The sequence below is a fragment of the Lonchura striata genome, chromosome 4 (assembly GCF_046129695.1).
Source record: "Lonchura striata isolate bLonStr1 chromosome 4, bLonStr1.mat, whole genome shotgun sequence".
Lineage (NCBI taxonomy): Eukaryota > Metazoa > Chordata > Aves > Passeriformes > Estrildidae > Lonchura > Lonchura striata.
Genome location: NC_134606.1, coordinates 42,943,468 through 43,067,155, shown reverse-complemented (window position 1 = coordinate 43,067,155; position 123,688 = coordinate 42,943,468). Strand labels below are relative to the sequence as shown.

At 39.9% G+C, this 123,688-nt stretch overlaps 4 protein-coding genes across 7 annotated transcripts in view; 2 read left to right on the top strand and 2 right to left on the bottom strand.

The window, feature by feature from the left end:
* The window catches only part of TMEM154 (transmembrane protein 154), a 21,973-nt gene extending 990 nt beyond the window's left edge, over window positions 1-20,983 (bottom strand). The window contains exons 1-7 of the mRNA XM_077782597.1: window positions 20,964-20,983; window positions 16,922-17,000; window positions 15,945-16,134; window positions 7,588-7,893; window positions 5,763-5,790; window positions 4,518-4,603; window positions 3,005-3,065 (exon numbers count right to left, since the gene is read on the bottom strand). Of these exons, the coding sequence (XP_077638723.1) occupies window positions 3,005-3,065; window positions 4,518-4,603; window positions 5,763-5,790; window positions 7,588-7,893; window positions 15,945-16,134; window positions 16,922-17,000; window positions 20,964-20,983 (770 nt within the window). The remainder of the gene's footprint in view (window positions 1-3,004; window positions 3,066-4,517; window positions 4,604-5,762; window positions 5,791-7,587; window positions 7,894-15,944; window positions 16,135-16,921; window positions 17,001-20,963) is intronic.
* Window positions 20,984-31,913: 10,930 nt separating this feature from the next.
* Window positions 31,914-34,879, bottom strand: TIGD4 (tigger transposable element derived 4). The gene is given in 2 exon segments (XM_077782929.1): window positions 31,914-34,821; window positions 34,823-34,879. Coding segments are annotated over 2 exon segments (1,737 nt in total). The 3' UTR covers window positions 31,914-33,141.
* Window positions 34,880-34,899: 20 nt separating this feature from the next.
* ARFIP1 (ARF interacting protein 1) lies at window positions 34,900-75,746 on the top strand. 4 transcript variants are annotated; one of them, XM_021530192.2, is made up of 10 exons: window positions 34,900-35,058; window positions 39,343-39,422; window positions 43,231-43,332; window positions 51,060-51,174; window positions 53,675-53,770; window positions 55,165-55,274; window positions 60,692-60,913; window positions 64,316-64,473; window positions 66,563-66,737; window positions 74,148-75,746. In XM_021530192.2, the coding sequence occupies exons 2-10, from the start codon at window positions 39,345-39,347 to the stop codon at window positions 74,301-74,303; spliced, it is 1,212 nt and encodes a 403-aa protein (XP_021385867.1). In that variant the 5' UTR covers window positions 34,900-35,058; window positions 39,343-39,344; the 3' UTR covers window positions 74,304-75,746. The 4 variants fall into 4 exon arrangements, with proteins under 4 accessions (XP_021385867.1, XP_021385869.1, XP_077639054.1 ...); XM_021530194.2 differs by lacking the exon at window positions 39,343-39,422; XM_077782928.1 differs by lacking the exon at window positions 53,675-53,770.
* Window positions 75,747-81,277: 5,531 nt separating this feature from the next.
* FHDC1 (FH2 domain containing 1) lies at window positions 81,278-117,762 on the top strand. Its single transcript, XM_021530191.2, has 12 exons — window positions 81,278-81,369; window positions 85,595-86,225; window positions 92,968-93,029; window positions 93,541-93,643; window positions 101,671-101,756; window positions 101,839-101,939; window positions 104,593-104,663; window positions 104,781-104,888; window positions 105,779-105,849; window positions 108,199-108,316; window positions 110,412-110,576; window positions 113,712-117,762. The coding sequence occupies exons 2-12, from the start codon at window positions 85,743-85,745 to the stop codon at window positions 115,755-115,757; spliced, it is 3,414 nt and encodes a 1,137-aa protein (XP_021385866.1). The 5' UTR covers window positions 81,278-81,369; window positions 85,595-85,742; the 3' UTR covers window positions 115,758-117,762.
* The last annotated feature ends 5,926 nt before the right edge of the window (window positions 117,763-123,688 follow it).

The following is a 123,688-nucleotide window of genomic DNA, read 5'->3' as shown; positions in this document are numbered from 1 at the left end:
TTGTGCCTCACAGGTCATCAGCCCTTGCCTACTGCCCCTGCACACACTGCCTGCTCCCTCCTGCATGCACAGGATGGGAGCCCTGGCCCCAGGCACCTGTGGGGTGCAATTCTGTGCTCAGGCACAATCAGGATTCTAGCAGTAGGTTTCAAATGCAAGAGGTTTTGATTATAATATATGTATTTTGAAAAGTGTATATAAATTTTGAAAAATGTGTATATACATATGTTTGTAACTTAGCCTACAAGGCCATGGTAAGTGACCTCCCCCTATCAGGGAGCCCAGGCTGTTATATCTTGCCTCCTATGCACAAATGTGCAGGTTTGATGCTCATGAATACAATTTTTGCCATAATTATAGCTTTGTTTCATTTTATTTATTAGTCTTCCACTTTCCCTGCTCAAAAGAGCTGCTGAAAACATCTATTTATCTGTATGTAATTCTCTTTCTGACATTATTTATTCATCTAAGAATTTGGTTGGGAAAAGCAGCAGATCTTAGACTGTTAAGGTTCAATTGCAAATAAACAGGAAGCAATTTTTTGTTTGTTTACCCAGAAATCCCACCACTTCAAATATTTTTTTTCAATTTGAAATGAAACAATTTCAAAATTTCATGTGACATGAAATTTGAAGAAGTAGCCTTGGGGTAAGGGAAACATTCAACATAAAAATATTCTACTGCCACACAGTTCTGCTCATCAAACATTAAAAAAAATTATATTAAAAATTCACTTACTCTGAAGACTAGTTTTGGAACAACCATCATTCTGAAAATGTTAAAGTGTCATTATTGAAATGTTTTGTCTCATATGTTTTCAAAATTGTGTCAGAATCATTCATAGTTCAAGACATTTGGGTCTTGATGAACTCCCCATCAGCATCTTTGTGAAGCAAAAAAAAGCCATCTGTGTTCAGTGTGGCCTGAGATATTTCCCGTACCGAAATATCAATAAAATCTAAAATATAAATTACCCTAATTTTAGAAGAATTTTGCCCAAAGTAGTCTTTCAGAATCTTAAATTGAATTTAATGTTCTTGCACTTTGTATTCAACTAATGTCCCTTGTCTGAGTAGCTCTGAATGTTTTAGAGATAAATCTACTATTTTTATTTGCATTTTTTTCCCTTTCTATAATTTAAAGCATAAATTTCTCTAATCTAGTCTGATTCTAAGATCCATTCACAAGAAAAATTGCTTAAATATTTGCTTAATACCCTTTGCTCTGACTGAAGCATATTTATCTGAACAGGGTTGTTTTTTTGTATCAAGGCTTAAGCCTCCCTGTAGTGTTCTAAAACAGCTCTGTTTTACACGTGGGGAGCTTGAGGTAGGGTGTAGCCCAAAGATGCCTTTTGATAGCCAGGAGCAAAAATCCCCTTGTTCTGATGAGGTTAATGCAAATCCAGTACAAAACCACTCCTTTAGCAAGGATGGTGAAATGTCAGCTCAAGCAGATGATTAGGTTGGCCATGATGATTTTTTTCCCTTAACATGAATTGTTAAAGGTTTGGAAAGTAAACTTGATGCTAAGGGTGGTGTTGTGCCTAAAAAGCCTTTACAAAGGACTTCTGCCAGTGTTAGCCGATGGCTGAAGCATCTTTTGTGCTGTACTCCCTGCTATAGTCAGCGGTATGCTCAGAAAATCTGCTTTTAGAGAACTGCTGTGCAGCTGCCTCTCCTTAACAATTTTCCCCGCTCTGAGTTATCATTCAGCAGCAGGAAGGGAAGACTCAGATGGCTAACAAATCCAGGATATTTTCCAGTTTCTAAGGGTAAAATTAATGTGCTTGCTTGCATCTGGAATCTAGGATCTAAGCCTTTTTTATTTTTTCCAGCAAAACTGAACTAAAACAACAACATTGATTTCACTTGCAATAGGTGTAAAAAGAAACCTTTTCTGTACAAGTGGCTGTAGTGGACAAGCTCCATCCAAAGGTTCCTCTGAAACTGCAGCTTTGGAGCACCTGAGCTGCAAACTCTGCAACAGTGGGGTTTTAACATCCCTATTTCACTCCTAGGCAAGGAAATTCAGAAATGAGGATTGTAATATTATGACAGTCTACAGCGGGAGGTGCAATTCTGCCAGAGAGGCATGGTCAGTGAAATTATCTGATGCCATGGGAAGCAAAGACCTAGGTCCTCCCTCTGCTCCTGGCATTGCCTGATTGCATCACTGCTTCCACTGCACCAGGGATTTCTTGGCACATAGGATGGCTTGTTTGTTATCATAGCCTGGCACAGAGAAGCTGCTTTGCCCACTCCTCAAAATGCAGCTGCAACACAAGGGTGCAAGCAAGGGCAATGTGCAGCCTCTTGTTTCCAGCTGGAAACAAGCACCAGAATTTTTAATTAGGGAAAATTGAGATGGGTTTTGGAGTCCTGGGCAAAATCCTGAGGAAACCAACCAGAAAGATTTTAAGTTTGCAAGCTGTCAGGATTGTGGTTTTGCATCCCACTGGGATCTCTGCTTGAACTATCAACTAGTGCCAGCTCTGGGGGAGTGCTGCAAGGGGGCACCGGGAAGATCCTTCATGTTTCTCATTCTCATTTTTTGCTTGGAGTCAGACAAGTTCCTGTTTGTCAGGTCACAGCTCCAGCCAAAACATCTGGCAGTGATTCCCAAAAACCTATAGGCACCAGGTGGCAGAGGGGAACTGGGTGCTTTTGGTGAGGGGTGCCAAGGAAGCTACGCTGAATGCTTGTATTAACACCTTAGGAAACTGTGATTAAAGTCTGATCAGTGAATGAAACTCCATCTGTGCCATCTGCTTGTCTGTCTTGCACCATTTTACAACCGTAAGATTATTTATCAGCGCAGTTTACAGGAAGAGAACTGTTTAGAAATAAGAGTGTCAAGCCTCTAGTTTAAGTTGAAGTCAAATTTCTATATATAAAAAATTAAAAACTTAAATGGACCAAAGAATTATTATATAATTACATACAAAAAAAATTTAGAATAACACTGACCGTATTTCTTCAAATAATAGAATGAATTAAAGTACCTTGGGTTGGCAATTGATTCTTTTTCTTCTTCTCTTACAGTAGGTAAACATTCACAGTCACCTGGAAAAGGATAAGAAACAAGAATACAGTTACTTTACGCTGGCAGTTGTTCTACATTTATTTCAAAAATGCATAAACTTTTATCATGCAGTCACTCTAGAATACAGATCTGCAGATGCACTTCTGCACCCTTTTATCTGCATGGTTCCCCTAGCATGAATCTTGTACCTCCTTCCCTTTGATAGGTGTTGCCACAATTTATTTATTTTATATGTTCCAGCTCTTTATGTAGACCTACACGAATGAGCTACTCCTTAGCACTGTCTCCTGCACACTGCCACAGGGAGAGTTGTTTGTTAATCTTCCACTGCTGGCAGTTGCATCTGTGCTTTATAGTCCAGCTGGAAGTTTGGAGCTGGAGTTTAGGGAACACTAACACACACACGCACACACACATGAATGTATATAAAATATTTGGTCCTTTCTCTCCACAAAATTTTTAACTATATTTTACACCATTTTCCCATGCAGTACAGTTAATGCCTCTCTTTCACTACTGCCACTTAGCACATGTTTTCTGCAAGAGCTTTCAGACCGCGAAGGTCAAAACCCCATCTTGTGGAGCACTGTGCTAACGCAAAGAAATGCTCCAAGAGCTTTATGTCCTGAAAAACAAAGCATGCCTATTAGGTCAGGCAAATGAGCCACATGGATGGAAGGCAAGGGACCAGGAATGAAAAAAAAATATCAGTGTTTCAGCATTTCTAAGCCAGTGAAAAGCTGTTCATGGCTCAAAATCAGGCCTTGATTAACTCATGGCTTACTGAAGACCTGCATTTTTTGAGGAGACCCTGGAAGGACAATGCAGACCCCTTAGAGATTTTTACTGGGGAATTCACCTGGGAGAAAAATGTGGGGAAAATGCAAGGTACTTATAAGTAACTGAGAAGGCAGCTGAAGATTCTGCTGCTGGTAGTTACCACATGTTCTAATTGCTCCATGTGGTGATGGCCTTGCAAGGGAGAGGAAGGGCGCATTCATAGGTTCCTGGCAGCAATTTTAAATAAAATGTGATCTGAACTATGAGCAAATGCATATTTCTTCTACAATACCTCAGTGTGGAGCACAAAAGTGTAGAAATTCTGGAGACTGAAAGGATTAGATGCTTCAGAGAAACTAGTATTTAGCATTAAAATGTGTATTTAAAAATATAAATAACATTCACAGCTTATAAGTGTGTTTAATAGAAATGTCTACTGGAAACTGAAAACATTTATGGGATTCTATCACCTATTAAAAATAAACTCCTACACAAACGAAAATACTCCTCTGAAAAAATCTACCCCTGACATTTGTTCAGTTATTTTAGTAGGAGGGAGTCAAGAGCACAACTAAAAATGTTGTAGGGAAAGCAGTGATATGCATACAAAACACCTTCCATTGATTTCCTATGCATGGGCTCTATGTCAGCAGGCAAGAGAGGGAGGATGGAGTAGAGGGGTTACCGTGTACCATTTTTGTTCATGCTGTTCATCCATTTATCAAGCTCTTCCATTTCTATCTCCATAACAGAGGGTGTGTCTTCTTCAAAAATAGGACTTGAGAAAAGAGAGGGGGAGAAAAAGCATTACACAAAATGCTTAATTCAAACAACTTACAATGTAGTGATTTTGTATGACTCTGCTGTAATTCCAGACACATGTATTAACTCTGGAAAGCCATCCTAGCCCAGTAATCTGAGGAGATGTCAGCCCAATGGGTGTGAACCAAGGGGCCGCAAACAGATGCAAGGGAGTGGCACTGAAATGCCAGTCCTGGGCAGAGGTAGGGCCAGCTGAGACATTACAGAGGGACTCAGTGCAGCCAGAGACATGCCAGAGCAAAGGATCATTGCAGCTTCTTGAAAACTGTCCCTGCTGTAAATAGAAAACTAAAAAAAATAAGATAGTTTGTCCCTGCCCTCCTGGAACACATGACAGAAGTACCATTGCTCCAGTGCTAAAAGCTGAAGGCCTAAAGTTTCATCATATCTGTGACTGACATTTGCAGTGACTTCAAAAGGAAAGGTCATGAGAGCTGTATTTATTTAAATGCCTCTGCTTAGTTTCCTTTTGCTTATCATTCCTGAAGTCATATGATAGAAAATGGTTTTTTAGAAAAAAACCCCTTTTTTCCTCATAGAGCAAATTAGTCAACTTTCAGGACTGATTAGCAAGATGGAGGTCAATAAAAGGCAACAATAAAAATTATGACTCTGATAAGAGCCACACAGTTTCTTGTCTTGTTTTTCAAGCATCTAAGTCATTGTTCCAGTGGCAGCCAGGCAAGCCTTTCTGCCTCACCTCTGAGTAAGAAGATGAACTTGAAAAACCGGGGAGCAAGACATAGAGCTTATTCTGAATATCAAAACCTGTGATGAGCCTGGGAACTGATCCCCTTTGCTCATGGGGCACCTTGTACCACTTGTGGCTGATGGAGGCAGGAGGTGCCTAAGAGCAGGCTCAGTAAGGTCTGGGGGTTGTGGGTGTCTGTGGGGCAGCCCTTGCCTCAGTCACCACTAACTCTTGTTCTCCTGCTCTAGTCTTACACTTCAGCCACATATGAAGCCACACTTTATCCACCTGTTGAGATTTCTGGTTCAATTAATGGCAAAAAGTAATGGCGTTTAGTGTACAGCTAAATTAAAAGAGGCAGGGAAGGAGACAAAGGTTAGAGTAAAAGAATTTTTTTAAAAATAATGATAGTCATAAAACTTACCTTTTTACATTTTCACTTCCCAGCTCATCTGGAAAAGAAGAAAGTTGGTGTTTATAGTTCTGCAAGATATTTACCCATTATATTTACAGGGTCCAGACTGCATGCAAGCCTTGAATAGGGTCAAGTAAAACAGATTGCATTTTCAAAAGGCATAAAAATTAAATTGCAGATGAAAGACAAAACATCTTATCCTGTTTGCAATTTTCAGAGGAGCCCATTATTTTGAAGCTAAAAGCATCTCATTATTAGCACAACCATGCTGGGAGGAAGCCCAGTGCTGGTGTTGCAGTGGGCAAGACAGGGCAGATGTACACTTCCTTCAGCAAAACAGATGTACTGAGGGAAATGGTATCCTGAAAACGAACCACTTCTCCAAAAAAAAAAAAATATTTACTAGAAGCACTGTGACATTTTGCTACAGATTACACTTGGGCAATTCTGTTCTGTCTGGAGACTCTGGGAACTGCTCATGGGGAGAACAGCCAGGAGTGTGGGGTGGGGGGAGATGGACTGCATGGCTGATTAGATCTCAGTTAGGCAAAGGAGGCTGAACTAGACAGATGTCAAAAGGGATCCAATCTACTTAGGACTCCAAGACAAAGTAAAAATGGGAGGGGAGGAGGTATAGTGTCACAGACATAATTCTGATAAATATCTTTATCTCCAGGGATCAAGTGACTGAAAAACCTGTCTTAAATGACCTTATTTTTAATTCATTTTTGCCAGCAGGTAATACCTCCCAGTTGTTCCAGCACATTCCCAGACTGCAGAGCTATTCCAAAACCACAGAGCCATCTGCCCCAGCCTTGAAAATTCTCAAAATCCCAGGCTGGCACAGGGCATGGGATCCTAAGATTGTGCTCCTGAAAGGTACCATATTTCCTAACCCTCTGAAGAGTGTACATGTGCACTCCTCTGAAAAAAATCTACCCCTGCATTTCAATAATCCAGAAACAGGCAGGCAACTGGGTGCCTGGTTGCAAATTCATAGTTTGTTAGAGGGAACCCAGTGATCAGACAAATGCAACCTAAAAATGCCCTTAAAACTTGACTTAAAATGTATGTTGAATGTGTTGCACTGTCTGCAGGCTAATGAGCTGACAGCCACACTCTGACCATGTAGTTACACTGGTATGATCATCTCAGAATTTCACTTACCCACTATGTGGTTTTATTACCACACCTCACTTTGTTCTCCTGTGGCGTGACACTCCAAGTTACCAATTCCTTTGTTAAAAGATCACAGCACCTTCCTGAAGCATTGCTCACCCTACTGCAGCACACAGGCAGTCTGACCTAGCTCTTTTGCTGTGATGTCCTCATAGCAGCCTCCACCCTATGGAATCAGGATTCCTTAAAATTGTTCCTTAAAATTATTTTTCTTGTTCTTATTTTATTGAAGTTCCAAGCAGCTTTACCTTATGGGCACTATGGGCAGTAGAAGCATTAATTTCACCTTGCCTAAAGTAGCTGAGCATAAAGAAAGAACAAGCATTTGCAGCCACAGTTACATCCCTGAGCATTCTCAGCATTTCCAGGAGCCAGAGATTGGTGCCCATGGGTGTGGCAGCATGAACAGGAGGTGCCAAGAAGCAGAAGTAGCTTCTTGCCACCTCCAAGGAGAGGTTTGTGTGGTTCTCCACGCACCAAGGAGAGGTATGTGACCAGGTGCTGCTTGCTGGGGAAGATCCCTGTCTTGTCAAACTTGCAACTACAGTCAGAGAAAGGCATCTTAAATGTGGCATCCCATGCCTCAAAATAATGTTCTGTTAATGTTGAACACATCCTAGAAGCAGCCTTTTGATGTATAAGAAGAAAAATTTACCTTGCTTGGATTTTTTCCTTTTATGATGCATTACAAAAAATGTGATCAACAAAATCAGCAGGACCAGCAGCGCCACAGGAACAACATATATCAAGATAGACTGTTCTGCTGCTTCTAGGCTGTCCCCATAGTTCACAGCATTCAGTTCAGTACTTGGAGAACTCTGTGTATCAAAGCTGCTTTCAGTAGTGCTTGCAAGTACTGGCTCATGGTCATCCACAGTCAAAGGACTCGTAGCAGGAAGATGTGTTGCTGTAAAAGTGGGTAATATCATCGATCCATCTCCTGATCCATCATTTCCAGGGTCTGTCAAATACATGAGGACAATTTAACATTTTAAGAATTTCATTAGTATTGTCAGTGAGCCACAGTGTACAACTTTAATATTTACTTCCCATTTAATGTATTAAAAAAACCCCATCAGATGCCCTATACATACATCTTGGGCACTGGATGTAAAATTAGATCTCAACTTTATCATAAAATCTTACCAGTCATGACCATGTTCTTCAGCTGACTTTTACTGGGTCACATCAGCATGTGTCATCTGTCTGCACACAGCTGCCTTGCACAAACACACTTCTTTTGCTGCAGGGTGGCATCCGGTCTTTCTTGCATGAGAAATTATTCTGCTTCTCAGTAAACCACAACAGCCTGTTTTGCTTCTCAATCTTGGCACATATGTCCCTCCCCTTACCCAAGGAGTTAGGTACTGCTTTCAGGGAGACCCTTATCCCTGGTTCACCAGTTCCTTTTGTTCACTCATCTCCCTGTTTCTGTGCCTTTCTCAAATTTGTTAAATTTGTCTCACTGTAAAAAACAGAGTTGGTGAAAGGAAGTCTGAAGGATGCAAAAGCTGCTGACTTCCCCATCTGCGTGGACTAGAAGAGGTGGTAGTAACATGGATTACTTACTGCATATAGGTCCAATTAACTGTTCCTCTGACTGATTCTACAGGCTGGCTGAAGAAGTGTGTGGCAAAGCATCAGTGCTGGATATTCCCCATAAGTGCTAAAACTGGGGGTTTTGAACTTTGATCTCAGTTCTGGCTTAATTTATCACACATTTCACAAGAAAAGTGGCTAAAATTGGCTGTGTCGGTAATAGTGAAGCAAGTGCTTTTTGTGTGTTTAGGCAAGAGTCTATTGACTGTCACAGAGTTCAAAAGCTTTACAGAAGTACAGCAAATTCTGGGCTGATGCTGTATTCTATACTGATGCCCCAAATCCTGCAGTAGCCAAAGGTGCAAGAATCAGTCTTTAGATAAATTACAGCAGCAAAGCCTTCAATAATTTTCTTGGCATGATGGCTTTTTTGTGTTGTCTGCTCCTCATTCTTGTAAAATGCTGGGCAACCAGAGTTTCCACAAGAGTTATCAAGAGTTTAAGGTTTTCAGCACCTCAGTGCTGGCATTTCCAATCTCACAGGACTGGAACCAAAAGTACTTAGCATTTTAAATGCTTTTGTAAACACATTAATCTTCATAATGGCCCTGAGAGATGAGCAGTTATCATCTCCATTTTACAAATGAGAAATCAGAAGGACAGGGATGCTGTCCTTCCCAGGGATGCCAAGCGAGAGAGAAAAACTGGGATTAGAGCGCTATCTCTTGCTTAATCCACTCTGCAGCATCTCCTCTCCTACCAGATTTGTCTCAAAGAGGAGTATTTCATGAGACTGTATTCAAGGAAACCCAATTTCAGATGAATAAAATTATTTGAGTGTGACAGCAGTGTTTTATCTAGATTTTTATGCTGCACATATCACACAGGCATCTGATTGTTTCATCCTTTACTAGAAACTAGGAAAGAATTTGAACACTTAATGTAATACTGTGAAGGTCACCAGACTCCTGCAGCACAATAGGACAATGAAAATGATAGCTCTTCTGTGGCAAAGCACTTTGTATCAATACTCTCTCTGTCTCTTCAGTCAAGAGTATTTCAGTCAAGAGCAATACACTATCTTTGCCTCCCTTGCAGGCAACGATCCCCTTAGGTGTGTGCTGCTCCACCCCTTCTGGGTGTGATCTGCTGGCTGTCCTTAATCTTTTATCCCAGAGGACAGGAGGGAGAGCGCCTCTCCCTTATGAGTTTGGCCATTTGCCTTTTCTTTTCCAAGGCAGTTTGTAGTTGGCAGTGCCTGCAGCCAGTCCGTTTCCATCGCTGCCGTGCAGAGCGAGGCAGCACGGGAGATGTCCGCGCTGCGGGCTGCGGCGGGATGGACTGTGCCGCCGGCAGAGCTGATGGCCCGCCGCAGCCTCACCGGACCTCCTCGATGACCTTGCTTCGTTTTCCTCCTCTAGGCATTGCCTGCCACATTTGATATATTGAGAGAGACAAGCCTGTTGCTTAAAATAGGAAAGGGCGTGGAGCAAATACCTTACTTTTCATCTATTCGTAGAGCTAAAATGGATTTTTCAAATGTCTAAAGTATGGTGTGGCTTTAAAGCAAAGCAAACAGTCACACCTCATTAACTGCAGTGATAAACTTTCAGCTGCAGAGTATGATGTGCTTGATTTCTGAGAGAGATTTTTCCAGTATCTCTGCCACTTCGCCTGGTTTTGAACTATGAAGCAGACTTCAAATCATTTGTCTTTGAGTGAAATAGAATTACCTTTTCTAGTCTCTAGGCAAAGAAAATGGTAAATCACAGGGAGTGACCTTGCTGCCATGTATTTTTTTCACTTTGCATAATTCCAGGGACAGAACAGCATCTCTCTGGGAACACCATTTCCTCTTACAGATACCTTTTCTCTGACTGAATTAAATACATCTTTCAGCAGAAGAGCAGCCAGTTGCACAATGTTCTTGCAAGGATATTGCTCTTATTTCCTGCATTTTGCCTGCTGCCTCAACACTTCGCACTGCCCCATCACCTCTGAGGAACAGAGCTCAGCCTCAAGGGACGCTTCACCTGTCACACAGCAGTTGCTCTCACTCTCAGGCCACCCACACATCACCCTTTTTACACAGTAGGAAAGCACAACCTGCACTTGGGTTGGCCCAGTGGCTTGCATCGGGGATGGATCTGTGCCTCCAGTCCAGCAGGGAGTCGGGCTCAGGCTGTAGTGCCTGCCACAGCCACCTGCCCAGTGAAACACACGTGGCTGACCACAAGATAGTTGCTATTTGTCATAGAGTTTCAATTTAAAGTGCTCAAAATAGCAAGTGGGCTGTGTTGCAGCTGGCCTGGGTGGTGTTTTGTGGGGTAAATTACAGTTCGGCATTACAAGGTTTGGAGCAGGGCAGAACATCTGAAAGTTGGAGATTTTGTGAGGTGCTGTTCAAATATTTTCTCCATGCCAGATTTTTACAGTGATAATTCATACCATGAACTGCCTTGTCAGCTGTGCTGGGGTTTCATCTTGCAGATGTCTACTAGCTCCCTGCAAATGGGAATCTTACAACAATAGAGCATGACATTCAGGATGGGAAAGCAAGGCCAGTGGAGTGTAACAAAGAGCAAGTCACGTGTGACCATATAGATATCTCCTTGACTTTGTAAAGCAAAGCCTGTGCCCTTTCTCTGTTGGCTACATTCCAACATCCACACTCATCCCTCTGCACATCTTGTCCAAGGAGCAAATGCTCATAGAACAGCCACATGGGCTTCACCTTTGTCTGGACTACCTAGAGCATGAATGCTGGTGATTTCTTCCTGTGTTAAGGGAAGTGGATGGGAACACACCATAGCTTCAGCCCAGCCTGTATTGCCACTTCCCATGCTTTCAAAAGAAGAAGAGAGAGGGGCTGCCATGCAGCTGTAGCCCACCCTGATGAGAAGGTGGGCACAGCTGGAACTGGAAGCTAAGAAGCTGGAGCTGGAAATCAGGAAGTTCTCAGGGTTCCACAATTGAGGTATTAGAGGATCTAGAACTCAAGGGACCAAAATACTTGAGCAAGCACTAGCAGCATCTCAAAAAAGGTTCAATTAACAGTTCTTACAAATTATGAAAAAGCTATGTCCCTGTACACAGATACTATGGTATAAGGTATTACTCAACATTTTTTACTTTAAAAATATGCTTGGATCACTGATAGACTTTGCTTGAGTTTTGTAGGTGCTCCCAAATATGCTTTTCATGGGAGACAGAGGTAGTTGAATATACCAAGCAGTTTTACAGATTGGAGTCCAAAAAATTATGTCTCAATCAAGCAAACAACATTTCTGTTGTTGCAGCATTTTTACCTCTATGCTGCAGCACTCAGAGGTGGTGATATGGGCTTCCTGATGAAGTAAGCAGGCAAACAGGTTTCTGAATTCACTGGGATGTGAGGCAAAGAAAAATAGCAAAGGAAAACATCTGGCAGGCAGCACATTCAGTTTTGTTGTAGAACCATCAGTCTCTCTGCTGCCTTGCCATCAGACTCAAGGACTGGGTTCTCTCAAGGGAATTTTTCAAATTGCACCAGAGTGACTACTGACAGAAGAAAAAGCAATGAGATAGAGAAAAAGCGAGAGCTATGTCAGTGGGATAGCCAGGCTTATTAGTCTGAAAGGAAAATTTTACTTTTCCAAACTTTCCCATAAGCTATAAAAATGCAGTGAAGGAAGGAGGGCTCACGAGAAGGTGAGAGAACAAGAAAAGGCTATAAAGCTGGAATAAAGTTACCATATGCTATATTATCCTGCTGTACACCTTCTGTTGGTGGTGTAGTCATCCACTCCACATGATGTATTGCTTGGCTCATCCCTGCACTGTTCCTCTCTCCACATTTCAGGTTACTATAACAAGGGCTGTTCCTTGTCATGGCCAGGGCTTGCCCAGCTGCCTGTTGTGGCAGGTCTTGCCTGTCAGTCTGGCTAGAAGAGGAATCCTTAAAAGCCTGCAGGCTAGCTGTTGGGAGCATACACTCTTCTGATGAGGGAGCACAAGCATTTCAGGGTGGCTAATCTGTAGACAAGATCCTATTAAAACGAGGTGCTTAGAAAGCGTTATCTAGGTATAACCTGAAAGAGGAAACAACTGTTTAAGCTTATTTATACAAGATGGAAACTGCTTTTCCTCACTGTATTTCTATTCAGCTGAAGTGCTGCATTAACAGGCAGTGTTGCAAATTCAGTCACACATCTTAGAGTCCAACTGTGAACCTGTAGTCTCATTGCTCACCCCAAGTACTACAGGCTTTCCAGACCAATTTATGCATTTAGTTGCTTCTACTTAATCTGACGGCCTTCTAGCTCTGCATCTCTGATACCCCTGTGACCCCACTGTGATGCAAATCTCTCAGTGCTCCTTGCTCTCAGGAGGACCCTGAAATTAAAGATTCAAAAGCTCCAGAGGCTTTCCAGCTATAATAAAATCTCTTGAGGGAAAAGAGACTGGTATCACTGCCTGAAAATTAGCATACAATCTTGCTGATGTAAATGAGAGATTTTCTGAAATGTCCCTGAAGCTGCTGAATAAAACAGTGAATGTTTGTGTGTGGCTTAAATGGAGGAATGGTAATAAATACACAGGAGGAGTTGATGTGTTCAGTAGAAAGGATTTTTCATCTGCTTTTTAGGGCGCAGTGCTTAGGAAAGACAAAATGTAACAAATCCTCATTTCTTACATTGTTGCTTTGCTAGGAAATTTTAACAGGTGATTGAAAGAGGTTCAAACCCATTCTCAGTTCATTACTCTAGGGGGAGCAGGTCAAAATTATTGCTCCGTTAGATACCTTGGCTTTGCAGGGGAGGCAGCCTAAAAGACACTTGCCTCCCAAGGAGAGAGTCACTGCCTGTGCTCCTGGTACAAGCTGATGAGTATCTGGATCTTTGATAGCATTTGAATGACCATTCAAAACAATGGCACAGAGACACAGACAAAATAGAGCACTATCTGCAACCACCCCAGCTCTTCCACTTGGCAATAGTACATCCTCTCCCTCACACATTTTCTTGCTCCCCATGTCAGACCACTTATGCTGCAATTTCCCACCTGTTTCACCGAATGCAGTGGGAGATGGCCTAGCCTGGGAAATGACTCAAGGGTCAGAGCATGTTCCTATAAGCTATAGTAAGGGTCTTAATGCTTGTTACTAGGGTCAGCACACACACCTGGGTAGGTCTTCAGGGCTGCTGCAAGGCTGAGCAGTGAGTACCATCCTCTGCAGTAAAGAGCCCTAGACTGTTACCTGTAGGGCTTCCTGAGTGCATTGAAGCAAGGGGAAAGGAACTGGCACAAACCCCAGCATCCCCTCAGTTTGGAGCTGGGAGAAGGCCAGCACGCAGAGCTGTGACCTCAGGAATGCTCTTAGAGCTACTGGATTAGAGTGATTGTGGCATCACAGGGAGAAAACCATCCATAAATTATAATTCAAATGGCAAGGCTAGGCTTTTACAAGGCTCTGACATGGTATGGGAACAGGACTTATAAAGACTTTAATCTGTCTGTGCTGCAAGATTTAATCATACTCTGTTTGCCTATTTTGTAAATGGTCTCTAGACAGAAGACTGCTTAAAAGGTGAAGACTGTGCCTGGCAAAAGGTGAAAAAGATCCCTTAAAGGTTCTGCCCTGTTGATCTGTGAGCAAGGAAGGGTGAGAACAAAGGATCTCCCTGGGAGGCTGCTCTCAGCGGAGGGGGTTCCTGACCCACCAGTGCCTGTGGGGTACGTAAGCCCTACATGAACTTCCCCCCAACTAGTTTCATTTCCCCCCAAGAAAAGTTTAAGTTCACAACTTCCCCATCCCACCCACAGTCAGAATAAGCCCACAGGAACATTTTGGGGCTGGTTGCATATGCAAAAGCTGCCTTTGTATGTGGAGCAAAGGTGGGTGCTCTCCTCCCCTTCCCCAGTGACTGTGGATTGGCTCTGTAGAGTCAGAGCTGACAGGGCATGGGAAGGGCTCTGGCAGGACTGACTCACTCCCAAAGAGGAACCATTTCAAAATCAACCAGAATTTAAAGGTGGACCTACTGGTAGGAAGTGGGGAGTGTGAGGAGTGTCATACAGCTGGTATGTGACATCTGCCTGGCACTTCCTGCAGCCCCTAATGCCCATTGCGCACAAGGACAGGGGCACATCCAGTCATGAGCTGAGGGGCTCCGGGCTAATGTGTCCTCCTCCATGGGGACATGGTGATGAAATAGTATCTCTCAGAACCCCACACATGACCTAGAGAAGCAGGAGTCTGATCACTCTGCATTGCCTTCATGCCTTCATTGTACTCCTCCATTTCCCTGGGACCTCTGTTTCATTCTGCCCATGGAAGGATTTTTGTTCCTCTGACTGCTTTGATTCTGAGCTACACTCAGTGTTTGCAGCATATTCTCCTAACGTGTCTGCAGTACAGCAGGGCTGTAGTAACACAGCCAAACCCTAACCATTTTATACCTCACTTAGCTCGCTCGTACAGTTAAGCAAGTCTCCTAAGTGCAAGCAGCTCAGCAGCACACCAGGAGCCTGCAGCCCAGCTCTACATCCTGCTTACAGTACTGTTTTTCAGGGAAAAAGTACACACACCAAAACACCAATTCCAGCAGTGCATTTTAGGACATTAAGAGAAGTCCAGTGATATCTGAGAGTGACTGTCTTCTTTGCCTGCTTTCTGTAGAGCTCCTGCTTGCTACAGCAGCACAGAGGCAGCAAACATTTCTAGTCCATACCAAGGTGCTTTGGCAGGGATTTGTTTGACCCCAAAAGGCTTACAAGCACTACCTCAGCAAGGTTTCACTCCAAGAGCTGCCTGTCATTTTCAGTCACTGGCTGCCAAAATGCCAGTGGAACCAATGACCCCTGCAAACAGGCAAGGGTCTCCGCAATGACACCCCCAGTGCTCAGCATTTTGTCACAAGCTGCTTTTCCACTCATGGTTCTTTTCTTCAGAGGGTCGGAACCTAAGTCCATGGTGCCAGTCACTTTGTTCTGCAGCTGAGAGTTCAAAATATTTGTCTCCGGAGCCGGCTGTTCCTTTGTTAAACCAGTTTCAGTGCACCGGGACTGCGGAAATCGGCAGTCACTTTTGAATGGAAGCAGTGCTTTGCCTTTAACTGTGCTAATAAACATTGATGGCATGGGTGTGGGGTTTAAAAAAAGTTCAAAACATAACTAAAATTAGGAGCAAAATGCCTGATGGGTCAACATGGAAAATCCGCTGCTCTACACACCTGCAATTTAGGAAAAGTTTGCAATTCTAGAATTTGTTCGCTGCTGTTCGGGAATAGGTCTAAGGGAAAAAGAGTCAAAGCTTGGAAAAGGAGGCAACTGAAAACAGAGAGAGTAAACCCAGCAAAAAGCAGCAGAGAGCAAGTCCCCACAGATCTCCTGCCCGTGCTGAGTTGGGAGGGTGTTGCCTCCAATGGTCCCATTGCTGCAGGCAAGACACGCGGTCCCCGCTCGGCAGGCGAAAGGCGCTCTCGTACTCACCAGTGCCGGCCGCTCCCGCGGCCAGCGCCAGGGCCGAGAGCAGGGCGGTGAGCCCGGCGCTCCGCATGCCGCCCCGGCTGCGCTCCACCTGAGGGGCGCTCCGGCAGCCGCCCTGCTGCGCCCGAACAGCTACATTTCCTGCTTCCTGCCGGGGAGCATCTGAGCTGCATTTCTTCAGGAGATGGACTCTCTTTGATGGGTTTTAGGAAGTGATGTAATTCCGTCTGGGCCTGTCAAGCGAGCAATGATTGCAAAAGAAAGAAGAAAAAAAAAACAAAAACCAGAAGTTGCTCTTCAGGCACACACTTGACTGAGGCACCTTTATGCCGTAGGTGAGAGAGCTCCCACTCTCTTCCTCTCCTTTCCCTCCTGACTTTACTACCTTCTATCTTCATCTGCACACAGTGCCACAGATCATACAAATACAAATCAGACATAAAACTTCATATATGTATGTTAGCAGGAAAGTTTTATGTCACTTTTTAGGGTAGTTAAGTAAGAAAAAAAAACCTTCCTGCCTTGGTTTTTAAGCTGTAATTCTCCCCACATTGGGGTGGGAGACTGCATGCATTTACAGTCCCAAAAGCAGCCCCCAAGTGGGCTGTCTTCAGCAAATGGGATGAATGGTGGCTTTCTTATGGGCCTATAACTGAGTATTCTGGGTTGGTTCATGCAGAGGAAGAGGAAAAAGCGGAAAACCACATCAATTTTTTGTTATGAGCAGGTGGCTTAGTGAGAAAGTGCTGAGACACTGGTGTGATGATGGCTGTAGAAGACAGGGGAGAGAAGGTTTCAATCCCCACCAGGATGCAGGGCTGAGAGCCCACAGTACCACGGTTGATTGAGGTGGCAAGGGGAAGGTAATCCTGCCTCCCTTCCTGACTCCTCTTTATATTTGCTCCCCCTTGGCAATCTCTGTCTGGGTGTGCAGACCTTGGCTGTTGCCCCCCCAGATGCTGCCCTGTTCTCTATCCCACCACCTCATCACTGTCCACACACTCAGAAACATGTAAGAGCTGGCCAGGGGCTTCCATGGATTTCCTGTTGGGTGGTGCTCTGTGGGTAAGAGCAATGGAGAACTTAAACATTTTCAATCTTCTTGCTATATAGGGTGGGCCTAGCCAGGGCTCAGGATTTGGATCTGGATCTAAATCATACATGTACCCAAGCAGGGAGAGTGGTTGGACCACAGATTTGGGTTGTTCCGCTGTAGAAATAAGTACTAGGTCTAAAATTAATCTCTCTGAGTTGAGGAGAGTCTGCACTCCAGATTTTACTCTGGAGCATCCCAGGTTAGAGCCATTTTAAATACTTACATAAAATTTTCCAGTAGTAATCTAAGGAAGGAGGGTTGAAGTATGATTGTGTAGGAGCTTCACAGTACTTCCCCTAGACATCAGTGTGTCAAAATCTGATTTCTGTTCAGAATTTGTTGAGTTCTAGAATTTGTCAAAGCTGGTGAATCTTTCTGTTCATATTGGTGGGGAGTGATCAATTGCTGCTCTGCTTCTCCAGCTAATAATTTTTCTTAACACACTGATGCTTTTATAGGTCATCAGTTATAGGTTATTTAGCTTGAGTAGCTGAGAAATAGGTCAGTGATTCATTTAATGACCGGCTTGTTGATGGATTTAAGCCCCTTGAATGATACAGTTAACTAAAAATATGAACTGGTTGCTTAGTATTGGCAATGTATGTTTATGAACTTCATAAAATAGTGGGGGCAAAAGCAAAGTTGCAACATTTGCACCTACAAATAGATAAAGAGGAGCTCTGAGTTTTGAAGCCAGTACACTGACCAAGAAACCAAATATTTCTAGGAGATATTCTTTAATATAATTTCATAGTCATATACAATAATACTTATCAGACATAAGTGTCAGAGGTGAAACTTGCCAATACTTTTAAGATTTTTCCATTAAAACATGACAGAAACTCCAGGATTAGTAATAGTGTCTTATTGACATAGACTGTTTGAATGATGGAAGTACAGAAATTGAGCTACCCGTCTGTGCTCAGAGGTGATTTTGTCTAGACTGGCAGTAGGAAAACTGATAATGGGCTGGTGGCCAGCAAAGGCAAAGCCTGTCTGTGTTTTCAGGAGCAGAGTCTCAGATCCCAAGGCTGGCAATATTGTCTATCCTCAGTTTTCTTTGAACTTTAGTGAATAGTAGGCAAAGTCTTCCTATTTAACAGTATTTTTATTGCTTTAACGTACAGAAAAGATGTGCTATACTCCTTTCCATTTCTTCCCACTTCCTTCCCAACTTTGCCACTCTAATGCCACATGGACTGCAAACATGTTTTTCTGATTTATCCTGCCCTGCATATTTGTGGTTTTACCCCATTCTGTAGAACCAGCCCATCTCACTCATCCATTATAAAACATAAACCTAGAGAGAGAAACTGGAAGGGAAAACAGAACAGGATTTGTGTTTGTTTTGTATCTTTGCTGCATGTTAACACCATATTTATAATGTAAAGAAATTGTATACTTTTCTCTTTTCCCTTTCAGTCTTTCTACATAGGTTGTAGCATTTCCTCTCAAATTTCCATCAGCTATTATTGAGAGATGTTTGACTAACAGCTCATCACTGCCCCTTGAAAGCAAGATAGCCATCTACTGCTGTGTACACAAGTATGATTTCTAAGGCAAATAAAAGTACAGGAAATGTGACTCTTGGCCACAGTACATTTTAATTAAGATTTTAGAGGCATAGGAAGGTGGTTTGGCATGCATTTGACTATCATATATATATATATATATATATATATATATATATATATATCTTTTTTTTTACTTGTAGAGAAGGAGGAATGAGGTATTTTGGATGCTGACAAATCAGGCTCTCAAAGACGGACAGTTACCTCGGTCTGTGCCCAGCAGCACTGGGATCGTGCTCCCCTGAAGTACTCCCAGCAGGCTCCCTTTTGCCTGCCTGGGAAGCAAGGTTGGCACCTTTGCCTTGGTTGTCTTCAGCCTCATGCGTCTCTCTTCATAGTTGAAATACAGAAACCAAAAGCTGTACTGACAACTTTTCTGCAAAACAAACTTGTGCATTTGGGAACCCATGTAGCTTCAGTCATGGATGGTTTTGTAATAGGGGTAGATTTTATCTGATCATTTCATAGGCCTTAGTGCATTTATTAGGATCCACAATGCACCTTAGCAAAAAGAAGTGTCTTTTCACAGGTAAAACCACTAAATCTTTGGGGTGTATGTTACCCATTGGAAACATTTCTGCATGTTCATTGTCACAGTTTCATTGTTTTTTAGAGTATAAATGGCATTTCTGACCACAAAGCTAGGCTGTTTGCTGATGTTGTTCCTTAATAGAGAATGATTTGCATCACTGAGATTACAGGGTGTCATCAGAGTGACATTTTCAGAAAAACAGAAATGTATTGCAATGCTGCAGCTGATTGGCTGATGCTCTTCTAGTTCCTTTTTCCTGTGAGAACAACAACAGCTAAACTTTTTCAAGCAATGTGGCAAGCTGATGGTTAGTTACAGGGCTTTTATTACAAACCTGCTAGTGCAGCTTGTCTGCTGCAGTCCTGCAGCTAATCCACCTGCTCTGAAGTGCAGGCAGGGGCTGGAGCCAGCCAAGTTCTGCTAGTCCCTTCATTACTTGTTTCTGTCTCTGACATATGTTGAGAAAGGATGGATAAAATTTTCCCACAAGTTGCTGTAAAAGAATGGAAAAGAGCAGTGTATTGCAATTCACTACAGCATTTTAAAAAGAAACAAACATCAAAGCAAGAGAGTTTGTGCAAAGCCCACAGGGGATCTTCTTGAGTCAGCCACAGTGTCAGCTGCAATGGCACTTCTGTGGGTTGCTGACCTAAGTCAGACTTGCAGAATCAAGGCCAAAATCCATCCTTGTGTAGAAATCTCATGAGGATCTGGAACCACATTCACAGTTGTACTTATTTCAGAGCAAGCAATGCCTGACTGAGTTGCAGATGTCAAAGCTCTCTTTCCAACAAATTCAAATCTAGATTATAGGAAAGAAGTAACATTTTATTTCAGCCACAGAGGTTCTTCAGGAAAGTTTTTGATCCTTCTGAAAACAATGCCACCAGTATAAATTAGAACAAAGCTTAGAACAAAGAGATGTTATCCCTAACAACTGGGACAATGTAATATAACTAAAATGAGAATGAAAATAAAAGTATAAAAACAAGTTTTAAGCATCTCTTTGCTAAACTTGTAATTTTCTTTTATTTTTTTTTCTTTATTCTTTTTTTTTTCCACATAGATAACAGAGGCTGTTATTTCATGCTGACAATATTTTGGATACTTCAATAGGAACAGAAATAAGATACAAAACTAAAATTGTAAATATCCAGATGTTTGCACCTACAAAATTATACTTGAAAATATTCAGACGTTTGCATCTAAGTTTCCTTTGACAAAATAAAAAATGGGTTCGAATAGAGACTTCTAAGATTGAAAATCTCTGAAATGGAAGAGATCTCAGGGTTCATTGAGAGCACTGGCAGATTTATATTGAAGTGTAGCTGGACACTTCATTTCTACTAATTTTTGGAAAAGCAGTACATGGATTATACATTTTGTACATGCCAAAAGATTGCTAAATTACTTGTGACTTGTGTAAATTCCTAAAATAGATGATGCCTCCATTCTGTTGTAGTACTGATTGTGTTTTGAAAGACATGACCTCCTGAAAGCTCAGCTTTCCCTCAGGCAAAATCCACAGCTGAAACTGCGCTTCCAAAAGGACAATGTCTGGCCAACAAAGTCATCTTGTTATTTGACCAGAAGAGAGACACAATTACTAGCTGATGTAGTAGTCCTCAGTAGAGCTTTCCTGTAGCCTAGTGGGGATTCACCCATAAAATCCTTCACACAACAATCTTCCTAGACTTCTATCCTTGGAATCTAGGTGGGACTCCATGAGGTCTATCTTTGTCTCAATGCAGGCTGGATAAAGGTGGGATGAACACTCCAAAGTACAACTTTAGGGTTTGCTTTTTTTTAAAGCCTGAACTTACCTCAATGCTACCAGCCTCATAGTCCTTCTGATAGCTAAATAATTAGTGCTTTCTCCTAACTTTGTAACTTCAGAGAGTTCATTGGAACCAACAGTAGTTGTACCCTTTCTGGCCCCCAAAACTATCCATTTTAACAGGGAAAACCCAGGTTTTTGGGCCAGGATGCTATGCCCCACTTATTTTCAAAACTGTGCAGGGCATCCTCATGAGACATGAAGTCATGAGCATCTCAGACGAGAAGCCAAGGCCTGAGCAGTGCAATTCTGAGAATTGAATTTTCAGGCACTTTTATTCATTGTAACATACCACTACTGTGAGAGAAATGTACAATTTATTAATCTTGTATATTTTGTTCTCCTGAGGCCAGTGCTGAAATGAAACTGAAATAAAAAACATCAGTTTTTAAAAAGGCTTGGATCACCTTCCTGACCTTTTACTTATGAGTAAATCAGGCTTTGGCTTCTTTGTGGAACAGCATAGGGATTATTCATTAAAGGTTTGTTTCATTCTTTGAAAATAATTATGCACATGTTGTATTCAAGCTGGAATTAGAGACTGAAAATATATAAATGGAAACATAAATTTTCTGTGTGGTTCTGTGCGGTTGTGTATTTAATACAGGTATCCCAAATCTGTATTAAGGATACAGTTGGTGCAAACAATCCAAGTCCTAGTTAAAGGAACAAACGGGTCATTGGCACTGCAACTCAGTTGTCAGGAGAGGGATTCCACTCTCAGTCAGGGTTTGAGGAACACTACTGACCAGAATTGGACCTCAAAAGATGAGCCATGTAATAAGCTAGGAAGAAATTAATTTGCTTGAGATGCTTCACCAAGGGATGTGAGTGTGTTCAAAAGCCTGTTCAGAACAGGAGCTGGCTCCTGAGTCTCTGGCATCAGGAATAAAGCTCTTTTGTACAGAAATGGCTGTGCAGGCACAGGTGAGCAGCAGACTTCTCAGCTCAGATGGACACATGGCAGACAACACAACTGTCATGCTAAAAGGATTATCCGTGCAATTTAGGAAAAAACTTTGGAGATGGGAAATTCTCTGTGGCTGCTCCTGGGAGTGAGAGAAGAAATATATCCTGGGTGTCCCATGCAAGGATCAGAACCTTGTCTGTCATAGGCTTTCATGTACCAGCTCACTTGATAGATGGTCAGCAACTTAAATGGGGAAAAAAGCTGTCAGCTGGTGAATTATCTTCACATGAAACGTCAGTGCTGCGTGCCTTACACGGAGGTGCCTACTCGGTAGTTGTCACTTACCAGTCAATGCTAGCTTAAGATCTGGCTTGAAAAAACCCACAGTGTTCTGTAGAAATTGAAATATTTCTCTTAAAGAGATAACAAGACACGAGATTGATGAAGTAAAGGATTGAAAACCAAACAGAAATCTGTCTCGGGTGCAATCACCAGATATTTAGTAAAATGAAGAGTAGAAAGACAAGGTACTTGAGGGAAAGTAAATTAGATTTTTTAAAATCTTCCTTACTTTAATTTTTAGGGTACTTCAGCTGGATGTCTGAAGGTATTTTTTCAGCTGTGAGCAATTCCTAAGAAGAGACTAAAATCTGAAAAGTACATTCCTTCAGGAATACTGGACCATAAAAAAACACACCAGCACATCCAAATTGTAATGTGAGTACTAAGATTTTTCCAGCCACACCTAAAGGATCTGAAGATAATCTTTGATGTCCTAAAATAATGCTGCCTAAATGTTGCTTGATACTTTTTTAGGCTGTGGCAGCTCTCATTTGATCCTCCCATCTAGGTCCCTTTTTCTGTTCTTGAATTAAATGTTCTCAAGTTTTTCCTTTGCATATTTTCACTGTAATTACTGAACTTTACTTCACAAATAGTTTATACAGAGTCCAGACTCTAAAGAAACATTAAAGTCAAGCCTTTTTAAAACTTCTCAGATACCTAAAAATGCAAATAACCACTAACTACGTTTAAGAGCATGGATATCTGATCTGCGGCAAATTTTGTTCCCAGATTATTAAAAAATTTATTTTCCATAGTTTGTAATTTAAATACCTTTAAAGGACCTAACCCAAATGCTCAGTTCTAGTGTAGTGTTATGAACCAACATTTAAAATCATGGAAGCAGCCTCCAGTCCTGTCATAGTCCAGCTCTGCAGAATTTGAGGACATATTTATGCATATAAATAGTCCCACTTGAATTAAAGAAACAGCATAGAGCTTTAAACCAGACAGATATTAATGAAAAAGTGTGATAGTCTGCAGAGAGACTGTATTTATAATGTGTATGCAAGTGAGAGGCTAAATTAAGGCTGTTTGGAAGCCTGTCGGCCTGTATTTTGAGCCTGTACCTATTTAACTTCAGGCTCTGAATCAAAATGTGTTAGTGGTCCTGAAGGGACTTTGTCTGCTCCTCTATGCAAGTGGAAACTAGGACTGAAGCAATGAAACATAGCTGATTATTAGAAAATAAACATATTTTTGAAACACATATTTTAAAAAATATATTCAGTTAAAGCACTTTCTATATAGCATTACATTGTTTGACCATCACAGATGCTAATATGCGATATATCCCTTTGTCAGGGTGATTATTCTAAACCCACATATTGCTAGCTCAAAAAGTTTTCAACAGCCTTTGCAGTGCCAAGGAAGCTGTTTGAGAAATTTTACACTTTTGTCTAGAATCTGAAATCAGAAACTATGCTGAAACCTGGAAAACCATATATCTCCACCCTCATTTTCAGATGGAAATGTGAGTTGTGTCTTGCCTACAGTTATTATTTCTCTGAAAACCACATCTCAACACAGGGTGTATTTAATCTCTGACCAGGTCTTCATACAGGTGATAGAATTTTTTGGTGATATGCCTCTAAAATACCATCAGTCACAACCCAGGGAGGGATATACTGAGGGCATTTGTAGCAGGAAGCATTGCTTCTCAACACCCTGCATTTAAATCTAACTTTCAGTTCACTATAGCTGACTGTAATGCTGCAAGACTACCTGAAAAAAAAAAAAAGATCATAAATTTGTCCTTCTGATTGAGTCTGGTATGGAGAGAAATCCTTTTCTAAGAGCTGGGTTGGATTTACTGCAACACATTTTCAGATGGATCCATGTTTTGACCAGTATTTGTGATGGCAGTGCAGGATGGCACACCTTTATTACATTTTTTTTTTGGTTGCTGTAGGGAGCTGTGACAGTGAACTATACTTCAGTATAGATACTAGAAGCAAAATTACACATCTTAATAGCCGTACACAGACTGATATCCCTTAACTCCTGTGGTTCCTCTTCTACGCATCTGTCCATGCCATAGTCAGACCCCTGTGCCAAAGTGTAGGTGCACCAAGTGTGGCCTGGAGTGAGAAGATCATGGTTCTGACAGGCTGCTACCTTGCCTATATCTTGCTCTCTGAGGCTTGGTCTTCTGTCAGAAGGTACAGGTTTTATACTTAGGTGTATCCTAAGTATGAGACAAGCAATACTAAAATTCTGTGAGACCTGGCATTCAGCCATTCACAGGCAGATGCAGCAGGAATGAAAGAGGTCAGTCCTAACAATTGGCTGTTAATTAAACCCCTGATGGAAAGGATTGTAGATATCCCATAGGAAATAGAAGCTTCCTGGAAGTGAACATATAATTCCTCTCATAATCCATTTTAGTTCTGAGTACTTAATTGTGAAGCTTTATGCCTTCTACCATGTCTGCAAAGGTCAATCCACACCTAACCTGAGTATACACCCTTCTCAAATGTAAATAAGGGCAGATCTCAACATGGTTTAAATTCTTCTAATTTTATCTCCACACAGAGGGAAATATGGAGTTCATTTGAGGTTCACAACTCATTATTTTCCCATTAGAGCTGGAAATGCTTTTAGACAATGCAAGTATCCAATACTCAACAAGAAATCAAACTCCCCCCCAAAAAAAGTCTGCCAAATACAGGTGCTATATTTAAAGCCTGTATATCAGGAGGGTGGATTGCACAGAACCATCCCAGGTTTCCAAAGTGGGGGACTGATCAGATCAGGCAGGTGGCTGACAGGGAATTTTTAATCTCTGAGAAGCTGGAATGGCAGACAGGAAGAAGAGAGAAGGATGAATGATTAAAAGCAAACCAGTACCTGCATTACTGCTTTTGGAGGATGTAATCTCACAAATATGTGCCTTGCCTGAGGAGTCAGCATCCTAATAAGAAGATGGCTCAGCCCACTTGGGAGGCAGAGCAGCAGTTAAACCTCCCGCTGGCTGGATCCCATGGGCTGTTTTCCACATGTTGCAAAATTTCTTCCTAATCCTTGCAGGTCAATATGCCTCTGAACACTTGCAGAGCTCCCCCCAAAGAACACTTTTCAAAATTATCTCCTCTGTGAGGCTGTACCAGTGAAGGCTACTGGGTTCTCCCCCTGTGAGATGAGGTGCCAGGATAAAGAAATATGAAGGAAGTTTTAAATTCATAAAGCTACCTTATCCCTATTCAAAATAATTCCTTAGGAAGCTTACATTAATTTAAATTTCATATAATCTCATTGTCCAGGATGCTATCTGCTGTCCCAGTATTAGTCCTCAATACATCATCACTGCAGATGCAAGCATTTCACAAAGAATGCAGCTTTGGAGTTGCACATATACATTATGGCTGGGTATAAATAATGCTGTAGATATTGTTAGGGAATGATCAAGTAATTTTACTAAAGCTATTTAACCATGAATATTGCAAGATGATTTCTAGCCACCCAAGCATTGTTTGCCAAATGCTCTTCTGTTAGCTCTGGCAGTCAAGTTGTTGGCACCAGATTACACTTTGACAAAGCTCTGAAGGTGTTGTATGATTTAGGGCACCTAAATCTACATGAGATGAGTGAAGGCTGGTTGAGGATGGGACACAAAAACCTACAAGTTTTATTACATGTTTACTTCAGCTTTACCTCTTCTATTTGGATTTCTGTTGGCAGCCTCTACATGGTGAATGGACATGAAAAACCACATTGCGAATTTGGCAAGAAATTATCAAACCCTACATTTCTTTTGGTTCCTAGGAGAATTTATTTTGCTTTTTGAAAAGATTGAGTTGGTAATAGGTCATGTAGGGGAAGCCTCCTGATGGGAATTGGAGGGAGATACCTCTGTTTGTATTCATTCAACAAGCAGAGCCAAGAGCCTGTAGCTTTGTCTGCCTGTACTTGTATTTCTGTCCTGCTGTTGCATGCCTATAGCATTTGCCACATCCTGCTCCTGCTTCTCTGCAGATGCTCAGTATATTATGCACTGAGTCTGGTCATCCTCAGCTCTCACAGGGAATTAAGGGTATGTCTCTACTAGAATTTGAATTTTAACTCAAATTTGATTTGTTTGTCTTTGCCATGTGTTGGGTATACATGTAACACTCAGAGCCACTTTTTCTCAGAGCAGTAAAACTGATATCCATTGTGCCAGCTTTTCAAAAATAGTTTAGCAGTTGTTAGTAACAGCACATAATAAGTATCTCTAATTCAGATCCCAAGTTCATATTACCAAGTGTCTCTTGCTTAACTTCTGAAAAGCAATGCCAATTTTCAAGCTCATCTGACTCTTTGTGAAACGTCTAGACTGCAGAAACTCTTCTTACACAAAAATGCTGTTTCAGCCTTGTCTTGTCTCTAGGCAAATGTCAATTTGCTTACTGAACATTGATGAGCCCTGGGCAGGGCAGTGACAGACAGTTTACACAGATCGTGTCATTAGCTCTGGGGAAGACAACTCAAACACAGATTTGTGTCAGTTTTGAAGTGGAGTTGAATTGTGCATGGGCATTTCTTGCTACCCAGAATTTAGAGAACTTGTGGTGTTACCTCTCATAATAATTTCTGTGAGCTAAATTATATAATGATATGGACTCTTGATGTTGATTTTTAATAAAAAGCTCTGCTTAACCTTACTTACAAATTCTCCTTGAGTTCCTGCAGGGGGATTTCAATAAACAAGGAGCCTGCCCTTTAACTCCTCCTTTTTATGTTCTACCCGCCTTTCTCTCTGATTTCAGGACATATGGGCTTGCTACACATGGCACAAATACCTGAAGTCTCACAAACAGCTATTGAAATAGCAAAAAGCAAAAATAAACAACAAAAGATGTAGTTAAAATAAAAACCTTAATACATATTAGCTAATGTTTGAGTTGGCTTTCAATCTGACTTTTTAATGCAACATTGTAACACAGTTAGCTATGTCAACAAACAGTCCCAAACTCCATCTTTGTGCAGGTTTTGTTGGTGGGTTTTTTTTTTAAAAGGTTAAAAAAAAAATAAAATTCATGCTGATGATCAGGAGTGCAAAAGAAAGATTCAAAAAAAGGCAATACTTGAAATTACTAAGATAAAGGTTCAGGAAAAAAAATGCAAAGGGGTAAAGTTGAAGATAACATACTTTCAATCATCACATAACATTTGATGTACAAGTATCACGGAGACATGCCACGTAAGATAGAAAGTAAAAAAGATGGCTGTCTCCAGAAAGAGTTAAGTATTTGTTTTTGGAGGAGGGAACTGGACATGAAATCATAGAAAGGAGGACAAGGGAGTTTGAAATACAGTTTATTAGATGGGGCCATTAAAAGAGGAGGGAAGAAAGAGCCAAAGAGTAAGAGTAGCAATATGATATTTAGAAATGTAAATGTAAAATTGGAATGTGGGAAGGATGCTATACAGGCAGGTAGGGATAAGAGATGAAAGAGAAATAGGAGCAGTTTAAACAAAGATATGATTTGTACACTGACAAAAAGGGAAAATGGAGACATGTGAAAGCAGAGTGATTATTTGTTTTGTTACCAGTTCTCTTGGACATCCTGGGGAATTGTTGGAAAAGCACTGCTCACCCTCTGCTACAAATGGAAAAGACAAAAAGAAATAACGATATACTAAATGTTTTCAGTTAAATGAAGCAAGGATTTGGGAAAGTCACTAAATACAGCAATGGAGAAATTAGGACCTACGATCACGAGGATGTGTACCAAGAGGGTGATACTAGGTGATACATGAGACAGTTCAAAAATATGATCTGCAAAAGATAATATTAGAAATAGGGAGTGTAAAGAGGGAAGCAGTTTGCCAGACAGTTAGGCCAACAATCCTAACATTAACATTAGAATTGTCAGGATATCAGTGAATATAAAATGATACAGGCGATGGATGAACAAAAGGTGGAAGGGGAAAGAAATAGAATTTTGAATAGCAAAGTATCATATTGCATCATTTATACAGGTTAGAAATAGGAGGCACCAATGCCACTAGAAGAAAAGCAGCACTTTCATTAGGTTGTCTCCTTGTATGCATGATACGGAGGCAGCCCCGCAGCACATGTCTCAAGAGAAATGGGTGACTTCAGATGAGCAATCCAACAACTAGTTACCACATGTCAAAGTAGTTCTTGAATAGCGAGTGTTTTGTAAGAACTTCTCCAGAGCAAGAACTTTTTTTCAGCCTTTCTACTGAGCAGGGACCAGGAGAGCTAAGACATCTTAATGCCCTCCTCAGGAATCCTGGGTCCCACAGTCTTCAAACAATAAACCATGAATTATTTCATTTGGCATTTGGGATGAGGTTGCAATGCCTCATCAGACCACAACTTTCTCAGACAGATGAGTCACTACCTTGGTGATTAACAGCCAAGTGCTGGCACAGCACATAGAGCTACGCAAGCATGGAAGGGGAAGATGCAAACCAGCTCTGGAACTCACCTCCCCAGTGACACAGCCACTACCTGTGGGCAGGCTGACAACTCAACACGGATTGTAGCTACCTATGTGTTGATAGGAATGACCTGTTCCCCTTGGTGCTATTCATGCACAAAGCTGCAATGTTGTGGCAGAGGTAGCATGACACGAAAGCTTAGGAAAAATGTGACTTTCAGCTGAAATATTGTAAAACATAGAAAGCCATTTTAAAAATTGTCAAAAATACGGCACCTTCTCACTCAACAGATTTGGTAATCCAGTGTGCTATTTGTTTACTTTACTTATGGCACTAATTTGCAGTTTACACTTTTCCATTCTGCTCAAAGAACAGAGGTGACACAGCTATGTTGACAAGACACTACTGGCTTCCCCACTCTGTCTTAAACCAGATGTTGTATGGTTTTAACTAGACCAATGCAGTTAACATTTGGAACAAACCAAACAGCAACATTTGAAAGAAGAAAATTCAGCTCAAATAAAGTAACTGAGCTACCAGAAGGGAAGTGAGCTACACCTGAATTCCTGTTTCTATAAACCAATGATGTGCAGTTGTATCAGGAAAAAGCTATCACATGTCTATACCACACTGCTTTACCAGCATAAAGGCTGTGTGTAAGATCAGGCTGGGAGACATCAAGTTTTTATATTTTCATCTGTTGCAAATATTTTTTTCTGTTGTTAAAGCATGTATTGACAGAAATATGCTGTCACTCATCCCATTGCAAAAATTTCAGTTTGATTTGTTCTGATTTTTAAGGAAGGGTCCCCCAAAACAGACATATTACAACATCTAGATACAAATACCAGCTTCCTTACATAAATATAAAAACTCTTCTCTGGCCACAGCAGCATTCAATTCCCAATGCGAACTTTGCAAACCCTTCATTTAACAAATGCCTCCCACAACCAGGAAGCACCAGCTTTTATTGATATTAAAGGAATAAAATAACATTAAACACTGTCATTACATTCCATGATTGCCCAGTCACCATACATTTCAGGTAAGTCTTGAGTAGGCCAATATTACTCTACCATTTCAATAAACACAGCCACCAAAAAAACTTGGAAGTATTTTACTAATATTCTCATGTTACAATTTAACTTAAGTTTACAAAAATATTGCACATAAAATTTAAAATCACTTAATACTCTGTGTGTTTGAGGGTATTATTCTCAAGATTTGTGTAATAATGTGAAACCATCAACTCATTTACTCCCATGATTGCTTAGCTATAAAAATGGCACAAATCTTAGATATACAGGCACACATGGATTGCTCTCCTATAGATCCCTGACTGCCTCCTCTCTTCCATTTTTGCCTAAGGGCGCAAAAAGTTGTTATTCCCTTTTACCATTGCAGGAGAGCAAACTTTCTTTTGACAACAGTTTTAAAAGAGGATGTAATTTTACAGACCTGAAAGGTATCCAAAACTGCACACATAGTAACAAACACACAAAAAAATCACAGTGTAATATTTCTTACAGTTTTCAAAAACCCATGCATTTTTGAAGAGCATACTTATTTTACATATTACTTATCTCAAGAATGAATCTTAGGATGTTTTTTATATCATACTTTCAAAATATTTTTTTTTTTGTATTTTGGCCTTGTCTAGACATCAGATATATTTTTAAAACTTCATATTTTCAGTTCCCACTTCTAGAAATCTCTTTTAGGTTACCGAAAGCAACCTCACTGACTTGATACTGAAGAACATAATTACTATCTAACCATAACACCAAGCAGAAAAGCTACAGAGAAAATGCACCTTGTTTCCATATTAATATTAAAGTATTAAAACAAACAACAGCCTTACTTACCTGCCTTTTCTGGAAAAGGTTCTTAATTTTAAATACGATGCCATCTAAAGCTTTATTCTTCCTCTCCCTCTAAAAGATACCACCCCAAGATGTAAAAAGCCTGGTCCTGGTGGTTTACCCAGACAATGTAAAGAAATCTCCAGCTCAAACTGTGTGCACAGGCTAAACTGACAAACATTTACACAGCACACTGCTTCCTTTCCCACTGTTTGTATTTTGGATCTGGGAGTCTGCATCTCCCCTTGACAAACACCTGAAAAAATAACTTCAGAATGGATTTCATTTTCACTCACTGTAAATGTGACTAAAATCCAAGTGAAGAGAAATTTTTGGGCTCCTAAATAATTTTGAAAGCTATAGTGTTAGAATATAAAGTGTCTGACTTACAGAACCAGTTCCAGTGAGTACATTTTAGTTTGGTTTCTCAGAATGAACTAGGAGGCAAGGAAAAAGTCATAAATTCACTAAAGATACATGACTTTGATGGGCTGTATGGTTTTTAAAGCAAGTTTCACAATTCACCTTCAAAGTCCAGGCCAAATTAGTAAATCCTTCCTGTTGCTTTCATGAGGGAGTATGACAAGACTCAGTAGTTCACTTCCTTCCTTTCCAGTCAACAATGTTACTTCCCATCTCCTGATTTTACAACCTCTTCTTGCAAAAGTTACACTTCTTGTAGAGTGAACCCTTGTTTAATCAAGATTTGCTGCTTACATACATAAGTCTTTCTTATTCAGATCCAACCTTTCACACTCTGAATTCTCTCAGAAGGAAACAGTTTCTTTATCTGGAACCCAGGCCACTGAGGGCCACATGGAATCAAATCATAACAAATTACATATTTACTATACAGATAAGAGAAACTTTTTCCTAAACTTGCCTTTATCAGGAAAAGCTGTTGCAAATAAATAGATTTTAAATCTAAAGATTACTATAGGAAAACTATCTACAGATGCCTATGGGATTTAGATGAACTTCAAATAAGCTTAGTCAGAATTGGAAGTACTTGTTCTAAAGTATTTAAGCAAGAAGAATGTGACACAGATTGTTAATTTAAAAGATTTTGCATCTGTATTTTAAAATAATAAATACCTAGAACAGATCATTCAGAGGAATACCTTTTTCACAGATACTATAAATCTCCATGTAGAGCTTTATGTATTGGGATTTCAACAGAAATTTCTTAAGTAATCAGAATATCCTTTGGATGGAATTCACATAATATATTTCACAACAAGAAACCAGAAGTTTGTGGGGTTTTTTTGTGAAGGAGTTCTAGTAAAATGTTCTTACAGCCAAAAGTATTTTCTCACCAACCCTAATATTTTCACTGTCTTCCAATAATCTGATACATTTTCTGAAATGATTTCTCAATAATGAAAATGCATAAACTGTTCTACACCAGAAAAAAAGCATAAACAAAGCTATAGCCAAACTATTTATTTAAAACTGAAGATTCACATATGCATGAGATTTTTTTCTCATGGTTTAATTTTAGGCAGCATAGTAGATTTTTTCATTACGCAGGCTTCCTAAAGGGCCTCTAAATTAGAAAACTATTCCTCTAAATTAGAGAAATTATTGTATCCAAATTTTGATAAAAATGAAATGTATAGATATGGAAAGTTTTGAAAAAAGCTGGAAGGTCATATACACTGTGGGTTTTGGCTCTGATATGATTACCTTGTTTGAAATGCACACTCAAAGACATGCAAATATACTGTGATTTACACAACTTTGCACTGCAATCATGCAAGCAGCACCCTTGTTAATGGGACTTGTAGTGATAAACCACATTAGTGCATTGAATCCAACAGCAAAGCCTCCAAGTACTGAAAATAAAACAAGAGCTCAGTGAGGTTTTCATTCCAGATACTGGGGTTCTTTTTCTGAATTTACTGTAGAAATTAATGGAGTTGCACAAAAAAACCCTACATCAAATCTATGCACCAAAAAGGCTGAAAAGGAGAGAATGACCTTCCTTTTTGACCTCTTCAAAGACCAAATAAAGGCTTGTTTGTCTTTTGACTCTTGGATAAATGATTATGCCATTCAAACAGTTTTAAGGAAACAAAACAACACATTCAAAGCTGTGGTAACTTTCTGCTGTTCATCATCTGCTGCAAGAGTAAAGATGGCCAGAATTCTCGATGAAGGGCAAAAAAATATTTCTTTTAAAAATGCCTTACTTCTCAGAATCTAACCATGTATTTTCTGTGTTATTCAATTTTGTGTTTATGTATCAAAACCACCAAGGTGATAAATATTTACTGTCAAAACTCCAAAAACACTGGTGAAAATATTGATGTGTAGAAGTACTAGTTTGTTTGAAGAAAGAATTCCAAGTGGTCAACAGTTTATCCTGAGTGCACCAAACTGCTCAAAGAATTTATTTTGCCTCCATTGTACTTATTGCAGTACAGAGTTTTTAGGATTCAGCTTACTCCCTCTCTTCACCTCAAATATATGTTATTTGCTCCTGATTTTGTGGAAAATTTCTTCATGGCCCTTTTTCATAGTTTTGTTAAGTTCATCTAGGCAGCTGAGCAAAAGATACCAGAGAACATTTCAGCAATGGTTGTTTTTAAGCTATCTTTGATTATATAATTTCTTTTTTTTTTACAATTACATGCTTTCCCACTTTGCTAAAATATTTATTCACATGCTGCATGTTGAATAAAATTCTCCAAGTCAGCTAGGGAATCGTAAAGAGAATCGTGTGTGTCTTGACTTCTGAGAAACTTTTGAAGGGTATCTAAAGCACACAAAGCCTCATTTTTGGATGGTAAATGCTGTTCAGCTCCCTGAAGTTGATCACCTTCATCCTTATCTTCATTACCAACAAATATCTCAGCTTTATCTGATGCACTTTCTTTGGCACACGTGCTTTCGCTGTTTGTGGGCACTTCGTAAGCTACTAAGCCATCATCTAGAGCTGCGTATTCTTCCGAAGACAAACCTCCTGGAAACTCTACTCCAGCTGCCCGTGCATGTGCAATCAAATCAAAATCACTTTCAACCTCATTGTCATTATCCTTTGTCTCAGTTTCTAATTTGAAAGTTACTCCATTGTAACTTTTTGTAATAGTCTCTGGTGTTACTTCCCTCCAGCACAGGTACAGAATCTCAATTGCATCAAGAAGGGTCAGCATAAACTCTTTATTATTTGCTACACAGTCAACAAATCTCTTTATAAGACAGTGCCTGTATTTTACCTTCAGACTTCTGATAATCCTTTCTTTCACAGCTATACATGAAGAAGAGTCTGGAGGAAAGAACACTAATTTGACAGACTTCAGGTTCTTTACTTCTGTGTGAGCTGGGAGAGAATCAATGAGAATAACCACTCGGCGCTGCTGTGCTTGAAACCTGTGATCGAGTTTCTGCATCCACTGTTCAAAGATTCCTGAAGTCATGCACGCCTTATCATTTGCTTCATAATCCACTGGCAGTGATTTCACATCTTTGAAAGAGAGTGGACTTTTGCTTTTTCCTATAATGAGCAGTGGGAGTTTCTCAGAGCCATCCATATTTGTACCCATCACTACAGTGATGCTCTCTTTGCTTTGTTCACTTACAGAAAAAGTTTCCCCTTTAAATGCAAACGTGTTATGTGGTAACATCTGATATAACAACCCAGTCTCCTGTATGTAAAACACATTTTTTGCCTGATAATCGTTTAAATAACAAGGAAGCACATTTCGGTACCAAAGAGTTGGAGCACCCACTGCAGGAGGAGCAGCTGCTTCTACAGGCTGAGCTCTGAAAACTAGACCATACCTCGACTTGAAACGATCGAGCCAGCCATTGCTGCATTTAAAATCACTGTGTCCAAGCTTCTGGGCAAAATCATTCGCCTTGAGGCGCAACATAGGGCCATTGACCGGCACATTCAGGCACTCTGCAATTCTGCACCACTTCATCAATGCCATCTCCAGGTCGGCATAAAAAGCAGTCCTCAGTCTTTTCCTTTTAGGATCAAACCGCAAGGTTTCAAAGGCTTCCAAAACTTTTTCCTTATTCTTCATAATCGAAGACAGGGAGTTCCTCTTGATGCCATACTTGGCTGCAACATCCGCCTTTTTCTTGCCGCTCTCCACAGCGCTTATGATGTCAATTTTCTCCTCGATAGTTACGCTTTTCTTCCTCCTCACCGCGGCTTCGGGCAGAGCCTCTGCCATGGCCCCGAGCAGCGTCTCCCGGGCGCGCCCACCCGCGCCCACCGCCGCCGCGGCTCGGCCGCTGCCGCTCGGGCTGTCCCGGCCGGCGGCCCCAGCGCACGGGCGCGGCCCCGGCGGGGCTGGGGCCGGCGCCGCCTCCCGGGCGGTGCCGCCGGTGGTTGCCATGGCCGCGACCATAGACACGACGGCCTAGAGAGGCCGCCGCCGCCATCCCTTTCCGGCCCGGCGCTTCCGGCTCCTGCTGCCACCGGAGAAGGAAGAAAATAAAGCTTGAGAGGGGCCGCCGGCGCCGCCCCGCCCGGCCTCCTCCGTCCCCCCTTCCCTCCTTCCGTCCTGCCCTCCCGTCCCCCGCAACACGACGCCCCGGGGCCGCAGCGTTGCCGCCGGCAGGTGAGGGGCGGCCCGGGCCGGGCGCTGGGCCCGGGCTCGGGGCGGGCCGGGCCGCGGCTCCGCTCGGCCCGTCCGACGTGTCACCCCGCGGGAGCGGCCGCGCTCCGCCGCGGGAGCGGCCGCGCTCCGCCGCGGGAGCGGCCGCGCTCCGCCGCGGGAGCGGCCGCGCTCCGCCGCGGGAGCGGCCGCGCCCGGCGGGTCGGGGTCGGGCCGGCTCGTGGCCCCGCGCCGGGGCTGCTGCGCGGCAGGACGGCAGGGCAGCCCCCGAGCCAGGCGGCAGGCGGGCTCCGCCAGAGAGAAAGGGAAGCGGTGTGTTGGTGGAGGAAGAAAGCTGTAGATGCTGTGTAGATTTCGTGCCCCTGGGAGTTATTCCACACCCTAGCAATTACTGTTTTAAGTGTGCCAATTTGTGTTTTGCTTACTGTTCTCAAAGCGTGGAAACGCTTTGGTGGTGTGTGACAAGCAGGTGTTGCATGTGGTGTTGTCTCCAAACGAGAGGTGGTTCTTGCAGTATTTCTTATAGTACCTCTCTAATAGATTATTTTTAACTGAAGCCCACTAATAGCCTTTAATCTTGCATGAAAGTCTTTGGAGGGGATCATTCTGGACATCCAGCCCAGGATGTGGTTTCCATTTCTCACGTGTACTTTTTATGGCTCGGTGGAAAAGGTAGCCAGCAGTTATCACTTTGCTGTCTGTGGCTCTGTTACCTCAGAGTTGATTCTCTAGAGAAGATAACAGAAGGGTTCTTTTTGCGGGGTTGGAGGAGGATGTAATTTGATCAATGCAACTCCTAAACTTTCTGAATCGTGTGTATGTTTATGTATGTCTGTCTATATGTGTCTGTACGTACACAGTTAAAATGCCAGGAATAAGGAGCACAGAAGAGTGTTAGACTGGAAAAACTGGAAGCTGGGGCAGTAGCTTGATCAGCTGCTTTTTTCTGATTTGGTAGAAGTTGAAACCATAATGGGAGCCCATGGTGTAGCTAATCTGGAGACGAGCTGAGCATTAAAGTGTTTAGGGCCGGGTTGACGTAGCATGGGGAGTGCGAAAGTCAGCAGCAGCCCTGTTCTCCAGTCTTCATCTCCTTCATGTCTTCTGACTCCCAAGCATAATTCGATCTTGCAAGTGGGGCAGCCAGGGAATTCAAGAGCATTAAGAGGAAACTATGGTGTGATTGCAGCAGGAAATGTTTAATACAGTTCTTTACAGTCTTTTTTTAAAAAGTAGTTAATCCCTATCTTGACAAGCATTAGTGAAAGTATTCTTAGTTAGAAATTGAAATAGTCTTTAAAATTATCATTTTTCTACCGGCACTGGGATTTTCTGCAGTGATACAAAATTTTACATTCTTTATGCAGTTAAGTAGTAAGACAACAATAAAAGTGTGTAATAAACTTCATTTTTCATTTTAGACAGAAGCTGTCTTGCTGTTGCCTTATTGGCAATTAATTTAGGAGAAAATTAAGTGAAGGAACCAGTGCATCTTGGTAAGAAAAGCAGATCTGATGGTTGACAATCCCATGCTTATTATTTCTGAGACCATCAATCATTTACCTAAGCAACATAAGTATGTGAAGAATATACTTCTTATTCAAAATTAATTTATTGTTGATGACATTAACTTCATATTTTCATGAATAAGAAATATGAATTTGCCTTTTTAATGAGAAGTACATAAGTATACTCTTATAACCATTAATTTTAAATGGTTAAATATCTCTTTATGTCTCCATTCTAGAGGAAGCTTATGTTCTTGCTTTGTTTTGCTTTTTACTTTGCCAGTTTAAGAAGTGATATTTAAATCCCCAGGGCTCAAAAATCATGTGGTTTTATTTATGATGAACAGAACTTGAAATTACTGAGGCTGTAATCCAATATGCATTTAAGGTAGCTTCACCATGGGGGGAACGATTCTTAGTCTAGTCCTGTGTCTTCTGTTCTGCTGTGATGCAGTATTTGTATGGATTTGCAGAATTGGTATAGTGGGGTAAAAGAGAACCCAGAAGGGCAGGAGTGATGTGGACAGGTTTTCAGTTCTTGTCAGAATATGGATCAGGCATGTTTTTCCAAGTAGAATTTCTCTGAGTTGTTCTATTGCAGCAGATAGTACCAATGCCCTGGTACACCAGTCCCCTAATGTGTTATAAAGTTGTGCGTGGCTGCTTTAGTGAAGAAACAAACCAAGCCTTGGATAACAGGATCCGTGCTGTACTGGGGATTAGCAGCTTCTTATAAAGAACAGCCCTTTGTCTGGCACCTGCAAGAACTACAGAGATGCTAAAGTCTGTATGCATTTCTTTAGTGGAACTTACTGGTAGGTAGATGTTGTGATTACCACAATTTCACATGAGTGCCTTCACTTCTGAATCTTGGTGAAGGTGTAGAAAGTTTTCACCCTTGCATCCAGTATTTGATGTTTACATCCCCATTTTTTTGCTGTAGAAGCAGTAATCAGGAAATTCTGTAGTTAAATTTGAACGTGCATTTGAACTTTTTATGAAAGCCACCTTTAATTTACATTTTTTTGCCTTCTCATGTTTTAAAATTGATCGCTGTGATCCTGCAGAGCTGTGTTGAAATTTTTAGCACTACTTGTAGGAAAAGAGCACTACAAAAAATTAATAATGGAGGGGTGATCTAACACAAATCTTGAATTCATTTGGGTTTTAAAAATTAATTATTTGCCTTTATGCAGTGTCCAGTGTCTTCTACATGAATTTGTGAGACTGCTCTTGCCCCTAGGTTCTTAAATCTATCAAAAGTTCTTAAATTTATCAAAAATGGTTTTTTGCCTATAGTAGTTCATAGTTTAGAACAGTGTTATCATGGTACATAGACTTGTATGTGATGAACAAATATTAACTCCAGGAACACTGATGTAGAACTGAAGAACAGACTGCCTTAATGAAGGCTCTACCACAAGATGAATTTAGCTTTTTGCTTAACAAGTGGAGCAAGGAAATAACACTTATTGTCCTATTCTATAATGTGATTGTTTTAGCTACTCAGAAATAGCTGTTAAGCACAGAGGTTGTTTTCAGCCACAAGCAGAGTTTGGACAGGACCATGTGGGCGGGCAAACAGCATTTCTGCTGTACAGTCTTCCATGTTCAAAAGAAATTTGAAAAATGAAGAAAGCTGTATAAGGATATTAAACTTATTTCTTAATGACTTCAAAGGGAATTTTATACTGATCCTAGAAAAATCCAATATAATTCAGTGGTAGCCCTGAGTGAACTGTTTTTCTAGAGAAAATATTTTATGTATTTGGTTTTCCAAAATAAAGAATAGGTTATCCAATGTAATATAATCTATATGATCTAGGTGATTCAGTTTCTCAGCCTTTGTGTCCTTATTTTATTTCCCTTGCTATGTGAGCTGCTTACCTTATTAATTATTTGCTTTAGTTAGAATGCTTTATATCTTAGGAATTTGAAATACAATATAAACACAAATAGTAATCTCTTTATAAATTTTCTTAATCTGCTATGTGTCTGAACATGTATGAAATGGTGCAAGACTTAATGAACCGAAGTCATGTGTGATTGTATGCTACACTGGCAGATTAATTAATTTTTAATGATTGGTTGTCTCCATCTCTCAAACGGCTGAATGAATTGTGGTATCACCTGTAGTTACCAGCTATTTGGAATCAAATTTAGACACTTTCCTTACATAAGATAAAATTGTGTATGTAATTAATCTTTCATGATCACTGTATTCACAGAGTTGGTTTCTTTTGCATGTGCTCAGTGTTAACAACTTTGCTTCTGTAGCTGAGATATTTTTGAGGCTAAAATGAAAGGGATTCTGTTCTAGTAAAGATAACAAACTTAATAGCTTAATAAGTTTCAGTGGCTTAGCATTAATGTGATCTTGCAATGTTTGGATAAATCTTATGCCTTAACAAAATGGTGATCTTTGCAATGGTAGGATACAGTCAGTGTACTATTACAAGTGGCAGGATATATGTTGCCTGAAGTACCCTGTACCTTGTTTCCTTGATCCTTGACTTCCAAGGTTTTATGTTGCAAGTTTAGTTGTCTGTGAGGAAAGGTTGCTTTGGCAGTGGAAGTTTACACTAGTTTGTATTCCTAATCCCTCTTAGGTTTTTGGAGAGCTGAAGGCCTGGTCACCATCAAAAGAAGGAAGCTTCACTTTGCTTTAGCAGAACTTGTAAAAGAAATATTTTCTGAAAGCCTGCTTTGGTTTCTGTGAGGTGCAACATCCAGCTCCTTTCACTTCAATTAATGCATGCCAAACCTGTTTGGTTTTCAGGTATGTCAGAAAACAGCAGTGAATCCACAACACTTGATGAGTCTCATCCATCTGCAGAAGAGATCCAGTCTGGCTGTGAGGTGATTGGATGATAGTTATATTAGTGTAAAATCAACCAATCCTAACAAGCTTCAGATTCCCAAAAATTCTGCTGTACATAGTGTTGTTAGTATGGGGGTATGAGTTCATGCACAGCATCTTGAATGGGTGGGATTGGTTTTGAGACACCATTAAGAACAGTCCAATTAATTCATAGCAAAGGATTATTTCAGACAGTAGCCTGTTGCTGTGCTGCAGTATTTGTTTTGTAATTTGAATAGATTTAGGCATGGTAGAATCTGAAATGTGTGAGTATTGAAGGAAGAAAGGGCTGGTATTCAAAGGCATCAATCTTTCTGTAACCTCACTATAACAAGGTATCCTATCTACTGCTGAAGGACTAAATATTTTTTTCCCTGAGAGCAGATACAGTTTTCACCTTCTCTATGGAGAAGTCTCTGACATTTGAATTATGAACAAATTCCTAAGGTTCCCAATATTACTTAGCTAATCAGGTGTGTTTGGGTTGCTCTTTCAGAAAGATAGAGTCAACATTTTCCTGACTGTTCTAGAGTAAAAATGAAAAAAAGTAATGCTGAATTTATCACTATTGGAATTTCAGTGGTGATGAATTGTTTTTAAACTTTCAGTAAAAGCAGAATAGTGATTCTCTTTAGCGTATTTCCAGATCTGATATTGGTAAACACAGATGTACAAATAAAATATAGATTGTTACTGAAGGACAATTCATCTGAAATGCAATGTTTTCCTCTAGAGCTTAGTCATTCAAGTCTAATACATCAATACAAATTTAGGAACTCACTTAGATTTATATTAGATTGTTTATACATATGATAAATTTTCTTCTGAGGAGTCAATTTCTTTGTATGCTTAGTTTAAGACAGCTGTTGGCTACACTTGCCAAAGAGACACTTGATTCAGCAATCATACTCCCTGTTTCAGCAGAAATGCTGCTGTGGCTTGGTGGTTTAGTTTTGTCTTAGATCAATAACCTACCATGGTTGTGTGAAGTTACAGGAACACACATCCAAAGGTAAAGAGAAACAGCTGCTGGATTTGGCAGTAGCCTACAGTCAGAGTGAGTATTTTGCAATACTGCACTCCTGATGCTGTGGCCAGTCCTTCATTCTCAGTGGTTTCTTCACTGCATTACTACCTGCTCTGTTTCATAGATGCAAGTGTTGGAGGTGTGCCTGCTTTGGAGACTTGATGGGTGTAGAAAAATTACCTATCCTCTTTTTGAGCATAGGTCACTTTCTTTTGATCCATTTCCAGAATCTTGTTTGCTGTACAAATACATTGTTCTGGCTCAGGAAGGAAGTGAAAGGATGGTGAAAGCTGCTGGGGGAAAGAGTTGGGGGAAAAGGGCAAGGACTGGTTCTTGACAGCAATGCAAGCTTAAATTGTAAACTAAAATGGAGATGGTAGTTTTTTGTTATGTCTGAGTTAAATTAACAGTTTATCCCACTTCCCCTTTTCAGTTGCTTATTTCATGGCTTTGGTGCTTGTCTGACCTCATTGCAAACTGATTTAACTCATTGAAGCTGGAAAATTAACCTGGTGAAAAGGTCTATTGCCAGGCTAGTGAGTTGTGTGTGGTGACTGTTGGGGAGGTGAGGCACTATGTGGTTCCCAGTAGAGACTGGAAAGTAGAGTGGTGAAATGTCCCCTTTTCAGCAGTGGGAAACTGTTGCAGTTCCAACTTAGTGTGGAACTGACATTAACAAGTAATTTTTTGCCTTCTCTGAGCTAGATACATAGGTCTGACTCAAGTAGGAATGCCAAAAAAATAGGTGAAGTGCTTCTAGTTGTCCAGAGAAGATGATGAATTTTTGTTTCCTAATATATGTATTTATTAGAGATGTGTGCATATGCTTTGAGCATGTGTATCTCTGAATAAAAGCATAAAAATATATCAATAGTTGCAAAATTATTTGAGATTCTTGTTGAGAAGCACCTAAGTCAAGGTGTTTTTCCTTTAATTAGAGATGCAGTTTTGTTTGTGATCCCTAGCAAAGTGCACCTTGACAGAAGAGGACATTCCCTTTGCACTGTGTTATCTGATAATTTGCTGAAAGAAGAACAAAAGTAGCTGTGAACTGAACATGGCCTATGGTAATGCTTCTATATTGTGCAAGTAGCTTCACAGGCCAAGCATTTTGAAAAATACCTCACTTGACCATTTCAAGTAGAAGTGTAGTTCCTAGCAGTCTTAGAGCTTAATTAAGCATATATGAGATTTACAGCAAGCTTAAGAAACTTGAACTATTAGACAGATTTCCCAAATCAAAATGTGATGTGGCCAGTAACTAGGGCATTTATTCTAATGATGTTGTATAGCAACTCTCTGTGAGGAGCAGGGAGTTGGACTTGATGATCCTTATGGGTCCCTTACAGCAGTCTATATTCTATGAAATGAAACAAATTACTGTTTTAAAGGTACTCATAAAATAAGCGTAGATGTTTTGGTGTGCTTCAGTAGAAGCACATTTATTGGAGCCCATAGACAGTGACTAGTTAGAAAAAGTCTTGAGAAGCCTCAAGACTAGTAAAGGAAATCAGGCTTACAAATGTAAATGAAGTGGCCATATGTGAAAGTGGAAGAAATATTAGTAATGAGGTGTGACAGAAAATGTTCCGGTTAAGAATGATGCAAGTGATGCTCAGTAAATACCAGTAAAATCTTTGTGTTATAATGATATTCTGTAAAGCTTCACGTGTGGCTGGAGAAGCTGATGGCACTTCAGATCCTGATCTCAGGCTGTGCCTTTTCCTGACCCTTGGGCTGAAAAGAGCTGGTTCAGTTTGATGATTTAAGAGCTATAAGGGTACCTAGTGTCAAGTACTTGTAGATGGTACTCCTTGTCTTGCCAGTCTAGCACAAGTGTACGGGCTGGTTTGAGGACTTCAGACAACTTTTTATGTAACTTTTATGAGCAAACACTGCCTCAGTTGTGTGTTGATTTTTCTCCTGTTTACACTTTAGATGACTGATGAAGCTGTCTTGCAGAGTTAGGAGTAGCTTTTGAAAGGGATGAAATTTTCACTTCCTCCTAATTTTGGACTGTTAAGCTGCCAATCTCTCTTCAGGTGCTTGTAAGTTATGTGCAGTTCTTCTGTGAATGTCTCTTCAAGGCTATACCTTGGATTGTACTTGAAAGCAGTGTACTTGAAACACAGCTGCTGCTACTGTTCATGATGAAGCTGCATTTGAAACTAACTTTGAGTCCTGAATTCTCTTGGTACTTTTGGGTTCTTTTGGCGCTTCTGCATTTCACTTCACATTTACTGCTGTTGATTTAATGAGAATTGCATACCAGCAGTTTAGTCAGAAGGTGGCACTGTATTATGGTAAAGTAAGAAGCAACTGAAACTATTTTAAAGTTTGGAATCATTGCTTTTCTTATAACATATAATTAAACATATTGCTCTCCTCTAGTATTTATTGTTTATTAATTGCTAGTACAATTCTTTTAGCCAAGCTCATTATAATTTGAGATACAGAAATTACTCTAAGGCTCAAATGTGCACGTAAAACATTTGTCTGGGCCCATGCGTCATTTGTGTCTTACTTCCCCAATGCCAATGGGTTAAATTTTAATTTTTCTTTTGCTTAGAGCCAGAAACTTTAAATTACTTCTGACTGAGCTGTACTAGAATATTATTCAATGATGTGATTAAATAAACATATACAGACAGAGTATATGAGAGTATTTCCAGTTGGAGTTTGAAATAAAATCAACTGTTATGAAACCCATACATGAAATATTTTCATATGGATTACTTACTGGAAATGTAAGGCAAATGCTAACCTGTTTCTTTTTACAGGGAAGTGCAATGGCTCAAGAATCTCCCAAAAATTCAGCGGCAGAAATTCCTGTGACTAGCAATGGACAGCTGGAAGATTCTCATGAACACAGCTTTAACAGGGTCAGAATTTTCTTTGCTGTCTGTTATGGTACTGTTATCAGAAATGCTGAAGTTAAAATTCAATGCATTCTATGCAGTCTTCCCTTGACATAGTTTTCTGGAGGTTTACTGAAAAAACGCCTTAGAAGCTCATAGATTATTCTAAGAGTTGACACAGTGTGGTTGCATGTTGCAGTGATCTGTTTTTGTGTAAAAGGCACGTTCGTAGTGGCAGAAGCTGAGTTCTTCCCTCGGCTCGGTGCAGGTGGAAAATCACTTTCGCTCGTGCCCGGGCGTCCAGTAGAGGGCGCTGGGGCACAGCGTGTGGAATTTGAGGTCCGGCTCCTTTTATTTGGATTTTCGTTTATTTGGTATCTGCTGAGGCTTAGGTTTTAAAGAAAGCTGTTGAGTTTTACAGTTCCATACTGACTTGCAGTGCAGAACTATTCTTAAAATAAATACTCAGCAGAACTTCAACATTTTATTCTGTTTTACTAAAATGCTGATTAGAGGGGGGACTCTTCATAAGACTTGTTGTTCAACTAAGATCTACCAGTGACATAATATAAAAATTAGTAGGATGCTTAATTAAATAAAGTTAAAACTACATTTATATGAAGATGCACGTTTAGAGAGACAAGTTTGGGAAATGCATCTTGAAGTAGTAAGGAATTTGGGTTCACCTCAGTGTAGGGAAGCAGACTTAGTAATGTGAAGCTTGATGACCTTGCTGCTGCTGTGATTTGATGCTGTCTAAGTTACCTTTACCTTACATAATGATTCTTCTGCAGTGCATGTATTTATGTACAGCAAATGGAACTTGCACTCTTGGTGACTGCGTTAGGGCCCTTGCTCAGCACAACATAAAGCTGGAATTTTAAGGTGGTTTTTGTCTATGGCCATATGTGAAAGTTGGAGTTGATTTTTCCTGCATGCTAATAATTTTGCTGGCTTAGTGTCAATTGTATTTTGAAACTTCTGTTTTGACAAAAATAGGTCAAATCTTTGGTCAAATTGCGGAAAAATTTGTACTCTGCAAGCATATTTCAACTTGCTGTAATTATTTTCGCAGTACTTATTCTGAGATCAATGAAGAAGTGCACTTCAATTATTTTTTTGAACTGATTTGTACAAGTTCACACCTGCATGTGTGACCTGAAGTCAGAATATGTGATAATCAAGGCTTCTTATAAACAAAACAAACTTCTTGGAATTAACATCTAGGTCTGTTTACTAATCTGTTAGTCTCAAATTCTAATATTTAGCTTCTATTCATCTTGCTTCATGTTTGTTATTTCTAATGCTTAATGCCATGCTTTCTCTTTTTTTCCTTGCCAGGTAATTTTTTGCTTTAATCTAAAGCAATATGCATTGCACCACTAAACTTTTGGGGTCTTTTTTCCTACAACTTATGGATTACAAGCCAAGTACTGGTTTTTATGAAGTCACTTAAGAAAGGCGCAAGATACCCTGACCACTCTAATCTGTACTGTTACCAAAATGCTCAGTAAGAGTATGTGACCACAGTAGAGTTTTAGAGTGCTCCAGTGTGCTGATTTTGATTGCAGCTTCTTGGGAAGCTGGGGAACAAAGTTATTTTAATTTCCTGCTTCCTTATTTGTATGATCAGGGAAATATTAATCTAGCTGCTGTACAATTCAGGTGTAAAGAACAAAATACTACTAGTTCTGTATTTTTTAGTCTTCTACAGCTATTTTGCCACCTAGACTTAAGCAGCTTTGATTGCATGTTTTTGAGAGAAAAAGTATTTGTACAACCTTTTCTGTAGAATTTTTTAATTAAAAAACTGCACTTTCCTCTAGAGTCATGTTCTGTTTAGCACTTCCATCAGACTTTGTCCATAAGCTGCTCAGTCATGAAAATGAAAATGCACATTTGTATTTCACCAAATGCAGTATTAATATGCATTCAAGCATGAGAAATATTTCATTTTGTGAGGCAGTGCAGAGCAAATGTGTTTACCTGGAGATGACAAGTAGGGTTGCTCCTTTAAAGAAAGATGTGATTAGTTTTGCAGAACATCAGACAGCATAGATTGTCATAATGTCATTTCAGAAGGAAGTATGTTAGTTCCAATTGTGTGGGAATGTGACATGGCACCAATTGGTGCATCTTCTTGGTATAAAGCATATTTAAAAGGTAACTTAAGTGTTTTCCTAAGTGTAAAATCTTAGTCAGAAATATGGTGCTACATTCTAATTCTTTAATAAGACATGCCTGTGGAATTCAGACAAGTTTTGTCCTGCCCATATGATGGATGGAAACTCTTTTACTAAAAAAAAGCTCTAACTTCAGTCGTCATTGGATTGAATATCTAATGTTCTTTCAGTACAGAAAAGCTTGACATAGTGCTTTTTAACTCCCCAAGCTTTGCTGGATCGCAGTTGGGCTTTAGGAACTTGATGTATGGAGCTGTTTGATTCTGTTTGGATATTTGTTAGACAGAACACTTTAGCATTTCCTGATTAAAAGTTTTTCTTATTACTTTGTATAAGAAAGCCCAACATACAAGAAGTCTGGCTAGTTTATATTATTCACTTGTTTTACTTCACTTATCCCTGACTTCCAGAGCTGTTTTCCTCCCATGCTGTTGTAACGATGTGATTAGCACAGGGGTGTTTTAGTGTGACTGGAGGGACTGGGAGCTGTGGACAGCAGGAAGGAGTGGGGCAAGTACATTATTGTTATTATTCCTATATGCAGGAATGTGCCATGTAGTGTGAGAGCTGCATGGGAATAAACTAAATTTTTCAGAAAACAGTCTGATCTGCCTGTAAAGATATTCAAGCAGCTGTAAGCAATTTGTTACGTTTAAAGTATTACACAAAATTTACATGATATTCTTATTAGTTTGAGCCAGAATTTGTTTCATTTCATTTTTGACACTGCCTTTTCTCATGGTTCTTATTGTATTTTCATGGGAACAAACCATAGTTAAGCATGCATATAAAACCAGTAATAAACTTCAGGATGCAAAAGGATAGTGAATTTTGTTGTGAATTTTCAATTTGTCTTACTAGAATTATGAAATAAGGTCTGGGATCTGATGAGTCTGAGTGCATGTGTTCACTGTCTTTTTCTGTAATTTTACTGCTAGACCACACAAATAGATAAGGTCAATTCTTTTTTGTTTTTTGCCTTCTGAAAAAAAAAATGCCAGCCTTGTCACTCATATTCTGCCCAAAATGTCTGAGTTTGTCTCTTAGGTTTTGCTATGTTGACTCACGTAGTTAGATTTTTACTTAGGGTAATTCTAGTTTAGTTAATGTAGAACTGATTTAAAATACATTTCTAGAACCGTGTCAGTCTAGGACTGTGTCTGTTCTAGAAAACTGCTTTGAGGAGATAAAAAAGTCAAATGTTCTTCATACAGTCTGAAAAACCAAAAATATGCACGTTGATGAGAGTGGGAGGGAAACTAAAGCTGGATTGTAGTATGAAATTAGGTAAATCAAAAGGATGTAGTAGAAAGGGTCTTCTGGTTGAAGAGCAGTGTATTGGAGAGTAGAAGAAATGTGTTAGTCTGTTATTTGCCATTTCATCAAAGATTAAAGCCTTTGGGTCTTCTCCCATTTATTTATGTTGAATTTATACTGATGTGAGGATCTAGTGGCACTGTTAATGGAAAACAGGAACCGAGTGATGTAATGGGGCAAAGAGAAGAAGAAAATGCTGAATATGTACGAGGAGCTCTACTTGCACGTGATTTTGATAAGAAGTTAAAGTTCAGAGCCCATGTATCTTACTGAATAGATGTTATGTCTATCTGCATAACCTTTTGTTCCATAGGGCTTGTAATCACACTTTAAACTGTGAACTTTACAATCCAACAGATATGTTGTAAATTTTTCCTGAAGTCAACTTGAATAGTTTTATTTAAAATGTCATCCACCATTAAAAACAAGCAAGCACATGATTTGTCTGATATTAGTTGTTCCACTGTTGAACTAGCCATTGGTGTGAGGTTTTAAGAGTATCTTAATGCAAGGTATTAAAGGCAAGTTTGTATCTGTCAAACCTCCTGTTAGTACTAAGCAGAATTTAATGCTTAGTGATGCATTACTAATGGAGTAGTATAACTAAGAAATTATTAGTGTTGTTTCCTTAGTTGCTCCTTAGTTAAGTAAGTTTCTATAAATTAAGTTTTGGCTGGGTTGGTTTCTGCAGTTGGAGAAACAATACGGTTCTTTTCTTTCCCCTCTTCATTTTAGATTATTATGGATAGCATGATTGGGAAGTATCATTTTGGAAATAGTCTTGTAATTCAGCCAACATTCCTTCATGAACATGCTTTCTGAACTACTTTTTTGCTGTGTCTGCTGTCTCAACAGGACTGCTATGTCAAAAATCCATGCTGGTTCATCAGATGATCTGTATAATGGAGTTGTGTAAATAAGGCTAACCTGACTAAAATATATTTTGTTTAAGATAGTGATTTGAAGTCTTTAAAATGGGATTTTAAAAAATGGTTAAAGTACCTTAAATGTTCTATGCCATACAGGTTTAAGCTCTCTTGACTAGACCTAATAAAGCTAGTGTACTTATTCTGTTTCGCTGTCTTGCATGCTTTTGCTTCTTGCTAGATTTCTGAGACTGGAGTAGGTAAAGCAACCTTTTAACTTGGGAATCTTCTGAATGTGTTTTCTTTTCATACTTCTAGCTCTGTGTCTCAGTGAACTTACAAAATGAAAATGCTTCTGCTAGGTGGTAATTGCGTGAACATGGTTTCAGACTCATACAAATCAAAATTATTTATGAAACATTTTTCTGGGAATCTGTCCTCACTTCCTATCTTGTAGGAGCCAAACTTACATTTAGTGGGAACAAAAACAAAAGCTATTTATGTTGCCTTCTTAACATTCAAACACTCATCCCTTCCTTTAAGTGTGACATTTCGTGCAGTGTTTCTAAATTATCCCTCTTTGTAAGTTATTGAAGGAACAACTGTTTTGTCAGCATGATTACAGATTTTTTGCTAGCTTTTTTGTTTATCTACACTTGTGTAAAGAAAAAAAAAGCAAGCACGATCAGTTGCAACAATGACATTAAAACTTTTTATTTACATGCAGCCATGTGTCTCCCCTGAACAGTAACTTGCATGTTTGTAAACAACAAAATACATTGTTTTTATAACCACTGACATTTTGTTGATTCTAGTAATGTGTAAATCAACAAATGGTAAAGTTTTCTTTTTAATTCATATGCAAGAGTATAATTTTTCACAAAGATGTACTTGAACTGGTTTATAGCTGTTAAAAAAGGGTTTTGAATTTGCCTTTTTGACAGTGGAAAAAAAATGAGATCTCTTCGAACAAATATGTGTTTGTATACATATATGTATGTATATATATTAGTGTAAAAAAGTCTGGTGTATATATATACACAATTGTAGATATTTTCATATTCCAAATACCAAATTTTTAAGAGATGGATGCATTGTAATATTTTGATTTATTTAATTCTGTAGTTTGTTCAGTTTGTGTTTAATTTCAGATTAGAATTACATTGAGTGTACAGAAGTATTGCAGTTGCTTAGGTTTAGATACAAACTTTTGTTTTTACAAAGCAGATGTTCTGCACTTTAATCTTAAATACAGATGATTGCTTAGATTCCTACTGTGAACATGCTTAAGCAGGTTAGCTATCTACATTTGTTTGGCTTCAGGTTTAGATATTTCTGAAAACTACAGAACACACCAGGGTACCTTCAAGAAAAAGATAATTCATGCCATGTGCTTTTTTTGAAATAAGTGCATCTTCTCTGCAGTCTGGTTATCCTTTCTCAAGTCTCTCTGCTTTTTCATCTTCTAGTGACTTGCTACATTTTGAGTTAAATGGACTCTATTAGCTAAACTAAGTTGAAGCAAAGGTTTTCCAGCATACTACCAACTGGAAGTACTTAAATTAAACTACCAATGTTAAGTCAGTTGTGAAGACTGAAAACAGTATGTATCCAAATTTCTCATATGCTTAATTTGGGAGATCAAGTTCTCCATGTGACTACTATTTGTTTTTCATGCTGTTTCTTTTTCTTCTTTTTTTTTTTTTTGTATGATGCTTCGGGTACACAAATATGGCATGATCTATTTATTATCACATAGTCTGTTCATGTAAGTGAATGTTTGGCTGTAGGAATTGGTTACTCTTTGCAGTAACATGCTGGGGTTTTGATGTCGGTGAAATTTCTGGAATTCACATGGAAAAAATAATTTGCTGGAATTCTTATACTTGTAGTTCTTCCTTTTTTCTTCTTCCCAGATGTTTGTACTAAACTGAAGACATCTAAATAGATCTGGGGGGATGTATACAAAACTACTTCATGACAATCTGAGCCTCTAGGCAGTATCAATATCATTCTTATGCGCTACCTTGCTTCTGGTTTGTGGATTGAGCGACTACAGTTATAGGTCAAATATTAATTAGATTTTAAAGGTTATGATTTCTTTGTAATTGGAAGCATTACATGGATCATAAGCAGTTACTACATGTGTCTAGACACAGATGTCTTAAAGTTATATATAGCTTTTCTCTAGTGGTCCTCTATACTTTCCCATTTTTTTTACCTCTGTGCGGAAGCAGAGGGGATGCAGTACCTGACTTCAGACACTGACAGTTTACTGATTTCTTGATATTTTTATTTTTTGTAACTTTATTTTGTCTTTTTGCTTTCACTTTTATAGTACTTTCACTCACTTTTTACTTCCATGAATTAATGGTTTTAAATTGCTTTAAAACCTGAAATTTTTTTAAAGTTCTTTGTCTAATTCATAACACCAGAAGCTTAAACTTCAATTAGATCACTGGCAATATAGGCCAGGAAACCTGTGGGGAGCTTTTGGCAGAGGTAGATAAGACAGCAAAAATGGGCAGTAGGATGGTATGTGAGCTGTGGTGTGTGGAGTCTTTCTTAGGCCTGTGCTGGGTTTCAGTGAAGACTTTGATTACTCAAGAGCTAGTTAAAATAGTTGATCTAGCCCTCAAAAGTTAAACAAGGTGATCTCAGGCAGTTTAAATGAAGGAGTTTCAAAAGCAAACAAAAGTAAGTGGCAGCTTTGTGCTCTGAGCACTTATGATGCAGAATAGGTGCTCAGAAGGGAGCTGTTTTAAGTGATGCCTTTCTGGATGTCTCTCCCACGTAAAATATTGAAAAAATTTAATGTGCTACTTGTAAGAAATAAGGATGCTATGAATTTTAAGGCTATTCCTTGCTTAGTGATTTTTTTAAATCTTCAAAATGATGATAGCTGCTTCCATATTTTTGGTTTGTAAGGTGTTTTCTTCTTAATAATCTTGTATCATTCTGCACCCCTGTCAGTTTTTAACTGAACACATGATTAAACTGACATGCTTGCTTGGACCAGCTTTAGACCACATAACATGTGACCAGTTTTGAAAAATAGCTTCTTGTTATGCCTACAGCTTAAATAATAGATGCTTCTGACCACATTTTTGGTAACTACTTCTCTAAGGTATCACATTCTACTTCGTCATCCATATAACAACAATATCTAGAATAAATACTCAGGATATACTTACTGTGTTTCTCATTCATTTATGTTTTATTTGTGCATACCAGTAGAAAGCAGTGACACCAGCAAGGACTTTCTAGGCTAAAGGCAGAATTGCTTGTCTGACAGCTGCTGAAATTGTATTATAATACTTTAGAGTCACTTAAATTGCTTTTTTTTTGGTCTTTAAGTTTTCCTTTTTATTCGTATATTTTCCAGGACTTAAAATGTTCATTACCAGTTGGACTTGGACTTTCTGAAACCAAAATAACATCTCATGGCTTTGATGGTGCCAAAGAGGGAGTTGTTGAGGCAGGACAGTTTCCAAGTAAAGGTAAGTGGGTTTTTTTTGTATTTCTTAACTAAAAACCATATTCTTACATGGTCAGAAACACAATCTTCTGTAGCTGCTTTGAGCAGTTTGGATGAATGTACACATTTGAGATTTGCATTACTGACAACCAGTTTATCTTTTTTTTTTGTAGCTGGGTTGTTAAGGTAGAGAATATATGCTACACTTGTAGTATCTGTCAAGAGACTTACTTAGAGTTGAATTGGTTTGCACTTAAGGGAAGGGAAGGCCTTGGGCACCTTGAACTGGTGTCAGGCTGAAGAATTTTACTATTACATTGTATTGAAGTTTTCTTCAGATTTTGCAAGTTACTGTTCTGTTTTGAAACCTAACAGGACAGTTATTTATTTGTTATACACACTTCACTAACAGAGTAGATTAAAAAGTGGGATTCTTCTTGTCATATTAATGTATGCCTTAGAGAATCTAAGTGATATTAAGCAATGAGAAATGCAAAGCAATAGGCAAGGCACTAATGTCACTATTTCCTGTCTAAAAGCAATAGAATACCACGATATTGTATGGGCAACTGGTTTTCAGTGAATTATGTACCTTTGACAGTTTCTGCATTTGAAAGATTTGAAATTATCTCAGTTATGCAGCTATGAAAATAAGTCTCTTTGTAGTCATATATTTATTTTACATTTTGCTTCATTTCCTGTTTGGTAAAATTCTTTGCTTATGAAAACAGTTGATTTACATGCTATACTTTACATATATTACAAAGTGAATGCTGTGTTTCTTTATGCCTTTGAAAATAGCAAAATATCTAGCTAAACACTGGAGCAGATGGCAAACTGCTCACTATTCCTGCCTTTTTGTATTCTATTACCAGGATAACTGTTGCAGCTGTTAAGTATAATAAGCCTGTAAGGGAAAAGTGTCTGAAGATGTTTCAACAAACACAAATGTGTTTGAAATGTAAATGTTCTGTGGAAATTTCTGTACACAAATTAGGAGCTTTGGACACTTTAGGTATCACAGATTTTCTCCGAAGATATTATCTTGGGATTTTTTTCTGATGTTCTAACAAAATCAGAGAGAGAGAAGTGGTAAAAGCTAGGGCTTTCTATGAAACCATGGATAAAAGTTGAATGATTGCCCTATTGCTAAAAATTCTGTCTTCTGTTTGAGTGTCCTTATTAGGGCTTCATTTTTGTATGCAAAGTAGACAGTACTGGAGAGGAAGGGCTTTTAGGATTTGGGGGATGTTGAATGATGAAGCATGCATAAGGCTGTGTTAATGCTCTGTCAAATGATAAGGATGTTTTTAACTGCTTGTCTTGGCTCGCTTGCTGAAATGATTCAGGCAAGATCTTGCAGTCAGACTTTTATGCCTGGATGAATTCAGTTGCAGCTCTTATGCAATGTACATCTACAGAAGGACACAGCAAGTGAGCTGTCTTTGTCTCTTCTCAGTTGGATCCAAATAATTGGATTTATTTACCCCATGTTAGCAGAGCTCTGTGGAATGTTTTAAAGCTGATTGTTGATCCAATTATTTTCAGTGATATTTTTGGTGATAACTAAATTTTGTTGAAACTACAAAGTTTAGGTTTCATTTTCTTTTCCTTCAGCACACTGTTAGCCCTGAAGTATATTGGAATTTGTCAGCAGCAACATTAAAAGTTCCTCCCCAGTATGGTGGTCATTCATCATTACAGAGGAAAAGCTTACTTGCTTCTTTTTTAAATCCCGAAAATTTCATAAGGATGCTTCTTCAGATTTATCTGTTAGGAAAGATGGCAAAGCTCTGAAAAGCATAATGAGCACACTCCTAAAGCAGCTTAGAGAACACACACAGTGCAGGTCATTTAAAGTTGTTTGGTTTTTCTGTTTTGGTTTGGGGTTTTTTGTTTGTTTTTTTTTTTGTTTGTTTGTTTTTAAGAGAAAAAGCAAGTTCTGTAAAATCTTTCATTTGGGAATGAGTTTACACATTTTCATAGCTAATAATTTGTATGTTCTTTAGGATAGCTTATTGCTGCATGTTTACACAGACTTAAGAGCTGATGTCAATAAAGTATATCTGAAATTGGCAGAGATTTCAGGGCTTACTTCACCTTTTAATGCTTTAAGTACTATTCAGTGACATTGCAGAGTGAATTCTACCTAGACCTGCAAAAGAGTCTCAGCTATTTATTGTTATATAACAATCTTTCATGGATTTCTCTGGTTTTGGTCTGTACTTCACTGATGAGCCCTTCAGTTGTATTTTGATTGTTGTTACAGAAAAATGAATGGTCATCATGACCTAGAGAAAAAGATTCAATCTAAGAAAACTTGGAGTAGTTCACATGGAGAGATGCACCTCTTAAAAAAACATTTCCATCAGAAATTCCAACAACTTTTCTGTGAATACTTCTATAGCTGCTGAAGCAAATGTTTTTTTTTTTGTTTGTTTTGAAAATGTGTCTCTGTAAGAGTGCACATTCACTTGGAAGAAAAGATGATGTATTTTCATTGTTAAATGTCCCATTTTCAGGTTCCTCAGCATCACCCAAATCATCTGTTATATCTCCTAGCAGTACAGCAGCTAGCAGACTGGCTGGACAAGGTTGTGATTTAATTATTCCCACAGGTATTAAAGCACTGAATGGATAATGCCCTTGTCTCTGCTGAGACTGTACTAACCCTTCCATGTTTCTAATTATTTGATGCACTTTTAGTTGGAAATGAAATTTCTGTGGGATTTTGGTGGCTCTTACTTCAACAGTTTACAAATTAACCTCTGCTTTCTTCTCTCTAAGCTGCTTTTACTCTGTACAATTAAAATCATAGGTAATATAATAATAACTAACAGTAGATAAAATAAGAGTGACCAAAATCTTTTATTTAGGTTAAAGCTGAAACTTTTTAGCATATTCCAATAGACTATGGGACCAGCCATTAGGAATTCACAACACTCAGACTCAGCTTTGCCACTTGACTCATTTTGTGCCTGTGGGCAAATTACTTAACAACTTAGTCTGCTTCCTTCTGCATAAAAGGAGAAAACTTAGTTACCTCATAAACGTGTTGAGAGGGTTAATTACTTAATGTTTGCACAGCATGTTGAAGATGTAAAAACACAGTAGAACTTGATGCTAAAGGAGTATCTTGAGGCATCTGTATAGACTTTTTTCCAAACTCTTGCTTGCATAAATAACTTGGCAAGACTAAGGTGACTGTAAGTAACAGTAGGGATCAGTCAGGAGTAGATAAAATCATTATGGACACGAATAAATAAAAATGTTGCTTAAAAAGTGACAATACTTAGAAGTTTTTAATATTTAGGACACTATTTGCAAAATTGAAGCAGGGAATCCACATGATATTCCATACTAGCTTGGAAATGCTGAGTAATGGCAGTTTGTGTGTGATGATTTGTCCTAGGTATTTTAATTAGTTGCTTTAAATTTCTTCTTTGCTAGTTTGTAGAATTAATTGTTCCTAATACAATGAGCTATTAAAACCGAAATACATTAAATATTGGCTGAACACATAATCTGGAAAGAATGACTTTCATTGGAAAAGATTAAAAAACTCTGTACTTCATGAAAACAGTATGTCAGTAATTGTTGTTGAATGGTCTTCAGGTTGTAAACAGGCTTTTACAGTCTTCTACATTGACTAAATGTAAGAGTGTTCAACTGTTGGAAGTTTTTAAACATAGATATAAATGTCTCAAATATAATAAGAATAAACCTGTCTCAAAAGCTGTTTTAAGCTTTCAGTGTGCTTAATTCAGCCTATTACTTCATGAAATAGTGGTCTAGATATATACTTTTTAGATTAGTTTTAAAGTAAGTGTTTCTTTCTGGAACTGATTTAAAAAACCTGCTTATTCATCTTAAGTTTGTTCTGTCACCTTGCTCGGCTTTTGGATGTGCAATTGCATAAATCTTCTATACCTGCTGCTAATCCCTTAAAACAAGCTAACAAACAAAAAGCCCAGACCCAAGGCCTTGAAGATTTGCTTTGTTTCTGACACAGGGAGCAGAGCTCAGCAGAAGAGTGGACCTGTTGTGTTAGCAGATGAAGTAAAGAATCCAGCGATGGAGAAACTGGAATTGGTGAGGAAGTGGAGCCTAAACACTTACAAGGTATGCAGCTGTGTGTGTGTATGTATGTATGTATTCTATGAGTGAGTTTACTACTAGATAGGAGTAGAGTATGAAAGTAAACTGTTATAGCAGTGAGCATAAGCAAGAATGTGTAGGAAAGGCTTAGCTTTCTTCCAAGTGTAACATTCTTTGTTAAATCCCTGGTGTGATGTGGAAAGTCTTTAATAGGTATTACTAATTTAGCAAGGTAAAGAATGTCCCATTTCTAAAGTTCCCTTCATCATTCCCAATGTAGTGATTTCAGCGCTAAAGTTTGGAATTAAGTATTTTTTGCCAGTTTTGAGTTGACTGCTGATACAATAAGATTTTAGTTGATGTGAAAAGATCAGGGGCATCTAGAAGTTCAAAACTTGTTAATTGCTGTTCAGATGGTTTTGTTTCATCTTGGCTGATTGTTTTTTCTTAGTGTTGTAATAGTTGCTTCAATTTGTTGCTTCATTATCAGTTGAGATTTGATGAAATTAAAAGAATAACATAAGAATAATGAAAAGATGCTTAAAGCACACCAGTTTGCTAGAAGTGACTCATTAAAAAAACTGTAAGGTAAGGAACAATTGTCAGGGAATGTATTCCTGTCAAAAGTGTAAAGAAAGACCAGTTTTGAAAAATAGCTTCTTGTTATGCCTACAGCTTAAATAATAGAGTTGTGAACAAGTGCATCAGTGAGGTCTACATCAAACCATGAAGAAATTAACAATCTGTGGCAAGTAAAGCCTGAATCCCTCCAGTGATCTTTAAGTCCAGATAAGAAAGAACATCCTTCTCAGTGAGGATGAGAAGCCCGGATGGAGACATTCTATCTATAGTAGATGCTTTTGCTATCTTTCTGTTAGAATCAGAAGTTTCTTTTTTATTTTTTATGTCTCATTAAATGTCTTTTAGATTTGCTACTTTTCTTATCATCTAAATATCGTAGCAACTGCAGAAGTTGCAGTCCATTGGTGTCCTGGGGTGCCTTAGGACATTGCTGGCAGGTTGAGGGAGATGATCCTGCCCTGCTATTCATCCTGGTGATGCACATCTGTGTCCAGTCCTGGGCTCTTCAGGACAAGAGAGACATGGAGCTCCTGGAGCTGGTCCAGTGGAGTGCAGCAAATATGGTGAAGGGACTGGAGCAGCTTTCTTATGAGGAAAGGCTGAGGGAGGTGGGCCTGTTCAGCCTGCAGAAAAGATGACTTAGAGGGGACCTCATGAATGTCTATAAAGTATCTGAGGGAAGAGTGTCAAGAGGATGGATCCAGGTTCTTCCCAGTGATGCCAAGCAACAGGACAAGAGGCAGTGGGCAGAGCCTGATGCACAGGAAGTTCCACCTGAACATAAGGAAAAACATTTTTACTGTGCAGGTGACTGAGCAATGTAACACGTTGCCCAGAGAGGTTTTGGAATTTCCCCTCGCTGGAGATACTCTCTGGATACAGTCCTGTGCAACATGCTCTGGGATGGACTTGCTGGAGTAGAGATGTTGAACCAGGGGACCTACTGTGGTCCTTTCCAACCTGACCCATTGTGTGATTTTGTCTCTCAGCTACTTTGGAATGCACTGTGGTACTATCAGAATATGTGCTATTCAGCTGAAACTGTTCTTTAAAACCCCCTTGTCTCTTTAAAACATTGACTCTTGGGATCAAATCTCCTATACCACAATGAAATAGGACAGGACTTGACCTTATTCTGGTTTTTATATTTAGAAAGCAAACCCACAGAAACTCACAATGTCTCAAACTCACTGACAGGAACCAAACAGCCAGAGGACTAGTGAAAAATGTTGGGAAAAGGGGTCTTGGATCTTTGTTTAGAACACAATTTCTTTGGCTGTAGTCTTTGCAAAGTTCAGATTTTTAGTTTTCTTTTATGGCTTAAACCTCCCCCTTGCTGAAATATAGAATCACACCAGTAATGACATAGCAGACAAAGACTAGCATTTTCAGAAAACAATATGCTTACTTTTATCTATTCCTGAACATGCCTAAGGAGATGTGTCAGTTATGATCTTTGTAGAGTTCCATATTGACTTGCTGTTCACACTTGTTTTGAGACATAAGATCATTCAGAGAACTTAGAAATTCATTTTGAGTTGATAGAGTATTGTGCAACTGTTCTTGGAGATGCCATACATTTGTGTTGTGGGTTTTGTACAAAAAGTATATTTAATATGGTTAAAGACAGTATTTAAATTTGTGGACATACTGGTTTGCTTTCATTCCCATCAGGAAGATCATGGGAAGAGGTGTCCTCCTTATCTCATAATAGCTAACTGTTCATAGGTTTGAAGATGCAGAAATAAAGGACAGGAGTAAATGTCAGTACTTTAATCTCTCGGAATTTAAAATCCCTGGTGTTAATGTACCAGGCATTAATCTACAAGGGGAGCTAGTGGTGAAATTTGCTGTGAGGAAGTTCTTTAGGAATCTGACATGAGTCGTTCTTATACCATGGTGTCTGTATCAGGGGTTGAGAAATCTAAATTATTGGGTATGTTCAGAAATCATTCCCATCCATAAATGCCTTTGCAACTACCATTGCCCTTCACATTCTCCAGTCAAATGCTCCCTAGTAATCATGAGTTAGTGTGAAGAGAAATTGCCCTTCTTTCCATAGTCTGGTGGCAAGATCTTGTTCTGTTCTTTCTTCTGTCCATGCCTTCCCCTTTGTATGAGAAAGAAGTTTTCAGTCTAGCAAAAACATTTAGTTCCAAGAAAGTCAAGAGTCTCCTTGACTTTCTATGGCAGCACATTTCTCTCTCTCAGGATTTTTCATAGAGGTGCACAGAGAGACAGAAAGAGGAAACAATTTATATTTCTGCTCCTTTTTTTCTCATGTGGAATGTGGTTGGAGAATTGTTTACCTGGGGTGATTGCTTGATTGGATTCTGGTGAGATTGTTTGAGTTTGGTGGCCAATTGGATCCACCTGTGTCTGGACTCTGGAGAACAGGGTTACAAGCTGTGAGGGAGTTAGATTTGATAGTTAGAGAAAGTAGTATGTAGTTTTAGTATCTTCCTTTATATAGTATATTAAAGTATTTTAGCATAACTATAATAAATCATTTGGCCTTCTGAACTGGAGTTAGACATCATAATTTCTTCCCATTGGGTTCGCCTGCATTTACAGTAACTTTCAGCAATTCTAACAAGCTTGTCTTTTTGTTTCTCATACAACTTCTTAAACTTTGAGGGGCTGAAAATGGCAAACCTGTTTTACAAACCTCTCTAACACTGGGCTACTAATAGAACATTTATTTCTGTGACATGTCCAGAAATGCCTCTGTTCATCTTTGGCATGTACAAGTTAAAATGTATTTCTCTTAAATGTATTTTGGTAACCTTTTTTTTGTCTGAGTTGTTTTTCTTAAGCTTTCCATTGGATGACTTCTTTTTTGAGTTGCATGGTCTTTTCTGTGACAGTTTCCTTTATAGATACTCTTAGAGCAAAGCACAATGGAATTAATATGTGGAATTTTCTTTGCTAGTGATAATATAGAGCAACGTATGTGCTTGTATTAGTCCACTTAGAACTGGAGTAAATCAAAATAGATTAGGGCATTTTCTTTATCTTTTGCTGCATCTGAGTTAAAGTATGCAGTCTAAGTCTTTCCAGTTACTGGGTTTTCCTCACTTGTCATTGCTGGGCTTTTTTTGGTGTTTTGCTGTGACTTATGAAGCAAATACCCCTTCACTGAAAATAATTCCTACATTTGTAATTTATTCTTGCTTTCAAAAAGTTTGCTTTCCATGATTTAGATTTTTCTCTTGCATTTCCATGGGATTGTGTGTGTGTGTGTCAGTTCTTTTGGAAGATAGCCAAAATTTGACCATCACTTCCATAATTCCTATGAAATATGAAAGGCTTATTTATGCTCTGAGCACACACAGAATTAAGCTGTATTTTGCAATTTCTCTTGGAATCTTTGGTAATAAAGTTTTATCCTCTGTTACGATTTGTTATGCTTTCCCAAATTTCTGATGCTTAGCAGACAAACGTCACCTAGATTAGCTGTGCTTTTTCTTGTGAATTACTTGAATCTAACAAAGTAGCCCAAATAGTCTGTGTCTTCTCACCTAAACCTTATGGGTCATGATCAACTTGATCTCCTTGATCATGTTTGAATCTCTTGTGTTCTTCTATTACATTAAGAAAGGACATGGAAGTTCTAGCAGGTTGAATGTGCATCTCCTTTGGACATGAGTAAAGATGGTATTAAACTAAAGTCTTTGAATTGGGAAACCCTATGAGATCTAAGGCTGTAGTGTATTTTGGGAGTATGTTACAAGATAAGTTTGGGCATTATCTCACAAAAAAAATTTAAAATAACAGCTTTGTGCTTAGGTTAAGATCTTTCAGAGCAAACATGACCTTGACTACCAGCTTAATTTCCTTGTACCTTTTCTTTCTAGCAGTAATTTTTCAAATGTCTAAGTTGGTTATCCATTCACACCTTGTGACCACAGATTAACTTCAAGTAACTTACTAGAGCAGTAAATAATTCTGCTTTCCATAGAGAAACTGTATAGCTTTGCTACACATCTGCTTTGCAAATGTCTTCTCCTGTGTCAAGGGAAACCCCAGTGTGCATCTTGGGAGGCTCACTGCCAAGCTGGGCTCGAATCTCTGGCAGAGAAGGTGTTGCAGATCAGTGGAATGTGGTAGCAGCCTGCTCTGTCACAGCCATGGGCTGGGTGAGAGTGTCTACAGCTGCAAGAGCACATTTCCTGCTCAGTGTGTTAATGAACTGCAAGCCTACTGAGAATTTGACTTACGACAGAAAAGAGAGTCTTTCTGAGTAAATCATCTTCATTTTATAGATGTATACATAATAAGTGCATTTTAATACTTTTGCATATTTCTTAGTAGGAGTTCCCAATTTCCTAATCAGCTTTCAAAAAACATTCAGAAAACCACCATCTTCTTACTTGCCCCCTAAAAAAAAAACCTCAAAATGAACATTTTTGGAAAATTTAACTTGGATGTTAAGATCAGATAATTGGTAGACAAAACCCAAAAGATTACTAACTTGACGTTTTTATGCAGAATAGTAATGCTCCTATTAAGTGACTTAAATGCAATGGGCTAAAATGCTTCTTTTAACTTAATGAGATTCACCAAACCTATAAAAAGATAAGTGTTCTTTTACTTGAGAAACAATTAGTTATGCTCTTGATTTGCTAACTTGAATATTCATCTTAGTAGGAGTTGAGACTTGTCCAACTGTTCTTGCTGAGTCCTGATAAACTTCTAAAGACTGTGTTGTTTTTTCAGTTTGTTGTGCAAACTTATATTGGGAGGGGTGGTTGTGAAAGAATTGTGTGTAATTATATGTCCCTTGAAGCTGAAAATGGGTGTATGCTCTGTTGTCTTGAATATACTTGAATCTTTATAATTTATTTTTTTTTCTGCAGTGTACACGTCAGATCATCTCTGAAAAACTGGGTCGTGGCTCAAGAACAGTGGACCTGGAACTAGAAGCTCAGATAGATATATTGAGAGACAACAAAAAAAAATACGAAAATATCTTGAGACTGGCACAGACACTGTCCACACAGCTCTTCCAGATGGTGCATACCCAAAGACAACTTGGAGATGCTTTTGCTGACCTGAGTTTGAAATCATTGGAACTTCATGTAAGGCTTTCATAGTGTTAAGAAAATACAGTGTCAGAGATGAAGATCAGCCTAATTGACTCGTGCAGGGTATCTTGTAGTTAGCAGCTGCTTTTATAAACATAATTAACAATATATTACATGTTCTTTGTGTTGAAAGCTTCTGTGATTCACTTAAAACTGTAGGAAATTATTGAAATTACTGTAGTTCTATACTGTTTCTTGAATGTCAGCCTCTAGTTGATGGTTAAACTCAAGAACTGACAATTCTGCTTTGTAGAGAAGATGCATTTTAGTATTAATTTTGCACCTAATGAAATGTCATCAAAGTGCTCCAGAGTGTTATGTCATTTCAATTACATGATGTCTTTAGCGAATGTGCCTGGGAATAAGTAGATTAGGGCACATTACTTCACTTGTGCACATTGAATGTGAGTGAATTTTTTTTTGTAGCATATTTAAGCATTGAGATTTGATCTCTAAGTAGTTTTTTAATCAGAATTTTTCTACTAATACAATTTACCTGTATTCTTATGTTGTCTGGAGCTGCTGAGCAAGAGAGGCAATCTTGAGATATCTGGGTTGTTATGATTCCATGGTTTAGAAGTTTATGTAACGCTGGCACTTTCTTTGCCAGTAGTAAAGCTGTTTGCTGTAAAGAGAGACAAGGAGTTCAGCATGTTGTTTACAGAATATAGTAGCTGGCTTTCTTCTACATTGCTTGTCCTGCATTTGCAAAGTTAAAACAATCTGATCCTTTGGAAAACCAATATTAAATGGTTTAATAATTCCCTGAAACATAGTTGCTGAAACAGCTCAAATTATCTTTGTGATTTTAAAAACATCTGTCTTTTCATAGTTGTCTTTTCCCATTGAGTTTTAAGGGAGTAGGTGGAGTTCATGCCTGCACAGTGGAACCTTAAGTGATAGCTAGCTGAAAAAATGTGAAACTCCTACACTAATATGGAGGAATTTTTAATATTAGTCTGACAGATGAGAATCTGTGAATGTAGAGCATTTCTAGCAGCTAAGAAATTATATGAGCTGCTAAAAGAAGCTTTTAATAATCAGTTTATTCTTGACACAAATATAGGCATGTGGTTTGTGGCAGATCTTAATGATTATTGTGAAGTATGTGCTGAAACTGGATGTTTCTTCCAAAACTTGGACAGAATCTGGCATCTTGCTCATTTAATGAATCTTGGGTTTTTTCCCATGATTAGCTTGTAACATCTAATGGGAATACTGATCCTCCAGGTTCTTTCAGCATCGTATATTGGTCTTGGACTTTGTTTCCATCATTCATCTCTTGTGTAGATTCTTGAATGAGGTTGTTGATGAAAATTAAATAAAGGTTTCTGCTGCTGTAATAAGAGTTATCTAACCTTTGCTTCTTGGAGACTTGCCTGGTGTTTGTCTCTTTCCTCTTTGTGTTTTCCCTGTGTATAATCTGTAATGTATTATCATCTGTAGCCAGGCCTGCTTTTGGATATTTGGATTTTTGCCTCTAAAATTTGTGCAGGACTAAAAGTAAAACTTCTGAACAGTTAGTCTTTAATGTTTAATGTGATAACAGTATATATAATCTTAGAATAAAATTAAAAAGCCCCCCAAGTCTCCAGGTAATACTTTTATACATGATAACAAAACAATTTTTTAATGTGGTATCTGGTGAGGTATTACTTAATGTGAATGGGTTGCTGTTTCTCTTTTGGATACAAAGATAGCTGCTGATTCCAGGCTCATGTGCCTCTAATTATATAGGCAGATGAATCCCAATTTTAATTGACCTGAGCCTAGAGTATTAACTGAGTGTAAACTCCAGGTGTGGAAAGGATTTCCTCTGTGTTTCATAAGAGGTATCTGCAGAGGTCATGGATAAAACTGAAAAGTTTGTATGAAACTATGAGCCACTGGAAGGACATGATTGTTGGTTAGCATAGTCCTTAGTACTGCAGGCCACTGCAGACCAGTCCTTTTTACCTCCCACTTTGAACTGGTAGTGTTGTTCATTTGAGTCAGGGATGATCTGAGTGAAAAGACCAGCTGGAGAACTAATTGCAGTCTTGCCTGCAGGAGGAAAAATAGATGGGACTAAGCTGCTGCAAGGGGCATTTCTATTGCTGTTGTCTCTGCCAGCATGCTGGTATTTCTTCTCTGTGCTAGCATTCATGTTAGCTATGTAGCTGGCGGTGTTAGAGCAAAGCCAGCTGGAAAATACTTGATTTGGTTTTTTTTTCCAGCAAAATCTGTAGCAATTTAGCCAAATGCTTTTGATGCCCAAGCAGCTATACAAAGGAAAGATGATAGATCTTTAGCAGCATTTACAAGGCTTAGCTCGTAAAAACTTGCCCTAATTTCTCTTCCTTTTTTTCTTCTCCTTCAATTGCTTACTTCCTTGGCACCTTGTTTTCTAGAGAATTCTTCCCTTACCATTGCCCATTACCTGTTACCCTTACTGTCATGAACTTGTTAACATGAAATATCATTTGGCTCTGGTGTTCATTTTCTAGAGAGATGAAAGGAAACTGGGAGAATACAGCACTTCTGAGTCAGTTGCTGGCAGTGTACAAGCCTAAAAAGACCAAAGTTCCAAATATGAATCTATAGTATTTTATAGTCATTACAACCAGGGATTGTAGTCTTTTTGGGAAACTCCCATGTGTAGAATACAGAGATGCTATATAATAATTGGGTTCATTTGGCATCCATGCATTAGGAAAATCTTTGCAGCCTTGCTCAGCTCACTCTGCTGTTAACAAAGAGACATGGACAAACATGTCTAAATGTGACTAAAATGCCTTGGAAATAATTTTACCCTCATCCCTTTGAAATTTATGGATGAGCTACATTAAAAATTTTATTTGCTATTCATTATAATGCTCTGCTCTTCAATTATTTACAACCTATTAAACCATTATAGATGTTGGGGTTTTTTGCAGTGCTCCTTTCCAGAATGTAAGAATAAAACTTAATAGCTAGTTAATACTGTGTGTCCTTGTGAATTTAGTTACATTACTGTATTTAATGTAGCAGTGTCTCTGTTTGTATTGAAGTATTAGCTAGACAACCACAAGAGATGCTGAATTAAAACCCTGCTGAATGGCAATGTGAAGATTGCATTAGCACTTACTTTTAAGTAATATTCAAGATATCAGAGTGCAGAAAAATCACACTATAAAATAGGATTTAACATAATGTGTGGTAACAAAATCATAAATTATGTTTTAGTGATGTTGGAGAGATTCCATAAGAACTGTGAACTAAATATTGTATTGAAATCATATTGGTTTTGTCTTAATAATACTCAAACAGAATTGAAAGACCTGCCACATCTGTGTTTGTGTTTTTTTATATAGTTGCTGCTGAATGCTATGATTTCAATTGATCTGCAGCTTTGTTTTCTCTGTTCTTTGTTTATAGGAGGAGTTTGGCTACAATGCAGAGACGCAAAAACTTCTAGCTAAAAATGGAGAAACGCTTCTCGGGGCTATTAACTTTTTTATTGCCAGTGTGAATACATTGGTGAATAAAACAATTGAGGATACATTGTTGACTGTGAAACAGTACGAAAGTGCCAGGTAGCTATCCTGTGTCTAGCCTTTTTCCATATGAATTAATCCTCGGGAAGCAGACGCTGTATCAGCTTAGACCTTGTATTTGAGTGACTAACCTGTCAGACAAAAACCTTATAACACAGCTCTCATCTAATGAGGGTTTTTGTTTAACTGTAGATGATTGCACAGATCTTCAAATGTTTTGTACATGTTTCCTTGTAGAGTGAATTTTACTTATTAGCTGTGGGAGTAATTATAGCTGGTTTATCCCACATGCTAGATTAAGGGGGCTTCCTAGGTAGCGTGACAGTGGAAGATTAACACTTGTCCAGCTGCTGCATTGCAATAGGTAAAATAATCTTTTTGACTGAAAGACATTTAGTCTTGTGCCTCTGATGAACAATGCCTACAATTCACACTTTGGTTTTTATGCAGAAGTTTCAGGCTTGGTCAGAAAGGGGAAAAGAAACCAGAAATTTCTCAGTGAGTGAATAATGGCTTTCTTATGCTGGAGAAGATTACTTTTAGATGTGTATATTCTAAAGCTGGGTTCCTTTTTCCTGTCAGGGACTTGTAGCTCTTTCTGATGAGTGGTTCCATTCTGACTTTCTTTTACTTACCAAAATCAAGTGCATTTCTTTTAATTTGACAAAAGATGGAGTTTATGCATATAATTTTTTGTGATACCTCGGGTCTTTTAGTTCCGAAATTGCAAACTGCTTATGTTTTGAATTTCCCCCTCTTTTTAAATTGTTCTGTTCTAATGCTTATTTTTGAACAAAATAGTAAGTTACTGTTTTGATATTTAGGTAAACTTTCAAAGGCATGAAAGGTAGAATTAATGTGTAGATAAGGTATTGCTTTATTTTTGACATGTGTTTAAAAAAAAAAAAAAATTGGTTCATACATCCAGGTATCCCCTGGAAAATTTACACAAAATAAATCTGCTGCAGTTGTTCTTGTCTGTCATTTTAAATATATGGTTCTTCCCTCCTGAAATACCTTCATTGCTTTCCCTTTCTGTTCACTAAAGAAATAAAATATTTTGCCATTTTAATAAGGCAAATAAATTACAAAGGTTCATCACTGACATGGCCAGTTCATAATTTTGCACTGTGAAAATAGGTTGCATTTATTTGTGCCTCTTCTTTCCTGTTCCCGGTTGCACTTTAGCATTCATCCGTTCCCCTCTTCTGTCAGCTCTCTATAAGTTTAATGGTTTCCTTTTTGGAATTAAGCCATAAATTACCTATAAATCCTCAATCATAGCGGCAATGAGAATCAGGAAGAGCCCTGTGAATATTAGTCCTTTTGCCTCTGAAAAGTTTGTATTTTTCTTTTGAGCAGAACGTCAACTGAAAATTGCGTTTTATAACCAGTTTTTCATCCTTATTTGTTTCCAGTTTAAGAAATGTCTGTAAGAAAGCATGTTTAAAAGGCCAAAAATAGTGTCATTTGTCCCATTAAAATAGGTGGATATGGTAGGTTCCATTATTTGACAACTACAGAAAATATGGAAGGAAGAGTGATGCTTCGGGCAGGGCTGCGCCATCTTTTTGCAGTCTGTTTTTCCATAGGACAGACAAGTTCTCAGAAAAGTATTTGTGGGAGAGCTATGAAACTGTCCAGTTATTGCATAGGGACTAGTCTGGAGCATGCTGAAAATGCTTAGGTCAGAGTTTGGTGTAAGTGACCTGTTCCTCAAACATCTGCTTAAAGGGGGTGTCATGCTCTTGGTGTGCCTCTTATTCTCAACACAAACTCTCCAGTGAACTGATTCAACAGCAGAAGAATGACCTGAAAAATATTTGCTAGCTTTTTCTGGGTTAGCAGGTTGAGATGTCTCAGGAGAAGCTCTGACTGAGCCTGTGGTTGAGACAGGAACAGAAAAGGGAGGGTGCTTGTTGAGGCAGTTTTATACAATGTGCATGATAAATAGGAGGAGGGAGAAAAAAAACTTGCCCATTTTTTTTTTGTTTGTTTTTTTGCCTTTTTTTTTTTTTTCTCCTGTACTTAACTCTTTTGTTCATCTTCTGTTGGACTTGTATGTGAGGTCAGTTTTGAGGCACTGCCCTTAGATAGTTCTTTTTTCCCTTCTCCTCTTTCTTCTCAGGATTGAATATGATGCTTATCGAACAGACCTGGAAGAGCTGAATCTTGGCCCTCGTGATGCAAACACTCTGCCAAAGATTGAACAATCACAGCAACTGTTTCAAGTGCATAAAGAGAAATACGACAAAATGCGTAATGACGTATCTATCAAATTGAAATTTTTGGAAGAAAATAAGGTAAGCTACTACTTCTCATGTTATGATTAGGAGTTTTGTTCAACATGTTGCTGTTTTCTAGACATATTTTAAGTTGTTACATCTTGAAATATATATTCATTTAGAAGCAGAACTATCAAGGAAAATAAGCTGAATTTTCTGAATCCTTGCTGTATCACTGGGGGACACACTTTTAGAGCAAGCAGCTTTAGAAGTCCCTAATCAAGCTGTTCCAGCTACAAATAATAAACATTGTGGCAGTAAGTTTCTTGTTGATACAGGAGGTTTCAAGTTTGCAAAACCATATTTTTTTTCCAGATTACCATATTTAATGGTTAAATGAGTCACACAATTACTGATTTAATATTCAAAGTAATATGTACATTTGGCAACATTTTCATGGAGGTTATGTACAAAGAAAGCAACAGAACTATGAAGAGGCTTCTTCAAAATTAAGCTTTCTTTAAGAATTTGAACTCAAGAGGTACTACTTTCTATAACTAATGCCTTTATAATTTCTTAATAAAAAGCAGGACTCTTGAACTGTTGGTTTGAAGGGTGGGGGTTTTTTTCCCTGTAACCGTTTATTTCAACCCTACCATTTCATCCATACCCTCTTAATGATGGGATTCTTACCCTTCTTATTCTACCAGGCAAAAATAAAGCTGCCATACAAAACTTTAAAACTGTCCTTTCTTTGATAAATACGTCCTTTAAAATTGTCTCAAATTAGATGTGAAAATTATGGTCTTTCAGGATCTGATTTTTTGTTCATACTCATGGTAAATGAGATGGTTATAATCATGTGTGTTGTAATCATATTCAATCCTTCAGAGGAAGAAAAAGATTATTAAAACTTACATAGGAGATAGTTGTCAGTTTTTCCAGGGTTAACATTGTCAGTGGGTTAGCATTTTCAGTATGGGTTGTTCAACGTATTTTAAACATTTGAACACAGGTAACAAGAGCCTGTCAAAGAATATATGAGTGCCCCCAGATTACAATAGCAAACCATGGTCCCTGCCTGGAAGGAGGAAAGTTTAAAGGAAAAATCATAGGGACAAGTTAAACGAATTAAAATAGATTATTATTTTGTATTCTTAAATATATTTTCACATAGTCAGTTGCATCAGCTTCTTAGAATAAAGATGGGGCTCAGGGAAGAAACATGAACCATGAACAGATGATAAGAAAAAGGCTGAGAAAATAAGCAAACAAATATATGCGTAAAACATAGCTCCTGAGTACTGTTCCTTCATACAGGCATCTGCTTTAGGACTCCCTGGTCTGGAATTACATAGCCATCAAAAGTTGGCTTTATGATGGACCAGATCATCAGGTGACTAAACTGGTATTGGCCTGACTTTATTTCTGGTTCTTGCTGAAAAACTTTGAAAAAGAAAAGTATTGAAAACATTCTTATTGAAATTAATTTTCTTCAAGAAGCTGAATTCTAATCTAAATACTGATATTGATTCTTAAATTAGAAAATGCTCCTGAGAGCTGGGTTTTAAAACTATGTGAGGTTGAAAACAGGGATGCTGAAGGTGTCTTCCTACTCTCCCTGCCTTTTTTTTCTTCTTTTGGTAAGTTATTTGCTACCACTACAATGTACCTCTGTTAAAACGGTTTAATTCTTCCAGCTCATATCTGTACAGGAATTCTGATGCTTAAGTTCAAATTAGTTTAAAATAGGACTTACCCTGTTTCCTCATGGTTTCCATTATCTATATAACATACTTAACAATTTATGTTTATATGTATAGGAAGGCTTCAGAGCCAAAAGCGTTTTATTTCCTTCTTGTACAAAACATATTTCCATAATTTTTTTGAATTAAATTAGATAGTTTAGGAAACACTGAACAAGTTGTCTCCCTAGTGACAGTCTTGAATTAGACCAAGCATCCTGTTAGCAGTCACAGCCTACAAATTGTTTCTGAAAGAGATTGTTTTTTCCTTCCTGCCTTTTAGATTAATGCATTAGGGAATCTCACATGCCTAAGCCTTTTTATCAGTGGTTGACATTTCTCAGTTTTGACACTAGAGGTGTAAAAATATTTACTAAAGGGTGTGTGTAATTTTGTTCCCAAATGAGCTATAGAAAGGACTTCCTTTACACTTAAATTCTGGCTTAAATATAATTATCTGCTGAGAGCTTTTCTGAGGTAAGCTTTATCTTTTCTGTTTATTGTATAAGATGACATTTTGTCATCATGGGAATAGTTTGAAGGGAGTGAAGCAAGTAGCTTACCCTGTAGTGTAGGAGTAGCAGGTAGGATGGCTTGTGCTTGCCTTGGAGAAGAAGGGCATAAATTGATGGAGAAGCAGTGGAAAGGGAAAGTGATGTGTTGCTGTTTTCATCAGGGTCCCTGCTCTGAGGCAAGAGCAGCAGTGTATGAACCTTGCTCTGCAGTGGCCTTGGACAGAAAAGCTCAGTCTGTGGTTTTCCAGTCTTTTGTTTCCTGTGGCTGAGAGTGCTGGCACAGAAGCATTGCCTTTTACACTTCAGCTGCCTTTCTAAAAGAAAAAAAAGAAAAAAAAAAAGTGTAAGAAGGGAGCAGGATTATCAACAATTCTGTGCTGTCTGCTCCTGGTGGTGTATTTCTGTGAAGGACTTGTTCTCAGCATAAAGTGAGCATTCAACTTTTTATAAGGGCTGTAGGTGAACAGAACTTTGTTTTCTGAGCAAATACACTCTTCTTCATCCCTTGATGAGAATCTGTTTTAAAGAGAATAGCTACTGGAGGAAAGAGAGTATTTGATATTCCAGGAGGAGCAGAAAAAGAGATGAGGAGAATCTTTGCTGAGTTCCCGTGCAACACTGGTTGGTAGGACTGAGATGGGTCCCAGTGTGGCTGTCAGATAACATTTCTTAATTAAGTGCAGAGATCAGATATAGAGCAGAATAAACCTGAAACATCCTTTTAGTTCAGGTTTTCCCTGTTCTTGCTGTTCATGGCAGCATAAATCCATTGGTTCAGTCAGGAGCAGTTCAGCTATCAGCAGTGTGTTCCTAGTAAATGAAGAACCTCTGAAGCCAGTTTAACTGGCTGGTGGGCTCCAGTTGGTCTGTGTTGCTGCAAATGTCACCTAAGAACCCGTAATGCAGATGGCCCTATCTAGGTTTTCCCTATATGGGGAAAAGGCATCACATGGTTGCAGTCTCTTTGTGCCCGTTTTCCTCAGTTCATATGCTAATACTTCAATTAAAAGCCCTCAAAGGCTCAGAGAGCTGTATTTACAGTAAAGCTGGAATTGCAAGTTTCTGTCTTTAAAACCAAGATATATAAGATTTCTGTTGATTTTGTTACAGCATTTGATCTTGAAGTTAGAACTCATTTTTCTTAATGCTGATACAAAGTTTTATTGGTGCTATCCCCAGCTGGCAGATTTCTGTAGAAGTTTGTAGTGTTTGCTAATGACTGTAATAATGGTTGCATTAAAAATCTGAATCTTACAAATAGTCATTTTTTTAAATAAGGATGATGTCCTGTTCTTAGCTTAAATATTTTTGTCTTTTCTGAAAACAGTTTTAGAAGGTTTTGTCCTTTTGAGAAAAAAAACCCTGTTACTCTTGGATGCACTGGAGTAATGTCAAATACCATTCTGTGTAGAGAAATTGACTGCACTTTTGTGATTTGTACTTCAGGAGTTTGATTGTTAAATGCTTGCTTCTACAAATGAAAGTGGTCCATGGTCCAGTGGAGACCCAGATGATGAAAGTGTTTAGACTAAGTACCTTCAAACTAAGATAGCTAGGAGAAGGGATTGTGTTGGTTGTGAGGAGGTCCAGACTCACAGATAGGAGTATTGTCTTTTTGTTTGTTGAGATGGCTGAAACGGTCTGAATGAGGAGGGTGTAAAGAAATATGCATTTACCATTCCACAGAAAATACAGTGTTCAGAGGGAGGTGGGGAAAGACAGCAATATTTAGAAAGAGCTGAAATGTTAAGAGGCATCCATGTGAAAAATAAAATCCAATACCTGTAGTATCTTCTGTATATGACACTTAAGTCTCCTATATAGGATATGTCTACATGTAGATTTTTATGCTTATCCAAAAAGTTCAGCTTTGTTTTGAGATATGTGTGCCAATTGTATTATGAAGTGCTTACTCTGCTTATAATTAGGAACAAATAGGTATACGTAGTTAATTAAAAAGGAACAAAGATTTTAACTGTTAACTGTAAAGCATGATGTCTTTTTGACGGCTATATTAGTCATATATTGGAACCTGTATTTTGGCTGTATTTTAGCAGCATACCATTAGCATTCTTTGAGGCAAATCTTCAAACACTCCTTTCCTGGAATCAGTGCTACAGCTTGGTGATCAAGAGTTGGCCTTTATTGATGTAATCTGACAATTGTTTCAAGGCTTTGATGCAAAAAAAAAAAAAAAAAAGTGATCCCTTCATCCCCCCCTTTTCCCCCATTGCCTTCTCTCTAGTGTTTGTGAAAGTGTTTTTGCAGCTGTGTAGAGAATCAGATTGGGGAATTGATCCAGGTTAAAGCAGATACATTATTGTCTCCTTAATTTTAATTGAGATCTTTTATCTGATCCAACTGACTGCATATCTCTATGAGTGATTTGCCAACAGAGGGCTAAGGTGAAATACAGAGTGGAAGTTGCAGTCAGTGACTGGATATGGGATTGGGTAAGATACTTACCCATTCCCCAAGTTGGAGCGAGATTCTTTCATGGGAAAACTGGGTAAATTTGAACTTGGTTTTAAATGAATAGTTGGGCTGTAGCTGTGGTTGCAGGTGGTTTTGCTGTGGACATACAGGGTGTTTTGAGGTGTTACACCTTTTTTTCTCTTTGCTGGCTGTTGTCTTTATATAGTGTCAGACAGTTTAAGTGGTCTTTTTCTAGAAAAACTTGTAAAGTTACTTGAATGAAGCTATGGAAAAGAAGATCCCACCATCATTTTTGGGATTCACTAACAATCAGCTTCTGAAGGAGGAGAGTAGAAGTTCTAAGACTTTGAACCTCTGGAGCCAGTTTGATAACAATCATGAAATTTATACCATGATGAGGTAGCTTTAGTAGTTAAAAAAACACCTCCAAAACAAAACATATTTTTTTCAGTCCAAATTATCTGCCTCTACACTGTCAGTTCCTGCCTCTGTGTGTGCGTGTGTGTACACATCCTTGAGCCTAGGCCTGACTGAATTTTTTAAATTACCAGAAAATTTTTGGGGCAGTTCACAGAAGGTTTATGTTAAAAGCTACCCTAATAAAATACCAAATATAGTCTCAGACTGATGAACTTGGGCTGGGAGGGGAGGTTCATTACCCCTGTTTTATTTGAGTTCCTATAAACTCTACGAGTAAAACTCTTGTAGCATTTTAATAATATGCCATAACAGTGAGTGTACTTCTCTGTAGAATTCCTGGCTTGGATTGCATGAAGTCTTGCATGTCAGTGACGAAAGAATCTGATCAAGAAAAGCACTGTGCTTTCTAAGTTTTTAAAAGCAAGTCCTTCATGTTGTTATGACATTTTCCACTTACAAAGTGTAATATTTTGTAATTAACATTTTTATAGATGAAAAATCCCTATGTTTATATACCTGTCTGCCCACACAAACTGAAGAAGAGGTCATCTTTTATGACTCAAAAAATAGGTTGTACTCTATTTGAACAAGTGTGGTTAGCTAAATCCCGTCTCCTAGATGTTACAATGTCTGTATGTGATAAATTCTGTAAATTATTTTGTAAATTTAAAAAAAAATCATCTAAAGGTATGCTGGGCAATACCTTTCTAACCATTCACACCCCTCATGTAAATACATCTTTATTCCTTTTGGTGGGATAAAGAATCATTTTACGCTATTAATGAGACAAAAAGCCTATTCTTTGGCATGTATTTGCATAAATTAAGCTGAATTATTAGGAGAAACATAGGGAGAAGACATAGGGATTCCAGTTTTCAGATTGTCAGAGCAACTTAGATGAAAATTTGGGCCAGCAAAGAAGAGGTTATCACTTAATTTTTGAACTGAGTCTGCTATTCAGTTAAAAAAAAAGTTATATAATCAGAGTTTTTAACTTTGTGCAGAACTTTTTATATATTCCTGCAGGGATATACACACACATGCTCAGCCCTTTATTCTCAAGGAATTTTTAAAATATATTTATTACATTTCTGAGTAAATGTTGCACTCTTCAGGTGTCATAGCGTGTCAAATATAATGGTGGGCAGTTTAATTAGAAATCTTTCATTAAATAAAGATTATAAGGTGTTTCTGTACTGAGTTGCATGCATTTCAGAGAAGCGCAGTAGCCAATAACAAATAACCTGTTAAAACAAGCATGGCCCACTGGGCAGGCATAGGCCAAACCTGGCCCAAGGACAGTTTTGATTCCCAGAATGACAAAAGTAGACTGTCCCTTCTGGAGTGTGCTGAGAGATGAGACAGTGATCTAAAATCTGAGTAGAGAAAACTCAATCTGTTACCTCCCACATCTTCCCTTGGGGCTCATTCAGCCACTTTGTTCCTCTGATCCCTTCCATGTTGGCTGCCTGCTGCTGGGCTCAGCCTTGTAGGCTGGAAACAGGTACAGGGCCACCACCATGGGGATTTGGGGTCTGACACAAGAGTAGGGTGGTGCTGGCTGAGAGTACACTCAGGAACAAAAAGGGTTTGGCTGCAGGAGAAACTGGACAGATGCCTTTCAGCATACTGCTGTCCATTCACAGTTTCAGGTTTCCTGGTGTGCTAGGATGGAAATGTTACATTTGCTTGACTTTGACTTCATCAGTGGGGCTGCAGCTTGTTATCATAGAGGAAAACAGTGGTGCCCTCCAGCTGCCCTTGTGCTCTTCTCCCCAGGTTTTGGTTGTTCCTGTGACAGGTGTATTTCATGACTAATTTTCACAAATCGTGGAGTCAAGATATTGACGAAGTGCTGTAAATAATCCTGTGTTACAGCAGATGGGCAAGAAATATTGCTGGGAGAAGGACATCACTTTAATTTGATTTAGGTGTCCATGAGCTGGAAAGCAGCAACTCTCTGCAAGAGGGGCAATGCATGAACTGTATACTCAGATAATGCCCTTGCCATGTACTATTTCAGGGAGGTAGGTCCATTTGGCCTGCAGGCACGTATCTTAGAGGTTTGGCATCTCATTTGAAGGCATCAGGTACTTGTAATCAAGTGTTTGATATTTGATAACATTATGCTGTTTAGTGAATTGTGTTTGCTCTGTGCATGCTGAGTTGGTATTGGCTGTTAAACACACTTTATGAAAACTCTGAATCACTTTAATGTTAAATAAATTCATATTTGCATTTCATATCTATATTTTTAAGCTTTTGTTAAATAAATCTATAGGAAGTCTGAGCATTTCAAATACACTTATTTCTTTATAACTGTGATGATGTTAACATCAGCCTCCTCTTAATATCTCTCTCCTTGCCTGCAGGTGAAGGTATTGCACAATCAGCTTGTTCTGTTCCACAATGCCATTGCGGCGTACTTTGCTGGCAATCAAAAGCAGCTTGAACAGACACTTAAACAGTTCCACATCAAATTGAAAACTCCTGGAGCAGATGCCCCATCCTGGCTTGAAGAACAGTAACCAGATCATAGAAGAGGACCCAATGTTAACCTAAAATTCTTTAAATCTGAGAATAATTAAGGGTTGGGGTTGAAGGACTGTTGTAGTGATTCTTGAACGGACAGCTTTAAATTTTTTCCCCTTTTATAATACTGTAAAACTGAATTTGATAGGAAAGTGGGCAACTTTAAAGTAACCAAACATAATTTCTGTAATTTCAAATATAGAGCACTCCTTTTGTATGTAAAGGTTGGCGGTTATTTCTGTAATTGGGATGGGGGGGAAGAGGGAGGGGAAAGAAAACTATTATAGATTTGCACTGACAAATGATGCTTGTGATTTCTTGTATTTTGGTGGCTAGTCAAAATATTTGCAAATGGAGGTTTACATGATTTGTACCAACATCTGGTGTTTTATAGGTGAATATAGAAAACATCTTTAGTAATTTTCATATGACTTTTAAAAAAAAGGAAAAAGTTAAAAGACTATTTTGCAGTTGAATACTGTAAGGCCTATATGTGATATCTGCATGTAAGGCAACAGTAGCAGATGGCTCATTGACAAGCGGAATTAAAGCAAATGCATTTTTTAAAAATATACCTTTCCATCAAAGGGTTAAAAAACCAGAAAAACACTAAAGTAAGAATCACTGTCAGTCTGAGGCTTCTGAGCACACGTTTTTGCTTTGCACCAAGTGGTTTGCTGAGTGAGGCCAACCATTAAATGTACTAATTTCATTTAAAATGTTTCTTTCTCTATGAAACAAATACCGTACTAGCCTTAAATCACAGGTATGTGCCTTTTTTTAAGATAATATTTTCCACCACTGTACATAATCTAAGAACCCTTTCATGTAATAGTTTGTCAGTTCCCAACAAGGGGAAGATGCCTGTGTAAATGCTGTGTCATTGTACACTTAGAGCAGGTTAAAGCTTTAGTTAAACTTTATGGGCAGGTATGATTTTGTGAGGCAATTGGGCCAGTATGTTTTTTCTGTTTAATTGAAAAGCATACTTTGGTAATGGGAGTAAAATGGAGGACACATTTTTAATTTCTTCATCATTTCTGTAGTCCTTAAATGTAAAATTATATGTCAGTTTTATCATAGATATTTTAAATTCAATATATTGGAGTCCTCATTTGCACATGTTATGTTGCTTTATATGTTATGTTAAGTAAAATTAAATACTTCAAATATGTTATTTACAATTGTGTGGATTGTATGATTTATGTACTGTACGTTCAAACATCTTTCAGCTGACATTCTTAAAGTTTTCAGTGTTTAACACAACTGTAATGTAACTGTAAATCAAACTTTTTAATCATTCCTCATTAAATTCTTAGCCTGACAGAGCCTTCTTTGTTTTTGTTCTGTCAGAATCTCTTGTAATTGCTCAATTACGTTCCCTAGAATGTATATCCTATGTGAATTTTGTATTCATATTAAACAAGTTTGCAGTCAAACTTTCTTGGCTTGTGATGGTTAAAAGTAGAAGGGAGCTTCTGCAGTGGAAGCTTAGTCCTGTTTTTGTGAGTTGTCACCTCTGCCCAAGAATATCTCATAAAGCAGTGCTAGGTAGTGATGCTGTCTTAAGAGTGGGCAAGTTCAACTGGAAAGCAAATCCATAGTGAAGCAAATCTTTTAATATATGTGGGATTTGACTTGAACTTCTAAAGGAAATTAAATTTTATTTACAATTCTTTCAAAGCCATTGACTTCCACTGAATCCTGGCACACATGTGATATGACGGTGCAAGGAAAGTGAACTGAGTGAGTATAGGGTTGAACTGGGAAATGCATTATTGCAGGGGTGAAGAATGCAAACCCACTGACCACAACTGAAGTATTAGGTCTTTCAGAACAGTGTAGGAAAAGGGCACATAAGGAACATATACTCTTGGTTTCTCCCTCAGATTCATGTGTCTCCTGCCTAGGATTGCTGCTGCTCAGAAGGAACTCTCTCAGAAATGGTAAGAGTGAACTTGAATTTGCAGTTGCCTTAAGAAAAGACTGACCAATGAGTCATTGTGTAATCCTCAAACTTTTGCAATGGTTTAAAACTGCTGGAGTCTCTTCACCTGGAAGAAGAGGTGGAACCAAAAAGATTACTTGCTAAAACCTGTCTGTGTATCATTTAATACTGGTGCAAGGAAGAATTACTTCCATTTTGCTCAGCAAAGCACTTATTGTTATGGGTAACCTCAGTGAGCACGGTTCTCTGTTCAACTGATCAATAGGTTTTTAAACTGATAGTAGCCTGCTGTAGTACTGTAACTTTCTTTGTCACTGCTCAAATACATGTGTTTATGAAATAATTCAAGCTCATATCTTATATTTAAAATTATATTTTTAGATCTAACCAAATGCAGAAATTTGCATCAAGAGATTGTAAGAGGAAAGACATATGAGCGTTTCCAATGGGAAGTAATTATGGTTGTCAGGCTTTCTGATTCTTGCAAAAAAGAAATATCCTGAAATAAATACTCTGAGGTTGTAATCTAGGTTTATCTAGGTGAACAATTGTCAGGATGGGGTGTTTTTGTTGTTTGTAAAGGAGGCCATACCCACCTTGTAGAGACTTGTCTGTGACAGATTTCATCTCTGTTAACAAATTGTTACATTAGTGCTTACAGGGTTGTGTGAGATTTCTTAGGATGAAGAACTCAAAGCAATTAGTAACATTTTCAGATATGCTGTTGTAGCTGCTGTACCAGAGACTTGGGGAGCTGTTTTGATTCTCAGTGACCATACTATAAGTTATCTGTACTCCTGGCTTGCTTGAAATTTGTTGCTCCTGTTATTTTGTTCACCTGAATTCTACAAACAGCTTTTTTGCTCTAAAAATGCTCTTTTACCTACTTCATGCTTTGACAAGCCCCTTACAAAGAATATTTCTGGTTACTAAATGTATCTGTATTTTTATTTGGAAAGAGATCTACACAGGCAGAGTATAGTAATACACCGACATCATTAAAGCAACAGCTTTTTCAATCTTCAAGCAACTGGTTTTCCCAGAAACCTTATCTCTAGTCTGTCTGTCCTTTCAAAAATGATCAAAGTAATGTAAAAGCAAAGGTAAATGTTTGTCTCAACTGTGTTTTGAACTGAATGGGGGGCATATTCACTTTTTATGTTTTGCTTATCTGCTCTTGTTCCTTGTTGTGGTGTTACAAGAAGTGAAAGGTATTGTAATTATTTAGCATTCCTCATCTGCAATTATCTTTAGGTTTGGGAGGTTTTTTTAGTCTGATTATCTTTTCCATGTTGGATGCTTGGTGTAAGGATTGTACTAGTCACAAAAATTTTTATATTAGTCATGAATCTTATCATGGTTAGCTCCCACCCTAAAATTAACCAAACTACTCATTGCTAAGTTGTGTCAAATTGAAAGGCTTTCCTATATTAGACAGAGAATTTGACTGCTACTTGGTTTATATTTCTCTCATTTCTTAGTGTTTGTTGCTCTTTGACATCTTTATGTTCTACCCAGTTACTCTGATATTAAAGGTAGGGATACACAGAAAACATAGTTCTGTCTCTGTGACAGTGCTCGTTTACCTCTCTACACCTTCTTTCACCAATGTCCTTTTAATTTCCACGAGTCTTGTGTGGAAACCAAATGGCCAGGGAGATGGGGGGTGTTCACGTGTTTGTCATCATGGGAATAGTTTGAAGGGAGTGAAGCAAGTAGCTTACCCTGTAGTGTAGGAGTAGCAGGAAGGATTGCTTGTGCCTGCCTTGGAGAAGAAGGACATAAATTGATGGAAAAGCAATGGAAAGGGAAAGTGATGTGTTGCTGTTTTCATCAGGGTCCCTGCTCTGAGGCAAGAGCAGCAGTGTATGAACCTTGCTCTGCAGTGGCCTTGGACAGAAAAGCTCAGTCTGTGGTTTTCCAGTCTTTTGTTTCCTGTGGCTGAGAGTGCTGGCACAGAAGCATTGCCTTTTACACTTCAGCTGCCTTTCTAAAAGGAAAAAAAAAAGAAAAAAAAAAGTGTAAGAAGGGAGCAGGATTATCAACAATTCTGTGCTGTCTGCTCCTGGTGGTGTATTTCTGTGAAGGACTTGTTCTCAGCATAAAGTGAGCATTCAACTTTTTATAAGGGCTGTAGGTGAACAGAACTTTGTTTTCTGAGCAAATACACTCCTCTTCATCCCTTGATGAGAATCTGTTTTAAAGAGAATAGCTACTGGAGGAAAGAGAGTATTTGATATTCCAGGAGGAGCAGAAAAAGAGATGAGGAGAATCTTTGCCGAGTTCCCGTGCAACACTGGTTGGTAGGACTGAGATGGGTCCCAGTGTGGCTGTCAGATAACATTTCTTAATTAAGTGCAGAGATCAGATATAGAGCAGAATAAACCTGAAACAACTTTTTAGTTCAGGTTTTCCCTGTTCTTGCTGTTCATGGCAGCATAAATCCATTGGTTCAGTCAGGAGCAGTTCAGCTATCAGCAGTGTGTTCCTATTACTTAATGAATAGTGTGTCTTACTGTGCTAATTAAATAATTATACATTCTCTGCCTTAAAAAATACTAAGGACTGTAAATTCAAGCACTTAAGAGATAAATAATGCTAAAAACTTGTGTTGCCTGTTCAGTTTTGATTTGCCTGTCTTACATATGCATATGCATCATGCTAGTTTTAGGTGATGGTGGTAATTAATTGCAGGGTTTTGTTTTGAGACCTTAACTAACAGAGTGCTTAATTTTGAGCCCAAATATAACTTCTTTTAATGTGATAGGAGTGTCACTATTAACTTTCTCTCCTCCTTTTTTCCAAACTCTGTAGAAATGAGGGATTGTAATGAAGATGACACCTTTTTTCAGGTGGTGTAAATTATTTTATTTCCATTAGCTCTGTTCCATCATTAGATTTGTGTTCAGCCTAAAGAATGAGAAGCTCGATGCTCTGAAGAAAAGCAGAGTTTACAAAAGACAAGGTGTTTTTTTAATCATAAGAAAAAAATGCCTTTAAAACAGTAGTCCTCCTGAAAACTCTCTTGAGCATTTCATTAATTAGAAATCTTAAAAAATTAACAGTATGATTTGGTTTTGTAGTATACCAACTCATCTAAATGCTATCTGTTCTAGGGAGGTGCATTTGTTGTTTATTATAGGTGGGGCTGCTTGATCTACCTATTATTAAAGTTGCCTAATACTTCCTACTGTAAAGACCAGTTTTCAGTTGTTTATAACTCATATCAATTTTAGCCACATGGGCAAAATATTTGCCTGTTGAGTGTTACATGTTTAGGTGAAAAAATCAGCTAAAATTTTAAAAGTAATTTGCTAACATGTTTTGGGAAAGTTCAGGGAGAACAAACCCACAGGGTGAGGAAAAGTGAAGAGTTTAACTTGACATCCGGACTGGCTCCCAGGTCCTCTGCTCTCCTGTTTGGGTTCTGACTTTTTAAATACAATGCTATTATGCAAGTCTCTTGTTTGGTTTGCTCTTTCCGTCTTTTCGAGAGAACATTTGTGTTCATGACTGGCAGCAATGAAAACAAGTCCCTTTGGCTCCAGCACAAGCAGTTACAGTCCAAGCAGCAAAGCGCTTCCTCGCTGATGACCTCAGGGCTGACCTGACACTCTCGAGGAATGTCCACGCTGGCTCAAAGCTGAGCGTGTCCTCTCCAGCTGCTACTCACCCTGCCAAGCAGACATGTGTGTTGTGATGGAAATTGCCTTTTACTACAGTTGAACTCTTCATTCAGTGAATTTTCAGCTTAAATGACTGGGTTCTGGCATTGCATTCCTTAAATTTTCCTTTTGTTCTAATACTACTTTTTTAAATTGAGGTGACTAAAGCAGGCTGTCTTGCCAGACCAGTAGGTCACATCTCTGGCTGCAGAACTGTGAGCAGGAATGGTGTAACCTCCACAACCATTGGCCTGGGCTCCAGGCCTGGGCCAGAGGAGGCCACCTGGTCTCCCACTCTTCCTCTGGTTCCTGCCTTCCAACACCTGAGCAGAGAAAATAGCACAGGTGAGGCACTACACACTCAGGTAAGACATGGTTTTGTCCTGCTGCTCTTTACCTTCCCACCCCTGCTTGTGTCAAGGTGATGTCTTCTCTCTCCTGTGCTCAGCTCAGAAGCTCTGGTGGCTTATTAAGTGGGACTGGAAGAGGTTTCTTCTTTCTCCCTCCCTCCTCTCTCAGGAAAGGAAGAGTTTCTGTTTCCACCTTTGGAATTTGCCTTCTGTAAAAAGTAGTGTTCAGATGTCTGGGCTGACTATTGATTGACTTTGAGTGCAGTTCTTCACCTTTACTCTTCCTGTGAAAATGTTATTATTTTAGACATAGGATTCAATCTCTTGATAAAATATTTTAGAACCATTTGTGCTTGTTTGCTGCCTTATCAGTGAATGGGACTTTGGCTTTCAGGCATCCACAACTCAAATGCGCTGCTGCCTGGAGCGCTGTAACCCAGGGCTGTGATTACATCTTAAATTCGTCTGCACTTCTCTCACACCGTCCGCTTTAGAGTCACAAGGGACCCGTCTTGCCTGCTTCCCCCGAGCTTGCAGGGCTGAGCCGGCGGGGAGCGCCGGGGTGAGGGATACGGGCTGGACCAAGGGATGCGCTTGCTCGGGAGCGTGGGCAGAGGGCGAAAGGCTTCAGCTGTGGAGTGGAGCCCGTTCCTTCCAGCCGGGCGCGCTGCCGGTCGCACCGCTGTCCAGTTCCTATCGAAAGAGTTGCTGTGAGTGCGGTGACAGCGTGCGGGCACTGATGGCTGGCTGTGTCGATGGAGCAGCTCAGCCGGAGCTGGCTTAGAGCCAGCGCCCCCGGAGGCGCACTGCGCGTCTCCGTTCGCCGCGGCGGCGGCACCGGCGCTGGGTCGCGGGTCGCTCTCCTCCCGCACGGGCTTTTCGGTGGCACAGCCCGGGCAGGGGGGATGGAGGCGCCGCCGCCCCGCGGCCGGGCCGCTGCGGGGCCGCCGCCAGCACCGCCACCTGCCGCGGCCCCGCCCGCCGCGCCTGCGCTGCCCCGCCCCGCGCTCCGGCGGCGCGGCCGGGCCGGGCGCGATGGGAGGAAGCGGCGGCGGCGGCACCGGACCGGGCTGCGCCGCGTGCTCCCGCGGGCGCGGAGGTGAGCGGGGACACGGGGACCCCGCGCCGGGCGGGGGCTCCGCGCAGCCGCTGGGGTGCGGCCGGGCGGTGCAGGGGGGTCGCCGTCCTCCTGCGTGGGTCCTTCGCCGCCTTCCCGAGGCGGAGGAGGAGGGAGAGCTCCCGGGGAGACGGGCTCCCCTTCCCGCCGGACCCCGGGCCCGGCCGGCCCCTGCCACTGCGGGAGAGCCGCAGCCGCCGCTCCGCTCGCACGGCGGGGCGGGAGCTGTCCCGGCGCCCCGGCTGCCTCCGGCGGAGCGAGCGCTGCCCTCGCCGCGTCCTGCGGGGCTCCGCGGGGCCGGGGCGCGGCTCGGCCGCCGGGGTCCGGCGGGAGCGGAGGGCAGCGGCGCGGTGTGACCCGCGGTGCAGCCGGGCCGCCGGCGCCCTCCGCGGTGCCTGCGGCGTCGGTGGAAGGGAATTACGGAGTAAGGATCTGTCGCCGCCTCTTGGGTGGTCCCGGCGGCAGGGCCCCCACAGGGCACCAGCCTGGCACCTGGTCCGGGCGGAGAACACGGCGGTGGGGCTGAGGGCTCCTCCGTGGGAACCCTTTTCCCGCGGCGGGGCGAGCGCGGCACCTGGGAGCCCGAGCAAGAAATAGCCGGAGCCGAGCCCCGGCCAAGCGCCGGGAGGTCCCTGCCTGGCCCGCTCCCGCAGGCTGGCCCCGACGCGGTGCCAGCGCTTTTGTGGGATGCGATCAGCGGGGAAGTGCGAAGTCGCTGAATAGCATGAGCTGCGTGTTCTTTTTAACCCGCAGATTTTGGCAGGATCAGGGAATGGTTATCGGCGTTTGCAGCTTCTCTGTCTGCAGTCGGCAACTAGTTGTTCCCTTTGCCTTTTGTAGTGTTTGTGTTGAGACACAGACACCGAAGTTCGGCGTTGGGTTCGGCGTTGTTCTCATGAGAACTTGGAGGGCGCCTGATTCAGAAACGTGGGCAGGGGAGAACATAAGGTGTGAGTTAAAGGGAGTCAGTCATGTCTTGCAGTATGAATTATGAAATGCCCTTCAGTGTGTCGTGCACCTCACCTGTTAATTTGTGTATGCAAACACAATCCGTATCCGTCTCAGTGGCAACTGCCTTTTTTGCAAGAAACAAATTACTTTAGAGTGTTTCTCTTACCTGGGTAGAAAGTTGTCCCCACCCTCTAACTTTTAAGTTACATTTCCAAATTAGATTAGCTTGGCTAAAACAATGAATGAGACAAAGAAATAAAATATTTCTTTTATGCCAAATATGGGCACAATTAAAACGTGCAGTAAAGACGTTACTTTAGAGCGTTGGTGCTTCTCCGGCTGTTTTGGATAACAAACATGCAACAATGAGGTATAATTTGCAATGTCTTAAACGTTTGTTCTTTGGTTCTTTTTTTTTTTTTTTTTCCCCTTTAATCCTTTGAAAAGTGTGGAGAATCTCCTTAGGAGTTAAAATTTTGCTTGGCTTCTATTACGCATCCCAGTCCCAGCGTGTCTCGGTAATCTGTAGCTCAGTTGGAACGGCTGGTTGTTCCCCACCTCCTCTTGCTGCACTTCCTGCTCAGAGGCACCTGCTGAGACCAGCGAGCAGCCCAGAACCTGTCCTGGCTGCCAGCTTCGCTCCTCTCCCACCCACGGTAGTGGTGGGAGCCTCCGCTGGGAATGGCTTTGAGCCGCTCCTCGGGAGAGGCAGCATGAGAAGGGAATTTTGAGCAGTCTCCTGGTATCTGGTAACTCGAGACCGCCATCCTCTCACGAGCAGGTGACCTCTGTCACCGGGATCGTGCTTATCTGTCAGAAAACAAAGCTGAATGCCAGCCTTTATGCTGTGCCTTTCCTTTCATGCCTTCCTTCCAAATGCTGATTCCTCCCCTTTCCTGGTTCTGGCTGTTACCTCATCTAAAGCAGTACAAGGCTCGTTGGGTTGAAAACAGTTTTTCCTGTTCTATCTATCTTTAAATCTAGGTTGGGATGTTTTCTTCCCCGTGCCTTCTCCACTCCTTTCACTAGGAGTGTCCCTTGTCTAGCACAGAAGCACTCAGGTCTGAGATCAGTCGTTTTCCACTCCTGTGTGTTAGTGCTGGGACTCTGATGATTCATCTCCTACAACTCTGTTCCATTAGGATTTGATTTTTTTTTTCCTAAAGCATATAGATTTATTGAAAGTCTCAAAATGAGGTTCTTGAATCTTGCCTAGGGCATGGTCGGTCAGTCTGTCTGTGTCTTTTTTTTTTTTTTTTTGGTGAATGTGTGGGAACCCAAGCTAGAAAATAATAATGTTGAATACTGCTTTGTATGATGGTGGAAAACTAGCTAAGACATTTTTCATTTTTAAATAAGTAGTAGGGAGGAAAAGTGCTTTTCCTAGTTGAGTATTTCTTTAAATTAATGCAACACTTAATTGGTTTGAGTGGTTAATCTCCTTCCACCACCTTGCACCTGCTTTTTTATGCCTCTCTGCTTCTATGATCATGAATTTGGGAGGAGAGGCGTGAACATGCAGAGCCCTGTAATAGCAGCTGGGTATTAATGCTGACTTAAATTTGAAACACTCTATCCTGATCCACTTTCTTTGTAGCTTCTCTCCTTTTTACCATGCCATTAAAATATTTTCCATCATGCCTGCGATTTAAACCTTATACAGGTTTTTATATATGTTTTCTATTCTTGTAAATGCCTGGATAACGTAAGGCATGAGATTGGAAAATCTGAAGCAGGAGAGAGGAGTTCATTGCTACCTGAGCAAGGTTTTGAAAAGAAAAGGTACAGTAGATGCTTTTGCGTTGTTTTCCATTGATTTCAGTGAAGCTGTGAGTGGCTGAGTCCTTGCAGACCAAGAGAGAATTTGCCCTAAGGCTTATTTCTGTGACTTGGGTCTGTTTGTTCATGTATGGTCTAGTGATGGATCTCTGGCAAAAATAGTGAAATTTTTTCATCACTATTATACAATGTCAAATTGATCTGGGTTGCTATTAGCTCCGTGTGAACCCTGCTGAGGAGGCATACTACTAAGTCAGTGCCAAATTTCTGATTTGATGTTGTTCTTGTGCCAGGGCATTACTTGAGCTTTTTCTGGTGAGTTTTCCTGAGAGTGAGTTTTGCTCAGGGGCTGTCTGTCTCCTATCTAAGTTTGTATTGCATGCCATCTTTGAATTTTAAATTTTTTTTTGTAAATTCACAAATCCTTTTTTTTTTGAGATTGCTTCCAAATTTCCATAAAATCATGAGATTCCTCAGTGGAATGTATTTGAAACACTTTAGTTTTTCTCTGAGACTTATGAATCAAATCTGTTCCAATAGATTCAGCTTATCAAAAGTGTCCAGTTTGTGGCAGTTATGCTCTTACCTGAAGGTTTGTTGCTAATAAGGGCATTTTTATTTAGAAGGTAACAGTATAAGAAAAATGCTAAACCCCATTGTGATTCCTGTTGTTTTATGAGATAATCCAGAGGTTAAAACTTACCAAAGTATTTAAAGCTTTGCATATGTGCAATACTTACTTACTGCTATTGAGTTGGCATTGTTAACCTGGGTGCTGAAGTAAATGATAAAGGACAGCTTGATCAAAACTGTGGTCTTTCTTCTCTGATTGTATTTTTGGAGGTAGTGTTAAAGTATAACAGACCAGTTATACTTTTAAGTTCATGCTCAGCGAACACAGAGACTTTAGGGACTGTACACTATTTTTGCCCTTACTGACATTTGTGTGAAAAATACAAAGGCAAAAAAAGTAGTACACTAGGCTAGACTGTTAAATCATCAGCAAATTTTTAGCTATTTTAGCACAGTTTGGATTTGAACCATGGGTTTAGAGGATTCAAACAGGGTCTGTTTGAAGCAGTTAATTCAGTACCATAGTACTGTGTGCAGTCAGCTTTAAAAGCATACCTGAATTTAGCAGTGAAATAATATTTGTTTTAATAATTTGAGAGAAATATATTCTTTTACAAAATTACACTGAATGGAGATTAATAGGTAGTTTTGACACCTACTGTGGGTGATTTAGAGGTATTCTTGTGTTTATATATGTTCTTGAAATCCAAGTGCTTGAAGCTGTTTGAAATCTTGGTGTGGATAAATGTTAAACAATTGCCCTGTGAAAGGCTTTTGATTCACTAAATTTCCCTTCTGGCTTGAAAACTTGATAGCTGTTGTACCTCAGTTTTGGTGTCTTTTCAGTGCGAGGGACAATGTCCAATGTGTGTGATCTGAATGTCCCTATTGTCCTTTGTCGCAGGTTGCGGAGATGGTTCAGTCCCCTCTTGTGCTGCCGCTGCTGGCAGATAGGGCTTGAGCGGCGTGATCCCAGCGGCTGGCGCGCTGACTGTTCAATGTTCCAAAGCCATCCAAGGAAGTAACACTCTCCCCTTGGGGGAGGCTGTAAAATGCATGTTATGAATTGTCTCTCCTTGGTCAATGATAAAGAAAATGGGGCTATTCCAGTTGCAACGGGATTGATGAGCGAGGATACGACGACAGCGCCTCAACTTTCTCAGCCTGCAGCATCACCGCCCCCTGCGCCATGTCCCCTCACCGGGGCTCCCCCTGCCCCTCCGCTCCCCCCGGGAATGCCGCCCCCACCGCCACCCCCTCCTCCGCTGCCTGGCCCCAGCATACCTCTGCCTCCACAGCTGCTAAATGGGCACGACAGCCACGGCAAAAAAAAACGAATGCGGAGCTTTTTCTGGAAAACTATCCCTGAAGAACAAGTCCGTGGCAAAAACAATATCTGGACAATTGCTGCAAGACCACAGTATCAAATTGATACAAAGACAATTGAGGAACTTTTTGGGCAGCAGGAGGAAGCCAAACCCCAGGACTCCCGAAACCGATCTTTAAAGTCTTCATTTAAAGAGACTAAAGAGGAGGTAAGAATTAAAGTAAAACCTCTTTTTTTACATAGTACTGTAGGAGTTGATGTGAATTCCGCCTCGCCTTTTTCTCTTTCTCTGTCATGTTTCATCCTTACGGCAAATTTGTCTTGATTCAAAGGAGAGGGGAATGATGGGAAGCATAAGCTCTTTGTTCTTAGTGGCACATATTTATTTTTCAAAGAGCTAACTGTGTTTTATTATTTTAACTTGCTAAGTGCTGTGATTTGATCACCTGTTAAAATAAATATGAATAAGCAGAGGGAGCTGAAAGCATCTGTATTTACTCATGTTGGATAGTCCTTGAATTTCCAGTGTGGAACAAAATTGTGTTGTCTCTTCAACTCCTGCTCTGTGTCTTTGATGCAGGCAAGAGGTTGTACATGCAAACATGTACCAGACAGGAGAGAAGAGAGTCCTATTTGCAAGAGTCAGTGCTGTATATGCCCACAGTATCCTAGAGACATCAGCAAGTGAAGTACCAGTATGGCAGCAAGGATATAGAACATAAGATAGTGATAAGGGTATTTGTTATTTGATAATTTTAAAGTTTCCACTTTCATGAACATGACTTTCCTGCTGAGAAAAACCTTACTTCATCTTCCCTGCTTTTGACACGAAGATAACCTTCCTAGAAGGTCCCAAGATTGCTGCTGATTCCTGTTCTAGTGGTGAAGAGTACTCTGTGCCGAGTACACTCAGGTTCAGGCACTCTCCAGGGAAGTGATAAGTAGCTTTTCTAGTTCTTAAATCCTCATTTATAGACAGCCTCTTTGTGAAGCCTGAATTGAATTGTCTCAAGTGATCCTTCTCTGAAGTAATTGGAGGGCTGAAATGCAGATTTAATCACTAGTGTATGTCTACATGTTAGCTTGTATATGTTAGCTTGTAAACAAAATACAGAGGGCATGGGGTTAAGAGATGTAACAGTGTATCCATATTTAGTGAGATAATAAGGACATGAAGTTGCTGATATCTTGCAGGATTCAGGAGATGTCAAAATAAGATCAGAAGGGACAAGATGAGAAACCAATAGTATGCATGTTGCACATATTGAAATTTAAGGTTTAAGAAGATATGTGTATTGTAGGCTCTGAAACCCTGATGTCGGGAAGTAGTAATTGGGGCCATCATCAGAGGTAGTCATTAACCTGTGTGCTGTTTTCAGGCTATGTTCATCTTTGAATCAGGAGTGTAGTGAGTGCACTTCCTGTGTCAAATACAGATGTACAGAGCTTTGGCCTCCTGTGTTTTCTCAGAGGCTCCCCCTTTCAGGACTGCTGTGTGATAAAGATCTAGTTCTAGTAAATATGACAATAAGTTTCATAAACTGAATGTAGCCCATACTGTGCAATAGGTAGGTCAGAGAACACCCCAGTGTGCTCTAGAACTCATGCAGTGGTGGAGATTAAAAGCAGAGGCTTGCAAAGCCAGGGATTCTCCAAGATAAAATGCTTTGGAAACAAAACCCTGCCTTGCTGAAAGTTATGGTTTTCATGCGTCATGGAGCTGATACGGTGGTGCAGTGCATTTACACTGCTTGATGCCTCTGCCCTGGTTCAGGGCTCCCATGGTGATTTTGCACGTGGCAGGTGGTGAGGCAGAAGGACTTGCTTCTAAGTGATGCCACTTAAGTGACAAAATGTTCCACTCACTCGCTAAGCTTTGTCAAGCATGCTGCAGCAGTGTGTCAGTGGTGAGCAATTTCTTATGTGTTAATGGACTTTGCAGTCCTATCTGCTTAGCAAGGAGGGAAGGAGATAATCCTGAGGAGCTGTGTGTTATTGGAAGTGTGGAAGTACAGCTGGGCAGCAGCTCACATGCTTCATCCTACTGCAGACCTGGTTCAGCAGGGGGCTGGAGATGGGAGCACAGGCCTTGTTTGTGACTCCATCGATTGTTGGCTGCCATTGATTGTTTCAATGTGGATGGTTTTCCTCAGCTCACTCTGGTAAAACCTACAGAGGCTGACAGGAGCTGGGGGCAGGCTGAAGTGTGCAGAATCAATGTGATCTTGTGGAGAGAGTGTTGGTGTGGGGCTGAGCGAGCTCTAGGTCTGCTTGTGGCCATTTCATAAACCAGCAGGGGCAGGTGGATAAGGCATTTTGTGTTTCAGTACCTCTATTCCTTTTGTGTACAACACAGTTGATTTTAGAGAGTGTTTTATGGTCGAACAAAGAAAAATATTCTTAGATGTTTACATAGTGGAATTAGCCTAGTTGGCATAGTATATCAGCAATGAATTTTCAAGACAACTTCAAGTGCATGAACTCAGCTTTTACTTAGACCCAAATCTAAAAAAAGCAGCAAGTGTCCAAAGTGCTGTACAGAAGGGCAGGGCCAGAGAGCGCTCTGTTATCCCTATGGCCTCCCTCTTGGTGCAGTGGTGCACTTCAGTAGAAGTGGTGAAGAGTTACTCTTCAGCCAGTGTTGAGGGCACTGCCCTACAGACTGTGGAAGAGATTTGGGGTCTCATACCTTTGCCAGAGATCACTATTGATTATGAAATCATGAGCAGTTTTGGTAAAAGTTCTATGCAAGTAGGCGCTTACAACACTGGATGTCCTTTTAATTCCTCACTCGACAGTGATTTATACAGGGAATTTATATGTAACATCATTATTATAACAGAAGTCCCTTTTGAGGCTTGAGTCAAACTCCTACAGCAAATCCTTTCCTTTTCGTAAACAAGCCCTCACCAAACCCTTAGGAGATTAATTAACATGTTTCCTTGACTAGAGGCTTAATTTGCCCTATGGTTCCATGTAATTTGAGGCTGTGAAAAATAGGGGGTGCAAGGTTAAGTTTACACGCCAATTTACTTTCCCCATCCTTCAGTGGTGTTCCAGTGTGGCACAACAGGCACTCACCCAGGCTATAGTTAGCCTGGCAGTGGAGTGGGCAAAACAGCTTCTTGTCAGCCAGAGGAACTGGTCTTGCTTTCTCCTTCAAACTGTGCCTCTGCTCCTGTTTCTCACCTCACCCCACCTGTCCCCTGGCTCTGGACAGATATTGGATAATGTAATACACATATTACACCCTCTGTAAACGTATTTAAGTAAGCAGCTTAGCAGAGTGCTGTGGTGTTCTTAATTTGTTTTCTACTGGAGTAGTTTCTGCTCTTCAAGTGAGGTGTGATGACTCTGCAGAAGGATGCAGTGAATTTCAGAACCTGTGCAAAGGGGCAGTGAGAGGAGGAGAGAGAAGGAAGTTAGAAGGAGTGAACAGGATGTCTCTTGCCCCCTCTTCTTCTCTGTTTTCCCTGTGCTGGCTCTGATGCTTATTCCACCTTCTTGAGAGCTGATTCAACCTGTTAATCTAGAGGAGAACTAACAACAAGAACCAAATGAGATGAGTACCAGTGCCTGCCTAAGGGAAAGAGCAGGCTAGGAACGTGACATGGGAGGATGACACAGAGTGGGGACAGCCCTTCAGGAAGATGCTGGGTTCACTCTGCTGCACCGTGACTGCAGGCCTGGAGTGATGATAGTTACTATGTTGTAATGTGAAGTGGAAGCTGAAACAGGAAGTTATCTATATCCTTTCTAACCTTCAGCACCAAACCTGAGCCGCCAGGCTGTTCCATGCCTGCTGTAATTTGTAAACTGTGTCCTACCATGTGAAACCCCATTATTCTTAACAATGTTTTGTTTTACTGATCTGTTAAAAATCTGCTTTGTTGTGTTCCTCATTGATGATTTCATGGCAAGAAACTCCTGTTGCATTTCTCCAGTCACTACAAAGTCAGTTTTGATGTGGGTCTTTTTGTGTCTCCCAGAACACTCTTCGAATCTTTCATATTGATTGCAAATTCCTGTTGGGATGCGGGAGTAGATATCCTCTTACCATCAACACAACTTCACCATGGTGCTCAGGCTAATTCTCCCCTTCTCATAATACCTTGATAACAGAGTATTTCTGTGGTGGGTTAACATTTGTCAAACTGAGGCTTGTTACTGTATGGTCTGTGCCTGCTGTAGATTTTGGAAATATGCTGGATTGAATACTCTGGTGATGAAAAGCGGATTAGTCAATGAATTGTTGTCCATGGTTTAGAGATTGCACTGTTTATAAAGTAGATGTGGCAAGTGATGACAAGTGACCTGTGATGTTTTACATGGGCTTGCAAAGTGCAGGTGTGGAGATGGTGGAAAGTATCTGTGAGAATTGTGTATTTCCAGTTTCAGAGAGCAGAGGAGGAGAATGGAGAAAGGTTTCCTGAATTAATCTAAAGTAAATCATAAGAAACCATATGAGAATTTTTTTCTGCTATGGAGAATCCCAGTGGGACTAGGGATGTCTGTTCCCAATTCTCACAGTGCAGTGTAACTTTTGGAGTCAAGAAGTCCAGGGGTATTACTGGTGGATAGCACTTCAAAACCTCTTTGGGTGGCAAACAGAGCCCTGAAACGTGCTGTGCCAGCAGCAGTGTTGATGGCGTGTGTGAACGGAAGACAGGAGCAGACTGAGCAGAATTTAGGAAAAAGCGATGGTAATGTTCAAAGGGTAAAAAGCAACAGCAGACAGTGCTCTGCATGAACAAAATCAAATTAAATCTCGGTGGAGATGTTCAGGCTGAAGTTAAGAATCTAATATGCAACTGAATGTGGAATGGAAGATAGTGTATTTGTGTGCAAGGAGTAGGAACTATATTTATGGAGTATCTGCCAGGTTCCCCTTTTCTCCTTCTTGTGCTCCCATCTGGAAACTCCTTGAAGGTATTTATGTAATGACAGCAGTTTCAAACACTTTTGATAAGCTTGAAGTAGACACTAAGCAAAGAGTGACCAAAAAGTGAGGCTTGTTCTGATTGTGTGGTTAAACAAGAAATGAGAGAAAAAATAGAGTACACTCATATACAGAGCAAGAAGTGTATGTAAAATCCTGATACTGTGACATTTTTTTGTTGTGCTGATAAGACAAATGCAGCTGTGTATGTTCCCCATTGTTGTTTTGCTTTGAGGGAAGATATTTTTAAAAATATGTGATTTGTTTGAAGTTATACTGTAAATCTGAGTTGTGCCATGGAAAACAAAGGTTTACTCATCTGATGATCAGTCTCTGTAACAGTTACTGACTGTGATTTTAAAAATATACACAAGATTAACTCTGAATATGCTTAAAACAAACCAGAAACCAAATGATGGTAAAGCTTATAGGCTTAAACTAGTATGGAGAAACCAGAGAATTAGGGGTGACCGAAGCAATTGGAGACTGGAGCTACAGTTAGAGAGGTCAGTGAGAGGTCCCTGCAGTAAAACATTTGAAAAAGATTAGATACAGCAGGGGGAGAGATAGTTGAACCTGTCCTGCGTTAAGGGGCTTTTCCTTAATGATCTGTTGGGGGCCTCTCAACTCTTAAGATAGCAGGAGAATAAACCACAATCTGTCCCCTTATCTCTGCATATGCTAAAACTGAAGGGCTTTGGGCTACCAGTCATCTAATTAAAACTAATATGCTGATATTTCCTGTGTTTTCTAGTCTTCACTGTTTTCGGAAGAGAGGAAATTCCAGAATTTCAGAAAACTTTTCAATTTGACTCACTATTTTCAGCAGATGAAGAGGCTGTCCCCTGGGTGTATGTTGAGGATAGCCCATTAATCATCCCTATATTTTCACTGTCACCAGCTGACTGCAGGCTAATTCAACTTCATAATAATGCCAATGTTGCATTTATATATCTACTTCTAATCTGAGCACTGTCACAAAGGTCAAAATACCTTTCCAGTTGTCAAAACCACAAACAGATGCAAGTCCTACAGTAGTCTTGAACATCTAAGTGTACTGAGCTCCTTTATTGTAGCCGTCAGGTGAAACTGTTAAGGTGAAACAATTCTCTTGTCCTTGTAAATCTCATGACTTTTGTAGCTGTTATCACCAAAATAGCTGTGGTAAAATTTTAACCTTAAGGACACAGTTTGCTAAAACAGGGCAAACCTCTCAAGTTTAAACTTGTATGCTGTTACAGGAAGAAAAACTAGTATAAAAGAAGCACTTAGATTTTAAATTTTTTTTACAAAATTACGGGAAAATATTGTGGGGTTGGTTTTTTTTCTTTTTCCACTTGCCTAATCTTCAGAACTGTACATGTAAGATGATAGAGCAAACCAACTTTGAAATACAAAACTGGGAGAGCTTATTTTATTAGGGATTTCTGTTTGCTTCTAAGTAAGCAAACAGATTTGATCACTGTGTGTTTCAGGGTTTGATTCAAGATTGACTTATTTATCTTTCCCTGAGTCAGTATGGCTGTTAGTTGGCATGACTTAAATCAGTAATGCACCTGACCTCTGCTTAGAAGTCCTACCCTCACATTTCTCACCAAACCTCTGAATTTACATGGGTTTTGAAGTGGGGTATTCTCTAACCTTGGGGCCTTTAAATGCAATATAGTGTATTACCTGATAAACAACATTTTGCAGATGCAGGGTTATGAAGTAAGCAATAAGAATGTTTTTACTTTGTAATGAAATAGACATATTGATTCCTTCCTTCATTGTATGTTACTATGGAATTTTTTGCTTCACTTGGAGAAAGGTGATGTGAGTGTGCTATATATTTCCCTGGTAAAAACTCGTTTTGTAGTATATAAGCTTTGTTGTTAAGAAGTGATTCTATATTTATTTGGCCTAGGATTTGGTGCAAACAGTTATGTGTTACAATTCAAGAAATGATATCTGCATTATATGCTATTTTCTTAAGTATTGTTAGATTAATCTCTCTTGCTTTCTCTCTCAGGTTTCCATTTTGGATGCAAAACGAAGTATGAACATTGGGATATTTCTCAAACAATTCAAAAAGTAAGAATTCTTTGTAGTTCTCATAAAATATATACATTGTGCTCTGTTCCTTGTGGAGTTTGCAGTTTTGTGCAGTTTTCTCAAAAGTAATTTGACATATTTTGTTTTCTAATATGTTTAGTTTTGAGTACATTTATGGCTTGGCATCAGACAGAGTTTGCTGATGTTAACCAGTTGAGGTGAGTTTTCAGGCATGGTTCAGGGAAGCCCTGTTGCCTCCTGTAACACTGCCTGTGAGCTGCCTTTCCTCTCTTTATAAACAACTGGAAAGGGGCAAGGGGAGCAGCATTTTCAAGAGCAAGCTGTTTCATTGCAGTCTGCATTCACTGATAACGTTGCCCTTTGGTAAAGGCGTCACTGAAAATGGTGTCAGAGCACTGCTGCTGTGGACACTGATGCATCCACAACCTCTTTATAACTCTGTTGAGCAGCCCAGGCATGGTTTTTTCAATCTGTGTAACTGTTTGCCCTGCAAGTGTTGAAAATATATGTGCTCAATTGTTTTTTCAAGGTCTGCCGAATCCATTATTGAAGATATTTATCATGGAAGAAGTCAGCCCTATGATCCTGAACTGCTACGTGAATTTCTTAAATTATTACCAGAAGCAGAGGAGGTAAATAATGGTTTTATGTGGAACTTATTTTTTGTAGAGTTCTACTGACTGGGATTCGAACATCAAGCTCTGTAAAAGAGGAATCTCAATGCCTCAATTCCTGAGGCTAGGCAAGAGGGAACAGGGAACCACTGAGTGCAGATGTTTAATCTTCATTTGACTTGTGGTATTGAGGTCGCAGTATAGTCATTCCCTTCACATCAAGTAATTTCACCTGCTTTTAAGAAGTTGATAAGACATCTTTTGTTTTTATTATGTCCTTTTTGTCCCATAAGCAGCAAGACCTGGAGCCTTCCTGTGTGCAGATAATTGCTTTAGGGAGTTAGAAAATTCAGAATTGAAGCATATTCTAAGCAAACAAATTTCACTTCTTTGGCACCTGCTTCCTGCCTTCCCATTGCAGTACCTGTGAGCTGAATATTGGTAGCTCTGTGCTACTGCCTTTTTGTCTTCTGGCTCACTGCCTGCTTGGTTGCTTGGTTCATCTGGGCTTGTTCCTGAGCCTGGTCATTGGGTTTCAACAGGCAGAAAGGCAGCTTCCATGTTCAGCACCCATAGAATTTGGTAACATGGCTTAGTGCTCAAAGGAGACGTGTTAGAAGGCACAGAATTACCAGCAGTACCTTCTCAATGTTCCTGTCATCCCCGTGTGACCAACATCCAAGCACAGCCTTCTCCCCTCCTAGTCCCAGACTTCAAGTCTATGCACATGATTAAAGAGGGGAAGCTTCATCAACTGACCCGGGAGCCCTGCTTAATGATGTACAGTTCCTTGCCTGCTCACTGTTGGCACTGACCCATTTGTATGCGCTTGAGAGAAATGTAAACCACAAACCTGACAAAATTAGCATTAGAATTGCTTGGGTGCTTCACATCAAAGTGAGTGGCTGAAATTTGGGAAATTGCTAAGTTAAGGTCCACATACAGATCAACCTCAACTCACATGCTTTACCACTTCAAGGTCATACTGTCAAAGCACTTTGTTTCCTCTGTGCAGCAGCAAATCTCAGATCCAGTCATCAGTAGAACATGTTACAGTCTTTTGTTGTCAAATTTATGACCCTAAATTGAGCTGCCTTTGCAGAGAATCTTGTAAAAATTGTGTTACGTTAGCATACTTGATTAATATATCTCTCAGAGTTGGGAGGATATCAACAAGTTACAATGTAATCAATAAAAAAAAATAGCTGACAGTAGTTGTTGGACCTCAAAACCATTCCCTCTTCCCTCTTTGTTTGCATTTTAGTACATATTCCATTATATAAACAGAATTTATCTCTTTCCTCTGAAAGTCAGACAGAGGAGAACAGTGGAGTACTAACTTGAAAGAGAGTGACTCCTAGTTAACTTTGCATATAGTCAGAAAATTAGACTAGAAGAAACGTACCTTTTCTTCTTTTCCTCTTTCTGGCTTATATCTAATTGTCACTTTATGACAAGTAGAAAATCTTTCAGCTAGTGTAGTCTATGTGATATAAATGCTGTCATTTAGCTAGAATTGTAATGTAAGTTGTTGAGTTTTATCAGTTTTTTTCTGGAATGCTCAACTAGATGCATTAGCTATCCAATAGATACTGCTAGGAATGAAAAAGTATGTTTATTTATTTGACAGCAGATTTGGCAACAGGCTGTCCCTCAAGATATTGGGCCAGAGAATTTAGCAAGTGCTTTTAAGGAATCACTTGAGAAATTAATAGAATATATTCTATGATACAGGAGAGTATTAGAAATTAAGGGGCATCAGACATGAGATTTGTTGCTATTTCCAAGGGAAGGCTGGAAAGAGCCTGCTTTCCCCTGTGCAGGTGTTTGTATGTATTTAATTTACAGGAAAGACTCCCTTTCTCTTTGTTATTCTTCTCATAATTGTTTAACTTTTTTTGATTTTTCCCCTTGAGAGCTGGGTGGGTAGTGGCAGGCAAGACAGGGAGAAAATTCTGAATGTAAGGTCCTGATGCTTGTGCTGGTATGGAAAAATGTTTCCATGCCTTCATATCATCATGCTTGGTGTGGGCCAAGAATAAGTGGGTCCAGTAACTCATTTACTACAGTGGCTTCTAAAATTTTAGTGTAGACAGTTAAAATTTTGTTCTTTCTAGGGGCCTCACAGCTCTTTTTAATCTTTTTCACCATTTTTTCTCTAAATGTATGTTCATTGTTCTTCTGCTATATCCCCTTACTTTTTCTTAGTTTATTGTCTGCCTTCCAGACTGAACCTGTCTCCTAGAATAGTGATTCACCATTTGCTAAGGGAAAGGCATCAGAAGCTTACAGCCCCACATACAAATAATCCAGAACCCTAGAGATACTCAGTGTAGTGGTGTTATTTTTTTCTGCTATTCCCTCTTCTGTTTAATACTTCCTAATTTATTTTTAGTCATACCACATGAGATGGCTTTGGCAAGCTGTCAAAACATTGGCCTGTCCTTGCATAATGTTGCACCCATCCTCAGCAAGGATTCCCTGGGATTGCCCTTTCAATACTTCCTGTTCTCCTAAAGACCTGCTTTGTTGTTGTAAGAATTGAGAATTGCTCTGAGCAGAGACTCGAGGGCTCAGGTCCTGAAAGGTTAGCAGCTATTCAGTTACCAGGGCACCCTGTCTTGGTGCAGCCATGGGTGGGCTTCTGCAGTTCCTCTTTGTAGCTCTTCCCAGCAGCTCAGGTATTTGCAGACCCATTTGCCTGTATGCACAGGCTTCTAGCAAGCTGGAATGAGGGCCAAGTGCCTTCTGTAGGCTCTGACCCCGGCAACTGTGCTTTGAGATGTCTTCTGCTTTTTCTTTTCTATTTTGCCATAAATCCTTAGGCTGTAAAAGTGAAAGGAGGAGGAGAGTGCCTTTCCTTGTCATAGCTGTAGAAAGGGCAACTCTGGACTATTTTGTTTCTTCTTTTTTAACAAGAAGTTTAAGTTTACAGTTTACCTGGTGTGAACAAGCACCAGTTTTGTGCTCCAGTTATATCTTATCTTGAAGTGTTGTCATATCCAGTCACATTACCTGAATGTGCTCCATGTTTCTTGTTTGACTTTTGTGACATATCTTAGATCGTTTCAGTTCATAGTATCTCAAGCACCTGATGGTATTCCAGTTTTTTGACAATGGAGGCTAGGTCCTTGGGCCAACAAATACATTTAACATCTCTTATCTTTAAAATTATTCTATTTACACTGTTGTAATGTGGCAACTCTATTTGCATGCAGAAATGGGTGGCAGTACTACTAATTTTCTAGCTGGTTTCTATGAAAAATCCCAACAGCTATCAAAGTTATGGAGATTTTTGCATGTAAATGGCAAATACAGGCTCCTTCCTGAATGTTTTTCTCAAACTGAATAAGAATATTATTGAAATATTGGCACTGTTGTGAAGTCTTTCCTACATCTTAAAATGTTTGGGTATTTTCAAATGTTTAATTTGAAAAACTGGACAAATACTTGAAGCTGGCCATGCTGAAGCTTGCTGCAAGGCTCTACTCAATGTTTTGTTCAGGGCTGTTTGTGGGTGTGTGGCCTGGCCACTATACAGTCGTTAGAAAAAAGGCCAAGCAAATTTATGAAAATTCTCAATACATTAACAACTAAGATAAGATCACTGATTTTGTTTAAGCCTTCTTAGAAGTACTGCTGTTTGTACCATACTGTGCTTAGCAGTTTTGTAAGGAGGAAGAAACACCTATTTGGAATATCCTCTGCTTCATCCTTTTTTTCAGTTTGTTTTTTTTTTACAGAGAACCTTGACTGAAGCAGTGGTCTTCTCTGCTATATCACTTCTGAAAAGATTCCTAGTTGTTTCTGAATGATACCCTGTTGAAATGGCTGACAGCTTTTATTTACTGACATCCTGACTAGAGCAGAGAAGAAGCTTTTAGCTGCTTTTATGTGCATATTATTGTGCTCTTCAACGAGCCCAGACTGGCAAAAGTTAAGAGAGTCCAGTGTTTAATGAGCTAGAATAGCCAGAATTTGTACTTTAAATACATACAGAAGAGAGCATATCACACTGGTAATCAGCTCACCCACACACATGCACTCCCAGGTTATCAACACAATGTCTTAACTTGCATTATTATGTCTCAAGCCTGTCCTTTGCTCGTGTAGTCTGATTTCAAGCCCTGGTCATCCGTCACCTGCTTTATTGGAACTGTTTCTCTCAGCTCTACCCTTTTCAAACCATGTCAGTAGTTAAATGCCCTCTCCTTTCCTCAGCCAGTGCTTTATAGGGTTGACCATTTAGTCTCCTTTTCCTTTTTTGCTCTTTATGTTTACCTGCAGGTCTTTCTCCCTTTATTTTTATAATTTGCTGGTAGTGGTTTGCCACTGCCCTGGCTTGTGCCCCATTGTGTCTCACTGCACAAGAAAATGTTTATTCATCTTCTTTAAAAATCCTGGATAGCTACAAGATCCTGCAAGATACCTGTTTTACACCATAAAATAAAATCTCCCTAGAAGTGGTGCTGGTAGCTTAAAAATTGCCAAGACCTTGAATACAGTAGCTTTCTTGTCTGCCAGGTATAATGGCATACTTGCAATGGGCAACTCTACTGCAATTGTTCACAAAGCAAATCAAAGATCAGGCTTTCTATGTTTCATAACTGTTCTTAAAATTAAGCAAATTATATATGTGAGAACCTTGTGTATCTAAAATCAGATTGAGTGTGCATGGGCATGCATGGACAGTGCAAATGCATATTCCATCTACAAATATAATGAAAAATTAAATTAGTAGCTCAGCACCCAATTTGAGTAGTACAGAACTAAGCACACAATGCAATTATGCTCTCTTGCATATACACATTAAACTGCCATATCTCAGTACATGGCTGCCTGCTCTTGTGGAAAAGTTTTGTTGTCCCTCAAGAAAGGAGGCCAAGGCCAGAACTGCTAGGGTTATTCATTATGATTTTATAATAAGCTACATTTTTAGCTCTCTTGTATTCTCAACCCATCTACTACATCTGTTAACATGATTAATAGTGAACATTGTTGTCAATCCCCACAGTTTCTTTGCAGCTCCTGGCTGCAGTTGGTATTTGAATTTGACCCCCATTTCTGGGAGCCATCAGAGAATCTCAGTTTTCTTCCAGAATACTTGGACAACATGGCAGCAGAGAGTAGAGGCAGTCCCATGGGATTTTGACTAGTTTCCCTTGAACTGTGTAATGACAGATATCCAAAATGTGTTCTAGTAATTTTTTAGTTTTGGGGTTCAGAAGTTGTTTTTCTAGTTTATTGGTAGTGTTTATAAAGTCAAATAACTTTTTTTTTTCCTTCATGGTGAGAATTATTTTTGAATTATGAAATTATTAATAAAAAGGGAACAGAGAATAATTGCTGTCCTATCTTTACCTTAGCTATTTCCCAGACTCTTTATTATTTAAGGCCAAATTAACAGATTATTTAGTCTTCTATGTGAAAAACTTCAGACGTGTGGAGAACTATGCTGTGTTTGCTGAATTCCGGGGTGAAAAGGACCTTATAACTCTGTCGTGTTTGTGTTTTGTCTGCTTGTGGAATGGGTCGCTGTTCTCCACCATCCTTGGGTTTTGGGCTTCTTGGGTGAGCTGCCTTGATGCTTCTTACAAAGGAAGTTTGGGATATCTGAGGAGAAGGCAGTGGGGGTTAAGGTGGTTGATGTAGGCTGGGAAAAGTGGAACTGGGTGGTGAGCACACCTTTGTTGCAAGTCTGATTACAGAGACTTTCTTCTGGGCTGACTATTGCCCAAAGCTTTCTGCATGGTGACATTCACACCCCGTCCTACCCATCAGAAGGCAGCGTTGTCAATGTCTTCTGTAGTGCATGTTTAGAAATGTTCCTCCTCTGAATTAATTCTGGGGTTTAGTACTCACTCATACGACTTCAGGCGTCTTTCCTAGTAGGATAGAAGAAAGAGGATTTCATCCAGTGCAAATGAAGCTAAAATTCCACATAGAAAACATTGATTTCTACTTACTGTTGAAAGCATATTTAAATACTGGTACTGGTAGCATGAATAAGTCCTGTGAGTGTCTCAGGATCTCTTGTTCAGTTTTTGTGCATTTAGGTTTTCAAATTGCATCTTCCTATAATTAAGCTGGGGCTTACATTATCTGATTTTGGTGAGGTGGCGTGGGTTTTTTTGGTGGGCTGCTTTTCTGTCTTTCCTCCCTCTCTCTCATATCTGAATGCCTGTATCCTTTTCAGGCAAACTCGGATATTTGCGAGGTACTAAAATGAGGAGAATTTGCAGATTTGTTTTTTAGGTTGCAGTCCACTAGTTTTGGGAAGCTATGTTAAAGAACACCTTTAAAGACTGAGATAGTATACTATCTCTCACTCCCCACTTAATGATGTAGAAAAAGTGTTTATTTTGGGTTTGTTTCTCACTCGTTTAACACCTTAGAATTATCAGGAATGTCAAGTCTGGTCTTTCCTGTTTTTTTGTTGGCAGGCTTCTTGAATTACTCAGTAAATTAGGAGTTTTCTCAGGCCTAAAAAAATGGCTATGCTGTTTATCTTTAGAAGGGGAGCCGTAGTCTGAGTGCCTTGAGTTAAATGGTGGGGAGGAGGGGGCGTGTTAGGAAATGAAGCTAGATAGCCTGAATAAAAATTGCTCTCTGATTAGAGGTCTCTTTCTTGGTCATTATGTTTTGTTAGGTTTTTTTCCCTGGTAATTTGTTTGTTGATGTGGTTTTCAGTTTGAAAAGAAATTATTTTCCATTCTGTGTTTAACTTGTATTTTTTTCTTTCTTCATGTGTTCTCAATGTTTCTATTTTTTCTGTTATGGAAAAAAAAATGGGAATAAAGCAGAAAAAAAGCTGTTCAAAGAATCCTTCTATTAGTTCAGAACCCTGATTTAGCATAGCATATTTGTCTTCCATTACAGATCAGCTACTTTTTTACTGTCAAAGCAGAAAAGTAACTGAAGTGATTAATTTGTAAGTTGATTCTTTAACAAAACCTGTGGATATGCTGCTAAATCATGGCAGTAGAGTAACTGCTGAGGCCCTGATGTAGTGTCCTTCTCTCCAATAGCTTTATATGCTTTCTAAAACTGAAGATCATCTGTGTAAATGTGGTTGTGAATGGGCTTTAAGTGTGATGTTATACAAAGGAAGGATGATGGGCTGGTGTGTAAATCAGTGGAAGCATACAACTGCTGCTGGGTGAGAACCTGTTGGTCGATTAAAGAAATACTGTAGCTGTGAGTGAGCTCTGCTTTTGGACACAGTTGCTCTGTTGGAAGATGTGGAAGAAATTCCAGTTAAGCTTAAACATATGTACATGTATTTTTCAGTTCTTCTATATAAACAAATAGTGAGTATGTGGGTGGATCAGTGGCTTCCAGATCATGCAAATATATGGGTTTTGGTGGAGCTGGGAAGGAAGATTGACAAAATTAATGCAGTGGTATTTTTTTTGCATGTAAATGGTGTCCTCAGATTACTGAGAGTACTGACAACAAATTAATTAAAATGCAGGATTGCACTTATCTTTAAAATATTTCATCTTAGTGAAAAAAAATACAAACTCAAGATCATGAAGTTTACCCCTTGAGAGCATTTTAGGGGAAATGGTTGAAGCAAGTATCTTGAAAAAACCCCTGTAATTTAAAGTTTAGCTGTATTGTGCCAATAAGATCTAGGCAGTCCTATGCTGGATATTCTGAACATAGTTATACTCTGCCCAAGTGTACATCACAGTTCTTGAGGAGTTGAGGGTCATTTTTCAGATCATCATCATCCTAAACATAGTGATGAAAGCAATCATTGATCAGAAATCAAAATCATCAATCAGAATTGTGGCATCATGGTTTCTGCTGCTGGACTGTGTCACTAGTTTTTTGGGAGAAGAGTGATGCTATTTTAAATTTTTTTTGTGGTTGGGGTGTGTGCAAATTACAGAATCTTGGGACAGTGAAGCCATTCAGTCACAAAGGACTTTCCAATGCCTTCTTTTAAATTTACTCCTTTTCAAGGTGTTGCCTTCTGAAGTCAGGTTAATCTTGATCTTTCATGAAATTCTTTGCTAGTGTTTTTTTCTCTTTTCTAGGTAAAGAAATTAAAAGCCTTTGATGGAGATATATCAAAACTGTCTCAAGCTGATTCCTTCATGTACTTATTAATCCAGGTGCCAAAGTAAGGCGATAGTTGGTTTCTTCTGTTTATGATAAGTGTTCGTTTTTTGGCTGTCAGTTCTAAACCTGTTTGTGTACTCCAGCTATGCTCTTAGGATTGAAGCCATGGTGTTGGAGAGGCAGTTTTCACCCTCCTGTGCTTCTCTACAGGATGACATGAAAATTATAAGACAGGCAACAAAAGGTAATTAAATATGTTGGGACATGCCTAATACTCTTGTTTTTGTTAGCATGTTAATTAGTCTGCATTACGAAGACCAGAGCTTGAATTTCAGGTACCTTAGCTATTAAAAGGAGGCTAACTCCCCTCTGACAAATGCCATCAGGGTGTGCCTGGTGGATCTTTGCTTCTAAAATCAAAAAATCTGGAGACTTTGGGTATACTAGCAGCAAATTCATGTTCAAAACCTAGAAGTAATATATCTTAAACTGACAGAAGCAGAAGTGTCTATGTCCAAATTCTCATCTTTTGAGTACAGTTTGCTCATTCCTGCACTGCTCTCCCTCTGATGGAATGTGGTTGTTACACCTCTCTGCTTATTCTTTCAGAGATCCATAGGAAAAATGACCATTTTCTAAATTTCTCTATAGGCTGCTTCTTTTTGAGGTGGCAGTATTGACAGATTAAAGTCTTTACTATAGAGAATACTGTTGCTATTCCTAGGTTTTCTGGTTTTGTTCTCTATATTTCTCTACATACCTCTTTTGCTCTTTACATTTCTCAAGTTTTGAACTGCTGCAGATGGCTATTTGTTTGGTAATGTGGTGTCTTCTACTCTGCAGGGAAATAGTTGATTTTCTGGTTCCAGTTGAACATTAATGCTGACCCTTTACAGTATCTTGAGTGCCTCTTTGTCCTGTCCCTCAATATGAAATTCCTATGTCATGCTGGAAATTTTTTGACAGGCTACTAGATCACTGCTTAGACTGCTTCTAGTGGTATGAAATGGTGCACTAATTAAAATATTCAGTTATGAGCAGTGGTGATTAGAGTAGTCCTTTCAAGTGAAAGCAAAGGGAAAAAAAAGCATTTTCCCACCAGTGGGGACTGATTTCTTGTTGACTCAGGAAAGTGTGCAGTACCTAGGATTAGGTCTGAGTTTGGCCTTTTATTAGGATCTCTTTTACTTCATTGTTCTCTGGGTTTTGAGCAACAGACATATGTGAGGGAATATGCTATGTATAAAAGTAGCCACACCTTAATGTCCTTGATGTCCTTCACCCAAGACATGTAAACTGGTGAATTAATTCCCTCCAGAGAGGAGACACTTTGGTCTCCAGCTCCTGCATCAGGCCAGTCATGCAAATCACTGACTGCCCTTTCCCTGTGTTCAGTCCACTTTGTCATGTGCTCTTCTCCATTTGGTCTTTTCACTTCAGGGTTTGTTGATAGCCTGAAGTTGTTTAGGAATTATGTCTCCTTTTCTAATGCTGTCTCCTAGGTTTCTTGCCTGTAATTAAACAGAGAGAATATTTACTTCAATTTTAATGCTGATAATCACTAAGGGTTAGGATGGTCTAAACAGCCACCTAGCCTGCAATGGATGTATGTCACAGTGACGCCGAGCGGGCTCTCACTATATATGCAGTCTTTAGAAGTTGCCTTCTCCTCTTGGCCTTGTGAAATTTGCTATTCTCTTATTTTTTCTCTCCTCTCTCTTCTTCCTTGCTTCCTCACCTTGGACCTAGTTTGTCAGATCAAAGGTTATTTAATTATTTCTATGCTTTTAGGTTGCCAGTATTGAAATACAAATGTGTAAGGGCTATGGGATTCCAAAATGATTCATTGCTGTATTGTGTTAAGCAGCTGAATGCAGGATAAATTATAGAACATGGACTTGGAACCGAGATAGTTTTTAAAAGTATTTACACTACAATCAAAAGGATTCCACCTTCTATTTTCTTCATTAGGATAACATATAGTACCTCACATTACAACCAGCTCATAGTGATTTTCTTGCTGTATGGGTAATTACAAATTTGGAGTTGCTTGGTTTGCTGTGCCACATTTATTAACTCTTTACAGTTTTGAATTTCCACATCTTGCTTCTAAGGCAATCCCTCTGGTGCACATATACTGTTTTTTGCACATATGTTGTTTTTTGCTTGTATGTGGCTGGGTGAAAAGATGTATGAATTCAGATAGAACAGTACTGTGCATTTTGCAAAGAAATGAACATACATACAAACCAGGCTTGTGTGATTGGAAAACTTCAGAAGGCTGTTTTATTCCATGTGACTCTTTGTCACACTGAATATAGCTTTGTGCTAAATCATCTTTGATATGACAAGTAAAACAAATGCTGCTATGAGTTGATGATCATACAGAAATAAAATGATGATTCATAGTGGGAGTTGGATAAGCAAAGAAAATTTAAACATTGCCTGTTATCTTTTCAGGCCTTATGGACAAGTCTCCTAAAAAAAGAGTAGTTGTTAAAAAATCCAATCCTGGCAGATGGCAAATGGATCTTGCAGGGTGCAGAACACTTGCCTCACACTGGAATAATTAGTAGGTGGTGAGGATACTTAACCACTTGCATGAGACACTTCACACATTGCAGGATGAGGCCCCAAATACTTTCTTAGCTGCTGGAGGTTGCCTTGGAAATACTACACTTGCTAAGTTAAGGTCTGAACATACACTTGAGGTTTGTCAGTTGTGCTTGTGATTTGGAATTATATAGTACAATTATCTTTCCCACGACCTCTTCAGTTTATTGTAGTTTCTTGTCAAATTAAAAAAAAAAAAAAAAAAAGCTCGAGATGAAGAGGAGCTTGGTAACCAACCATATTTCTAAACAAACAATTGTTAGCACTTTTCTTGTTCCTTACAGAGTTAATGACTTGTGAGGAGCTGCATTCCATATTGCACTTGGTCCTTCAGGCTGGCAACATTATGAATGCGGTAAGTGACATCCCAAAGGGAGATGCCTGGTGGGCCCTACTTCCTTGTTAGTACTGCAGCGCTCTGATGTCATGCCTCAGCTTCTCATTTGCTCTTTTGCAAATTGTTTCTTTTTAGGGAGGTTATGCTGGCAATGCTGTTGGATTTAAACTGTCGTCACTGCTCAAGTTGGCAGACACGAAAGCAAACAAACCTGGCATGAGTCTGCTGCATTTTGTTGCTCTGGTATAGAAAATCTATTTTACTGGTATAAACAACTTCTCCAAATATAGGTCCATTAATTGATACACAATATTTGGGGCCATGTGCTTCCAAAAAAAGCAACTGTCTCACAGCTTTGATCTAATCTTCACCTTTCTTCTCCTGCCACAAAGTTCACCAAAAATTACCTTTACCTGGTCATCCTATCCAGAACCTCATGGAAAGCTTAAGTTTTTATAGCATGTCGAAACTTTCCTTCATCAAACTTCTTCACTGTAGATTTTCTCTTATTGTCCCAAATTCTTACATTGTGGAAGTGGCTTATTTTGATAAAAATTCTCTCAGTCTTCCCATTGAATCTTTTGAGCAGCCTTCTTGATAGCTTCTTTTTCCTCCCTTGAATGACTGATGTTTGTTTTTTAAAGCTGCTGCAGACATTTTCAAGCTATTCTTCTTTCCTTTCAAACTTTTTGATTTTAAAAGGGAGAGAATTTAAATGCATCTATTTGACTTTTGTTATCTGTGTACAAACCGGCTTAAGAGATTTAATAGGGTATAAATTGGTGTTTGTGCAGGAAGCATCGTATCTGCTCAAACAATGGCATCAGTAAATTGTTCTTTCCCTGCCATTCCTTATTAATACATCTGGTTTGTGTTCACTGGCAGAAGCAGCTATTATTTTACACTGCAAAATGGAAGCTGTTGTTTAAAAGCTGCAGTTCTGATCCCTGCCTTTCTTTAAGGGATGTCCTCCACTCAGTTGTGTTAGGATTGAATGGGAAGAAAAACAGTTCAGGAGAGAAACCTTTAAGTGCCCTCCCAGAAGCTTTACAACTGCCAAACTTAGGGATTTTGGCGTGGTGGTGGAATGTTAATGGATTGTGTGTGTTTTGGTTTTGTTCTGTTTGTTTCAGGAAGCCCAAAAGAAAGATGCTGCTCTTCTCAACTTTTCAGAAAAAATTAGGAGTGTTCATGATGCCGCCAGGTGAGTTAAAAGAAAACTGAAAAGTTATGGTTACAGTGAAATTGGAATTTTCTCATTTGTGAAGCAATGAGGCTTATTCAGGAAAGTCTTGGCATAAAACCAGATCTTTACAAATGTTTACTGTAGCTTTGAGGTCTTCATTTCCATTTACTAGCAGAAGTATGCCTGCAATGTGCCTTCAGGTATGAGGTTTTTTTATTACATGATCTCCATAGGTTTTTGGTATTTTTGTCTCTGTCAAATACAAGTGCCTGCTCATTACTTTCAAGGGATTGAACTAAAAGCATGGTACTCTTTTTCCTTAAACTAATTTCCATCAGTTTCTGAGCAGGCTAAAATACCTTTCCAAATCTGGTACAGGGGGCAGGTGCTGGCCCTGGCTTCACTGAGATGTCTTTTGAGGTTTCATTTGCTATCTTGGTTGGAAAATCTAAAGGATTTGTGCCTCTGCATTTTTTCAGCTTAAAGTCTGAAGCTGCATAATTTTAAACTGAAGCTGATTCGTACCTCAGTAAATGTGCTTACTTTTGTGAGACAGGGTGATCTAAATCTGAAACCTGGAAGATAGCAATGCTGAAGTTCTGTTCCCAGTTTTGCTACTTCCTTACTCTTGAGCTTAGGGCAATCTATTTACATTCTTTTCCCAGCTGCAAAATGGATCCAGTTTCTTAGATCTGATGGAGGGTTAAGTAATGTCTGCAAATACTGAAATCTTCTGAGGAAAGGAGTGGCCATGGAGTTAATCAGAAAATTTTTGAGGGACCACCTGTGTGGCTCTCTGCCATCCAACCCACACACCTTTTTGGCAGTTTGCCATGTGGCCTGCTGGGGAATATAACTTTCCTCAGTATCCAAGCCCCCTGGCAAACAGGAGAGAAACAGGCAGAGTCCCAAATTTGGTGATATTTATTTTCTAACCACTTTGTTCTTTGATCACATTTGTTAACACTGAAAATCTTCTGTTGTAACTCATGCTGAAGTCTATTCAGGGAGTGCACTCTGTACATGAAAATGAAACAAAATTAAATACGTACCTCACCACTGGGCATGAGGAAGGTCTTTAGATAGAATTGTCATGTACAAGTTGCTCATAAATCCACCCAGTTAGAGCATGTTAAAACAACTACCATTATGTTCTTTATTTTTTATTGTCTTGCCTTCTTTACTTTTAGGCCATCCTCTTCCTCCTTCACAGGCAGCAAAATGTAGTCTGTACTTTCTATTGCCTTTCTTAGTTGCAAAAATACCATGTTTTCCCAAAACAGGGAACTAAACTATGCAGATGAATTATGTACAGAAAAATCAGCACACATTATATTAATCTGTGTGTGTACTGACAAATTTACGCATGTGTCACCATCTGCTGCCATGTGCATTTCAATCAGGCTGCCACAAGTTCTTCAGCTTTAGTGTTTGAAAGTCATGCTGCTGGTGAAACAACCTTAGGAGCAGCATGTGTACAGTTGTTAGTTCTTATCACTTGGCTAACTACACTGCTTCAATTCCTAGGCAAAGTTTAGTTCTGTTGTGAAGGAAATGCCATAGGTTTAGAAGCATTTACCCTCAAAGTGACTGGGAGATTTAGGTGGGAACTCGTGTTATATGGAATGTGGGTCTCCCAGGAGAACGCTTAGATTACACCAGATGAGAGGTCTTTCCTGTGATCTTCATTTTCTGAGTTCCCTTTTCACAGCCGCAGCTTCACTGCTGGTGTTTAGTAGAAGGGTGAAATATTCTAACTGTAGGGTTGAGACTGTGTGGGTTGCATTGCTGTGACTGCTTGGAAGAAGAGTGTAATGTGTAATGTGTAATGTGCAATTTCATGATGCCAGATGCTACTGCCAAAATCAGTAGTCCTGGCTGATGGTCTCTTGTGGCCCCCTTTTTGTGGTAGCTCCTGCACTCAAACAGTCATGTAGTCAGTTGGACCAAGCAAAGGATCCATCTGGAACAAATTGGCTTTTTCCTTTTCCTAGTTAATTTTCAATACACAAATATGGCTGGCCATCTTGAAAATGAGTGCTAGGACAGGCACCAGGAGAGAAAAGGAACACCTGAACTGAGGCAGGGCAGCAGTAACCTTTCTAAGGTTAGGTGGGTAGGACTGGCTGGAGTTAATCATGAAACCACACCCCATGGGAATCTTTTCAGGTTGCAAATATGAAGAAATGTGCTTATCTCTCTCCTAATTTTCGGTGTCTACTCTGGAAAGATTTCCTGAACGGGCAGGTTTTGTTTGATAGCCTGTTTGCACCTCATGTAAAGTATCCACTTTTCCAGCGTGTTGTGGCTAACCTGTGGGCCACTCCTTCTCTTTTGATAAAGGTTCTCTGTATATGCTATTTTTAGGTTATCCATTGATAATGTAGAAGCAGAGCTCCACTCGCTGTCTGTCAAGACAAGATATGTTAAAGACAGCATCCGACGAGACCCAAAACTCTCTCACCAGATGGAAGACTTTCTCCAGGTTTGTAGGATATCTGTGTTAATGTGTTACTGTTGCCTGAATACAGCAGCATTCCTCAGCTGAATATAATTTGTGTGGACCTGTCAATAAACAGAAGCACTGTTTTAATATGCCCAGCCTGTCAGTTGTACAAAGGTGTTCCAGCCTCATGCTGTTTGTCAAGTAAGATTGTTGGAAGGGCTGTGTTTTTACAGGGAGGGATATTGAGTGTACATTGCCCAAGGCTTGTTAGGCAAGCGTGTTTAGTGCTTGCTAAGTTACTGATGAAGATCAGTAGTTAAAATATAAGACAGTTTGGAGTGGTCTCTGGTTTTGTACTTTGCAGCTGCCCAAAGTATAATGTCTGCATGTTATGTTATTCTGGAGCACATCAGTTTTAGCTGGGGGTGTGCAGTGCATATGAGTCTTGATTGCTGGGTGACTGAAGAGATGTTGCTAGAAGCTGGAAGGTTGAGGGACTCCTTTCTCTACTAATTTACCTTTAACACAGAGTCTCTTATTCAGAGCCATGCCATTATGTCCATGTGGGTTCTCCTTTTTTTTATTATTTTATTAAGTACTGCAGTGACTTTACAGACCTGGATGTATATAGCCCTTACCTTGCAGAGTTCTTGGTATTTTCTGAATACGTGGTGATGCCTCAAGAAATACATATTATGCTTCAATTAAACTATTTTTTCTGGTTCACACTACAAGTAATTATTAAAAGTAAGAAGGCAGGTGTTGATCTGAAACTTAACCCGCCCTGATTTTCAACTTGCAAATATAGTTAATAGTCCCTGTCGTTTTTCAGGAGATGAAAAGTTGATGAAGAAAGGGGCAGGTTAAGATTGAAATACCTGTCCTCATTCACTCTGAATTGTTGGCTTTTATCCATTGCACCCAGACTCTTTAATGTTACGTTTTAACATGTTTGGGATTTTAAAAAATTTAATAAGTGGTTTTATGTAACACTACAACCTTATTTAGGCCACATTCCAAAAGAAATGTTGGAGAAAAAATAATTTTACAAATGCATACCTTGCATAAACACTTCCGGATTTTGTTTCTAAATTACAGGTGATAACCAAGCTGATCTAAAAGTCAGCTTTGATTATTTCACCCTTGTGAGTAATTTCCTGAAATATGTGGGAGGAACTATTTTTTGATGTATGCTTTTATCAGTTGTCCAGTTTATCTTCAGGTTTTATTGTGGGCTTTTTTTCCCTCTTTTTTCTTTTTTTTTTTTTTTCTTAAGACTAGCAAGTAATATTTGTTCCTATCCTAGTGATTTAATTTTCCAAGTAATTCCTGAAAGCAGGTTTTGATGAAGTGGTCATCAGTGCCTCCACCTGCATTTTCCCAGCCCAGTGCTACATTATGAAAAATATTTAGGTGACTATGAGTTAGAGATTTGTCTGAAAAATTAATTTTTCTTCTCAGGTTACTTTGAGCTACAGGTGGTGTCAGATGTGGGATTGTGCAAGAATGGAAGTGGATAGCTGGTGATGCAGATAGAGGAGACAAGGCAACTGATCAAAGTGTTTTAAGTAGTTCTGCTGCTCAAAGTCTAATCACAGCCTTAGTCTCTTTCCCTTGAATCTTCTTCCACTAAACTACTCCCATCCTGTCTGTATTGCTCTATACTTACGATTCAATTTAGGGGAACATTTTCTGGATGTCTTAAAATGTATGTATTTATGAAATTCATGTTCCAACCTAGAAGTTGTTACAGAATCCAGGGAATTAAAATTTTGAAGAAGATCTCATACTAACCAAAGGACACATGCCATTTCAGCAAACTGAGTAAAGAAGGTCAGGAAAAATGGATCAATCAAGATGTACATTCTAGTGACTAGAATGGAAACCAGGAAAAAGCTCAAAAGCTCTTGAACAAACTTACTGCTTTAATTTATGGATGAGTTAAATCAAAGACTGTACTAGAATACTGACAGACCTCTTGGGAGCTCCTCATTCTTTATTTTCCCATTTTCCCTTCAGCCTTCAACTAAGCATGAAGGATTAATTCCTCTTCCCCACTTTTCCAAAAACATACATGACCTGTTGTGACTTTAAGTTTTCTGTCTGGTTCATGTGCGTATGGTTTTTGCTACAGTTTGCTGTAAAGCGTCTACAGAAGCTTGAAGATCAGAAACAAGAACTGCAAAAGGAGGGAAATGCTCTCATTGACTTTTTCTGTGAAGACAAAGAAACTATGAAGTTGGATGAATGTTTCCAGATATTTAGGGACTTCTGCATAAGATTCAACACATCTGTTAAGGTAAGAGTGCTGAATGAGATTCTCACACTTTTGAAATGGATTTTGGCTCACGTGAATTAAGTTGGTTTTTCTGCTTAAGGGGCATTTGTACTATTTGATCTATTTGCTCAAATGGCTACAGAAAACTGCACTCCTGGAAGCATTCCTTGCCAGAAGCCAGGTAGGAAATGGCCATTGTGAGCAGCCTGCTACTCTGCATCTTCTGTTTCAGGCAGGTGAGACCACTGGGATGATAGATCAGGGTTGTTCTTTGGCCTGCTTCTAAGTGGGCACCTCCCTTCTGTTTTGGAGGAGGCTGGTGACTACTAAGCTGAGCTGTGAGACAGATGGCACAGCCTTCCTGACTATGGCTCGCTGCTCAGGTGTTGACCTGGTAGTGTTGGATCACTGGGAAGGCCTTGAGGTGTGGCATGCCATTCCGTGGATGTACCTGCCTGAATCCACACTAGCTCGGGCTCTCCACTGCCTTCCTCTGCATGGCTAGAGGCACTTCACGAAGTAAAGTAAGGGCTGTGTATTCAACTTTGTCCTTTCAAAGGATTTTTGTGGGTGAAAACTTAAGAAGTGAAACAGGCCTATGGCAGCAAGATACCTTATCCCCAGTGTAAGCATTCTCCGAGTACCCTGAATTGGTCCTAAATAATTCAGGAAATGTGCTAAGATGGAGGAGCAGTATTGGCATTGGTTACAGTTTTGGTGCAGCAAAGTCTGTCTGTTGTTACAGATATTTCTTAGGTCTTTATAAATAGCATGAATTAGTTTGATCAGTGCCCTTTTGCAATCTGCATTTGGCAGCATTTTGGATAAAGGCTTTGGTTCGGAAAGAAGAGAACAGTCTTGATTCAGAGCAAGCTGACAGGATGTTCAGCTAACGTGCCTGTTGTAACATTACTTTGCCTAACCTTTACCACCCAAGACAACATGTAGTTACAGGAGGGTGGACATTGCACAAATGTATAAAACCAAATGGTGATAACTATTTCAGTCAATTTAGGAAGAGCTGACTTCATCCATATATGTTCAAATATTGAGGATTGAGGATTTCATTCACAGTCACATATTACAAGTGGCTGTTGGATAGCTATGACTTTTGAGGTCCCCTTGTTGTAGTAAGCAGCTACACTCTAAAAAATTACAAATTAGCCTCTTGCTTGCAAATTTTGAAAAGATTTGCTTGCTAACTGTGGACTGACCATTACCAGAACAATTTAGAATAAAAATGGAAGTTCTGACAAAAGAATGTGGTGTGTAGACAGCACATCCAACAGTCTAAAAAGATGGCTTGTACCACCATGGCCATGTGCACATATTTCAGATGCTTAAACATCTTTTGCAATTTTTTGGCATGTCTATGTGCTTAAAATAGGTTTTTCATCTGAATAAAATCTCCTAAAACATGTTCTGCGTGAGGTTAAAATATTCTTTTTCTAATATGGATATGGTATTAGTATCTGCAACTACTTTTAACCTTTCTCTTGACGGTGATATATTTAAAGTTGAACTTTAGCATTTGGCAAGAATTCATTCTGTAATTCCATACCTGTGAAAGAAAACTTCCTGCCAAACATTTTTCCTGAAATGCAAGTTTTTTCTTTTTCCTTTCTTAGATGCTCAGGTTTCTTAGGTCTCTAATGCATCCTATCTTTCAGAGCCCAGTGTAGTCTCAAATCCGCTTTAAGAGGTGTAGATTAATCCATTCATCCCAAAGCATTAGGGTTTTGTTTACTGAAAGCTTTCAGGTGATTTTTCCTAGTGGTGCAGCTCTTCAGTTGTCACAACAATGGGAAGATTAAACTACACAGAGGTTTAGACAAATAAAGGTGTGATTTTTTTTTTTTAAAGTGTGTCATTGATTAGACCAGATTTAACAACACGCTGGAAAATCACGTAATTTCTGAATCCTCTGTCAAGACTAGCCTCTTCCTTCTTTCTTTTGCTACAGCTGTACTGGATGCAGCAAGCCAAGTTCTTCATTTCAGAAAGCAACCCAGAAAGTTCAACTGAAGGTGCAGTTAGATTAAATCTGAAGCCTAGAGGTAACAGTTAAAATGCTGATATTCACAGTAAATCACTGCTAATTATTTTAGTAAAAAAGTGTTTACTGTCTTGTCTTTCAAATTCAAACTACCTCTTCTATGGCTTCCTCAACCAAAATCTCTCAGTTTAGCTGCCAAAATCTCCATCCTACCCTGGGCAATCTCTGTACTACAGCTGCCAGTTTTTGAAACTGACAGTGATTGCAAAATCCAAAATTGAAGTAAGACATTGATTGATGGTCCTTGAGTGGTGTCAGTTGATGTCATAGTATTATGAGGCATTGTGTTAACTTTCCTATTTGCTTTCATATGCAATTAAGCAATGCCTTTTCACAAAATTTTCAGTCTGTAATAGTAGAGGAAAGTATCACTGTGTAGAAATTGGACTTTCTGAGGAGCAATTGCAGTTGTAATAAGGTAGGTTGGAAAAACTGCATTGGCTGTGTGCTGGTCAGACGAGTTTGTCTTAAAAATATGGATGTAAAGATTAGGTAGAGATTTACTCACCTGGTAAGATTGCCACCTTTAAACTTAGTGAGGACATGATGCTCTCCATCTTACATCTGGAACTCTCTGGCTTGACCAAAGAGTGGTTGGGCACTGGAATAGGCTGCCCAGGGAAGAGGTCATTGTGCCAAGCCTGACAAAATTCAAGTGTTTGGACAATGCTCTCAGGCACACAGTGTGACTCTTGGGGATAGTCCTGTCCAGGGCCAGGGGTTGGAATTCCATGATTCCTGTAGGTCCCTTCCAACTCAGCATATTCTGTAATTCTAAGATGTGACCTCTGCTTGGGTTCGATGGATCAATTTGTTGGTCTTTGCAAGGTCTAGTGCGGTTTTTTTTGCGTTTGCTGGCCAGATGGATGTGTGGTCCCATTAGTTATGCAGGGAGCTGCTCTCTGTAGGGCTAATGGTTGCAGGCTGTGGTTGCCACAGTGATTTCATGCATGTGTAGGTATTGGAGGTTGGGAGTGGGTAATAGCAGTAGGCACTGACTTCAGTGGGAAGAAATAAAGGCAGAGAGGAAGGAGTGTGTTTTGTTCTTATGCATAGGACACTGTCCTCTGAGACATATATTTGTGATTTTCCTCCTTCAGGAGAATGCGGACCGAGAGAGCCAAGAGCTTCTAAGTCTGCAAAGGCGAAAGGAGCTGGAGGAGAAGCGCCGATCCTGGGCAGCTGGCGAGCTTGGGAGCTTTGGGCGGAGCAGCAGTGAAAATGATGTAGAGATGTTGGCTAAAAATGGACTTGGAGAATTTCTTCCCTTCTTGCAGCAGAGGCCTCAAAGCCTTTTGTACAGAAACACAAATTCCAGACGCTCTCGACTTTCTTTGGGGATGACTGCAGATAGGGAGTTGCAGAGTTTCCTTGAAATCTCCAAAGATGAGGATCCAAACAAATTTAACAGCCTTCCCCGTGCAAACACCCGACAAACAAAACCTAACGTAGCCTGGACAGAATCCAAAGAAACAAGAGATCTCAATGTAAATACCTTGCACTTACACCAACAGTCTGAAATGGAAGTGAAAAGTGGTGGCCCCGTGCAGGTGCCTCCAGTTCAGCCCAGTCACCTCAGAGTCTCAGCCAGTCCTGGTGCCCATTACTCACAGAGGAGCACCAACTACAGCTTGCACACTTCCAATGTGTCCTGCGAGGAGTCCACAGATGTAAATGCTCTGGCCCTTGCAATTGAGGAGCGTGAACTTGTTAAAGGGTTACGTAAGTTTGATATTCAAGGAGCAAAGCATGCAGAAGATGCACCTTTAAAATATTTAGAGAATGCTGGCGGGACAGACCTGGAGACTCTGGATGATCTAAGCTTCCATTCTCTGAGCACTGCCGATGATGAGCTGCCTCCAGCTTGCAGGAATTCCAGAGAGGCCCGTGACCATCAAGCCAAGGCAGTGCGTTGCAAGAATGAAGCTTTAGAGGCCAGCAGCAGCAGCCCTATGTCTGTGGATACAAGTGTTTCAGGAAGTAGGGAAGATGGGCCAGTGTGCTACATGTCAGATACCACGACTGATTGTTCTTTGACATTGGACTCTGAAGAGGGAAATGATTTTAAATCAGCAGGCAACGAAATAAGAAGTGAAGCTGGCAAAGCATGCTCTTCTGGCAATGATGCTCAACACAAGGCTAGATCATCCTTCTCAAACCTGAATTCCACCTCTGACAAGGACCTGTCTCTTCACACTTCTGCCAATGATAAGGATGATGCTGATAGCAAGCACATCCTTCCTAAAGAAAAATCCATAAAAAATAAAGATTTAGTAGGACCAAAGACAAGCTCTCTAAAAGACCGATCTCTAAGCTCCACAAAATCCAGTGGCACTCGCCCTAGCCACACAGCTCCTTCCAGACCTATCAGAACTTTGAATGCCTCTGAGAATGAAAGTATGAGGAAAGTGGTGCCTATTTCTCGGTCAAACAGGGCGCCCAGCAGCGTGAAAAAGCCAGAAGTCAAGCCAGCCCTTCGTGAAAGCAGTGCAGTGGAAAATCGTCTGTCTCATCGCAGCTCTGTCCGAGGCACGACAGACACACTGCCAAGAAGCCCCTACAGGCACAGCATGTCAGTAGAAGAGCCAAGGATACGAAGGGGCACTGTCACCTCAAGCAGTGCTCATTTCGAGAGGGACAGAGTCGCTCTCAAGAAGCCAATCTCTAAACCCATTAAGAGTAGTGTCAAATCAAAGACAGATGAAACAAAGATGTGTCGCTCCAGTGTAAAACCCCAGACCCCTCCAGATGACACCAAGGTTGCCACAGTCACTATTCCCAAAGCACCACCTGCTGTCCCAAACTTTGCAAGGAATACAGTAGCCTCTTCTTCAAAGCGTGCAAAAGTGGATCTATCCAGCTCATCCAGACCTCCACCCATCACAAGGTCTGTGTCCCAGAGGCTGCCTAAAGTGAAGCCAGCAGCGACCTCTGATGATCCAAATCCAAAGGAGAACAGCGTGAGAACCTTAAAGAGAGCAAATAGTGCAAGAGTGGTTGGAAGAAGCATCCTGCAGGGAGAAGCTGTCAGCATGAAAGCAGAGCCTGCACCAAAGGAACAGGAAACAGTGGAAAAGGCATCTCTTAAACTGAAGGATGCAAATCGAACCACAATTGGTAAAATCCTGAAGCCATTATTGAAATAAGGGAGAGGGGTTTATTAACCTTGGAATGTGAACACTTGTCCAAGCACTGGATGTCTGCGTAGTGAAATTCCTTAAAACACTAAACCTTGCCAATACATGGCATCATGTGCTTATTGAAGTACGGCACACTGGTGGAAAAGGGCAAGTAGCTGTATTCTGGTCTAAATCCTTTTTTATTAATTTGAATGTATTTAAAGCTACTGTGATGGAATGTGAGCAGAACAGCAAATCTTTGCATTTGTGATAAAAAAAGTTACCAAAAGCCAAAAAGTTTTAAGAAGTTTTAACTACAAGATGAAACACTTTGTGACAGAAAACGTGGATTAAGGCCAGTTTTTTGTGTACATAAGATTCTTCCTAGGACTCAAGCCTTTGTGCTTGTTGGTTTCTTATTTGATGTCAAAATGAATCCTGTGGAACAGTACTGAAATGAACTTAGGTGATTATGCTTTCAATTGCTTTCAATTCCTTGGATTCGGGAGCTCTTTTTATCTGTTGCAAAGTCCATTGCTGGCAATTGGACAGACTGGGAACTGCCCAAAAAAAATTGTAAAACAAGATGTTTGCTGTTTATGGCTGTCTTTAATCTCCCTGAAGAATTTATAGCATGTTTTATGAATGTGTATGTGTGTCTGGAGAGGGCTTTCTGCTGGGCAGGAGGCTTGTTCTCCAAGAATGTGGCAGCATTTTCTTGCATGCACAAGTGGATATGGCTGGTGCAGCATTGGATAGCGCAGCTGGAGGCTGTGCCTGTTGGAAGGGCCATTGGCATGACAACTACTCCTGACTTGTTTTGATCACAAGCAAACTTGCCAGCTTTTGGTCATACAGAAGTGCCATATATTTATGATACATATCAGGATGTTTGCAGTTCAGCTCTTAAAGGCTGCAGCGTAGTGCCGAGCACTTTCTTACCATTCCATGTTTCCACTGGTTTGTATACTACCAAACTACTTGAATGTTGCAATGGCTCTGATTGAGCCACTAGTTTCCCTGCCTCCTCCTCCTCCCCCACTCCTCCTTGTCAACAAGAATATTTAGCATGAAACACAGAGCTTACGCATGACAATGTTTTTGTAGAGTTCTTTGGTTGCTTCAAATGTGGGTTTTAATGTTTAAAGACTCTAAAAGAATTAAACTAGCATTTGATAAGCTTTTTGTGAAGTAAAAACACCCCTTTTTTCCTGCAGATACAAATTTTAACTTCTGTCAGACTAAGATACAGAGAATGAGGGAAAACTCATTCAGTATGCTGAGCATCTTCCCAAGAGGAATGTACTTAGGTGGGGAAAGTGCTGTTCTCCTAAGCATTTTATTTAAAGAATTGCCTTTTATTCACTTATGAATGAAGCCCCATTTAAGAAGAAAATAAAAAACAAAAGGGAAATCTTTTCGGACAAGTGGCATCGACATACTAGTGCTAGATCTGTTTGTCTGCTCTATCCCTTGGTGCTGGGAGAGTGTAATTCAATGAGAATGAGCTCACATGCTTCTCACGGGCTAGTATCAGGGACAGCTACCTTTGAGGTTTGAATCTGGCAAGGGGCCTTTGTCTCCTCCCACATACCAACCAGTCTTGATGCAGACATCATACCCAAACACCATAAAGTATTGCACAGGGCCTCTTGTTTGAGTCTGTCCCACAGGGAGAATTTATAGAGCCCATTTTTCTGCAAGGGCAAATATTTTGCTTTTTGGATAAGCTTTTTGGATACTGCCTCCTTTGTGGGTTAGATACAAAAGCATCTCCCTTCTTATTTGTATCTGTGTGGATATATATGCACATCTGCAAGAGCAGATGATTGACATTTTTCCTTTCTTTTTTAAAGAAATTTGCTACCAACAAATTTTATTGGTAGCAAGCTTGAAAAATAATTTAAATGTCTTTGGAACATGTAAATAAATTTCTATAAATCTGTGTAAAAGAAAACCAACTGTATTTAATGGAACATTTATACATTTCGGAGTAACTCTGTAGTTTAATAAAGTTCCCATTTTCTGGGTATGAGGTTTGTGCCTTCTCCTTTCTATTACACTCTTGGCTTTGGTCCTGGAGATCTCGGGCAACTGAGTCTGGATGTGCAACTGTGGGAAGGATTCTGCAGAAGAAATCGTGGTGTTTGAAATCCTGGGTTTGTTCTTGTATTGAGACATGCAGTTGAACTGCAGTTTCTGAACATTTCTGGGCAGGGACTTTCTGCACAGGTTTGGGTATAACATAGGAGGCATTAGATGGTAAATGCAGCACTTCGTGTACACACTGTATGTTGTGGCCAAGACAAATGTTCATGGCACTAACAAGTCTGGATCTGTCGCTATCTTCATGCCTTTGAGCTTAGCACACTTTATTGAGAAATGCTGGTATACAGCTCCCAGGACTATGGAAATACAGAACAGCCTGTTTTGCAGAAGCATGTGGTGACTTTTGCACTGCAATTGTGAATTTTTCAGTTTTGTCCCATTCTCCCATTGTTTTTTGCTTCTTTATTGCATATGAAAGAACATCTATTCAGCAGAAAAAAAGCTAAATCCAGCCAGCCTTCTTGTCCTCAGGGAACATTTCCTCTTCTCTGCTATGGAAATAATTTCTGGACTGGAATTGCTGCTTTTTGCAAACTTGTTTAGCTCCTGACTTTTCTAGTTCGGTGAGTGTCTCTCCCCGTTTGGAGTGGCAAGCACCTGCTGTCTGCCAGTGCTGAGTGACGGCTGCTGGTGGAATCTACGTGGGAAAGCCCTTCACCATCAAAAGGTGTGTCTCAAAAGTTTGTTTTTTTAAACTTCATTTTTATGTCAAAAGGGTTTATAATTACCAATTCATTATTTAAATTACCAGGTGTCAGAGACAGCGATGCCCTGTAGGTTAAATTTCCCATGCCATACAATTTTCCCAAAGGCTAGCAGGGCACGGCACTCGCCTGGTTGCCATTGGCTTTCAAGAAAGGACCAAGACCTTGTCTCCTGCTTGGTTCTACTGAGTGGCTGGTCCCTGTGGCTGTGACCAGGGTGCATCAGTCTCCTCCAGTCACTACTGAGGTGGCAGCGAAGTGGGGGAGCCCAGGGGACCATGAGGGTAATCTGGAGCTGTGGAGCTGGTGAAGATTGAGAGATAGAGGGAAGCTGTGGGAGTAAGAGGTGCTGATTCATACTTGGAGGAATTTAATATTCACATCTCATGTGGGAACTGCATACAAATGAGGGGCTCAGTGGATCCCTCATTACAACAGCTCATTAAATTATCAAGAAAGACAGAAAAGGTTCCCATCACACCTCCCACAGTGTACAAGCCTGGACTATGTCATTCAAAATAACCCGTCGGTATCTTTCTAATCTTATGGTCCATCTGTGTGGATGGATGCAGACAGCCACACGCTGGCTCCTGCCTAACCCTTCCCGAGCCAGCTCCATGCTGGAGGTGTTCCCTGGGCGCTGACCCCGCGCTCCCAGCCCGGGGCTGGCACTGCACATCCATCCTCCCGGGCTCGGCTGCTCGGCCAGCCTTGCCCAGAGCCCCGGCAAGGCCTGCCCGCTGCTGCGTGTGAGAACGTAATCCCTGTGAGAGAGGCCCAGCTAAACACTGCTCATTTCAGATTTGGCTGCACAATGTTTTCCATTAACTTGATACATGCTGTTTACATCCTCCTGCTGCTAGTGCCAGAGATAACTGCCTTGGGAACAGCTCCCTACAGGTATTGTTAACAGCTGCTGGAAACAAAGGAATTTGTTTTAGCCACGTCACTATCTAAATAGCCAAAAATACGTTACTTTTTTATTACTTGCAAGCTGATATTAAAAACTCTGTTGTGTTCCCCTGGTTGAAAGATGTATTCTGGAAATCTTGTATGCTGTTAAAGCTGGCAGCTGAAGAAGTCTCTGTGCAAGCCTAAAAGAAAGTGACACTGGGGCGAAGGACATGTGAAGGTACTTGCTGCAAGGTGTGTGATCAGCACCATCAGCATCAAATACTTCCACTCAGGGAAAATTGTTTCAAGCCAGTGGTTGTTCCTTGCCATATAATTGGTTTCCATGCCTTTTCAGCCTGAAGGCTGAAGTTGCAGGATAGGCACTGGTTGCCTCAGCTGGCAACTTGCTCTGATTAAAAACAAACAAACAAACAAACAAAAATCCTCAATCTGCAGCTGCTGATGTTCTGACTTTCAGCATGGAAGCACTGGACATACAAGGAGGTTGACTTTAGTGCTGTTGTTCAGAGTGAGGTCGGCAGTGGCTGAGCAAATGCTCAGGAAGGGTGGCCTTGTGTGCATGGAGGAGAGAGAGTTAGATGAGTTTCTGAGACCATTCACACCATCTGAAGCAGACAGACTCCCTTTGAACAGAGATGTGCCTTTTCTGCTTTTGATCAGGTCTGAACAATAGCTCCTTGTTTGTCCTGTTCTATCCTTACTTGTTGGGAAGAGGAGGAGAAAAAAAGCAAGAAACTTTGATGCTTCCTTGTGGGTCAAGTGGAGCAAAGATATAAACTCTACCTACTTTAGTTTCTGGTTTTTTTAAACAATAGGACTGTGACTCATAAATAGAGCTGTTAGCTTCAAATTACTCTGTTGCACAGGGGCAGCAGATATTTTCAGTGGCTGCAGTGATCCAGCAGCAAAATAAGCATAAAAGCAAGAACTCTGTTTAGCTCCAGAGTACATCCCAGTGATTGGTTTTCTTTTCTCTGAAAACAAACCTTAGCAACTGAACCCAGACAATGTTCATTTGGGCACCCAAGAGGAGCTGGCTAGAAAATACTTGATTCTGCTTCTAAATGAATTGTTTAGAAGGGAAATAAAATGAATTGTTTACAATTCATTTTATTTTCTTTTAGTTTTCCATTTCTTTGTAAATGAATTGTTTAGAAGGGAAATAAAATGAATTGTTTACAATTCATTTTATTTTCCTTTAGTTTTCCATTTCTTTGTAATTAGAAGCAAAAAGGTGACCTTCAAGAGAGAGCAGTAAAGCAGGGCTGAGGGATACAAAGCTACTAGCACCTTCACTTCTCTGGTGCTTGCTCCTCCAGGTCCTTTTCTGTAGGTTTAGGGAACAGATTAATTGACTATGTGCACTTTTGAAAGAGTAAGATTTTATATCTTTCAGGTGGGCTAGCACAAGTTGTGGGAAGGAACTAAATATGTATCTAAGGTGGATATGGTGTTAGTAATTACTGAAGCCCAGTAACTGGTGGGCTTTGTAGGGAAAAGTGCACAAGGAAGAAAGTGACAACAAATAGGCACAAGCGGAGACAAGCGTTCAGAACCCTTACAGGTCCCTTTCTGCTATTTCTGGCAGCTCTAGGTTTAAACCAGTCTCCAGGAAAAACTAGGACTTCCCTGTGCCTGACTCCACTGAATCGCTGCGGAAAATTATTGTCTGAGACTGCTGGAGTCTCTTGAGTTCTGGGGCTGAAAATAGGACACGTTGCTAACTTCATGTTTTGGTTTCTGGTGTTTCTCACGCAGTATTTTAAACTGATTCAGACGTATTCCCTATGCAAATCTTTAATCCCTGTTGTTAGGAAGAAAAATGGGTGTAAATGTGGTTTTGATTTTTTTCCCCACCCTTTTACAGCTGTATTTACCCCTATATGTCCCATGACTGCTTCCTCCCACTTCTGTTTCCTCTATTATAATCTTCCATCTTTCTCTTAAATTTTCCGTCATCGTTAATAACTCATCCCTCTCTTAATCTTATTTTCACGTGGCAGGCTTTCTGTACTCTTCCATTTGCTTCATCCTGCTTTCTCTCTGTTTCTTGATTCCAGTGGCTGTTTTGCTCCATCCCTTTCTTCTTTCTGCCGAGTCCTTCCCAAACGTCTGTCTGCAAAATCTGCAAACTGAGACCTTTTGCTGCCAGCTTCCAGTAAGGTGTGGGAATAGAGGAACAAAATGAACTCAGGCTTTTAAGGCTTGCATATCTTTATTTTGCAGCTTTGCCTTGTTACTGCAAGCAAGTCGCTGGGGGAGGCCATCACTGAGAAGTGCAACACTGCCTCTTTTCCCTGTGACCGTCGCCCACCCCCTACGCCGAGCAGCTTATGAGGGAGCTGAGAATCTCAGCACATGGGGTGATTTTGCAGAGGTGGGTGAGGAAAGTCTGTTCAAATAAAGGTGTGACTAATTTAGCTCTGCGGTGTCTAAAAAGCCCTAATGAAAGACTGTCGACGACAGCTTCAAAAGCCGTTTGGCGATTTCTAACCCCACCCATGGTCTTGGACCCAAAAGCAAATACATTTGTGCTGTCAGTTTGGTGCTGCTTCCCTGTGCACCAGAGCAAAATAATTGTATTAGTGTTTCTTAAATGTGCACATAGCTTTTCATGGTATGGACTAAGGCTCCAGGATATTTTGAGTGTCTCTGATAGGGTAAGGACAACAACCTCTTTATAAGAGTACATGAAAGCCCAAAGATCGCTCTTGAAGAACCTATACTCAATTTTCCTTCTGCTGAAAGTAAGCACTACGTGAAAGGGAGAGCACTTGGAACACATGCATAGTATATTCATACCATAAGCACTGGCTTATTGCTGCAAGTACTTGGTGCTCACATGTGTTCTTTCTAAAAAGAACAGAATCCTGTTTAAGACAGTCTTTCCTCCCAGGAGGTTATAGCCTAAGCAATTGAATAATTGAGCTGAGAAGGCATCTGCAGAGGTCACCCAGCCCAGCCTCCTGCTCCAAGAAGAGCCAACTTCACACATAGATAAACTTTTCTGTGGGCCATAGGGTGTTGTTCTTAGCCCAAAGTAGTTATAAGAGGGAGGAATAGGATTTTGCTACTGAAATAAGGGTTCTGAAGATGGGAAAACCCTAAGGAACATGCAGGTCTTCTGTAGGCTATAGCTTGAAAGCTGGGAATATATTGCAATTTTTAATGCTAGCCTGTCTGAGGTGGCTGATGGTGATGTGAAGTCAGCAAAGCAAGTAAAAGACAGGAACTTGGTAAGAAATGTGAGAGAAAACTCAAAAGCAGCACACAACCTACTGAATGCAGAAAAGAAAGAAGTTTGTGGCTTAAGTGACACCAGAAGTAAAAAAAGAACACTGGAAATTGCAAAGGCTTGTGGGAACAGTGGACATTTGCAGTTTGGATGAAGAAAGAGAAGGAGAGGTGAGAGATGCTCACTAGTCAGGCTGAGGATTGGTCCAGCAGTGTTAGCCTAAGCAGAGATGAATGTGGACAGGTGCTGGCAGCTCCAGAATTAATCTGTGGGAAACTGAGGAATGACCCTTATAAGTTCAACAGCTCAGCCTTTCCTGGCAGAGGTTTGCTTACCCTCTTTTTAAAGGAATTAAGGACCAAATAGAATAGTAAGTTACAGTAAGTGTTCCCAATGACTAACTTGTGTCCTGCAGGATGGGATGCCTCTTTATACATACACTGTTAAGCAGCAAATTTCCTGCTTCTGATGCTTGTTTTTTCTTGCAATGTGGCTTTATGAAGTAAACCAGCACCCTCACACCTAGAGTAGACCTGCTGTAGTCATCCCAAATAGTACAAATACTCATATAGAGAGTGCAAAACAGCAGCTAACCAGGAAGCCAAGAAATCTAGGAAGTATTTTTACATTGCTGCGAAGTACTGCCTGAGTTACTGTGAGGGATTTGATGCAATCTGTTGCCAGAGACTTGAAACTCAACTGGATGGAGCATGGGCTGGGTCATCTAGCAGCTCCTTCTTTTAGTGGCCTCTGCAAAATATGAGACTGGCTCATACCCCAGTGGAGATGGTCCCAGATCAGAATTCATGCTCTGAAGGACCTTACATATTGAGTAAGGCAGCAAAAGAGATGGCGTAGGGAGAATATTAATTGCATAAGCCGAATCTTAACCTCTGCCCTCTCTGTGTACCTGGTAGGTATGTAACCAATTTTCACTGACTACTTGGATCTACTAAACAATATAACCACCAAATCAGACTCTGCAAGACAATTTA

What these genes read in the sequence shown, in the direction of transcription:
- FHDC1 (XM_021530191.2), top strand. Translation starts at nt 85,743, where the DNA reads ATGCATGTTATGAATTGTCTCTCCTTGGTCAATGATAAAGAAAATGGG. An exon ending in CTGGCAACATTATGAATGCG is followed by an intron (nt 104,664 to 104,780) that starts GTAAGTGACATC and finishes GTTTCTTTTTAG; the next exon opens with GGAGGTTATGCTGGCAATGC. An exon ending in GATTCAACACATCTGTTAAG is followed by an intron (nt 110,577 to 113,711) that starts GTAAGAGTGCTG and finishes TTCCTCCTTCAG; the next exon opens with GAGAATGCGGACCGAGAGAG.
- ARFIP1 (XM_021530192.2), top strand. Translation starts at nt 39,345, where the DNA reads ATGTCAGAAAACAGCAGTGAATCCACAACACTTGATGAGTCTCATCCA. An exon ending in AGGACAGTTTCCAAGTAAAG is followed by an intron (nt 51,175 to 53,674) that starts GTAAGTGGGTTT and finishes TCCCATTTTCAG; the next exon opens with GTTCCTCAGCATCACCCAAA. An exon ending in TGAAATCATTGGAACTTCAT is followed by an intron (nt 60,914 to 64,315) that starts GTAAGGCTTTCA and finishes CTTTGTTTATAG; the next exon opens with GAGGAGTTTGGCTACAATGC.